The sequence below is a fragment of the Astatotilapia calliptera genome, chromosome 12, assembly GCF_964374335.1.
Source record: "Astatotilapia calliptera chromosome 12, fAstCal68.1, whole genome shotgun sequence".
NCBI lineage: Eukaryota > Metazoa > Chordata > Actinopteri > Cichliformes > Cichlidae > Astatotilapia > Astatotilapia calliptera.
In genome coordinates this window covers 12,160,585-12,290,231 of record NC_137433.1, presented here as the reverse complement: position 1 = coordinate 12,290,231, position 129,647 = coordinate 12,160,585, and the positions used below count along the sequence as shown (strand labels likewise).

The window sequence follows — 129,647 nt, the reverse complement described above, 5'->3', positions numbered from 1 at the left end:
CATAGCTGAGCTAACTGACTGCTGGCTTTGGTTTGATATTTATGAGACAGGAAATTACTTACCTACCTACTTTACCACAGACATGAAATAGGTATTACCATAATCCTGTCATCTAATGCTCACCAGCAAAATGCAAATTCCTCACTATCGCTATCACCGTCCTCTGTCACACCAGCCCTCTGTGTGTCCTCTTTCATTCCATCCATGAATCTTCTCTGTAGTCTTCCTCTTTTTTCCCTGCTTGGCAGCTTCATATCCAGCATTGTATGTTTAGTTCATCCACTATCACTCCTCTGCACACGTTCAAACCATCTCAGTCTTGCCTCTCCAACTCTGTCTCCTCTGATGTACTCCTTTCTACCAGTGTTCATTCTGGTCACTGCCAGTTAAAATTGAAACATCTTCAGCTTTGCCACCTGTCTTCTTGTTAGTGCTACCATCTTGTAAACCTTCCCTTTCAGTCTGTCACAAATCACCCAGACTCTCGTTTCCGCCCACTCTCTTTTCTTTACCTTGTCTGGCCACAGATATTTAAACTCATCTATTTTCACTACTTTTACTCCTTCACCTTTCCACTTCTCTCTCTCTCTCTTTCACTGACTGTCATTCCTCTTCCCAGCAATGTATACCTCCAACTCTCGAGGCTCTCTTCTACTTGCTCCCTACTTTCACTACAGATGTCGTCTGCAAACGTCACAGTCCACGGACAATTCTGCCTGACCTCATCTGCCTGTGGTATCTGTCCACCACCACTGCAAACAAGAAAGGGCTCAGAGCAGATTCCAATGACCCGTTCTCAACCTACTCCTACATCCTACTCAACGAACTCTCTTCACTCTTTAGTACATTTCCATCTCTACCCTTAATCACCATAATCTGCTGCACATCCTTTCCAGCTCGATCTCTCTGTGCAGCCAATTAATACAGGTCCATTTCTCCTTCTTTAGTGTCCAGTCTAACATACAACTCACTATATGCCCTTTCATTAGCGTTTGCCACATCTCTCTTTGCTGTATGCCTAGCCTCCCAGCACGTCCTTCTACTTTCTTCATCTACCCGATTATCCCACTTTTCTTTGCTGACCTCTTCCTTTGAAAACGTTCCCGTACTTTGTAATTCCACCAAGTCTCCTTGTCTGCTTGCCTCTGTCTAGAGGATACACCTCAGCTCAGTTGTATGCATTTTAAAAGCTCATCTAGGGATGGGCTTTGCAAATGAGTCTAACCTATAAAAGCTGTGGCGTGTGGTGTGGTTCATGTTATCTTATCCCTATACAAATAAATGCTATTAATATCAAAAATCTAGCCTGCAACCACACAACTGATTTAAATGTCTGAAGAATCCTGGATTGATGCAGGTACAGGTTTTTGGAGCTGTTTTCAGAGTAGCTGTGGCTGTTTTGATAATTATGGTGGGAATGACCCAAAACGGTGAAGTTGCACTTTGTAAAATGAAAGCAGTGACCTTAAAGATGCTAACAATGGAAGCCTGGAGAGAAGCCAAGTCCGGTGATAATTCTGTGTTTGTTTAGTTTGTTACACAGAAAGTAACCTTTGCCATTACACATAATGATTTCATCCGTTGCTATTATAAAATATTGATCAGAAGCCTATCCATTTGTCTGCCATGGCCCTTAATCTGAACCAAGCCTAACCCTGGCTCTAACTGATGATCTATAAACGAGCTTGTTAAGAAGAAATGACATATATAGAATGGCCTCACATTACGCTTGTGTGAAGATCAGGACTCTCTCACATACGTGTACACTCCCCCACAGGGCTTTCCAGATGAAAGTGTGATGAGTGAGATTGCCCACTCGGAACTGAGCAGCTCATTTCCGCAGAAAAGAGAGAAAGGAGAGAAAAAAAAGTGTTTTGACACCAGCTATTGCTTTTTAAGACACACAGATGCCGAATTGCACACAATTCGATAAAGATTAAGTGAGCTGCACCATCTGGTCTGAGCAGTTTCTCTGTGCTGTTCTGATAAATTAGAAACAACGATGCGGGCTAACAATAAGAGACACAAAAAAATATGGCAAGAAGTTTCTCAAGATGTTAGCTTGTTCTCCAAAGTTACAAAATCAACAACAATGCCTGAAGATAAATATGCAGACACATACACACACAAAAAAATCCCCCCTTCCTAATAGCTGTGCTCTTTGTCATTAATATCAGACTATAGACTATCATCTGCACCACAATTAATAGTCTGGCTGTGTCTTGCTTCAAATAAAGCAGGTTCCGGTAAGAATACGAGCTCTTATTTATTATCTGGCTCTATAAACATTGTTGCAATGAAGTTCAATATCCACTGTGGTGGTGTGATAAAGTACTGTACACTCGCATTTGCATGGGTCGGTCCTCATCAAGAGTTTTAATGAGCGTTTTAATGATTCACGGCACAAAATGAGCTGAGAGGATGTGATAAGGTTATCGACTTATAGAGACGTCCTGTTGAATGTCACAGTGTTTATCCCACTGAAAAACTTTGATCCTTCAACTTTTGCTAATATAGACTCGATAAACGATGCTCAAATTTTAATCTGAGCAAGAAGTTACATACTTTAGGACCCCAGGTACCTTTCAGCTTATAAGTATATGGAGTATTTTTTTTTTTACATTTTTAATTTCGGCTCCATACTACCACAGTGGAATTTAAATCAAACAATCAGGATGCGATTGAAGTGCTGACTTTCAGCTTTAATTCAAGGAGTTTAGCATTCATTTTGCAACAACTGTTTAGGAATTAAAGACGTTTTTATACATCGTCCCCCAGTTTCAGAGGCTCGAAAGTAATCAGAAAAACTAACATTATTTTAAATGTAAGAATTGCTTTTAATACTCCGATGTAAATCCTTTGCAGTCAGTGACTACCTGAAGTCGAGAATAGCCTACATGGACATCACCAAATGCTGTGTTTCCTCCCTTGAGATCCTCTTCTAGGCCTTTACTCCAGCCATCATTTGCTGCTTGTCTGTGGATCTTTCTGCCTCCAGTTTTGTATTTACTAAATGAAAAGCACGCTCTACTGGGCTGAGTTCAGGTAACTGACTTGGCCATTGAAGAATATCCTATTTTTTTTGTCTTAAGTAACTCTTGGGCTCTTTTGGCTCATTATCCATTTGGATGGTGAAGCACTGTCTGATTTTTCAGCGTGTAGCTGAATCTGAGCAGAGAGTACGGCCACGTACACTTCACAGTTCATCCTCTTACATCAGTCCTCTGTCACATTAGCAGTCAATTGTCCAATTACTTTTGAGGCTCTGAAAATGGGAAATTACGTACAAAAATACCTGTATAATTCCTGTATAATGGTTCATTTTTGTGAAACCCCACTTAACTTATTTAAACATGGGTGCTGTGGTTTATTTTGAGTCAGTCATACATACACAATCTTCTTGGCACAGAGCTCTGAATCTGCAGCAATCCACAAATGTTTTCCAATAAGAAGTAACATTTAATAGAAAATTGACAGTGCCAAGCAGATTAAGGTAATTATTTGGCCTTTTTAGCTATGCTACAGGCATGGGTGTCTCTTGGTCAATTTGTCAGACAGCAAGTGAATAAATTACAGGAAATAGGGGATCAATGTTAACGAGTTTTGTGATTTTTCTTCTTGTGCCTGGTTATTTCTGCTTTTGGGTAAAATGTCTTAACATGATTTGCCATAAAACTGAGTACAGATCTTTTTATCTGGTCCGTCATCAGATGCAGATTGAATTTTGTCAGATATTTTGTTTACCTTCATGAAAAAAAAGAGTCAACTCTGCTAACCTCAGCTTTGCACACAACAAAAATGTAAATATCACCAGCCAAAAAACATCTATTAAACATCTTCTAATTATTAATAAGACACTTCTGTAAACATGCAGATTAGTTTGCTTGCAGTGGATTACTACATGAGCGTGTTTTAGGTGGTAGCATGTTGGTTTTGAAATTCAAATGCACACTGCACATGTCATATAGATGTTTCCACAATTCCACAAAACTCACAGACACCATAGTCTTCTTTTGGTGCCACTGACATGTGAAACACACATTTCCAGCTACAATCTCTAAGTGAGCTCAGTCTAATTCTCTTCCGGCATGCATGCATGCATTTTTCCAAGCACGGATTAAAATAAATAAATAAATAAAGTCTGTTTAAAATGTTAAACATTTCCTCCTGGTCAACCAGGCAAAGCTATTTGCTATGACAACACCCGTTGTACATGGCTACATAAATTATCATAACATCACAGAGCTGACTGCACTGAGAATAGGGTGCATGAATATTACAGTCATGTATTTTATTAAAGATATTTACATATTTCATAAGATATTAAAATGGAAATCATGATAATTGCACCCTACCAAAAAAATAATAATTCTTTAACACTGAAGAAATATATTATTTCAAGAACAATCATGGCTCTGAGGCCAACAAAAATATATTCTCATCAGCTAGCCGCTAATGAATTGAAGCTGCAGTAATCACTACACGTGGCGATCTGCAGAGGTTTGCTTCTGTGACACAGGAATGTCACTCACAAGCTGTAGACTAGACTGCAGAAACGCAGAAGCATTACTTCCGATCATTATTGCTACCAGACTGGATGCAAATAAACTACTGAAGTGAAAAGAAGTCATTGTACTCTACGGATGACATACGGTGACATCTCTTTTTGTGCGTGTGACATTTTGAAACAGACCAGAACAAAATCTGTGTTGTCAACTGATGACTGGAGCTCTTTACATGTACCCGAACCAAAAAAGATCAATATTTGAAGCATGTTCTGCCCTTACCAAGAGAATCTAAAAACAGCAGCAGGTAATTTAAATCAGCTCCAAGAGGGTGGGTCTTTGACAACAATGCCTGTGATGCATGATGACTGGGAGTGTTTGATTGGACTGTCACGCCAACGGTTTCAATCGAGACTGCATTCGGAGGATGTATTAACATAGACTTGTGGGTAATGTGCTATGTAGATTCAGGTTGTGGACAAATGGTGAAAAAACAAACCAAAACAAAAAAAACCCATCATCTCATGTCTTCTGTGAAATGCTTTTCTCTGACCTTAATAGAAAACATCAGATCCCTGAGATAAGAGAAAAGATGCTAGGGAGAATTCAATGACCCGTGCTCTTTTACCATGTGGCTGGAATGTAAAATAAAATGGCTGCATTCATATTCATTCTTATTTTCTGCTCCTGCTGAGTTTAACGCTTGCTTTGATTACTGCTTGGCCTGAAGTAAAGTTAATTAGTGATGATCCTAAAGGGTTATAATATGTGAGAACATAACCAGTACAATCTGACTTAAGCTACAGTCCTGTTGACTTTGATCGTTTCAGGGTCACTTGTAGCTTTATAACTTGCACATTATGCAGCAGGATTTCCCAGTGTGATTGATTCATTGTTGAAAGTCCAAAATGTATCAGCATATTAGCAAGTTATAGCGTAAGATGAGAAATGCAATCATTCATATCACATCCATGGCATCAATTTCAAAATCCCGTGTCACCTCGTTCTCACGTTATCGCATTCACAAGATTATCAGAGAACTTGACCTCTTGACATCAAGACCACCGGGATTTGAACTCATCTGAGATCTTTTGTAGATCCACCTTTGGTGTGAATTTGCCTCGTTCTCAACTTATTGCATTCACAAACCTTGGTGTCCCCGCCAACCGCGCACCTGCCCGGTGGGTTGACGACAATACCCCATCAGCCTTTTACAGCTGAGGAGTAAAAAAGTAAGAAATGACATACTCAGGCACCTTTCCTTAGTGTTTAGAGGGGCCAGCCTGTTCTTATCATGGCTGCCACTTTGATGCGGGTCATTTCACATTCTCAGCTGTAGTGGCGTGGGGGTGTCATGCAGGAACAGCAGCACTAATGTGAACCGGGCTAAAGTAAAGACGACATTTTGAAATTCAGGAAAAACTAATTGTAAAATCAGTGAGAAAGAGTTCACATCTCGTCCTATAACGACAAATATGAAGGGGCCTATGTGGGAATATGTTGGCAAGTTCAGGTGTTTCTTAGCGGGCAGCATGGATTTAATTAGCCTCATTCTAAGTTAATGGTTAAGTTACAAGTTTCAGGCTATAAAAGATAAAAAAATGGCAATCCATTTGTTTCTGGCATTTTGAAGCTTCAACTTTGGTGTTTTGGAAACTGCCATGCTGCTTTTCTTGGAGCCAGGAGTTACCATATTTGGGTCAGAGTGTTATCTAACAATGCTAGCAAGCTTGGTTAGCAGGATCCATCCACAGAATAAATCGGTGCAATTACCTGACACACATAGTTTGTCAGTAGATAGACTGTCAGTTCTAAGTAAGTTTAAAAAAAAGAACTAGAATTTTACTCCAAGCTACAGCTGCCCAATCGCAACATACTCCTAACTTTAAGCCATAACCCCAAAAAGTTGATTCTGTTCATCTGGACGAAGTGTTTTCAGTGGGAGAAATGTTTCATGACTCATCCAAGTGACTTCTTCAGTCTCAGCCGATTGAAGGTTTCCCCAACCTTATAGTACATTTGCACAATAACTGAAACCAGCTCACTGAATGAACAATGGGCTGTGAGGTCAGTTCCTTGATCATTAATATGCAAATTCTCATGACCATTGATCAACAACCACTGATCAAAGCCCACTGATCAATGGCCATGAAGACCATTCACATAGAGTTGGGGAATGGCTGCGGTCACAGCATCATAAGATGGCAAAAGATGTACCCTCCTTGATTCAGAGATGGTCTTTCCCTTTTCACATAAATGACCCCCTTGACTCAAACCAGCATTCCTCCCTGTCCAGGATGTGTACATCCTCATCATTGAAAGAGTGTCCATTGACCTGTAAGTGTAAATAGACTGCAGAGTCCTGACGAGTTAGCTCTTCTGTGTTGTGCCATCCACTTTGCCAGAGGTTGTTTGGTTTCCCCGATGTAAAAATCATGGCAATCCTCCTGGCACTTAACAGCTTGCCTTCACCAGTGTGTGAATGTGAGAGTGAATGAATAGTGGAATTGTAATGTGCTTTGAGGGCCTTGAAAAGCGCTATATAAATGCAATCCATTATTATTATTATTACACTATATTACTCTGTTTGTGTCAGCGGACCTGATGCTTGGGGTGGACCAATTTTTGGCACAGCGTGTTTTGGGGTTTAAAAGCCACAGAGACGTGGTATTTAGAAAAAAAACGAGTCTCAACTGTTCCGATACTCCTGACACATACGGGATCACTACGGGTTTTCGCTTAGGGAGCAGTTGTCCTTCTCTCCTGGATCGGCTGGAGCTTTCTTTAGGTGCCTTCCCAGCTTTGACAAATGTCCAGCTGGGATAACCATATTTATTCGTGTCTTTACTTGTTTGTTGTGAAACTGGAAATTAGCTTTAGAAATGAAAACTGCATTTTTTTGCTACCAGGTAGTTTGATCATTAATTGTGGATAATACGACATGGGAGTCTTTAGGGATTTTCTAATTTTGGCGCCGGCCTTAAGGGACAATTAAAGAAACTGCCGTTTTTTGCCCCAGAGGTTGGCTCCTAATTTAATCTTAAATTAAAATAAAAGCTTGATTTAAACAGACATACTCGTGTGCTACCTGGCTTATTATGTAAAACAAATCTCTATATTAGCCAAAACATATGCTGTCTACAAGTAAAGAGTACAAAAATTCTTATTGTTGTGTTCAGTGACAGTCGATTTTCATTCTGTGGAAGGCTGAGATGTATTTTTGGCCAAAATCAGCAATACCTTAACAGATGGATAATTGGAAGACGCTGTTTACAACCCAGAGGTTTGATTCATAAGCCAAAAAAATGTCACATTAAATACAGGATTATGATGGTACTTCTTTCTATTGTACATATTGTAATACACATCCACTTCTGCTGATGGATCTTTGCTCTAATTAGTCAACAAGCTCTGCTGCAAATGTGGCTTTATTTTTTATGCCACAATGTGAGCTGTGCCAGGCCAATGCTGATGTTGTCACAGCTCTGTGGCTGCCAAGAGAGGTCGATAGTTGCCACAGATTACTTAATGACACTTTATAAACAAGTGAAGAAGAATCTGCTGCAGTGAAAACAAGGAGGGACCTCTGAGTAAAGAACTCCAGTTGATTTAAAGCTGAGGTAGGCAACATATTTTTGTCTCATTGGACAAAAATCTATAATTGTAGCATCCTCAGCTAGAAAGATGGCCAACTTTTAAACTGATGCTCCATAAAGAAGTGCTCTATTCATAAATGCACCATAAGAGCTGAGAAATCAATGAAAGGCTGTCATGATACTGCCCATTTCCACTTTGACACACACACAAAAATTAACTTTATTTGTAGACAATAAACACAGGTAGATTTATACGATAAGCATGAAACTATCTAACAGTATATACTACGAAGTTAATATTGTGAACATTTTATATCTACTAGATACCTTAAACAGGAAGATATGTTATTTAAGTTAGTATTTAATAACTGTTTATTTAATATATAGCCACAAAAGCAAGCAGGCAGCCTGAGACAAGTAGCCAAAGAATGCTATAACATGCCAGCTAACCTTAGCATTATTCTAGCTTCAGTAAGAAAGACCTGGGCTAGGCTAATAACACAGTTTTATATTCAAACAAAACTGCATACTGAAACAAAACTATACTTTTTATACCCACCAAAAACAATCCTTTATTTGCAGCAAGCAAACATTTTGTTCACTTTCCAGCGCTCACGAGGATTTTCACCACAAAACACTTGAATTGTTTGCCCTTGTTTGCCTAGCAAATTAGCTCACTTTGAGGTCTTCAAATAGAATACACAATAAATAAATAAAAATCACCTAAGAAAAAAAAGACCAACATAGACAGCAAATAGGAAATGTTCAAACCTCATAGAAGATAATACGGAAGACACCATCCAGAGTCTTAAGAGCTGCTGTGCACATATTTCAAGGTATATAGCTTGTCAGCTTTGATCAATGACACAGATATCAAATATGAAATGGTTAAACTAGATCAAAAGTAAACGCTGTAATTTGAAAGTCATCTTGGATGATTGTAGCTTATGTATGTATTTATGTATCTCCCTCATAAGAAGTGGACCAATCCATGAACATCCTGACACATACAGCAATTATTAACATCTCTATATTTAAAAACAACAACAACAAAAAAAAACCCATTTATTATACATCCCAGTTCTTTTGATTTTAGTATATTATATTACTGGTCTATAATTGCGAAGGAATTTTGTTCAACTCACCACTAAATATAGAATGAAGAATCAGAACTACAGTCCTTAAATATCAGAGACATTGTAGCTTAACAATTAATTCTGGTGAAGCTGAAAGCTTAAGACGCTTTTTATCGACTGTTAGGACGCCCAAAACTTTTATATAAAAACTTTAGAAAACTTTTTCCAAATTAAATTAGTTTTTGAGTGTTGTTCGTCATTTCTATATTATATACAGTGTATACAGATATATAGATCGAGCGATTAATTGAATTTATAGATATATTACTATTAAAGCTGTAATTTGAGGTTAAATGATCAGCCTGTAGGTAAATTTAGGCAACGAAGATGAGAATCTACTAGGATACAATCTGCATTACAATTAAGATCTTAAATTAATGACCTTAGAAATCAGCGCATGTACTATGTCCCATTAATGTCGCTCTTAAAATAACAAGTTAAAGACACATATAAGTGTATATATTTAAGAATTTATAAACAATGATGTTTTTTTTTCTGGCTACACACAGTGGCAAAAAAAATCTTAAGAATAACAAGATAAATGAACCTTATATGTCTGTGCTACACATGAGTGAAGTGCAAAAGTGCTGCTGTTTTATAATAATAACCTTTCATAACATTTTATTAAGAGTGACCTGACCAGAAGAACTAGTTATCTCTGGGTTTGGTTTTCAGGCTTTAGCTCCTTTAAAACCTAATTAGTTGAGTGTATAAAGTAGTAAGGAAAGCACAAAACTCCACATAGGTTAGTGGCGGTTCAGTGGTTTAATAAGGGGACTGTATAGAAGCCTTAGCAGGTCTGGTGGGAGGGGCCTAGTACAAAAGGGGGAGGTGGGGGGAGTTATTTCTGCCTACTGCAGCTTTAAAGTTCAAGTTGTTAAAGGCAGTCAAACTTCATAAGGACAATCCGCTGCCCATTCGTTTCTATGTAACTTGTTTCTTTCCTCCCTTTAACAGCCTTCACTGTGAAGCCTCTGTAGAGATAAAGATGGGCTCGGTAGCTACTTTTTTATCTTTATTAGGATGTTTTAAAGTGTCATGGCACTGTAGTATGCCTCTGCTGCACTAATGCTGCCATCATTCATGCAGTAGCAGAGAAGCCCACAGCACTGAGCTTGAGGGTAAGAGCTAAATACGAACCTTTCCATCAAACACACAGACTAATTTAGTCGACAGGTGTATAGGTGTAGGCCGAAGGTCAGGCCTCACTTTTCCGTATCCCTGCGTCTGTATTAAGCATTCTGTGCTCTAGATTATCCTCATGAGACAATGTTCCCCACACTAAATTGTACTGTACTACAGCGCTGGGGTACAGCTTACACCGTACATATGCAGGAGGCCATAAAGCTCAGCCTAGTTCTGTCTGTAACATGCACAAACATGACTCTGATTATGTTTTTCCCCTAAAAGAGAAGACTGACGATACTGAGGTTGTGCCAACGATAAAGCAGTACTGTACGACTCTATACTTGTGAGGACTTTATCATCCATCCATCCATCTATTGTCTTGTACTTATCCAATTCAGGGTCTTGCAGGGCCTGGAGCCTATCTCAGCTGCCATAGGGTGGAGAGGAGCAGGATACCCCCTGGACAGGACTTTATCATTTAAAAAATATATAATAAATAACGAGTTAGGCGCTGGCCTTTTTACATAGACCTGTCAGCTTAACTAGTCACTGCATTTGCTGAAAATGTGCATTTGGTATTTGGAATTCTTCAGGGACTTTGGCTAAAATTACTTCCTGCACAGAAAATATTTTTTATTAGAAGCAAAATTTTACAGCTGCCAGGCATTGTTTGCAGCTCTGCTGTCATACTCAGTATGCTGGATTCAGTGAACTTGGAAATTTGAATATGACCTGTTTTCACACAGTTTAATACCTAACCTGCTTCCACATAACCAGTCAGACTGCATTTACTTTCAGCTCCTCTCCTTTCCAGTAACAGTAGCAATGACAGTGAAGGGAAGATGGACAGGCAGGATGTGTACGTATGTCACATATTTTATTTATGATTGTCATTTTTTGTTTTTGTTTGAGTTTTGTTAAGTCAGCTTGTCTGTCAGTCACATAAGCAGCTGCCGTATCACCACGGTCTTGAAAAGGAGGGTTTGAATCATGCGTACGGTGTGTGTGTGTGTGTGTGTGTGTGTGTGTGTGTGTGTGTGTGTGTGTGTGTGTGTGTGTGTGTGTGTGCTCTCATGCAAGGCTACCTGAAAGTGAAAATTTCTTTCACAATTCTAAGTGACATTTTTTTAGCCCCAAAATGAATCCTCTGTGGCCACTGCTTCTTTATTAGAGTTTCCATGGTGATGTTGGATTTCTCAGGGAACAATAATATGACTAGGCCCGGCGCTTATAAATCTTATACATTTAATTGTTGTTGGCTTTTGGTTGATTTCCCCCGGTGTGGGAGGAAGAACTGGTGGAGAATCAGGGGAAATAAATCAGTGAAACAATGAGGTGACACCTCAAAAGAATGCGCTATATTACTGTTACATCATACAGTCTGTATGTACAGCATGTTAGATACAAAATAATTGAATCTGAGTTCTAAGTATGTGGCAACAAGATGTATAAATACTGCTTCAGACTCTAAATGAAGCAGACGTGTTGTCAAAGGGAAGTGGAAATGCAGCTATAAAGGTCAGGCTGTTAATTGGGTTTCTGCCTGAAATTATTTCCTAATGTTATGTAAACTAAAGCTGCTCTGGGATCACTTTCCATGGATAAGAAAGTAACTCGTAAAACGTAGTATACTATACTCCGTGCCTGGAACAACATTTTCACTTCAAGCGTCTCTAATATCAAAACTCACTGCTGGAAAGATTTTACTGTACTGACTAACTGTTTAGTATACATGGGAATGATTAGGAGCACAGATCAGTGCTCATATACAAGTACACTTACCAGTCACTTTATTAGGTACCCTTTGCTAGTACTGGGTTAATTCTTTATACTCCGGTCGGATGTAATGTTTAAACAATGCCCAGTTGGGTCAAAGAGGCTTCCAGGAAAAAATCCCCCAGCAGCCCGAGCTGTTGATACGAGGCAGGATGGAACTATTTTTTCAGGTCGTTTACACCAAATTGTTAGCTCACAATCTGAATGTAACGTCAGAAATCAAGACCCCACCATTGCATCAGGGAACATTTTTCCAGTCTTCTTTCATCTGATTTTGTTGAGCTGCTTGCAGCGTGGTCTTCTGCTACTGCTTCTTTAGACCTGGTTGTAACAAATAGCGGTCTGACTTACTGTCGCCTTCCTATCAGCTTAAAGCAGTCTGCCCATTCTTCTCTGAACTCTAACATCAACAAGGTATTTTCCTCCAGAGAACTGCCCCTGACTGGATATTTGCTCTTTTTTTAGACCACGCTAGAGATAGTTGTGTGAGGAAATCCTGTTAGATCAGCAGTTTGTGAATTACTCAGACCAGCCCATCTACCAACAAGAACCATCCCACATTTAATGTCACTTAAATCACCTTCCTTCTCCATTCAGATGCTCGGTTTGAACTTCAGCAGGTTGTACTGACCATGTCTACATGCCTAAATGAGTTGAGTTGCTTCCATGTGACTGACTGATGAGATATTTATAATCTGTACTTAATAAAGAGGCCGTTAGTCTACACTGTTCAGAGAAGATCACACAATGAATATATCTGTGTCTATATCTGCGAAGAAAGTTTCTACGTCCTACTGCTTCAGGACAAACGGCAGAGAAAATCAAAATTTTGTGATTTTTTTCATTAAATTTCCAGTATATGTTTAAGTTTACACTGAGTGATGAAGCGGAAAGATGAAAGTGAGGGAATAGATTATGGCAAAAAGTCATTTTCTCTGAAGTTATCTTAAAATTCTTTGCAGCAATTCGCTCAGTAATGTCATCTTGTTTGAACGAAAAACAGCGTGCCTTTACTGAACGCTGAAAGGTCTCTCTGACTATCACCACTTTCACATGATCACATAAAAAATAAAAAGCAGCAGCGAGAGAATTTTTTTTTTTTTGGGGGGGGGGGGCTCAAAGCACCTACTGGGACATGTGACAAAAGCTGTTAGGCATTAGTATTGAAATGAATTTTACAGGTGACATACAGTGCACAAAAGGTGAAGTAACAAAGGAATCTAGTTGTGGCACACTAGAGACAGGGCAATTCTGTCTCCCCAGAGTGTGACAACTGCCTTTGAAGCCTTTCATACTTCAGTGACTTTATTTTGGACTGATTGTAATCATTTGAATATATTAGCGTAAAAGTCTCGACATGCTAGCTTAAAGGTCCTGAGCCTTGGTCCTAAATTGCATGTAGGAGTGGATGTGATGCTCGCTGTTTTAAAGGAGAAAGAAATAAAGGAAATTCCCTGTCTGCTGAGCACATTTGTCCAATAAAAGACTTGGATGACTCAATCATCCTTGAAGAAATCCTTTCCACTGGATGGAAGCCTGGCACAAATGCAATAGAAAACACAATATTGAATGAAAGACCCTTTTGCAATGGGACCCTACAGCTGTGGCACCCATTGACATGTTAATATTCTAAACTGCGCGCACTCAGCAGTCATTACTGCATTATCATATGAGTAGCCAATAGTTTCACCGCACTCATCCTCTGGACTTGACCTTGATTTTGAAGTCAAATACACACATTTGAAGCCTCACAGCTGCATTCAGCTGACAAAATATGTCTGCAGAAATCCTAAATGCATTTGCGGTTGTTCCCATTAGACAGTCACCACGACACACACAAATACACAAGGTGAAAGCAGAAACAGCCATGCTATTAAAGATGGTAAATATGCTTAAGGAAAAGAGAAAGAATTTATCAGTCATTTGCATATATAAATAACTTGTAGTTGTTTTTTCATGTCTTTGATTTAATTGAGAAATTCACTTGCTTGCCGAGAGGTGGATTAAAAGATGTCACTTTTTTTCTGCCTGTACCCTCAATATCAAGATCGTGCCTGTTTTTAAATACTGGAATTTCCCACCTGGGCCCAACGTAAAAACCTCCCACTGCTTTGTCAAAAGGAAAACAAAGTCGACAAACCAGCACATATTACTATCAGTACTTTCAGACACTCCTTTACTTCCTATAAGAGGTTGCCACAACAGATTTTCAATTTCAGTTCATTTCAGTTTATATAGCACAACATAATCATGACCACAGCCATCATATGGTGCTTTGTATTGTAAGGTAAAGACCCTGCAGTAATACAGAGACGACCCCCTATGAGCAAGCCCTTGGCAACAGTGGGAAGGAAAAAAATCCCTTTAACAAGAACAAACCTCTGGCAGAACCTGGCTCAGGAGGGCTGCACTGTAATTTTACACTGGATTCCCTTCCTGACACAACAACACCATTTATCTAGGCTTTGGACCAGCACTGGGAGTACACTAGCTTGTGACTTCTCTGAGACCGGGTTGGTATTTCCTTCTGGTCTCTAACCAGGGAGTTTTTATATGTTCGGCAACCTCTACACCATGTAGCTAACGGTACACAGGTTGATAATGTAGCCACGATCAGTAAAAACACACACCATGTATCTTAGATATGTACAAAACAACAACAATTAAAAACAATGAGATAAAGCCTTAACTATACGAGGTGTCAGCTAACCACCTGATCCTTCAGGAAGTTACATCAGCGATGTAACCCACTACATATGACAGTCTTAATCCTTTGGCTTGTTTAAGGATTAAACAAATGGGATGTTAACTACCGAGCTTTAGCGATGACGTTGGGTGGCGATTGTTACCTTTGGACAAACCAAGGCTAGTTTCCTCATTTTCATTCTTCATGCAAAGTTGAGCTAACTGGCTGCTGGCTGTTGCCTTATATTTACCAGAAAAACACAGGAGTGTTATCAATTTTCTCATCAAACTCTTGGCACGAATGCTAATATGCTATTGCCCAAATTTTGAGTGATTACTTTAAATTACCTCCCTCGAAAATAGAAATCAGGCAGCCAGATAAAAAGAAAATTATGTGTTTGAGGGGATAAAATACCATCACTGCTGCGTTAGGATTAGTGTGCTTACCTTTCAAATAACCAGCATACACCTTGTGCAAAGAGTTACATGCATTACCTTGGAAAAATCCCCAGTGACTGCTGTAAATCAAAACTTCATGACCACCAGGGAGGGGCGAGCAAGTGAGCATTTCTGGCCTTGTTGAGCTGAACTTCACAGAGGTATTAGATATTTAGTATGTAAAGGTTTAGCTTTTTACAGAGTTCACCAGCGAAATGTGATTCTACTTGTGCAATGTTGCTTGAAGCTGAAGCAGCGCATTCCTAGCATCTTTCATCCGCACAGATATCCTCCAATAGCGATCTGAAGGATGCAGGCCGCAGCTCTCTAATCAGTATTCCTTTCTTAGCCACACAACACCAAAACATTTCAAAACACAAGGAATTGCTTTTCATCAATCACTACACGACAAATCAAACACTAATTACAATAGCTGCGGAAATTAGATCAACAAATCGTTTGTCCTGTTCATATTATGTATTTTTTCTTTGTGCGGCCTCACATTTTTCCCACAGGCCCACAAGAAGAAATTCATCATATATGCAAGCTAGAAACCAGATTTATGGATATAAATTCTGTTGGCAGCGTGCCTCGACGCCTGCCTGGAGGATAAGGAAAGTGGATTTTGAGCGATCATAAATCCACATCTAAACAACCTTTGACCTGTCAGAAAGTTTCCACGTATAGCACACGACACATGCGAACGGGCTAATAGTAGATAATAAGAGGGATTCAAGCGTGCATTTACTTCAAAACACAACAGGTGGAAAGAAAAAAAGCAGACAGCAAAAAAAATGTGACAGCTGCGAGGGAGAGACTGTAGGATGCCGTTTTTCAGCGGAATCTCTCGCGTTGGGACGAATACCCCTTTTTATTGCTCATATATGCTAACACTAGTGCTGCCTGTGTGTCTTGCTCAACGTGTGAACATTTGCATGTCTCCTGGCACAGGTTCATTTTTCTGTCAACACAGTAAACAAACCACACACACACACACACACACACACACACACACACACACACACACACACACACACACACACACACAAAGAGAATACGTAAGGGAGGAGATGGGGAAAAAAGCAGACCAGTGCAGCTGATAGCTTCATAATAGCATAACTGCCTTGACCTGTAACACCCACTGTCCCTCAGTGGCCTGCCTCTATTCTGTCCTTCCTTTCACTGCACCAGAGCTGTATTTTCAAACTGACAGTGAATACATGGTTATATAAAGCAGAGATTCTTAATCTCTTTCTGGTTTCAGGGACCAAAAATGTCTCTTTGTCTCAAAGAATGGCATCGCCTACTTGGGCTCCACTTAAACCAAACCTTTCCGCAGTAAAACAGAGTATAATACTCCTCTCCTCTTTTTTTTTTAAAACAAGATCAGCTATATCCCAGGGACTGACACGGTCCCCCTACCCTCTGTTTGAGGTGTTAACCCAGATACAATCAATGCTGTAGTGCCGGGAGAGGGTGTAAGAGAAGACAGCAGGAAAACGAGACACGTGGAAATATGTCAGCTCCCCCTCGCGTGCAGCTGCAAATCCAATGAGATGTGAAACATCCACATCACAATGCATGGATTTCAAGAGATTTTTTTTTCGCCATGCGCCGCGTCAGATGTCAGCGTTCTCATCACACACACATTTTCTTCTCTCTTTTTTTTCATCAGTTGTCAGTGTTTCTTTTAATTATACAGTCACATAGAATTCCTAGTATCCACATTATTACGTCTTTACACAAACAGTCCATACAATGACAGCGGTAATCAATACAAAATATGTTGAAAGTCAACATTGTTACTTCTTAACACACACACACAAGGCCTTCTGTTGGACCTGACAGATTTGTACAGCTTGGAAAACGTCAGTCCTGAGATTCAGACTCATGGGTATTTAAATACTGTTCATCTGTGTGGCTTTTCTCACAGCAAATCAAATTGCACACATATTTTTTCTCTTTTTTTCTGTAGTCAGGACGGATCCTTTTACAGGAGAAAGAAGCATCTAAAGTAAAGAGAACGGCCTCATGCATATGATCTCAGGACAAGATTGTTCTCTGTGATTGCCCCCCACCCTCGTCCATTTTTATGGTAGTGCTACTGCTATACTGTGGGGCCCAATGCAAAAATAATTTAACTGGACAAAAACTATCTGTGAGAATAAGGTGCAGTCCTATTAGTTCATCCCCATAGTACACTCATATACACACATACACTCAAAGGTACTGACATTTATCCAAAATGCTTTACAAGCTATATAATAGTAATAAATAAAAAAAAAAAACAGTTGCAAGTAAAAAGTGGCTTTGTTGGCTCGTATGTTCTATGGCAATATACTCTGACTAAGAATAAGGTCAGTCTCTCTGTGGAGCTGACTTTCGCATTAGCAAAGATCCAGTCTTTTTGTAAGGTCAGACACAGCTAACCCGACTGACCCTGCCACTGTTCTTGTGTCAGTCAGGGCGATAATTAACTCTCCAAATATATTTCTCCATTCCAATCTTCTTTTCTCTGCATATAATTATATTGTACTATGCCCCCCAGTATTTTATTCACTGCTGCAGAATCTATCATCTCATATTAGAGATAAAAACCACTTAATCTTTTTTTTTTGGAGGGGAAACAAAGCCTATCTACCTCTGCTTAGCAATTGCACTTTATATCTCGTGTTTTAGTGGGCAGCTCAGACCTCGCATTCTATTGATCCTGATATAGTGCACGTGCACGGCCTTGGCTCGTTCACCAAGGAGTCCATTGTCTCCGAGTTTGAGTGGTAGCTCAGATAGTACTCTTGCAACTGAGAGTTAAGGTCCTGTTCCTGCTTGCGGGCCTTTTTTCTGCGCTTATGGTTGACTGAGTGCTGCTGCAGCTGCCTCATGGTGTTGGGGTAGCGCCTCCACGAGACATAAATAACCAGCAGAATCAATGACACTGACAAGAACAGGGCTACGCTGCCCGCAATGATTTTATGGAAAGCCATATGTTCAAACTGTAGCTCAGGGATAAATGATGTAGGTGTTTCGGGGGAATTGTGAGCTGTAGAGCTCATAGTTATGGACTCTGTTGTCTCTCTGTCTGTCCTGCCAGGCTGGTCAGGTGAAGCAGTGGATGTCTGTGCAGCCAGGTCTGTAACATCAGAGGGAGACGGGGGAGCTGTGATGTTCACAATTTCAGCTGAACCCCTAATGATGAAAGTGGTCGAGAACACATTTAACATGTCTATGCATACTGAGTGGTTTCTCACTACGTCCACCACTCTTTCGCCCTGCACAGACTTGGGACTGCTGCATATCATGCTGATTTCTTTGGAGTCTTTGAAGGTTCTCAGCCATGTCATGAGAGGGCAGATGCTGGGGCTGCAGTCCCAGGCGTTACCTGCCAGGCTGATGGTGGTCAGCGAAGTCCATGCTGCCACAGCCTCCACAGGCACGCTACTCAGCTTGTTTGATTCGAGGTTCAGTATCTGTAAGTTTGGCATGCACTGGAAAACAGCGGGATCCAAGATTTGGATTTCATTCCCCGAGAGGTCCAGTTTCTGAAGTTTCTGCCAAGTCCACGGCACACCTTGATTGATGAATCGTATGCGGTTCCATTGCAAATAAAGAGCCTGGAGGTTGCTGAGGCGTGGGAAAATAAAGAAATTAATCCTGGTAAATTGATTGTGCTCTAAATGAAGTTCCCTCAACTTGAACAGCCCCAAAAACGCGGTGCGGGTGAGGCTCCGCAAGCGGTTATAACCCAGGTCGAGGAACTCCAGGCTGCGGCAATCCAAAAAAGTACGAACGAGGATCTGTTTCAGTCCATTGGACCTGAAGTGGAGATTCTGTAGCTTGCGCAGCCCGTAGAAATGTCCGGGATGGAGAGACTGCAGCTGATTATAGGATAAGTCCAGATTCCTCAGGTTTGGTATGGCACTGAATGTGTTGTTGTGCAGATGGGATATTTTGTTTGAGCTCAGGATCAGTTCTTTCAGCCTGCGCACCCCGTGGAAAGCTAAAGCATCTATGGCATTGATTGAGTTGTGGTCCAAGTAAAGCCACACAAGCTGACCAAGATGAGCGAAGTGGTACGGCAGCAGAACCTGCAGGTTGTTGTAACGCAGAGACAGACCTTGGCATCCCGTGGTGATGTTTTCTGGAACGTCGTGGAAGATGCCCGACTCACAATAAACGATCTTTCCCTCGCAGCGACAACTCACGGGGCACATCCTCTCCCCCTTGCTGAGCAGCAGCAAAACGGCTGCCTGCAGAAGAAGACATGATAACCGCCAGTCCAACATCACAGAACCTGTTGGGGGTAGAGTGGAGCACAAGCAATCAAAGAGATGACATGGTTTAAGAAAATGCCTGCTCAAGGACGCTCAAATAAGTAAAGGCAAAGAATTCATCCTTCAAACAGGAGATCATGGAGAGAGGAGCAGCTTGAGGTCTGATGTCTCAGACTCCAGACCTGCTTCATGAAGAATTGATAACAGTCTGACGTCAGCTATTTTTAAGGTATGCATATGTGATCATATTCACATAAAGAGAAAAGCAAATAACAGTAATTATTATTAGCTTTTCAAAGACCAGACACGTAAAATCCTCCTCCATCATTAGGTAATAATTAAATAAATAAATAAATAAATAAATAAATAAAATAAATAAATAAAAGCAAAATTCCGTTTAGGAACTAAACAGAAATAATAATAATTAATAATAATGATCTGCCATTAAAAACTGATCACTGCCGTCGTCTTGGCTACGAGGAGCCTCAGGAGGGAGAAACTGTGTCACTAAATTGTGAGGAACATAATGACTTACCCATGGTTACCGAGGGAAGGAGTAATCCTCTAGGGGGGGTTAAAAAAAAGAACGATAAGAGACGCGTTAAACTGCTCTCAGTCGCAGTTTATGCGGCTTCAGAGTTGCACATTGAGCATGACTTGAGCAGCAGAAGCAAGTTTTCCGTAGCGGTCCAAACCCCCTGATCCCTGCATGCCGCTCAGAAATAGGACGCCTTCACACCTGGGTCGTACTTGGAGTCGCCACTATAGTCCAGTCGGCTGTGTGCGCAATTACCCATTTGAGCGCCAACAGACTGATGCACAATCCTCCACTCTGTGCTCTCTCTCTCCCCCCTCTCTCTCTCCCCTCAGAGGCGTAGGCGTCTCCAAACACACATACAGTATATAAACTCACCTCCAGCCACGCATGCCTAAACCAGCTATTAATTAATGAATTAATTAAAGCAAAGTATTAGTATTTTTTATCTATTAATTGCTCGTATTTTTTTTTAACCTGGGTTGAATTAAAAGCTACCTAAAATTAATTCTAAAAATTAGCTTTGAAACCAAGCTTCGCATTTTTTTTAATTTTAGGTATTTTATTTGTATTTATTTATAGTAAGATTTCACCTCGTTTACTTGCACCGGTGTCCTGATGAGTGCCGAACATGATGATGACAGAGATAACAAACGGGGGCGGGGGTGCGGGTAATCAAAACAACAAACTCTGGGCTGGTGGTGGAGGTGGGGGGCTGTGATCCACATCCACCATTCATTCAGCACTTGCAATCATTCATTCAGGAAAACAGAAAAAAACCCAAGTAGTGACAGAAAACGTGTGATGAGTAGCTTGTCAAAAATGCTAATTATTCTAACAGCTTAAGTGTGATGTTGACACTTTAACGCAGATAAACAGTCAGCACCTCTTGCTGGCTAGAAATGTTCCAGACAGCGGGATTATAAATGGCCTTTATGAAGTGTGCACTCAACAGACGGCAGAGGAACAAAAGGGGAAACAAAACATACTGGAAGTGGGAGGGGATGAGGGTACCTCTAATTTTGTGGTTGTTTCACGCTCATCTTTCATACTCTGCTAAATCTGCTTAGAGCACGCACTCACCTCATTGGACACAACAGCGTGGAAAATGCACAGCAGTCAGAGAGTCTTGAGTTGTAAGGTGTGGTAACAGCAACCCCTTGTGCACGCGGAGGGAAGCGTATGGCTTGCAGAGACCTGGAAATTCACCAGTTCAGCGAAGACTGGAGAGAGATAGGCAACCAACCAGATCACTTGTGGGTAACCAGAGCAAGCTGATGAATTCATATTCATATTTGTAATATTACTGGGAAAGCAATATTTCCTGCCATCCCTGTGGAGCGCATTAAAGAGAAATGTATTTCTGCTCTTTAAAGAGAGGGTTGATTATGTCTATAGTGGCACACTTTGTAATTAAATGTCATTTAAATGCATTTATTCAACTCATAGATTACTTTTCATTTAGGGGGCAAACTGCTTGCTTGACAATTTGTAACATTAAGGTGGAAGAAGTGCCAGTTTCTACATAAATACTATAGAGAAAACGAAACCTGCTCTCAGCTAAGGGTGTGAGCTGTGCTGTTTGTCAGTGATGGTGTCAGCTTCCACAAACAGGTTATCAACCGGAACTCACTTTGTATATGGCAAATGACTCCGTATGCACGCCGACTCCATCTTCTGTATTGACAGTATAATTGTGGATGTCATCAGATGTGACAACCGCTATCTCTTAACTGCCAGTGACAGCAGACGAATCCTCCTCTGGGCCATTTTCAAACCCATTCTCAGAGATCAAAAATGCGAGCCCGCCTTTTCAAAATGATGCTAATAAACAGGATGTTACAGCGTGGAAGATGAAGAAAAGTTGGGCTTTACAGGCATAAGTTTGTGTCTGAACTGACTTGTTAAGAGCCTGCACTGTGCCACATGTGGACTGCACAGCGAGTTGCATGCAGTCACATATTGTTGTCAATATAACGCACATCTGGTGCTCACAGGTGGATGGATTTAATCACCCACTCAGTCAACTTTCTCTGACATTTCACTCTTCTCACTAGGCCACAAATTATCAACCATGTTTATATTCTCAAAATTGCCTCTCATGATAATTTTGTGCCCTTCAGTAGATTGGCAACCTGTCCAGGGTGCACCCCTCATAACTCGTCCTATGACAGATGGGAGGAATTCCCCCCCAAGACCTGGAACTGGATAAGCAGAAGTAGATGGGTAGATGTTTGAATGTAGTTGCCTTCTGTTACAGCATCACATGCATCACAGAGATAACTTGATGGCTAATTTGCCTTTACGTGACTGCTGCTGTACATATTGAAATCCACAGGAGGGAGACTCTGCAGAAAGAAACTGAGTTTCTGTTGTACTTTTCAGGCCTTCTTTTAGTATTTGACAGCTTTTACTGCTATATCTCAAACTGCATTGAAATGAATTTGATGCCCAGGTATTCAGCGGTTGCGCGAAGAGGTAGGCCACAACGTCTCATTGCTCATGCAAACAAATGACTCTCAGTCACTCTAAAGCAGCAGGTTCATTAAAATTTTATTTGCACGTAAGGTTTAAACAACTATATAGCACTTTTATCGCAATTGGGAACAAAATGAAAAAGGTAAACAGTACACAGTGGAAAAACAAACATCTAAGTGACTGAGATCCTCAACTGCTCATTATTTACAGACATTTTCTCATTTTATCTTTTTTATTTGTTTAGAGAATACATACTCGAAATAGAATCTGGTCCTGCCAACCCTGACAAATACAGATATTGAGCATATTGTCATTTGAGACATGCCTGAAAAGCTGTAAAGCTCAGCCGCAATCCCGCCAAATCAGCTAACCTCGATGCTTGGCCACATCTGGTGATGGCTCAGCTGATGCCCTTCAGCACATCCAGCCAGAAAATTTTAACTGCTTTAGCCTGTCCACGTATGCAAACTTCTTTGCAACCTGTCTCCACCATTCATACCAGTCATATTGCCAAATATAGACCACATATTGAAATACCAAGCTTCTTTTACTGAAATATCTTGTTTTAAAATGGTCACCCTGGTTTTACTCTATTATTAAGTATATGAGGAAGAATTGCTGTTGTAGGGAGATCAGCTGTTCGGCTGGCCTCTACAGGTCCCTGATAAGATGATAAACAGGAACAGAGTCACTGTTTCTCCTCACTGACTGGATTTGCTTTGTCGCATCACCTACAATAACACAAATCATTTGTGAGCTAGAGCACAGCCCTTTGTTTTCTTTTATATTTATATTAATACTTTATAAAACAGCGAAGCCTGTTGCCTACTCAAGTTGTCTTTTCAGTCCCCAGTTGGAAGTAGGACCGTTACATTGTCGGCTTTTTTTGTTGTGGTTGTTGATGATAGGGAATCCTTGTTGCCCAGCTGTCTCGTGTGTGCAGAGCTTTTCTATGTACGCTGCATTATGTATGAGGAAATACACAAATGAAAGCAACATAAACCATTTTTAAAAGCAGCACCTTGATATTTGCGGTGCAAGGAAAGGCTCATTTGGAACATTATGGTTGTTTGACTCAGGATTCGAATGCACAAGCCCATTACCATCATCTCTATAATGCATTACCAACCGATCCTCACAGGCCTCCTCGCAGAAGGAGAAGTTTATCTTATGCATGAGAGCAGAGTTTGAAAAGGTAGACTTAGAATATAGAGAGATGCTTTAATGATCTTTTGCTGGAGAAACGAAGCCGAAGAGTTTTGTTTTAAGCATTTTAACGACTGTTTAACCAGCTTCCCCGCCCCCTCGTTAAATGCATCAGTGTTACAGCTGCTGACGTTTCAGCTTGAGAAAGATGTAAAAGTGAGTATAAGCCCAGGTGAGATGAATGACTTTGCAACTTCAAATCAGCACGTAACTTCAAAACTGTTAATGAAAAGTGGCTGCACGATGGTGCGACCAGTGAGCTGTGTTAGGATGAGGATCGGTTTTGGAGGAATCAGCTTTCGTATACAGCAATCAGTCGGCACACGCTCTCTCTGGTGTATTAAATGGCAGAAACAAGCATGCTGTTTGAGTCACAGGAGCAGCAGGGGGTAGAGTGGCAGATGTTTTGGGACCAGGCTTCTTTCTCAGAAATATTTACTTGCTGCTAGGATGTTTTTTTAATGTTCAGGAGGTAATTAAAACTTCAAATTTAGAAGTCAGGGTCAGCGCAAATTAAATCTGTTTGAATCTGCTTTGTGCTAATTATTTTACTATACATTTCTAAATCCCGTTTCAGTGGGATTCATTATGCTGCAAAAAAGCAGTTCCGCCCATGCTCTATTATTCAGGGTTCAGTCAGTCACAGACAGTCATTAAAGTTTCATAGTAAGCAGTTTGGTGGCTGAGGCATTTGCAAAGTGAGGTGAGTGCATATACCTTTTTGTTGTTTATGCCCCTGCTCTCTGTGCTGTTTAAAGTCAAAAGAAAGCCATTCTTCTGGTCTCTTATGGTGTTAACTTGTTCCCGATGACTCCTGAGGTGCCATTATCCAGCAGCAGAGAAACCCACGTGATTGTCTCAGTTTGGCAAGCAGATGGATTTCAGCTTGAAAGCAAGAATAAGCACAAAGCAAACATGCAAGTGAGAAAGGCTTAAAGGAGTTGAGGTAGACTCGTTCCTTTCAGTGTAAAAGTTGCCTATAAATGTACTGTGAAACTCAATTATTCCTTGCATATGCCAGTTCTCGCAGATTCCAGAAAAAGCTGAATGAAATGTGAAAGTGGGTCATGTTAGATTTGTTCAACAACATAAATAAGAAGTGATGCACAGACCACAGGGGATTTAAAGGAACCCGGCTTGGGATGGTTATACAGCAGGGACGTGCTGTGATTTAAAAAAAATAAAAAATAGGGATAGGAATACAGGATATAACAGCTTTTTCCACCATAAACATCAAAATTTCTTCCTATTCCATACATCCATATGTGGAAAAAACTTTTGAGATGTTTGTGTATGAGGACAAAAGAGACCCCAAGGGGATCGACCTCACAGACCAACTAGAACGGTGCGGTACATTTCACCTCAGACACGTGCAGTTTTACTCTGGATTTAAATTACTTGACACAAAAGTGGGCCACCAACAATGGGGAGAGATCTTGTGATATTATATTGCTAATATTACTCTTCTCCACTTTATTTCCATCCACCATAAAATAGATATTAAAAATCAATGTGTCTTTTAATTTTGTCTTTATAATGTATAGAAGTGAATAAATGGATGACAGGGAATCACTCTTTTCATGTCCTTACTGCTTCTCTTAGCAGACTTTCATGGCCAATCTCAAGGGATAGACGTAGTTCCACATTCTTATTCATGCACTGCAGTCTGCTAAGAAAACAATGTTCCTAATCTTAAAGTTACTGTACACTCATTGGCCACTTTGTTAGCTAACAACTGCTTGTTAATACAAATATCTAATAAACCAATTGCATGGCAACAACTTGATGCATTTAGGCATGCAGACATGGGGAAGATGACCTGCTAACTGCAAACTGAATGGGATGATGAAGGTTGTTGGTGCCTGGCTGTTGGCTGGTTGGAGTTTTCCAGAAAGTGCTGATATGTTGGGATTTTCCCTCACAACCATCCCTAGAGTTTACAGAGGATGGTCTGAGAAGAGAAGATATCCAGTGAGTGGCAGTTCTCTGGGAAAAATGTCTCGTTGATGACTGAGGTCAGAGGAGAATGACTGCTTCGAGCTGATAGGAAGGCAACAGTAACTCAAATAACCACTTGTTACAACCAACAGATGCAGAAGAGAATCTCTGAACACACAAAATGTCTCAATTTCTGCTGTGACATTTGGATGGTAGGGTCAGAATTAGGCATAAACAACATAAAAACATGTATCCGTCCTGCCTTATATCAACTGTTCTGGCTGCTAGTGGTGGTGTAATACTGTTTGGGATATTTTTCTGGCATACTTTGGTGCCAAATATGCATTGTTAAAACATACAGCCTGTCTGAGTATTGTTGCCCGTGTCCATCCCTTTATAACCACAGTCATCTCCAGCAGAACAACATGTCACAAAGCTCAGATCATCTCAAACTGGTATTTTGAACACTGTACTCAAATGGCCTCCATAGTCACCAGATCTCAATCCAATAGAGAACATTTGAGATTCACATCATTCACAACAGGAGATTCACATCATGTATGTGCAACTGTGTGATGCTGTCATGTCAATATGGACTAAAATCTCATGCACCACCTTATTTAAAAGATTGCAACTGTAAAAAAGATATAACTAATACAGTGACCAGTTAGAGTACGTCTAAAACCTCCAAGAAGCAGACTTCATATAAGCTGAAAGGATATATTTGCTCTTAATATGCACAATATATATTCAAGATAAATACATTTAAGTAAATCCAAGAGCATAAAAACTATATAACAGAAAAAGTTGGTAATCCATAATAAAAAAAGCACCAAGTCTGAACATTACTGGTGTGTAAAAAATGCATACACACAAAAGTTTTTGATTTAAGTTTATTTCCATCCTTTTAAATTCAAATTACTGCAAAACTGGGTCAGTGCTGCTGCACTAATCAAATAAATAGAACCACTGCTGTCACAAATCATTCCCCAGATAACAAACCCTACGTATAACCCTGCTTTACACGTGTACACGTTCGAGAGCTGTCTGCTTATATTACTGTTTTGCACCACACGGTGTTACACGTCTGCTTAAGAATACATAAACATTTCAGAAATGAAAGTTTGGAAGCACCATCAGATGGTTCTAAACACACAGATGATTGTGAGGTGACTGCACAGCACACTGAAGGGTAAAAGCTCTGCTACCGTCACTGCCACTCCTTCAGTTACATATGTGCCCATGCCAGAGAAAGTGATTGTGTATGTGTGTGTGTGTGTGTCTTTAGATTAATGCCCTGCCCTTCACCTCCAGTTAGCTTATCGATCTAACACTGGAAATTAAATCAGTGACTGATGGCGAAGTGCTACATGCATCCGTTTTATTTTAGTTTAAGCAATTTCTTTGTCACAAGCTATTTGTGATTTGAGCTCAAATATTCATTAATGTCCATTACTGGTAATTACGCTGCTCATTAAGTGCAGGGGCAGAGGGACCCATTAGAAATGATGACTTTGACCTGGACTCAAAGTCCCATTATGAAGCCTTGAGAGCATCCTTTGTTTACGCATGATGTATTTCAGTATCACTACCAATAAAGAGTTCCTAGTGAGCTCCTACTTAATTTTTTACACTTTTTCTTGCTCATAAATGTATCATAAGACTAAAAGAGAGCATTTGGAATGCTAATGTAGCAAATGTCAACAAAACCTTCATTGCAAAATACATTAATTCAGAAAATAAATAACAAAAGTGATATGGAGATTGAGAAATGTTTAACAGATATGATCTAAAACCTGCATCCTACCTGTACAAGGCAGACTGCAGGCTGCATGTGTGATTTATTTTACCACCAACTCCTTAACAACTTCTTAACAAGCTGACCTTTTTGTTACAGGCCCACCTGCCGAAGTCCTAATTAAAAACCCACATTAACAGATTTTGCCAATAGACCCTTCGATGCAGGCTCAGATAGAGTAAAACTCACTGCATAATTCCACTTAATTACCGGTGAGGAAAACAATCTGTGCGTGGACTTCGCCAAAATAATGAAGTTTGCGTTTGAGGTCCTCGCATTTTCCTTGGATATTTATCCCAGAACCCCTCCTGCTCCTCCGTCCTCTGTTTCTTAATCATCTACTTGAAAGAAACACACGTGGCGAACCTCAAAATATGTGCAGACTTACAAAGAAAACTAAGTAGTATAAAGGTTTAAATTAACTACCTCCAGCGGCCAAATGGTTCTTAAATAGCAATAATATTCAAGCAAAAGATAATGGAATATTAAACAGGACTGTGCTGTATAATGACTGCCTCTGCCTATGCCTCTTAAGATTCATATGTGCCCCCCAAAAAAGAGAAAGAAAATCAGGGCATTAAAGTTACATAATATTTCTTCGCTCATTATAATCTTAAATTTGGTGGGGTTTAATTCTAATGAACGCACATCTTGCGGCACATCTTCACAAATATCCACACAAAAAGCTAACAGGCTTCCCATTCCCTCTATAATTGATATGCAGGCTGCGTTTGTGATAACAATGAAGTCTACTTTAGGTTTTTCCGGTTGCGGAGTGCCACTCTGCGACCAGAAGAGGGCATCTCAAGTCCTGAAACCGAGCACCGGCGAGCTCCGTAATAATCTAACACCAACATCATTCCTGTTGCTGTACAATTGATTTATTTTTAATGCGACGGTTAACGGCTCTAATCCACAGCAGCCTGCTTCTTCCCCCCCACTCTCTCTCCACTGTCCACGCCTGAAGCGGGATATAACCAACTTATCGGCTTTGGACCACAGTTTATCCCTCTCAGATTTCTTCACTTGGTCGTTTTCCAGTGTTTTTTCTCCCCGTCTCTCTCGCTCTGCCACTTAACCTAGATTCAACAATTGGCGACTCGGTGTTTAGACTGTTTTTTTAATAGCCTCCCACGACAGGCGCTAAACTGTCACTCTCATGAGGATACGAGCTTGAGCGCATCCATCCGAGGGCTTTCGGGAGAAAAAAAAATACGCGTTATCGAGCTGATGTTGTGCGGTAATGTAGGAAACTACAGACAGGGAGGCTGATGCACACCTTTTGGAGCTGCTCTTATCTCCGACAGGTGTGCGATTGCAAGTAGAGCGGATCCGGCTTCGGCGCAAAGTGTCCGTTTTATCCGCGCAGACGGGCGTCCTGGTTAAGTGTCCAACTATTTGGGCAAAACGCCGAGTGCGTCTAAACATGTGCACCGGAGACGCATGCAACAGAGATCCCTGAGCAAGAGGAAGAGCCGACACCGAGCAAATATGGGTATGTATAGCCAAAATCTGTTCCGCAGGGTGCTTAAAGGGTTCATTCCTGCGCAGTCTTTTTTGTCTTTTGCCTAACTACAATTCACTTAGAGCTGGTGTCGCTGGCGTCTGTGCCCCCCCTGCGGTTTATGACTGATGACTGCAGGCAGGGGAATCCGAAAGGAGGCTTTTCTCTCAGCAACTGTTTGTCACATTGTGCATCATGCGTGTGGTTTATCAATCACCTTTCCAAGAGCATGACTTTGGCTGAACATAAGTGTGTGTGTGTGTGTGTGTGTGTGTGTGTGTGTGTGTGTGTGTGTGTGTGTGTGTGTGTGTGTGTGTGTGTGCGCGCGCCATGAATGCTCCAGTGCAAATTAAGTAGGCAGGAAAATCCCCCCCTGCAAATGTCTCAGAACATATTCAGTTGCTCGACTCAAAAATTGTGCACATTCTATTTTCCTCTCTTTTATTCCCTTCTAGTCCGTGTAGTCTACATGGTTCTGTGTGATACATGTTCTGTACTCATAAACCTCTCACTTTCCTGTGTGTCTGCAGGACTTTTTGTGCTTTTCAGATGGCTTGTGTTCACTGTGGTGGTGCCCTCCTGGCTGCTTGCTGTTCCAAGCGGCATCCGTGAGCGTCCCTGCCCCCAGAGCTGTCGATGTGATGGGAAAATAATATACTGCGAGTCCAATGCCTTCCGTGACGTGCCAAACAACGTGTCTGTCGGCACACAGGGCCTGTCTTTGCGTTATAACAGCCTGGTGAGCCTTAGAGCCCACCAGTTTGCGGGCCTCAGTCAACTAGTTTGGCTCTATCTTGACCACAACTACATCAATGCCGTGGATGGCCAGGCTTTCCACGGGATAAGGAGGCTCAAAGAACTGATTCTCAGCTCCAATAAGATCACGCAGCTGAAAAACAACACTTTCCACGACGTCCCGAATTTGCGTAACCTAGACCTTTCCTACAACAAACTGCAGGTCCTCCAGCCTAATCAGTTCTGGGGTTTACGGAAGCTACTCAGTTTACACTTGAGGTCAAACTCCCTAAAAACAGTCCCGATGCGCGTTTTCCTCGACTGCCGTAACCTGGAGTTCCTCGATATTGGCTACAACAGGTTGAGAAGCCTCACACGTAATGCCTTTGCGGGACTCCTGAAGCTCATCGAGCTCCATTTGGAGCACAACCAGTTTTCTAAGATAAATTTCGCTCATTTCCCTCGCCTGACTAACCTGCGGGCTCTCTATCTGCAGTGGAACCGCATCAAACTGCTAACGCAGGGCCTGCCATGGATGTGGACTTCCTTGCAGAAGTTGGACCTCTCAGGAAATGAGCTCCAAGTGTTGGATCCAAGCACATTTCAATGCCTGCCTAACCTTCAGACTCTCAACCTGGACTCCAACAAGCTCACTAATGTCTCTCAGCAGACAGTGGATGCTTGGATCTCCCTCACAACCATCAGTTTGGCCGGTAATTTGTGGTACTGTAACCCCAACGTTTGCCCTCTGGTGTCCTGGCTCAAAGCCTTCAAGGGTAACAAGGAGTTTACAATGATATGTACCAGCCCTAAGGAGGCACAAGGAGAGAAAGTTACAGATGTGGTGGAGACCTACAACATCTGTACTGCAACTCCGACCCCTATCCCCTCAACGACATTGCCCCTCACAACGGCGTTTCAGCCTGAGCTGAAACCTCTCCCCACGCAGTCTGCGGTGGATAAAAAGCTAACCTGGAACAGGACAGCCTCTCCAACTCCTTCCGAGGCCTCCCCCACTATCCCATTACCAGACACCGAGTATGTGTCCTTCCACAAGATCATAGCCGGTAGCGTGGCCCTCTTCTTATCTGTGGCTATAATTCTGCTGGTTATCTATGTGTCGTGGAAGCGCTATCCCAGCAGCATCAAACAGCTTCAGCAGCGCTCTGCGGTTAAGAAGCGCCAGAAAAAGGCACGGGAGACCGAGCGCTCCTTTAATTCACCACTGCAAGAGTACTATGTGGACTACAAGCCTTCACACTCAGAGACTATGGATGTGCTGGTTAATGGGACAGGACCTTACACATACACCATCTCAGGCTCCAGGGAATGTGAGGTATGACCGTTGCCCTCCAAAAATCCATTTCCACTGCGAGGCATAAGAGGTAAATTTTCTAATGATCTGCAGGGTGAAAAAAAATTGTTTTCTCCTCTGCTTCTGTCTGTAATAGGATAAGGACGCAAAGGGCAGTGCATGGTGACTTGTTTTGCATTATGCTGGGTTTGTTCAGTTCCATTCGATTACCCAGCTGTTGTTTTGAGTCATGCAATATTATTGCTAAAATATGATACCCATTAGCTGCGAGTGCAGCGGCAGCTCCTCCTCATTGGTAACTTACAGTAAGATGCATTACACGCAAAGTGGCTCCATCTTTCACTCCTGACACAAAACATCTCATTGATGAATCTGTGTATTCTCAGACTTTTTATTTTCCCAAAACTGCTTGCCGTCCTGAACGAACCGGTGTAAACCGATTGGATCAAGTCACTGTGCAGATGGTCCTCTCCTATCCTGTGTGCTTGCTGCCACAGCTGTAGCGGCAAACGTGCAAATCGTGTGAGTCTTGATGTTTGTTTGCGAATGTCTGAAGTGTGCCAATATTTACAATCACACCAGCTGATTGTAAATCTCATTTTCTTTGCTTTTTTCCCCCCTAGCCTTTAGCAATTGTGTGCTTAGGTTTTTTTCCTCATTAGTTTAACTTACAAAGTTCAAACAGTCACCACAGGCTGGGGAACACTATGAAGGCCTGCAGCCAAATAAAAGATAAATTATGCATTTGGGCTTGCATTTTTCCCGGTTTTTGTGTAACGCTGCAGGAGGGGACTGCATTATGCTACTTTTGTTTAATCTCAGCATTATAAAGAAACTGTTTACTCCTGTGAAACTTTTACTCATGGAATTGGCTTTGAAATCCTTGCACTAAAACCAGACTTCCTCCACGTGACAGATTGTGAGCCCCCTGCGTGGCACTAAGGGATCGAGACAGAAAGGCTAATCAATTTGCTCGTGTTTAATTAGGCACTTTTTTTGCCCATGTATTCTTTATTTTCTCTCCAAATGCTCTGTATCTGTCTTCTTTTGTCCAGCAGCTTTTCTTTTTTCTTCTTTTTCATTTGGCAGTGTGGTTAAGTGTGATTAACAGAACATGTTGTGCTGGGAAAGATGTGGAGTCGCTGGAATCTTTGCGAGCACCTTTTTGTCAGAATAACCAGACATGCTGTTTAGTACGGGAGACATCTTTCTTCTCCGTTGTCTGTGTCAGCGCAGCTCAGAGACAAAGTTTTATCTCGCTGCAGCACAGCTCATTTTCTATACTCTACATACACCATGTAAAGCATTTTATAAGATGTTTCATGTCAGTGGATTGTGCTGTAGCACCAGTTAGGTTCTTGCTGTGCCCTTTACTCAAGTCACTGTAAAAAGGCCCGCACACATATGTTTCATTGTTTTCAGAAATGTCACTTGGTACAAGGTGCGCGGGTAGCTAAATCAGCTCTTTGTCAGATTATCTGTGGCAGAGCATTTCTCAAGCGCAAGGGAAGCTGGAGGTGAGATGGTCGGCTTATCAATCTTGTAGCTTTCATGTGCGAATGTGGCGTGGGAGCATTAAATGGCAGACCTAATGGGGCTTCTGCTAGCTGGAATAACTAATAGCCCATCAGAGGTAAGGAGCCGAGACTTCCCTCAGCTTTGTTATTCCTTGCCCTCTACAGCTCAAGGGAGCAGCATGAGTTGTTAAAAATGTAATGGGATTTTTTTTCTTTTCCATTTTTTTGTTACCTCTGTGCGTGTTACATTTCATGCCAAACACAGCAATGCAATGTAAGAACACATGCTAGAGCCGGACACCTGTGAAACCACCTGCAGGTTTGTCGTGCTTGTTTAAGTTGCTGTAAAAATGTGCCCACTAGATCGTCGTGTGCATTAGCTATGAACGTTGCTGCCATCGTGCTCATCAATAGTGTCTTGGGCTATTTGCATCACAGTGCAGGCAAAGTCTCTTCTGACACACGAGAATTCATTTTTCAGTTTTTATTAAGAGCCACAGAGTGCAAAGTGGCAAGTGAGATGAACGTGGGAGAGATGCTGTAAAAGGCTGCCCGAGGGCTCAAACCTTCTTCTCAGGAGTGTATTGTAAACGCCAGAATCCGCTGCACTCCCCGCACATTATTTTAGCTATTCCAGATAGCAAGCACTTAAGCTATTAGCTGCATTTTCAATTAGGAGAAAGAGCTTTGTAATTGAAGCCTGTTATCTTCTGCACATGCCCAGACCAACAGACGTGGAGTTAATTTGTTTCTATAGATTTACTCCAGCACAGCTCAGCAGGTTGGCTTCGACACTGCGAACTGAACTCGCAGGCTGTGAATTTTGATGAACACTTTGAACCGTGCGATTCTGTGGTCTTCCTGTGGCACACTATTTAAAATTTTAAAAAAATAAATAAAAACCCTCTCTCTTCCTTGTATGCTATCCACTTCTGAGCTCATAGAGCAGCTGCAGTGGTAGCTGTCCACCCACAGATAATCCCCTGCAAAGTTATTTCAGAAAATATTATGGTGAGAATCCCACCGTCTCAGCCAAAGGCAATTCTTGTACTAGGGTGGAATCTGCAAGCATTAATAAGGTGAGGAGATCCTGCTCAGAGATAATTAATGTGGCCTGTGAAAAAGGCGAGTGAAGTGAGGAAAAAGAACTTGCCGGTGCGACGGACTGACACCACTGTTGTCCAAAAGACAAGCCTAAATAATTACTTTTAAAAATCAACTAATTTTCCAGCTGGCAGGGTTTGTCAACATTCTGATGCGTTCGAGGCCAGCACAAGCTTCATTCATGCATGAAGTTGTTCCTTTTTCCTTTCCTCGCATTTGCAGTTAGAGTGTCCCCCTCCTGGTTATATTAAAAACTAATGGCTCCTGTGGACCTAATCAGTGTTTTCCTGGGACGAACTCTGTATCTGGGGGCGCATTTTGTTCAGCAAACATTTGTTTAATTTGTGGACACCATAATACGAGCCTGGCCTTCGAAATGTCAGAAATAAGTATCAAGCATGATGGATGATAAACATACACTGTCTCTACTTGCCAAGATGGCAGCTTGCACTTCATCTCTGCGTAAATGCACAGAAGGCTGGCTGCCGTCAAGTGAAGAGAGTTTTGACAGTCTTTGGTATTTGTTTCCAAATAAAGGCTACAGACATCAGTAAAATGGACCAGTAAAAAAAAAGTGTGTGTCATTTTTTTTAACACATCACTTAGCAAACTACAGGTGCAAGAAATCCTTTGGATTCCTGCATTGATTAGTCATGAAATAAGGTGTTCACTTCATCTAAGTCACAGTTACAGACAAATGAAATTTGACTACTTAACTAATATGACTGGAATGCTTTTCCTGTCTTTATTGAACACACAGAAAAATCCTCTACAGTGTTGGGTGAAAAAGTGAGTGTGCAGAGGTTCATTTAGCAATAACAAGTTCCATTAGACCTTTGTGATTAATGCTGATGAGAGTTGCTCCACAGTGAGGATGACGTTGGGTGATTCCACCTGTTTTAAAAACTGTTTCAGTTCATCTGATTACACGGCCCTATTCAAGTCATGCGTACTTGGGGACACAGTGTCTTAATTTTACAGCGTCTTCTTTAAAAATCCTTAATTTTGTTGATCCATACAATCACACATGCAGCCAAAAAAAGTTTCAACTTTTGTGTTATTTGTCCAGACAACAAAAAGTGTGTAACAAACTACAGCTTTGTAGATCAGTGGTTTCATTCTGTGGTGTGTTTCATTCTTATTCAGTGTTTTTCCTATAGTGGACACATGAATAAAGACCTTGCCACTTGTAAACAATTCTGCAGGTGCTTTGCTTTTAACCTTAGATCTCTTTTCACATCTTTCAGGATTGCATGTTGTGCTCTTGCTGTGATCTTTGCAGGACCCTTAGCGAGAGCCAAAAAAGTCCTGACTTTCCTCCATTATCTAGACAATTTGTCTGTCTGTGGATTGATGACCACCCAGGTCTTTAGAATTGGTTTTGTAACCTTTTAACGGCTTCGTGCATCTTTATAATGCTTCTTCTAAGATCCACTGAAAGTTGTTGTGATCGAGGAACAGCTCACACCAACCAGTCTGTCTTCAGTGCAGACTTTGTCAGTAAGCAGTCTTAGAATGGCCATATTTTTAGAGATAGGAACCTCCACAACCCACACTTCAAATCCAATCTCCTTAATGGAAGTGGAGGAGTCATTAATAACGAGGTTACTTATTGTTTCTAGTGAATTATTCCCGAATGTGTTCCTTAAAGACTTTGATTTTGTGCGTTATTAGTTTAGTCAAATTGTGTTTGTTTATAATTGTGATTTAGATGAAGATCAGGCCATATTTAGTGAGTAATCAATGCATACATTATTATAATCCTAAGGGATAAAGAACTTTGAGGGTTTACATCAGTGAGTGCACACCCGACTGTGCACACTGATCTAAACCTCTCACACAATAGACAACACAATACAACACTGAAAAATAAGGCACGTGCAGTATAGCAAATGAAATGTGTTTTGGGGGGGGTCTTTTCCTTAAAAAAAAGTCTCTTTATGCCATTAATTTTTATTTTGCTCAGTTGTCTTCTTGTTTGGTAGAATTGAAAATTACTGTACCTGCAAGACTGGGTGGCAATGATCCACGGACACACAGAAGTACACTGCTTCGCTTTTATCATACCTGATGATTTTGTGAAAAATGGACTCCAGTCAGCTCCATTAAAACTCAACTGCAGCAAAATGCAGGAAGAAACAGACTATTAAGTGAATTGGCTGTAATGGCTATTATACAACATAATTTTTCAGTGGCCTGTGGTGATGTTAAAAAAAGAAAGAAAGACTTCTGTGTATGATCAAGAATATTAAGCAGATTTGAGGTGTTACATTTTAATACTGTATACATATACACATTGCATGTTTATCTCGTGTGCATATAAGGAATATAATTACATATAATTCTATAAAAATACATAGGGTTTTTAAATTTTTTAAAAATATTTTTATTGCTAAGATAAGACAAATTAATTGCATTGAAACACAACAGAATACAAATATTTTCATGTTTAAAGGATACTTGACATCAGGGAGCTTCATAATATGGATGGTACCGCTGCATACGCTTTCATTTTCATATTTCAGAATGATCTCCGAACATTGTTTCTGTCATAGTCTGAGTCACTTGTAGTTTCGCTGTGCTTAAAGCAATAAGGTTAGCAAGCAGATGTAGACTTTCTCTATCATGCTTCTACCCTTTCAGGCTGCGTACAGGCAGCCCTACTTTATTATTGAAGGCTGTTAGGACTGTGCAGTGTGAGCTCAGGATGAAAAAGGGTACAGTGGCTTTTAATCTTTGTTACATTTAATAGTCTCCTAAAATCAAGCTGGAACTAAACACCAGTGTTTTTTCTTAAAAAGTAATGCTTTACCTTACTTGATTACTCCCCGGCGAAAAAAAAATGTGTTACACTTCTCATTACTTTACTTTCATGTTACTCCATAAGATGGTCTGAAATACACTGTCACATAATCACTAGTTAACAATATAACCCTTAGGCTACAGTCCCACACACTGACACAAATCTCTTTCCTAATGAGGACATACATACGACCTTTCTTTCAATGTTTCAGCATTTGAACACAAAGCCGACAACACAAAGAAAAGTTGAAAACCAGCTCAAAGAGAGACTTTAAAGAAAGCTCCACTGACATTCTACTATAGGAACACGCACAGGCTTCAATCCTACAAGCTTGACTGCCCCTCACTGCCTTTGTTACCTGCTGAAGGTCAGGCTCTGGCTGCTATGCAATGCATGACATTACTGTGTTACGAAAAATATAATGTGATTACAGTAACAGTAATCAGTAAACAATAAAAGTTACAGTAATATAAAGTACTAGTCAGAGCTATTCCAGATCAACCAAACCTTCTCATTTAATGTACTGTGTGGTGGTGTGATTGAGAGACCGTATCGCCTGCGGGAAGAAGCTCCTCCTCAGTCTCTCTGTGTTGGTCTTCAGGGAGCGGAATCGCTTTCCTGACCTCAACAGAGAGAACAGTCCGTTGTTGGGATGGCTGAGGTCCTTCACGATCTTCCTGGCCTTGGTCCAGCACCGCCTGCTGTAGATTGAGTGCAGGTCAGGGAGCTCGGAGCGGATGGTGCGCTCAGCTGACCGCACAACCCTCTGTAGAGCTCATCTGTCCTGCATGGTGCTGTTCCCGAACCAGGTTAAGATGTTTCCCGCCAGGATGCTCTCTATGGTGCACGAGTAAAAGTTCCTGAGCACCTTGGAGGGCAGTTGGAAGTCTCTCAAGCGTCTGAGGTGGTAGAGACGCCGACGGGCCTTTTTCACCACGGTGTTGATGTGACAGGACCATGACAGGTCCTGCGTGATGTGAACTCCGAGGTATTTGAAGCTGTCCGCTCTCTCCACTGGGCACTCGTTGATGACGGGGGGTCTGGTAGTTCCTCTCCTGCTTAGTGCTGAAGTCCACTATCAGCTCCTTTCTCTTACTGACGTTTAGAAGGAGGTTGTTCCTCTGGCACCAGTTCTCCAGATTCCTAATCTCCTTCAGGTAGGCCGTCTCGTTGTTATCAGAGATCAGGCCCACCACAACGGTGTCGTCAGCAAACTTGATGATGGTGGTGGAGCTGGTAGTGGCCACATGGTCATATGTGTACAAAGAGTACAGCAGGGGGCTCAGAACACACCCCTGGGGGGCTCCAGTGCTGAGAGTGGTGGAGGCTGAGACATGTCCGCCCGCCCATCCTTACTGCCTGTGGTCTGCCAGTTAGGAAGTTGGAGATCCACTGACACATAGATGAGCTGAGTCCCAGATGCTCCAGCTTGGTGGTGAGGTGGAGGGAATTATGGTATTAAATGCAGAGCTGTAGTCTATGAAGAGCATTTTAACATAATTCCCCCTTCTAGTGTCCAAGTGAGTGAGTGATGTGTGGAGGAGATGAGAGATGGCATCGTCTGTGGAACGATTTGGACGGTAAGCGAACTGTAGTGGGTCCAGTGTGTCTGGTAGTGAAGAAATGATGAAGTCTCTGACCAGGCGTTCAAAGCACTTCATCACTACTGAGGTGAGGGCTACAGGGCGATAGTCATTGAGAGAAGCAGGGTGGGGTTTCTTCGGGACAGGAACAATGATGGACTCTTTAAAGCATGTGGGGATCACCGACTGAGATAAAGAGATGTTGAATATCTCAGTGAACACAGGAGCTAGCTGGTATGTGCAGTCTCTGAGGATACGACCTGGGATGCCGTCGGGTCCTGCTGCGAGATGTGTCTGCTACTGGAATTCTGTGTGGCATTTATCTGGCCTCTAATCTGAGGTGCTGTTAACTTTCTGAGGCTGGTGACTCGGATGAATTTATCCTCGGCAGCAGAGGTGACTCTTAGTCTTCCTTTCCTGGGGCGGTTCTCATGTGAGACAGTTTTGTCGTAGTGCTTGATGGTTTTTGCAACTGCACTTGGGAACACATTCAAAGTTTTAGACTGACTGACCTTCAGTCCTTAAAGTAATGATGGACTCTCGTTTCTCTTTACTTAGCTGATTGGTTCTTGCCATAATAGGAAATCTAACAGTTGTCAAATAGGGCTGTCAGCTGTGTACCAGCCTGACTTCTGCACAACACAACTAATGGTCCCAACCATTAAGAAGGTAAGAAAATCCACAAATGAACACTGACAAGGCACAGCTGTGAATCTACAATATAAAAATCTTTAGAGTTATTTATCAATTTTTTCTTTGTAACATAATTCCATATATCTTGCTTCATATATTTGATGTTTTCTGTTTGTTTCTACAATGTAGATATAAAAAAACCCCAAGAATTTATAATATAGATGAAAATATAGATGTTAATAATGGTAAATAATCTATGTATGGCAATGTTTGTGCAAACTTTTGTTTAGATTGGCCCACCTGTTAAGGTGAGAGTACATACAGACTTATATAGATACACTACAATCATTATAGCAAAGAAGGTAAGGTGTCAGATATCTATAAATGAAACAAAGTAAATACAGATCATTTTTAATTTTTCTTTTGCTAAAAAGACTATACCAGACTACATATTTACATATACATATATTTCCAAACTCTGGATGCTTGACAAACGTAGAGTCCCAACAAATAATACTCAGTGTTTATGCTAAACCAAGCCATCATCAAAACAAATGTCTGCCTAAAACGTTAAAAGCATTTCTCAAACGAACCCGTTCTTACTTCACTGTTAGCTGCAAACGTACCTCATTCTGCATTTACTTAGAGACTTCATACCAGCCTCAAATATGCAGCATATCCCACCTCGTTCCAGTCAAGGTTGTGATTTCAAGCCGAGTTACAATGTTGCAGTGGGATTCATTAGCAAAAATGCACATAATCAGACCTCAGACTTATCTTTAGTAAAGCACCTCTCAGGCTGCTGTGTGTGTGGGGTGAGATCTCCAAATAAACATACTCTGCGATATGTATGATTCAGACTTTTGACAGATGTTCCTCTTGGAGGTGTGATGTCTGCTCGGGTGAGGAGGTGGAATACATTACAAAAAAAAAAAGAAGAATACTTAGCAGCAAGTCGAGGCAACGTGAGATCTGTGTAATAATAGCTTGCAGTCTAACATGGACTGTTAAAATGAATACGGCAGTTGTGTTGTTTCATAATTAATCTTAGCATCTCTTCTTTCATCCGATTGATGTTTTCGTGATTTTATTACTCTCATTATGATGTGCTAATAGCACATGTCTCAGCCAGCTAATAGCTTAAGCTGGCACAAGCGGAAAATATGATGTTCCTCCTCCACGCTCCAACACAGACAATATTGAATTTCACTCTGGGTTAGATGTACTTATTTACAGAACACATGCGACGAACTGCTGTTTGTGTCTCTGGCTAATCATTAAAGATCCCTGCAAAAGCTTTAAAGCCAGAGAAGTGGGAGTCTCCTCTGAGCCCCCATCGTTCTGCCGAGGAAAACTAAATGAAAGCCATCATTTTGTTGACCTTCACACCTTCATTTTTAATTGAGGCCAGCGCTGATTGACAACATCATTAATTGTGATATGCACTTGATATTACATGATAACCTAGTCCTTCATTTAACCCTAAGATGAAATGTCTTGTGTGAGCAAATTGGTTGATTTGGTACTACTTTGGCATGACTGAGATGTATGTTGTAATGAAACAAAGAATGGGAAGTTTTGAAATGGAATTAGAAGCCCCCCTTTTTTTGCACAAACTAATTTGGGAGTAAATGAAAAGACCACAGAGATAAATCAGACTAATTCATCCCTCCCCATCACACAATCTCCAGTGGTCCTCCCCTCCTGGAGCCACACACAAACCATGATGAATATTTAATGCGATATTAAACTTCTTCTTTTTTTTTTTTTGTTCAAGACCATTTTTTCCATTAAGTAGTGATTAATTAGAAGTATGTTTTGATCAGAGGAGTCTCTTTCCGAGGAGGCAGAGGATCTTGCGCCTCCTCCTCTGCTTTTGAGATTCATGGGGGAGCCCAAAATATAAACGAGTAATTGGTTGGAAAAAGAATATTACTAAATCTTAACATCATTTCTAACATATTTCCCCTCTCTTCTCTGGAAAGAAAAAATCCATTATTGCAACTCTGATTAAAATTCTTCAACAGCAAAACCTGCAGGGCAGGAAAAAGGTGAAAGATCAGTCTGTGTGAAGAGTTGGTGGGTGGCGGAGGAGGAAAAACAGGCTCCTGTTGATGCCCCCTAAGGCCGCGCCTCTTATATCAATTTAATGTACTTTGTCTTTTTTTTAATGCTCACGCTGTTGTTGACCAAATTAATGTTTCAAATAAACAATTTCACATTCTTTTTTTTAAATTATTCACGATTTTTGTGTTAAATTCATGCTGTTACATAGTGGATGCTGCTATACATGTTCTAATATACAGCCTACTGTGTGTTTTTGTGTGTGTTTCTCTAAGATACAGTATCTTGTACGCCACTGTGTTGCTACCTCACCCACCCAAAATAACAAATTCCTGTAATAAAATAACAGCAGAGTCAAATTCTTGTGAGCAAAGCTCTTTCTCAGCTAAAGTCTTACTGACAGAATAACATAATTTGTCATTTCTTTTTTTTGTTGTTGTTGCTTTCTTTGTACTTCACTTGTACCCCACGCATAAGCCCGAGCTGTGTCCTTCTGTCTTTGAGTGTTGTGTGCTGGGTTATTCTTTACGCTTCCTTGCTGGCTACAGCTGAGGCATTGCATTTGTGGCTCATCCGTCTGTGTCATTCTCTTGAACACCTTGAGGGTTTCTTTAAATTTGGAACAAACGTCCTGTTGGACTCGAGGGTGATCTGTTTAGAATTGGGTGGTGAAAGGTAACTGTGACCCAACAAAACAATGTTTTTGTCTACAAAATATGCTAATTGTGAACTCATTTTTCATCAAATATCTAACAGAATTTAAAAAAAAAGGCATTTCCTGTCCACAAGATCAAAGGTCACCTTTGCCGTGATATTATGATGTTGAATAAAATGGCACAGCTCTGGATTAGACGACTTGCCTCACTGTACAGCCAACACCCATTCCAGACTTTGATCCTGGGGAGGCTGTGGCTCAGGAGGTAGAGCCGGTCACCTACTAATTGGGCAAGACGCTAACCTCAAGTTGCTCTCTCCAATGGTGTGAATGTTACATAGAAAGCACTTACATAGAAAAAAAAGTGCTAGTATGAATGGGTGAATGAGGCAAGTTGTAGAAAAGCACTTTGAGTGCTCAGTTGGAGTAAAAAAGCGCTTTATAACAACCAGTCCATTTACCAAGAAGGATTCACACTGTGCAGTTCTGTCATTGTAAGAGTGCTAACTGGCTGCTGTCTGTTGATTCATATTCAGTACAGGTGTGGCAGATAAATCCTCCTCAAAAACATCTGTGTCTGAAAAATTACTTAATCAGGCGCTCTGTCCGAGTGTTTTTGTTCTGACACGGTCAATTTCATCTGGATGTGATCAACATAGTTCAGCTATCTGGGTTTATTATGAGGTGTAGCATTAGCTGCTTTAGTTAAAATTGATTTCTTAGTCAATTTGAGTCTAACTGTGCGTGAAAGTGTTTACTATGCTCGTCATCTTAGCTTAGCTTGTTAGCTGTCAGCTTTTGCTAGCAAAACGAAGCTAAAGCATTTCTGTAATTTACCTAGTATTCGTTTCTTCCAGTGTTATCAGTCCCATCCACTAGCTGCTTACATGCTTCATGATCCAGCAAACCTCTTCGCACACCATTTACACATTTGTTCTCAGTGTAAACCAGTTGTAATCCTGTGTCTATTAACAGCACCGATCAGTAGCACAATGTTGTTTTGGTGCCTCGGCTGTAGTCATGCTCCGGTGTTTCATCAGAGGACAATCATTTTTCTTGCAAGGCCAGCCTAATAAACCGAAGGCTGTGTCTCTTTTCAGCCTTATCTGAGCAATTAATACAAACGCCTTGAAGGATTTACTTCCTAAAGTAGGTGTAATACTCTGGTATTGAGGAATGTACTTTTCTTTTCAGGACTCATTTTGTTTGAACTCTTTCATGTGCTTCAACGTTTCCACATTGCTATAACTCCAGGGGGGTACATCTAGTTTTGGTGTCAGACACTGTGAAAGATTGGCCCACAATTTTACACAGGCATTCAACAATCCATCATAAAAGAGAAATTCATTTTAGAAGAAGCAGAGAAACCAATTTCTCCAGTTGACAGCCGCCTCAATAGACCACAATGCAATGCAGCGTCATGACAAGTCATGTCTTGTTTTTTATTATTTTTATTTTTACTCTCCACCTACCTACTGCAGCTGAATCAAGCAACCTGACCCTCAACTCCCTGGCGCTCGTCAAAAGGCATACAGGGAAATGCAGGAAATCACTAGCTGATGTCAAAGCAGATGTGGCAATTTGAGGGAAGTTTGGTACCCGAAAGACAATTTACATCAGATCTGCGCTTCTGGCATCCACAAAACATTACAGATTGATGATACATATCAGTGTAAGTCTATCCAAGGGTGGATTTTTCCATCAAGTCTTCAGTCTGAGTCAGAGTTGAGGAACAAAAGAACTACTTGAATTCCCAAGGAGTCCAGATCAATGTCTCTTTTCAAAGAAAAAAAAAGTATTTGCACATATCAGTAAACTTCTAATAACTTCTCAAAAAATCTGAATCCCATATCGAGTGTCCTATTATCATGGCGTATCTATCAATCAGCAATCACACGCCCTGGATTCCCTCAGTTTAAGCTTCTCCTCACTCAGTCAGCGACACTTCTGCTTTAATAGGATTTGACAGCTTATCTAGCACTTTATGAAAAGTCGGGCACCGCAGAGAGAATGAATAATATAACATGAAAATATTAGACATAACATTTTATGCCGTTTTATGGTCACAGCAGCCACGTTAATTTTTCATCGCAGCTTGAAGCAGTTACTGCGTGTTTAGCCCTTCATTTTATTATGATTCATTTAATTAGAGCTATTAAGACAGTTTGACGGAGACGCTGTAGTTCTGCCTTCTGTGTCACTTTGATTCCCTTGAAAAGAATTTGAAAGTGATATTTAAAAGAGAATGAAATGATGAAATGTTGACTAGGCACATTAGTGCTTGCCCTTGTAAGTTGTTGGACTGCAATTTGTATCTCCACGCTTCTCTGTAGAGTGACACTACAGTTTCTTTCATCATTTCTCCTCAGAAGAATTTTGATGTAACGTTCACGTCTACCTCAAAAATAGTGTTTTCCCAGAAACTAAAACCTCTACATCGTGTAGCTACAGCATACCAGTATGTTCTCACTCTGTCTGATGGGACACGGTGTGTCAGTCAGCACAAACTGAAAATGATGCCACACTTCTGCCATCTTCCTCACTTATAGTGAAATATAAATATCAGAACACTCACAGTGGCTGTGCTGATGTTCAGCAGGTAGGTTTGTCGTGTTTACCGCCTGAGTTACTGTTGCGTTTAATGCATATATGTACGCAGTTTTTAGCCAAAGCTAGTTAGTGAAAACAAAAAAAAAGAACAAGATCCAAGAGTCATTAAAATTAATTAGCAGGGTTAAGGTATGAAGACACGCTCCCTAGCAAGCAAGTCAAACTTTATTCATACAACACATTTCAGTGTGCTGTGCAAAGCATGAGCTGCCACACACTACATACTAAGTAATATCTAAGTACAAATAAGTAAGATAGATTCTATTAGATAGAAATTGTTAAATAATTAGGACTACAATAAGATCATACAACCTGTAGGTCCAAAAGATAAACAAAATAATTCAAATAAATTTATGCTGAAGCGCCAAATCACAACAGCAGTTGCCTCAAGGTGCTTTATATTGTAAATTAAAGAACCCAGTTTGAGCAAGCACTTGGTAACAGTGGGAAGGGAAAATGTCCTTTTAACAGGAAGAAACCTCTGGCAGAACCAGGCTCAGGGTGGAGTAGCTATCTGCTGCCACCGGCTGTGGATGAGGGAAGGACAGCAGGGTAAAAGACACACTGTGGAGGTGAACCAGAGATTAATAATAAGTATTGATTAAATGCAGAGTTCAAACATAAGAAAAGTTATGGTATCTGGACTTAATGCAAGCCATCATGAGGAAGGATATCTGCATTTTATTTACATTTTAATTGCAACCCAACATAAAAGTTTCACTAAAAAAACAGGAATGTCATTTGACCTATTAGGGGCCCTTCTAAAGATGGAAATTAAGCACTTTTAACCATTGGTTGTTTTGGTTCTTTGAAACGTGACTTCCCAAGCAAGGGGTGGACCTACCCAAGGATAAAAAGACAGAGCAAGCTAACTTGTTAATCACAGGTTAGCCACAGACTAAAGAACAGTCTCATTTATTATCTATTTCTGTCCAAATGGAAGAAACAAAAGTAACATCACACTAGATTCAGTAAGACTTTAAAACCCATTGAAAAAGTGTTTACTTGTCGAGGATGCGGTGTTCTCTGACCATATGCCTATTTTATGTGATATTGTTCTTTTTAATCCTGTTCTTAAGCTTGCTGTACCTGCTCGATGTTATCGTGCTTTTGGCTCAGATACTGCCGAGCGGTTTTCCATATTGTTTGACCAATTTATTTCTTATCCTCCTGAGTTGTCCACCTCAGATGGATTAGTTTCTTGTTTGGATTCTGCTTGTAAATCTGTCCTCGACGCTGTCGCTCCTTTTATATTCAGACAATGCAAGCCAAAGGCTAGTCCTTGGCTAACTGATTTTACCAGAGCCGCTAGAAAAGAATGTAGAAGATGTGAAAGACAGTGGAAAAAAGATAGGCTGTGCGTCTCTATGGAAGCTCTTAAGACTAGCTGGAAAGTCTATCAGAGAGCAGTAAAGGCTGCCAAGCACTCCTATTTTTCTCAACTTATTGCTGCCAGCTCGCATAACCCTCATGTTCTATATAACACTATAAATTCTGTACTTAATCCGGAAGGCTATATTCTTTTGCACTCTTCTGCGGTTATGTGCAATAAGTTTCTTAATTATTTTGTGGATAAGGTTGCTAGTTTGAGACTCTACCTATTGCTGACCCAGCCATGCATGGTTCTTGCTCAAGTCTGTTCTCTGCTTTTCTACCAATTGTTTTATCTGATTTAGAGAAACTTGTGTTGAATGCTAAACCGTGTGGCTCTCCAAATGACGTTGTTCCTCCCCGTTTTCTTAAAAAGGTATATCCTATCATCGGACCACATATTCTGAACATTATTAATACTAGTCTTTTGTCTGGTCAAGTACCTAGGGAATTTAAGCATGCAGTCATACATCCTTTACTTAAGAAACCAGGCTTAGACAGTTCAGTCATATCAAATTTTAGACCCATCTCTAAGCTTCCCTTTCTTAGTAAGATTCTGGAAAGAATTGTTTATACTCAGTTGATAGACTACTTGAATGACTCTAAATTGTCAGAAATCTTTCAGTCCGGCTTTAAGCCATTCCACAGCACGGAGACAGCCCTCGTAAAAGTTATGAATGACATCCTGATAGCGACAGACCGTGGTAAATATGCAGTGCTGGTCTTGTTGGACATGACAGCTGCATTTGACACTGTGGATCACGATTTGCTGATCTCCCGCCTACAGCACTGTGTGGGAATTTCTGGTTCGGCACTTTTGTGGTTAAAGTCCTATCTTTTAAATAGGACCTTTTGTGTTAAGTTGGGGTCGGCTTCATCCTCTGTGGCCCCTCTGCTTTGGGGTGTGCCACAGGGATCTATTCTTGGGGCGTTATTGTTTTCATTGTACCTCTTGCCTCTTGGCGCGATTTTCCGAAAGCATAAAGTGCCATTCCATCTATACGCAGATGACTGCCAGCTCTACTTACCTTTTAGTCATTCTGATAGTCTCCCAACTGGACCTCTGCTTGACTGCCTTACTGATGTCAAAGCATGGATGGCAAAAAATGTTTTAAATTTTAATGATCGGAAGACTGAAGCAATTTTATTTGGCCCAAATCGTTCTTCTCATACTCTGGATGTTGATCTTGCAGCTTTGACTTCCCAACTAAAGAGTTCGATCACAAATCTCGGAGTTAAAATTGATTCTGCACTCACCTTTGATGACCATGTAAACGGGGTGGTAAAATTAGCATTTTATCACCTCAGGCGTTTATCAAAGGTTAAGCCCTTTCTTTCCAAGCGTGACTTGGAAAGCGTTATTCATGCCTTTATTACCTCACGTTTAGATTATTGTAATTCTCTTTTAACAGGGGTTGGGCAGGGCACTTTGTCACACTTGCAATTAGTGCAAAATGCTGCGGCACGATTTTTAACTGGCAGAAGAAAATTTGATCACATCACTCCGATTTTGGCCTCTTTACACTGGCTTCCAATTGAATTCAGGATCTGTTTTAAAGACCTTTTATTGGCTTTTAAATCTCTAAGTGGTCTGGCACCTGTTTATTTGTCTGACTTGTTGAAGCCCCACGTCCCCACTCGTTCCCTTCGGTCAGCTGAGCAGTTGCTGCTTTCGGTCCCAAAGTCACGGCTGAAACTTAGAGGAGACCGAGCGTTCTCTGTTGCCGCGCCGATGCTTTGGAATAACCTTCCTCTCCATATTAGACAGGCTGCATCAGTGCCAGTTTTTAAGTCTTTATTAAAAACCTACTTTTATTCCCTGGCTTTTAACTCTGTGGGTAACTGATATTTTTATTGTTTTTTAACTTTATTGCTATGTCTGGTTTTATTACTATGTGCATATTAGTACTGTACAGCACTTTGGTCTACCAGGTGTGTTTTTAAAGTGCTATATAAATAAATAAATGATGATGATGATGATACTGAGGTCATGAATGAAATGGAACGATTTTCTCATAGACTGCTACCTCCTGCTGGCCATGGGAAAGAATGCTAGTTTAAAGCACCTCTGCTTTGCTTCACTTTTCAGACCCACACGTATATAAACACACACAGATACATCTCTTACATAAGGTGTATCAGCACACTGCTAGAGTGGGCGTAGCATGTCTGTATAGAGCAGGGGAGCAAGAACCAGCCTTATTAAACAAATCAAACTTTTGATCAAACTCATATGAAATTTTGCCGAAGCGCACAGCTGTTGGAGCACATGGAACAAATTGACTCAAGGAATGAAATGTGTCAGATTTCATTTCGTGTGTAATATTGATGTTAAATGCTATGGAGATGTTTAAATATTTGCTGCCGTATAATCTGCTTTGACATGTATTGTGAACAGGTGGAGGGAGCGGAGGGATTCATCTCTCCGTTTTCACTCTGGCTGCCAATGCTTCTTTTCAAATCAAACAAATGGGTCAGCCCTTTGTTCCGGCAGAATATTTTTACTTGCCTTATCTAAAAGGGATATAATACACTCTGATCAGCGGGCTGTTTCAGCACTCTAAATTTAAAATGCTTTCTGGATTTGTGTAGGCAGACAGCAGTCAAACATTAACCAAAAAAAAAAAATTTACTCCATGCTGGGCAAAATTGTAGTTAATTTTGGTCATTCACAGAAACGAAAAAACAACGCTGTCTACACAATGCAGGATGTGGGGCAGATATTCCTGTTGGGATTACGTGTGCTCCGAGTGAACAGAATATAAACATACCTCAGCTGATTTCTGGATTTCTTTTCTTTCAGTTCGACATTCCCCAGGTACCTTACTCCATGTTTTTGTACTGTGTTTTTTTTTTTACCAACATCCTTTCCCAGCTATGTTTCTCCATACAGCGAAAAGTAAACAAGCCAAACTTAAAGTAGGAAGACAAACTGACAGAAAGAACTTATACTTTTATAAAATTATATAGGCTGAAACTGCAAGGCCATGTGCTGGAAAACAAAATAAAGGCAATAAACTGGGAAAAAGCGTAATTAGCCAGTTTCCTTGGAGATGAGCCAGTTTTTCCATGCCAATAAATTCAGCAATCAAATTAACTTGTGAACGACACATTGACATAAAAATTCAATTCTGTTGTAACGTAGGTAGATGGGAGAGATTATGAGAAGAATATTTAGAGCCAGTGGAACTTGGTTTCTAAAGTGAAGCCATCATTTATGCCAATCAGCCAACGAACTGAATGCAATTAATGGAACTAATTCAGTTTTGTCAAATGAGCCAATTTAAAGAAGGAAAGCTGAACAATGTTATCTCCTTGTCCACTTTCTGAAAATGTTGAGCTGATTTTGTACAGCCAGTTTGTGTCCATGCACAGAAAACCTATTTGCTAGTTCATTTAAACTCATCTACTTTGGTAGACGGCTAAAAATGTTGTATTATGACAAAAAAGGTTGAAAGATCACCAGATGTCCATTGTTTGTGCCTTTGACGGAGTGTGTTTTACGCCCAAACCACAATCCTTTCCTAAGTACAAGTTTAAAGTGACAAGAATGGAAAATAGTTGAGGCCATCATGTAGCATCCCCTACATGTTTTCTGATGTAGGACTTTAGGTACTCAACAGTCCTGGATGCTGCTTGCTGTTTTCCTTATTTCATCATGTGCTAAATGTTTACAGTTGGTGAAATGTCTGGACTGCAGGTAGGTGAGTTCCTGGACTCTTCTCCTACAAAGCCATGCTGCTGTAATAGCTGCAGTATGAGCTTTAGCATTGTCTTGGTGAAATATGCAAGGTCTTCCCTGAAAAAGACGCCATCTGGTTTGTAAATCTGTTGCTCTAAAGCTCCATAGGCACTAGTGCACTTTCATACCTTTAGCAATGCAGGCATTTGTAGTGAGGGCTGATAAAAAGTCGGATGCTCCCTCTCCTCTTTAATGCAGGAGAAGTGGTGTTCATCTTATGCAAAAAAAAAAAAAGAAAGAAAAAAGAGTCAAATTTCTATTTGTCTGACCACAGGACACGTTTCCACTTTACCTCAGTCCACTTTAAATGAGCTTTGGCCCAGAGAAGACATTTCTGGATCATGTTCACACACGACTTCTTTGCACGAAAGAGCTTTAACCTGCCGCCTTGTAGATGACACGGTGAACTATGTTCACAGACTGTGATCTCTGGAAGTGTTCCTGAGCCCATGCAGTGATTTCCATGCCAGGATCATGCTGTTTTTAATGCAGTGCCCCCGAGGGCTCGAAGATCACAGGCATCCAATATTGAATTTTAGCCTTGTCTCTTGCACAGAGTTTTCTCCAGATTCCCTGGATTTTTCATGATATTATGCACTGTAAATGATGAGATATTCAAAATCTTCACAATTTTGTAGACACAATTTTGGGGGAATTGATGAACATCTGCTCATCTTTATTTTTGACTCTAACTCTCTAAATTCTCTAATCACATTACTGACCTGTTGCCAATTATCCTAATTAGTTCAAAACGTCCCTCCAGCTGATTCTTTTTAGTACTACTTACTCTTTTTGCACTGGCCCATTTCTTTTTAGAGATCTGTTGCTTCCATCAAATTCAAACTAAGCTACTATTTTCCTTGAAACAGTACATGTTCCCATTTGATGTGTTTTCAATGCTTGATTGTGAATAAAGTCATTGCATGTAATTGGCTATACATTCTAGCAAAAGAATGAATAATAACAGAAGTAAACAGCAACATAAGACACAGCTATGTCTAAAATTGTGATCTAAATGTGTGAAAGTCCTGTCCTACTGAGGTTTGTTTCTGATCCATTATCACGCAGGCCATCGACATGATTTTATGTGGCATTACCATAAATTCAATAGCTGCTGATTATAAACTGCTCAAGAAGTGTCCTTAACCTCTTTTATAAATGATACATATATTAATACAAATCATTCAGTGACCATGGTAACACATATGGCTGTCAGCATGTGAGCACGTGGATTCACTCAGATCAATCAAGACAGTCAAAGGTTGTTAAAACGGTCGTGAGCGTGCATCCTGCTCTGTTCACTTTGATAACTTCATCAGCTCCAGTCAGCAAAGCAGCCGCATGGAGATCCTCTGTGCATGGAAATCCTCTATGTGCTCACCTCATTTTCTTCTAATTATTTAGTTTTATCAGTTCAATTGTTGCTCACAATGAGTTACTCATGAGCTCCTAGTATCACCATGGAACACAAATTAGAGCTTTCCAGTGCTGCATGATCCGCTTTCAAACCATTTTATTACCGGTCAGCATTACAGCAGCTGTTATAATGTTATGATGGTTATAATGTGATTTTGAAATGTTTCTGAACGCCTTGGAAATATTTTGCTGGCCTCTCTCCCCTGCTGGAGCCAGCGTTCTTTGTTCTCTGGAAAATACCAGCGCTGGAAAGCACTCCGATTTCTAGGCTATTGTACCAGAGTGAACCCCAAACATGTTTGTGGCTACACTTTGTTTGGATTCTCCATTCAGTAGCAGCTGCTGTCTCATGTCCAGCATTGTATATGTCCTCCAGTTAGAGAAAGATCGTTGTTTGGGTTCACCATAAGAAAACAGAAGCTTCTCCATCAAGGCTAAAATGAGGCCCACTGTAGTTAAAAGTAGATTTTGGGCAGTCGTTGCTTCCGACAGATTTACTCCTCCTCATGTAGCAAATAGATTCAAACTCCAGAGTAAAGAACAAAGCGCAGGGCTATGTGTTCTGCAGAGCATCCTTAGTACAGATAGATCTGTAGAGTTTAACCCCGGAGGATGGGCGTTTTTATCAATTTGAGATCAGGACTTATTGATCCTGCATGCCCGTACATGCTTGACATTACTGAAGACTCCCTGTTTTTGGTGACTCTCGTATCTTCGTCAATCCCTATTTCCATAGGTGCGAGCTCACAGCTGTAGCAGAATGGAGAGGTCATGCGCTTCTCTTGCTCCTGAGGCTTTTCGTCCCCCCCTTTCTTTCCACCCACCTGTCAAACAGCTTTTCTCCTCTGTAATAGTCTGACTGTATTGCACAGACACTGCCCTCAGTTGCAGTGGATTTCCAGCATTTTTCATTTTTCCCTTTTTGCCCAAATTTGACGGTGTACGGCCAAAATGTAATGAAACAAAAATGACCACATTTAAATGACAAGTGTAGCCCTCCATATTAAAGCGGCTTAATTCAATCTCAAATGTTTTGCTAAGGATGATGGAAACTATTTTCCTGCATAGCATTTTTCTTAGTACAATTTAGTGGTAATGTTTTTTTTTTCTTTTCTCCAGTTTGCCCATACAGCACTACGTTTTGTAAAATAGCTCTTTATGTTCTAACTTGACATTTCAGTGCCACAACATGCTTGAAAAAGTTGAGAAATAGACTCCATGAATTTAGATGTCTCGAGTGAGCCGAAAACAAGGCTGCTGATATGAATCGTTATGAGCGGCAGCATTTAGTCCAATCTGCTTCACGTCGACCCACATGTCAGAGAGATGCACAATTCGCATTCATGCTGCCTTCATCTCTCTCCAGAGCACAGTCACACACACACACACACACACACACACACACACACACACACACACACACACACACACACACACACACACACACACACACACACACACACCCACTGACAATGTATAACTCATCAAGAGCTGCGGAGATGGCAGCAGTCACATCTGACTGCAAAGTCAAGAAACGTTTTTATTTTTTCATTTCATTGTGGAAATTCTGAACAAACGCTATATTATGTGCTGTCTGTCAGCAGTTTCCGAGTCAGGCGACTGGTGTGTTTTTTTTAAAGAACAAAAACATTTAGTGCAAACCCAAGGTCCGTGGAGCAGCCCCTAAAGCTTGTTTGTTGGCAGAAGGGCAAAATGACAACCCATCAAGTTAGGTTTGTTTGCTAAATGGAAAGATTTTTCTTGGCCCTTGAATTTCTCTCTTGTTTAAGAATGTATTTCATTTTTATAACTGGCTGCACTCAAGGAAAGGCTTCATCAACCAGTTATTACCTGGTAACGTTAAAATGCTGAGCAAAAGTCTTGAGCTACTCCTCATTTCTTCATATTTTGCTTCCAAGCACCCAGATTTTCTTCTTATTCTTTAAAATAGCCTTGAGCAATAGTTTTCCAGGCTTTTTGAAGGTCTTTCAAAGTTTTATTTTGGATATTTTCTCCTTTTTCAATCATTTTCAGTCAATTTCTTGCACCTGAACATTTTCACATGAATGTTTACTTTGTTTTCTACTGTTTGTTAAGCCACTCTCCTATTAGTCATTTAGGCATACTAAAGACACCAAATGCAAGCAGATAACTTTAAGAGCCAAGTTTAAATCAAATCTTTAAGCATTTTGTTACTTTCCAGTGAGTGTCTAAAGCCATCTGTAAAACACGGTGGAGGCTCTGTCATGGTTTGGGTCTGCATTTCAACTGGTGGTGTGGGAGATCTTGTCAAAGCTAATGGAATATTACCCAGAAAAGTACCATCAGATTTTGATCCACCATGCAATACCATTTGGAAAGCATCTAATTGGCAACAGCTTCATTTGTCAGCATGACAATTATTTCAAACACTGCCAATGCAGTAAAATCAAATCTGGATAGAAAAACATACAGTGGAATACTGTCAGTGATTGATCAGCCTCTTCAGATCCTGGATCTCAGCATTATTGAAGCAGTGTGGGATCATCTTGATGGAGAACGGAACAAAAAGAAGTCGACATCCAAAGAAGAGCTTTGCAATGTCCTGAAGATGTGTCATTTTTTAGGCACAAGCTGCCAAAGAGAATTCAGGCTGTGTTAAAGAATACACGCGGTCATACCAAATATTGACTTCCAAGCTCTTTAAAATTGTACAAACTCGGATTTTATATATTGCAGTGTGTGCAATATTTCATTAAATTGCTATGTCTGCTTCCCATTTTTCTGGGAAAACGTAAAGAAGTGAGGGCTGGCTCAAGACTTTTGTATAGTACTGTACAGCTGCAGCAAGGGCCACTTTAAAACCCATACATACAAATTATCTTTCAGCCGTTCTGCTGTCTCAGGACTTGGGTTAGTGTACATTTTGTGGTGATGGTTCTAATATTACATTATTTAAAGTGGACTACTTAATAGCGTCCTGAATTTTTGAGCAATTGTACAGACAAGAACACTCTGACTGTAGTGGTTTGAGTGAGAAACTGCAGAAAAGAATATTCTGAAGTTGAACTTCCTGATATTTCAAAATTACTTCCATTAATCATAAGCCAACAACCATGGGCTCTATTTACAAGAATCAATGGTGCAGTTTATAAGGTCTTTAAAAAACCTCAGCTGGTCCATGCAACATGGTGGAGCAGGAGCAGAACACTGAGCTCTGCTCACATCATTGAACTTCTCACCCTATTATGCAAAGCAGGCTGAGCCGTTCTGCAAAGGAATGCCATTGGTAATGGCGAGGTTTAAGTCCCTGATAGCTGAGAGTGAGGCTTGAGCTTTATTTGTAGCTCTGCAATTTCTTTAAGTCAGCGGTGACTCAACAGTTTTTGACCACAGTCATTAACCTAACCAGCTGCTCTTAATGATGATAATATTACCAGACATTTAGAGGACTCGTTTCAAAGAGGAACTAAAATGTGGATTTATTTTATTTATTTTTTTGGCTTTTTATACTCTTGGTGAATGAGCTCCAGTTCTTTGTGGATCAATAAGTTATTAGCAATAAATAGAACATAAGATACAAAAAAATACAAGACGCATTTTTCACTCTCATGCCTCGATCCTCCTCCAGAAACATTTCTGCTGGTGAGGTGAAGTGTGTTATTGCTTTCGTAAAACAAAAAAAGGCACTCTTCGAGGTCAGCTGGGCTCACCATGCTGGTTTATGCAATTACACATCTTTAATTTGCTTAGCGTAGCAACTTGTTTGCATTTAATTTGCTGTTTCATATTACAGCACAGTTGTTGTGCCTAAACACATGCCTACTCACACATTTAGCAGAAATGAGGCTGCATGAGAATCCAATTAAGGCACCTTTTCCCCTCATCCAGTTGTGCTTTTGCTTGAGTGTGTAATGACAGAATTACTGAACCTTCTACGCACATTGTTGGATAGATTTTTAATAGGGCTCTATGAAGGGGGTAGAAAACACTGTGTATCTTTGTGGTTTTGGTAAAACTAACCCAGTGTCACAATTTGGTGCTGGATGAGGAGCTAGATGAGGAATCAAAAGCAGGACTCTTAAACATGGAGAAGACGGATTCAAAAAGGCAGAATTATTGCGCTGTTGACACTTGAAACATAAACTCATGAACTAGAAACTAAGAACTTAAACACTAGGGAAACTAGAAAACTAGGTGCCAAGTAATTTGGAAACACACAGCACATGGAGTGGTACGACACAACAAAGGGCAAAGGAAAACACAGGGCTTAAATGCACAGGCAAGACAACAAGAGGATGGGGAACAGGTGGGAACACCGCTGGGACAAATCTGACATAACAAGACAAAGGAAGCAAAGCAGAATACACTGACATAAGTCAACGACTATCAAAATAAAACAGGAGGCATGACATCATGTAGATGCAGACTTGACACGGAAACACGACAGACTCTGGGACAGAGGAAATACAAAAGCAAACGAAAACATGGGAACAGACTAAACATAGGCTAAACACTAAGGGAGAGAGGACTAAGATTACCGAGAACTAAAGAAACCCAAACACATGAAAAAATATTCAAAGAATCTAATTCCAGAAGCTGAAACACAAATAGTGGGTCGCAGACCAAGTACCGTGACACCCATCTTCTACTTAATGCAATCTGTTTGGAATGTTATCATATGTGTCCATCAATGACCTCAGTGGACATACCCTATCAGAGCAGAGAATAACCTACTGCAAATGTTCACATTTTGTAAAGTTAATGTATGTTTATCCAGCTGTCAGCTCTCACAGGCCAAACCCTGGAGAGATCACCAGTCAATCGCAGGGCTAACACAGAGAGATAGACCTGTGTTAGCACTGGTTCACACCAGTGAACCAGTTAGATTTTTTTTTAGATTCACCTGCTACCTTAACATTCATGTCTTTGGAGTGAATAAAGAAGCTCGAGTACCCTGCGATACTGCACGCAGGCACAGGGAGAACATGCAGCCTTCACACGGAAAAGCCCCAGCGGGTTCCTACTGTGAGGTGATGGTGCTAATTACTTAACCACTGTGCCTGTATAGATGGATGGATAGATTCTAGTATATTTTGTCTATATAGTGATAAAATCAGAACACACTAGAGCTTTACACAGACTCTTATTCCTTTTATTCATTTACTTCACCAGGCAACTCTAACTATATAATTAGTCTGGAGAGACATGGAAGCACACTACAACTTGACCAGGTGGCTGACACATCGTCACAACTGTTAGGTGATAACTGTCATTTCCAATAACTGAATGAAGATTTTAATAGCTTGTAATGATGCTGTAATAGGTGTAATAAGATGAAACAAGAAGGTAATAATATGCAAATAGCAATAATGATCTTCTGAGTAATATTACATTGAAATATATGTAATTACGTGATAACAGGGGATAATAATGCAGAAACAAATATATGTCTGTGAGGCAAAACAATTACTAATAGTATCAAAATATTATAGTAATAATATTAACCTCCTGACCATTAAATTGTAATATCTGTGCATTTGTATATACAAACTTGTGGTAGTAACCTCATAATTATAAGTTAATGTTGTTTGCTTTAACCGTGGCTCCATAGTAGAGTGGTTTACACTGTTGCCTTACACATGAAAGCTCCCCAGTTTGATGCTGGAAGGAGACTTAGATCCCATTGGGGGCTGCGTCAGGAAAGGCATCTGGTGTAAAACTCTGACAAATCACATATAATGAGCCATCTGCTGTGGTGACCCCATGTGAATAAGGGAGCAGCCAAAAGAAGCTTCATTGATTGATGCTTTGACATATTAGGATACTGTTATCATATTATAATACTGGAGTGATTCCTGCATTATGTCCTTAGCATTCGTCTTTGTTTGAAGGTAACTGGGTAAACATTATATGTAATGTGTGACTTATTTCCTGGAACCACCTGAACATGTGGTAGTTTCATACCAGGAATCAGGGCTGCAACATACAAAAATCCCTGTTTCTGTCTAATTCCATATCATTGACATATTAAAGCAAACTCAATTATAAGGCGTGTAATTAAGAGATGATAACTTGCTATTTCCATACAGAAATAGTTGGAATATTCACAGAGTAACATGGAGCGCTGTCTTTTGTCCCGTCTTCCTCCCCTAACCTTGAACTGGTCATGGCAGATGGCCGCCCCTCACTGAGCCTTGTTCTGCTTGAGGTTTCTTCCTGGTAAAAGGGAGTTTTTCATTCCCACTGTCACCAAGTGCTTGTCATATGCCGTGGGAGTGTCTGGTCGGGTGTGGTCCAGGTTCCTGTTGTCCATTCCCTGGGGTGGAGTTGGCCAGCTCATCACCTGCTTCCAATTTCCAGGCCTCCATCTAGAGGGTTTTTAAGCCAGGGCTGCCTGCCACTCCTCGCCAGTTTGTCCTCCTACCACCCGTGATAAACTTGGCCTCCTCTGTGCTCGGACTCTGTGTGCCTGGATCGTGGGTTAATGTGTTCTCCGTCTCCTGTGTTCTCCAGATTCATCACCCGTCGTGCTCATCAGCAGTGCTGGTTCTGTTTCCATCCCGTTCTCCAGTCTGCCTAGAACCCTAGGACTACACACTCACCTTCTCCTCAGCCTGCCCTCCAGCCCGTACTTCAACTCCCCTGACACCTTGGAACCTGGACCAGCTTTCCCACACTCTCAACCATCCCTGGGACACTCCCACAGCAACCCCTTCCCCGCCTAATAGCCGGTGTTTTCAAGTAAGCACAAGACTCTCCACTAGTACCACTCACCTCTGTCCTTTAATTGTTTCCCATTCAGTAAAACCCTGTGTTTGCAGAAGTTCCCGCCCGTGTTCTCTTTGTGTTCAAAGTCCGTTTCGCCGCCCTCGGGCCTCCCTCAGTTCCTGCGAATAATTTCTGTTAGACCCAGTCTTGTTTAAGTTCCTTTTCCTTTCAATAAATTGTATATAGTTCGAGCAATTGAGTCTGCTCTTGAGTCCACTGCATCCTTGTTTGTGACAGTGCTTGCTAAAAAGGGGTTGTCTGATTGTTGGGGTTTTTCTCTGTGTTACTGTAGGGTCTTTAGCGTACAATATAGTCCATTGAGGTGACTGCTGTTGTGATTTGGTGCCATATAAATAAGATTTAATTGAAATTATTGTTATCTCCTTGTTTCCATATTATTACTACATTATTCCTAACCTGTAATAGGAAGTGCTGCCAACATTTTAAATATATTCATACCAATATGTATTTTGTTGAAATATATATTCTTATATTCGATTATTAATAACATAATTATAGCACAATGAAGGAACATTGGGAATTTAATGTCTTGCTAACCACTGTACGCATCATAATTGACATTAACAGGGTTTGTGTGGGTACAGTATTAATCATCCGCACCTACATTTGCCTCAGTGTCTGATCTTTAAGAGCATTGTATGGAATAAACAACACATCTACAGTACATTCACATTGCTAGCACTATTCTTTTTGCCTTTAACCTCTGACATCGTGCTGTTTAACAGCACAACATGTGGCATGCCTCATTATGTAAATTGTTTCCACGGTCACTAATAGTGTCTTTTCTTTGCAACAATAAACTTAGTGCACGTACACATACATGTAAATGCTTGGCTGAAATTATACGCTTCCTACGTTACACACATGAATGTCATTGCATACACATCTTTGTCACACATACACAGAACCCAGGTTAGACACATTGATGACTCTCACACTGTAGGTGTGAGCGAGCATGACTAAGTGTGTGTCTGCAGTGGGCTGCTGTTTGTCCATACTTCTTTTCAGCCTTCCGCCCAAAGCACACTGGGACAGGCTCCAGCCACTGGACACGGATGAGACTTACAATGCAGCACAATGAAAACAGATGTTTACTGTCGCTGTGAAATGGTAGTGATGTCCAAGCTGTACAATGCAATGTTGAGGAGTAAAACATGGACAGGGGAGAGCAGTGTGGCACAGATATAAATTAATGTTGATAAATCACTGAGTATAACCTTGATTGATGCACAGTGGAATGCAGCTAAAAAGGTAACTGGGCAGATTCACTAAATGGTTGAAATACGTAAAAAGAGATTTTGGTGTGCACCACTGTGTGCTGCTCAGTGCTTTGTACATGAAATTGGCTTTATAAGGTTGGTGGTGATCGATCTGAAGATGAATAGAAACCGAAATGGTAGCCAAATGTCTGCTCTGTCTGAGAAAGCGAAGATGAAAACATTTGTGTACTGTGTCCATCATCTCCTGCCGTGCCCACGCTTCTTCACACAGCTCAGTCATGAAAGTGAAGCGCGGCCAGCAGAAAAAAAGAAACTGTACCTCTTTGTTAATGGGGCTTTTCTTTGAACTGAGCTAGCAGAATTTACTTGAGATCGTCGGAATGGTGTATCTGAGGATATAGCCTTAAGTTCCATTTGAATAATATATAAGCCACATAAAAGGTTGATGACAATGTCAGGTGTAAATGGGGTACGTCTGTCTGCACAGCTGAGGAGAAAGGAATCTGTTGCTGACACCAAAATATTCATCAGAGATTCAACTGATGGTGATAAAGCTTTAGGCTTGGCTTTTATACAACAGGACTCGAGAAAAGATGAGTCAGTCCACTTCTTTTGTATTTTTCACCTTTGCTAAACATACTGGAGCTCATGAAGAGCCAAGAGCGCTGGGCTAATTAGTCTTTTTGAAATGATTGATATGAAGGTTGTGGACACATGCCAAATGAGTAAAGCCTAGGATGACTCATGAGCTTGGATTTTGCCTTTAAGTTTTATGCATTGTTGCACAGTACAAAGATGTGAGATACTCAAACAAACTGTTTTTGACTTCACAGAGTCCTTGATGGCATGCAGGGCTTACTTTATTATGATGGCTCATGCAGAGATAAACAGAGTGTGGAATTTTATATATATGTGTATATAGTGATTCTCCGTTAAGACAGTCTGGGGGAGTTTGTTAAATAAAAATGTCTATGCATTTATCATATTAAGGCAAGTTAGCCCAGAAATAAAGCCAGTTGCGTTCTGTTATTTTTCCACATATAAATGAATAAATTCATTTTGCAGACCTGTGTGCCCTCTGCAAGATGGCACTAAATACAAAATCGACCTTGAAAAATTAAAATCTCAAACTTTGTAATGACATTTTTTACAGTACTGTGTGAAAAATTTCATACAAAAAAGGAAATAGGTGCAGTGATTTACTGAAATATGCAAACATAAGGTTACTTGTAATTTCTTTAAGCAGTCTTCAGGAATAGTTCTGCTGGCTACTTGAAGGACATTCAAAGCTTTTCTTTAGATTTTTGACTGCCTTCTGTTTCATTCTCTGCCAACATTATCCCACACTGCCTCAATAATGTTGAGCACTGGGCTCCGGGGAGACCAATCCATGACCACATTCAGAATTCCATCAGTTTTGACAATGCAGCCCCAAACCATGATACCTGTCCTGACCACCTCTGTACACACTGATGACAATTTCAACTACATCCGACCTGTTGATATTTATTTTTAGTCCAGTTCTTGTGTGATGCAGCGTACCTCAGCTTGACCATTTCTGGTCTCAAGTGAACTGTAGATCAGCCAGATGCATCTCTCAGATCCCGTATAAGGTTTCTTCTGGATTTTTTCCAATTTCTAAGGACAGGACTGTCAAATATTTTTCATCTGCTCTAGATAGTTTTCAGCCCTGTCACTTTTACTTTTATCTACCAAGTGTCCAGTTTCCTTAACATTTTTTAAAGGGCACACTCCACACCATGCTGATATATTCCAAGCTTTTGATTAATTTTCAAAGAAAAACTTTGAGAGACATTCAGAAAACCTGGAGAACTACTCCTCAGGACCACTTTAAAAAAAATTATAAGACAGTCTGACTCCTCGGAAGCCAAATATAAAGAAATGAAGGGGGGGATGAACTTTTGCACAGTACTGTGGATTATATAACAGTTTTCTGTGCAGTCTGGTATTAAATATAACAAATGATTTTAAGATGAAATTTAGTTTAATAAGCCTTCATTGACCATTGAGTGTTATTGGTTTAATGAGCTGGTCAGTGGTAAAGTGACTGCTGTGGACATATGAACAGATATTGTGAAATTATCTTGGTTTAGATGAAGTCTAACATAGGAATTTACATAGCATGTAGTGACATACAGTAGCAAAAACATCCGGGACTCAGACCTTTTTGAGTTAAATTTGGCCGCTGTCATCTTCGACCAGTAGCTGCTCTGCTACAAACACTCCTGCTACTAGGAATTTCTGTTGTAACCACCTGGACATGCACATTTGCACTTGATTACTGGAAGTCTCAAATGTGTCATGTCTCCACCATAATTTGTGTTTCAGCAAAAAAGAAAAAAACTGGTAGGAGACAAATTTGGCAAGTGGGGTGTGAAGTGATCGACAGTCATGCTCCTGCTGGTGCTGCTGACCTGGTCCTTCTCCTTCAGGCTTAGGCATGGTAAACTCTTAACTAAAGCCTGCTGTTTAGTCCGTGGTTTGTATCCAGAGATCCAGCTTTCATTAGCAGTGGCCGTGGCAACAAGAAAGTTGGGTTGGTCTGATACAGAAGTACATGTTTAATGTCTGGACTAGTTTGGGAGCCATTTGTGACATCTTAAATGCACATACAGATGATATTGTGGAGAAATCATTCAAAGATACATCTGGTAAGGTTTTTGTCTCTGAGGTCTGAGAATTTCTCCAGTGCAACTTGTGGTCTAAAGCAACATCTCCCTCTCCTCATATTCAACCGCTTGTGGCAGATGGCTGCCCCTCCCTGGTTCTGCCAGATGTTTCTTCCTATTAAAAGGGAGTTTTTCCTTGTCACTGTTGCCAAGTGCTAGCTCACAGGGGGTCATCTGATTGTTGGGTCTTTATCTTAAGATATAAAGCACCTTAAAGCAACTGCTGCTGTGATTTGATGCTAGATAAATAAAACGTGAAATTACACCTAACAATGTTTTAGGTTGTAACCTGGAGAAGCTGGGTTATGAACTTTTTTACACATATTGTATTTCCTTGTCAGTGAGGCAGTTTGACACTTAAAGTGAATAATTCCAATGCAAAAGCAAAGTTTGGCCAAGGTAGTTAGAGTGCTGTGCTGGGAATTCTCTAGAAGCTGTCTCCTTCAGTTGTCATTGTTCTGTTGCTATATTTATTCCAGCACTGAGTCTGAATGGAGGCAGTTATAGGGTTTGCCACCTCTGTGTGATTACTTAAACACAACATTCAGCTTAGTCCGCTCTCCATTCTGCAGTTTTCCTCAGTGCTGTAGAGCATTTTATCGTCTTTACGCTCTGTTCTTTTGGGGTATTTGAAGCTTGCAGCTAGCTTTAATTTTTTTGGTCCATGCTCTGCCTCTTGCATGAACCTGATTTGCTTCTCTGTACATATATAATACTCCAAAAGTTACAGCTGGAAATATTTTAAAAGGAAAGTATTTCCTTACATGTAGTAAAATACTCCCTTGCTTTAGATACTAGCTTTTCGTGTGCGACTTACTATAAGCACTTGTACTACTACTCGTGTAACATCTGGGCAGCTTGTTTCTCAAACCAGTAATCTCTTCTTAGTGCTTCTTGAGCATCTTTACATGTGCTCTGCTCCGTGTTAATCACTGTGCACATATCATTTGTTTACACCAACATACATACATATGTATTGAGCTGGCTCGATGACCAAACAAGTGTACTGTATGGTCAATATAAGCTTCACAGTCGACACTGTGCAGAGGAGATGACAGGATAATTACAGGTATGTACGGTTTGCTGATAGCACAGTGGGAAAGGTCAAGGGGTCAGCAGATCAATAGATTTCTTTCTGTCAGCCATGTGAATATTCATAACAAGGTCAGAGGTGATCATTTGTTCACACAGTGAAAGCAGTAAATCAGTGGATCAAAGAATCATCTTTAATTCATTCTTTCGTTATCTGATTCACAATTCCCTTCATTTCCCTCGCGGATAATGCATCAGATAAACATGCAAATGATCACTAGTTTGCATGCACATATTTAGGTAATTTTTTTGTCCAGTATCGGACATCCTAAAATCTTTTATTTCAATAAAACATTTAACCTTATCCCATTAGGCTGTACTCCTTCCTTTTCTTAGCTATTTACTGTATACTCTCCGATTCTCTGATTTTATTTGGTGTATCTGGTTAGCCTTTCTAAGGTACACAGGGAAAAGAAAACATTTCAGAGAGGCCTTTTTTCCCAGGGTAAGGACTAACAATCTCACTGCCCTATAAAATGAGATCTGTGCCCTTATTTGCACCAAGGCCCCACAGCACAATCTCACCACGAGGAGAGAAAACGCCACAAGGCTGGCAGATCGCATCCATGGGCAAGAGGTTCAATTACTTCAGTTGTCATGGAGCAATAAATGACAAATTAAGTGGCTGGCACTGAACACTGCTTGAAGGAGGCTGTGTCAGAATTCTAATGTCAGCTGTGTCTGACAGTGGGTAAAGAGATAGACAGCGAGAAAGAAAAAAACCTTAAAGTTTGGCAAAGGAGAAAAACAGACAACTGTTTTTCAGCAGGATAGATTCTCCTTGACCTTGATTCACAATATTAGGCGTGTTGGCTGCTTGAAAGATGGTTCATGGATGTTTTAATTGCTTTTTAAAAGACCTTCGTGTTATTTATAGGTCCAGTAAACAGCAGGGTGTATTGTTTGGCTGTGTTCATTTAGTCTAACATCTTTATCTGATTATATCCTTTTCAGATGCCCGTGATCTTTGCTACGACAGACTGGAACAGGCATTGTAATCCTGTAATTAATAGAGTCTGCATAGAGAATTTAGACACCGGCCTAATGCAAGTTCTCTGTAGTGCCAGTTTTCATCACGCTGCAAATCTCAATAACTCTAAAGCCACACTAGCAGCATTGTGAAGCTTTAATGAACGTACACACTGAGAAACAAAATCTGTGGATATTAAATGGAGACATTGTGCCACTCTCCGTGTGTTACTACTGTTAGGTGATACATGTAAAGATTGGCCTAATGGCCGTGTTGTATGAAGCAGACATGAAAGCAGCCCACATTACTTCATTAGATGTCAATGCAAAACAGAAGACGTTGTCTTCATAGTGTATTAATGGATGACAGAGAGTATATATATATATATGGAGATGTAGGTGACCCACACCTACCCCACATTTGCCTTATTGGTTCAAGAGAAGGAAAAGAAACACCCCCCTTTGTGATATTCTACTGCTAGCTATGAACTACAAGCCAAGTACGTGTTTATATGAGTTATTGCAAATTACCTTCAACTATGCTACACTTAGCAGCAAGCACCTGACCAAACAGCAAATGTGAGATCATGATTTACTTTCTTTGAAACTGCTGAACCCTCAACCTTTGGCAACCACTTTTGATCACAAGGCGACTGCATAGGTCAACATGGGTTGATTGGAATCGCTCTCAGATTAGCAAAGGCTTGCCATCCAATTTATAAATGCAGATAGACTGCCAACTCACTGCAATGAGTCTGAGTCATTTTGCTGCAATGGGGGCAACTTGTCTGTTTGCAGTACAGGAACTGACTCAACTCGTAGCCAACTGGTTACATTCTGGTTATTTTCCTTTGTAAAAGCAAGGCTGCCTGCAAAGCGCTTGTGTCAACAGCTACGTGATGAAGTTGTATCTGAAGGTGAATTTCCATTTAATGTGATGTAGATGGCAATGGCTTTGCAATGGATTTTCAACAGATGGCAGCAGATTTGCAAGTTAACTGAACTGTATCATAAACAGATTACATGCAAACCAATGTGACCTAATTCAGTCAGAAACTGGTGGCAACCTGACTCTGTTTTATCGGGATTTAATTGGTGTTTTATCACACCAAAGTTGCGCAGACCTGGTGCCCATTTTTGAAGCAACCATTTCAAACCCAACAAGCCGGCCGGTTCAGTGCACACAGCTGCAATAAATTTTGTTTGCACTGCAGCCTCCAATCACTGTTTCTCTAGTGTGTAGCATTAGCTGTTAAATGCTAAAGACTTAACATTTCTATTGCCTTCCATCAGGTAACATTGGGTTAAATTTGTTTAGTCAGTGTTCTACTTCAGTAGAACTTGATTGTTCTACTTGAAATGTCATTTGCATTTAGACAAACAGAAACGGCTAAAATCTGGTTTATAAATATTGGCTGAAGGATTTAACTGAAGTGGCCATCTAAACAGTTCATTCAATAATACAATGAAGTGATTGTAATAATTTAATAGATTAGTCTAAATATAGGCTTTAGTCAGACAGACTGGACAATATCTTCAGAGGTGTGAAAAAATGTTTGCCCCCTTTCAGAATTCCTATTTTTTTCTTTGTACGTTTGTCAACATTAGACAAAGATAACACAAGTAAACAAAATGCAGTTTCTAAATGAAGGTATTTATGATTAAGGGAAAAGAAATCCAAATCTATATGGCCCTGTCTAAAAAAAGTGATTGCCCCCTAAACCTAATAACTGGTCGGGCCACCCTTAGCAGCAAAAACTGCAAACAAGTGTTTGTGATAACTGGCAATGAGTCTTTTACTGTGCAGGAATTTTGGCCCACTCATCTTTGCAGAATTGTTTTAATTCAGCCACATTGGAGGGTTTTCAAGCATGAACCGCCTTTTTGTTTTAGTAGACAGCAGAATTCATGGTTCCATTTACCACACAGAATTTCTTTTTTCAGTTTACAGACTTACTTGAATCACCTTCAATATAAGACATTGTTCACAGCGGCTTTAATACTCGGCCGAACCGACAGGTCTGCCATCCACACTGCCGAGCCACTGGCTTGCCCGAATATAAGGTTTTTTATACTAAAGTACCATCGGAAGTTTTGAAATTAATTTGATTGCTAAACACAGCGGATTAATGGTCAACCTTTAATCTGCTTAGTTTTTATTCCCCATTTTGAGCAGAGGTAAATAATCAAATGACTGAGACCAAACTGAACCACTAGGTCTTGTAATCAATTACATTTTCTGTCTTCAACCAGCTGGGCTTAAAGGAGGGGGGTGGGGCAAAACGAAAAAACATAAAATCATTTTATATCACTCCAGGATACAGACAGACCCCGCTGGCATCCTTTACACCCACCTTTCCTTCATCTTATCGATGAATTTAAATGTATGTTGTTCGGAAAACATTGAGGTTGCTGACCTCTACTCCCTCGCTCCCTTCATTCTCTCCCCTCGCTCTTCTTATGTGATTTATTACTGGCCGTCCTGCTGGGTACATTGCATCCTGCTCAGCAGATAGACAGTGTAACTGAGTCATGCTGCAGCAGTTTTGTCAGGGTAACAAAACATTTGCACTGGGACTGTGAACTTACATCCCCAAGGTGACCTCCAGGGACATCCTGTTGGGCTACTCAAGGTGACAGCTGAGCACTTGAAGCACACTGAGCAGAAAGGGAATGCGCTGCAGTAAAATGAAGGAGGGCATCACGCGGATGAGATTCATTCATCTTAATAAAGAGGACCATCAAAGTGATGTGGCTGCAGAGCTCCTAGTTAGACAAGGGAAGAAAGGCAGGGAGACAGAGAGAGGAGGGAAGAGAAGCAGACAGGGCTATGGGTAAGGCTTTCCAGCTGTAAACACAATGTTCTTTCCCCGGCATCATTCCCCTGAATAGAACAGTACCTACCTGTTGGCAGCATACTGGCAGAAAAGCTCGTTTTTGCTGAAGTGCTGCAAAGCACATTTTAATTTGACACCCCAAATGCTTGGTAGCACAATTATTCTTTTAAGTGAAAATCTGTCACACTTTCATAAAAATAAACGTGTTTTGCTACTCCACATCAGTGGCTGACATACAGTAGCACAGCAGCGATTCAAAGAAGAGTCGAATCACAAAGGCTGTTACATTCCTGTTTTAAACACCCACGTCTGTGGGGTCTTTCCCATAAGATATCTTCTGGCATACAGGGAATGATGCATTTTATGCTGCCAGCAGTGTCTCTGTAATAAATACCGGGTATTTATCTCAAGCAGGGAACAAACTGGGAAAATTGCATCGCCTCCAGATGCTACGGCTACACTCAAGTTCATCATAAAATAGAAAGGCAAAGACGTCACTTATTGATTGACAAGTAATCTCCTGTAAAAACAAAAGCAGAGTGACAGCTTGAGTGGTTTTCCTTACAAGAGTGATAGCATGCAGAGAAAAGTGTACCGCATCACCTCCTACCTCTTCATGCAACCAGCTGCTTCCCCCTCCTGCAATATTTAAGACTGATCTGCTGACAAAAAAGCTCCAAATATCTCTATATTTTCATGTAGACGGGCTCTTTTTTCGTAGGCTTGTTTGTGTTTTGACAGAAATCTGGTCGTTTAGCCCCGTAGAGGAATATGCCTAATATTCCAAAAGCTGTCTTGTGTGTCTACATGACCAATTTAAAGCCAAATTAATTTTGGTTGATGGTCCTTTTTTAGGGGCTTTTATTTGATGGGGCAATGTAGAGTAGACAGGAAAGTAGGGAGAGGGGGTGATTTACATTTGAGCCCAGACTACTGCAGTAAGGACCACAGTGTTCAGTGCAGCAGAAAAGAGTGTGAAGTAGATTAAAAAATTTAATTTGACATCTTTCATTTTGAATGTGTTCTATTTACACTGTAATAATAGCATTTGGGTCTGGCTTGGAAATGGGTGAGCTACAACATTCATATTGTGCATATTACTTTGTGCATGTGGGGTTGTGTTAAAATCATTGTGCATGCATGTCACGGTAAGTAGAGTTAGTACAGTTGGTCTTACGCTGGGATTTTTTACACAGGTTTTATTGCATTTTCTAATACACACTTAAAGGTCACTAATGAGGTTACACTGTCTTTACAAGAGAAGCCCACCGACTGTGACTAACATTTTCAGAACCACTTTACTGTACACAATAAAAACAAAAACTTGGTGGCAGCAGGATATTATCTTTTTTATTTCATGCAGCCTTCATGATAAAATCTGGTGCTTCTGCTGTCATGGTTAAAAACAAAGTACACAGGACTTAAGTATGCAGGCATTTATAAAAAATTTTAAAAAAGTACGTAAATCCTACAAGGTCCTAAAATGAATACAACTTCAGATGAACAACAATGCATGACACATTACAGTGTGTCATTATTTAATATCATTTATCAAATACACCCTATGCATCATCTGGCAGAACTACGTTTTGCAGCAATATCTTGATCATTTTCTGTATGACTTTATCAGTAGCTCACATTGGTGTGAAGAAATCCAGGTGCATTCTTCTTTACTGTATTAGTTCAGTTCATTGAGGTTTGCAGGAATTCACTTATACTATCTCTGTTTCATGGACATTGTTCCAGAAGCCTTGTGGTTTTGTTCAGTTTCAACTTTGCAAATCTAAGTACTCTCTCATGTTCTTTTTAGAGGGAAAGGCTTGTTCCAAGTAAGCCATACTTTTTTAGTCTTTTTATAATTGTCTAACTGTCATTAGCTGTAATGTTTAACATGCTAACTGAGGCCTATAGGGTCTGAGATGTAGCTCTTGGGTTACACAGTCTTGGGTTTTCTCTTTACATCTTTACAATACAAAGTGTCTTGTACAGCGTGACTTACATTGTGATTTGGTGATATATAAAAAACAAATGTAAATGAACAGGATGCTATTTGAACCTTAAGCCTCAGGCTGCATAGTCAGATGGCTGATTGCATGTTTCCTGCTGTTGATTGATCTCCCTTTATAGGACAAACCATTTATAACCATTCAATACAGTTTGTAGCTGGGGAAGTGAAAGAATGGATGGATATTTTTGGTAGACCCTAAATTTTACCATTTTTTCTGAGTCATGATTCATTTGCGTAAACATATGCATAAATTCTTTAGCTGGCACATGGGGAAAAATATCAAATGTTTAACAATTATCTGTATAACAATAGTCGCTCCTGTTTCTGTTGTAATTTGGACAAAACAGGCACAAAGTTCTCTGAAGTGGATGAATCATGATACCAAAAAAGAAAATCGTAATAAATCCAGATTTCAGAAGAGCTGTAGAGAAACCTTACTCAAATGACACCCACATTCCAGATGTGCCAGTTCGTGTTGTTTACTATCTTGCATGATACATGCAGTATGCCAACAAAAAGAAATATTGAAAAAGGAGAGAAAAGATGGTTCAGGGGGGTTGAAGTTATGTGAAGAAGCTTGCCTGATCATTTTATGAAACCTTTATTCTTATAAAAAGAGACAGCAAACAAACAGAAACCTGTTTAGAAACAAACTGTCTTGTTTATATGTGGAATAAAAGCAACTCTGTTACAGAGGATTGATCATTTTGAAATCCGAAACAGATAATAGTCAGCCCATCGGCTGGCTAAGATGAGATGCAGGTTTCAGAGGTCACACTTCTGTCTTGCTCTGCACTTACAGATTTATTTTTATGTATTTATTTTTTATTTTTCAAACTCTTCAGTCTTCACCCTTAAGTGACAGCAGTGCTCCCTCAGGAGCCACAAAGGGCTTTCGAAAGTTTTTATTTCCACATAATGCAGTAGTGCTTTCAAAGACCTGTAACCAGACTTTGATGTGTAAAATCAGCGGCTATCTCCTCCAAGCTTACGGTACTTTCATCTGCCGTACAGAAATAGAAGAGTTAAATAAAACAAACTACAAACACCATGCGTCACTAGAGCCATAAAGACTGATGCTCATCACAGGGAGCGCTATATATTATGTTATTTTATCTCTACCGCAGTCAACAATCACATGTTTATCAGGTGAAGACAGTTTAATGAGAGTGCAGTTATCGCTGCTGTGTGCAGCTGCATGCATGGACAGCATTTGTAATATCCCGGGCTTTTAGGGGAGTGGCATGAGCAGCACCAGAGACACGGCATTAAAACAAAAACCAATCTTTGGGATCATTGCCGTGGAAAAGACAGTTTGAGACTTCTGAAAGTGGGGCAGAACAGTCCGTTTGTTTGACAGGAAGAAGAAAGACGCTGTAATGCGATTCCATGCAACAGCTATTCTATCACAGAGCTGGCCTCGTGCCTCTTTGCTTCACTTGTATCCTTTAGCAATTTTCACTTCTCATCGACGCAGATGAATCTCTGCTGGGCCTTCAACCTGATCATCGTAGTGCAGATTGTTCCTCTGTGGAAATATCACAGGAGGCCAACAGCTGGCTGTAGTTCATTTTTTGTCACTTCACTTTTTCAGCCACATCATTATTGAACAAGTCTGTTCAAGTTCAGAGGAGATTTCAGACTGTAGCACTTAAACAGATGGCAGTCCTCTAGGCCTTTTCTGCTGAAACAAAAGACTGACAGAGATAAACCTAAATGTAATATCTTTTTCCTGCAGTTTTCTTTTTGCAATCAGTTGTTTCCCTCTGCACAAGTTGGTTCTCCAGCCAAGAATGAGGCGTATTTAGAGCAGTGGAAATCTGTGTGTTTTTGTGTGTCTCCTTCGGTGTATCCTTCCTTAAAGATTTGATATTAGTGTGAAACTTAAGCGGATATTCACACAATGACCCAGCACATAAACTATCATGTGTGGCATACAGAGACCCGCATGCAATGGCACATAATCTTCCACAGCATTATGAGTTAGACATACAGCCTATCCTGTAGAGTTATCACCATGGAAACTGGACAGAAGTGAAAAGCCTATACTACGGTGGATGGAGCAATGGCATGACAACATCCTAGGCCCTACTCTGTGACATACACAATATGGAAAAGCTTTATCTGCCAGCCTCTAAGAAATGCAAATCACTGGCCATCTTTCCACTTTAGCATCCTTTATTTTACTTCAACCTCAGCACTACAGAGTCTATGCAGATTAACCTGAGCTCTCAGAAGGGGTCAGTCAGGTATTTAAAAAGGGTGAGAGCGGTAAGAGTAATAAAAATTCATAAAAGATTCTTCAGAAATCCTGTTAAGCTCTATATATCAAAAGCTAATGATTATTACCTTGTTCAGACTTTGAGCTCTCATGGTTGAATGCTTCAAGAAAGTCAGCTTTCAAAGTATATGCTTAAATCGCCGCAGCAACATTTTCTTGGTAACCACTGACTAACAAAAAAATCCATGTCTTATCAAACCAGCTGTCTATTTTGTGCTACTGCACTGGCTGCCCAAAATCTAGGAGCTTCTTTTCCTCTGCCTTTCTGTACTTTCGAAAAAAAATATATACTAAAGCCACTACAGGGATTTAGATTGGCAATGGATGAAATGACTGTGGAGGCCCATTGTTTTGGTTACAGCCCTCAACTTGACTTTGCCACCTTTGGTAGTGTATGTGTGCAGCAAACATTTTGTCAAACATCCAAATAACAGTTTAGGCTCTAAGTGAAGCTAAAGCATTTTGACAGCGTGCCACCAGTAATATAGTGGAATGTGCATAATTTAGAAACCTATGAGTAATAACGCTATGTTTACAAGAGTCTCCGTCACAGAGGCCTAGACACAGGTAGGAGACAGCCAGGCAAGCATCTGTTGCTAGGGAAAAATGAGCATTCCCCACCTGGTTGCGACTAGTTAATGGAAGTTAGCTGTGCAATCAATTGCTAAAGCAGGCCTAAAGACTGGTCAGTGACATCTCTCCACCCATCCACCCCGCTAATACCAGTCGCTGGTGAAAAACGATTTCCACTTCTCGTTTGCGATGCACTTTTTCAAGTTTCAGTGTGGTTAGTTAGCAAGTTTTTGCAGAAAGGCCTTTGTCTTCCATGCAAAATTCAAGCATCCAGGGGAACTTGCTAGCGATCAAAGCAATCACAAGCAGGTGTTTGGTGCAGTACCCTTTTTGCTACTGATTGCACACACAGCCAGTAACCTCCGGGAGCCTGACTGGCGTTCTTCCGAGCTCCTTAGACCATGACCTGGATGCCTAAGAACCTACACAGACTGTTTTGAGAATACATATTTTTTTCTAGAGACTGGAGGTAGCAGCCATTGTGATTGAGGCCTTTTAAAGTGTGCCACCTGTAATATAGTAAAATGTGGATTATTTAGAAGACTAGCCTGTTGATGCTAGCTAACATAAATATACAATTTTATATAACATTTTAGCTAGCTAGAGGCATCTTGTTAAAATTTAGGACCTCGGTTTCATGTTGTGATAAGTTCGGCTGACAGTTTTTGCATGCAGTTAATGGGGTTTTCATAGCATTTCTTTCTTTTTTTGCTGTTTCCACTGACTCCTGGCCAGGAAATGTCATGTAATTGAATTTGGCAGCATGTTTCCTTGATTGACAGGTGTTCATGCCTCCTGCTTAGCCATGGTGGTTGCTAGCTGTATTCCTCACATATCCCACAATAATTTTCCAAATTCTGGCAATCTGAAAACCAGCCTGAAAAAGGATCCCTCTATCATATAGTGATTTCTGGCAAATATAAAATGTGCCTATGGTCATTTGTTTAAACAATCAGAATCTTCAAATGCAGAACTTCCAGCGTGCGGCTCATTTTCTAAATATAGTCCAGGAGAAAAATGTAACAGGAACAGTTTGCTCGAGACTAATTACTTGCCTTATGGTATTTGTCAGTATTTTCCATAATTAGCGGATAGCTTGTTAGCTCGTCTGCTTCATGCTGTTGTGTCTCCCTGACGATTCCAACATAAACTGGAAAGAACAGAGTACCATTGCAGAGGGAAAAAAGCCACCAGGAGGATTATAGAAGGGATGATTTTTTTGCTTTTAGTTAGTCTGATGTAGGCCCCAAACCAAGGCTGAGTTTAGGTCTATACCGATCCCTCTTTTAATCCTTAACCCCAACCCCTGTCTTCTCTGTATGCGTTTAACTCTAATCCCCAAATTAACCTCAAGCCCAAACCTTCACTTATCCTTTTTACAGAAGTTACGGCTGAGCTCTGTGGCTTGTTACTAAATGCAGTTGCTTAATTGGACTATCGGTATAAGATGTGAGCAAATTACCATATCTCTTATGTCCTGCAGTTCTTGCATATCAGCAGATTCCCATGGAGTTAAGATGTTTTAAATAAGTGGAAGGCAGGACTTAACTGTACACACTGTATCTGTGCAATCTTTCAATCAAACAAAATTTGGCCCAGCTTCTCTGCAGCAGCCATCCGCACAGTCAGTGAGCATTCAGTCTGAACCAAGGTGACTGTAATATTGCCATTGAATACACTAGTCTTTTATATGTTTCTTTAACTTACTAAATTATCTGTGCTTTGCAGCATTAGCTCTGCTTTTCACCCGGCCAAGGCAAGGCTGATAAACTATAGATCCATCAGACAATGAAATAGCTCGGCCGTGCAGCACTGAATCATCTTTCTTTAAGAATTACTGACTGTATGCATTTCCTGACAAACTTCTTTTTCTTTTGTTGATATGGAGCTTTTTCTAATTTTAGTTACCTCCCTTGCTTGTTTTGTTATTTCTCCAAGATATATCTTATAAATGAAAATGGACTTTCTTTAGAAAACTGCCATCACGCTTTAAGCGGATATTTGCAAATGTTATTTTTTGATACAGAGTAGCATTAGCAGTGTCCACCATGCACTCTTGATTGCACTAACTGATGGAAAAGCAGCTCCTATAAATCAGGGGTTCTGTTTTCACCCAGTCTGGACATGACCACAGAGTCCTGATGCTTTACTTTGTTAACCAGCTATGCTGCTACAGTAGGTGCTAAATTCCTCTGTCTGCACTTTGATGTCGGGAAGAACTTATAGAGATTTATGACAAAAACATATGAAAGTAGACCAAATCAATCAAATTTCCACCATCAAGACTAACTTCCCCATGCATCCATTCTCCAGAAAAAAAAGAAAAAATAATTATTGAAAGTAATCATAGGTGTTTTATGTTCATTTTAACTGATGAGAAAGCCTATTGCATTTGCTTTAATTATCACTAGACTGCATTAAAAATTTAGAGACCTGTCTCGCTGAATTAAGTCCAAAGCAATTAAAAGAAATTTGTATATATACCCCAGCAAATCCAACGTGGTCTCTATTTTTTCAATTTAAATAATACCAGCTCTGACTTGTGGCAATTATACATACAAAAAAAAAAAAAAAAAAAAAACAGCAGTTGGAGTTTCTTGTTGCAAATGATATCCATTAGAGGGTCTGGCATGCTAACAAGAAGGTTTACTTTAGGCCTTTGTTCAAATGGCGAGAAAACCCTCTGCTGTGATTTTTCTTTCCCTCTCACAGCAGTGTATAGCCTTTAATACATGTTACAGGATAAAAGCAGAGTTTATCCTTACTGCATGTGTGATATCAGCTACATAAATTAAATACGAATCTTTAGCAATATCTTATTACACTATATGATGCATCACAGTTTCAAGTAAAGAGGTGTGACCTTAGAAGTGAAATGATTTTTTTTTTATTATTATCATTTTAGAACTGGGTTTTTTTAATGGCTGCTTTGACAAGCAGCATCAGTACATACTGAATGTGTGTGCTTGAAAGAGTGTGCGTGTGTGTGTGTGTGTGTGTGTGTGTGTGTGTGTGTGTGTGTGTGTGTGTGTGTGTGTGTGTGTGTGTGTGTGTGTGTGTGTGAATGTGCACTTAGGAAAGTGTGTGGGAGTGTAAAGAGAGAGAAAAACAGTCAACGGGGGAGAATGAACCAAACAGTGTAGCACACATCCCTGCTTAGTGCATGCCTCTCGATGAATATGGATTCATCTATGCATCTACATTTTCTTGGCTTCCATATTCAGGTTACTTATATCTACATATATCAGAAAAGACTACGAAGTGACTCATAAATTGTCCCTCCAGTAAATAACAGTAAATCTCAGCAGGCATTGCCAACATTGATGAGCAGAAAATGGGATGAGCAGCATTAGGAGGAGATAAATCCCCACATCTGAAGGATTATGGTTATTTTGACAAATGCAAAATGCTTTTCAAATAGAAATGTAATTACATGGTCAATATTAAAGTCAGCAGAAGATGATCTTTCTGGAATTCTAGCACACGCAGTATCAAATTGTAAAACTATTAGTTGCCTCTCAGATGGAGGTCAACGTCTGGTCTCCTTATTGCTACTAAACCCCTATATGGAGGATGCTAACCGCCTGCTATCTTGTTCAATATATGTTGCATGATTTATGAAATGAAACATTCTCCAAGGACAATTTAGCTTCTGTCTCTTGTATGCACATTTCTGACCTTCATAACAATGCATTTCCTCTGCTGTACCGTATGTCCCGCTTAATTAAGCTTACTGACTACTTGTTATCAGCTTCATGTCGGCAATGCTCATCCTGAAATTATTTTTCAGTTCATCAACAATCAGGGAAGGGGGGTCTTATGGCCATTAGGATGCCATTCAGCAGCCTTGGGTGTGCAGCCTAATAGACAGCAATGATAATAGAGGCTTGTCTGTGCTCTCTCACCGCAGCGTTGACCACTGAGTGAATTATCCAGCTGACAGAGAGCAGCAGCACAGCTCGGGCGGCGGATGTTGTTAATATGCCAATGAGAGCTCATGCCTCCCGTGCCAGTCTGAGGCATGCTGGCATGGTGCAGCTGCCTATCACGCAAATGGGAATTATTTAGCTGCAGCTTGACCTACATTCAGAGCAGTGCAAAAGGGGGACCACCTATGCGAATGTTTTCATTAGCATCACAAAGCTAATCGCTCAGGAATTAGAATTAATTGCTGTGTACTGTTCAGATCACTGGCCTCTTTAGCATCTGCTGCAAAGTGTTTTCGAGTGGGTCAGCGGAGCGCTCTACAGGAGAACTGTGACATTTGTAATGCAGCACCAAAATCACGAGAAAGTCTGAAGTTACACTGAAAGGTTATGATGCTAGGAGGCTGCTTAGAGTCAGGACAATGCTTTGAGAAATTGAAGCTCCTGGCTACAGCTAGCTTAGATGAGCATGAAGACTTGTATAAGGGGGAAGTCTTTAAAGCCCACTGTTATAGCTGGTTTCGTCCATACAAAAATCAAATGTTACACACTGTTTCCAGTCTTGGGATTAACTTTAATCAGAAATTTAGTAGACAAAATCCTCTGAATCTTCTTAAATAGGTTTTTTTTTGCATTTACTAGTTTGAATTTTTTTACTAGCTATTATTATTCTTATTATCATTATTATTATTTTTACTATCTTGTGGCACTTGTTTGCTTCACGCCTGTATTAAAAGCCCAGACATGTATGTTAATTTTGTTTTGTTCATTTTTCCTGTTTTCACTTCCTCGAGGCATTGTAAAACCTACACAGGTGTTTTCATTTTCTCATTTGAGCACATTGAGTTGACTTATAATGAAATGCGCTATATAGATAAAGTTTTCATTACCATTATCAATTTATTATATTTATTTTCATCATATCACGAAAGTAGTCAGAGGGCAAAAATAACCAAAGAAATTAATATTAGATAAATATATTTATTCTTCTCTGCAAGACACATATTCATTCCACGAGACAAAATAAGCAGTTACAGGCATTATTGGCCTCACTGTTTAAGCACATACAAGTACATAACAATAGACATGTAATGGCAACAATGTACGTGTAACGCAAGTTCAGTGTTCATTCTGAGAGCAATTACTACACAAAACTTATATAATTAGTAAGAAGACAATTCACAGACACATGCAAATGTACTGATAATGTTTGAGATCAGCTGCTATACATAATACATTTAATTTGTAAGGACTAGAGTGCCAAAAAAATTCTAAAAGCTTTTTAGATTTTGACAATTCTGGTACTCTAGATTAAACTGACCATGTAGGAGGAGTTGTGGAACAGACATACACACACTCTGATTATCATAGTAATATTATTATTATCATTGTATATTTTGCTGTCCAACATATAGTAGATTTGACCTTAAACACTATGGATTATAGCAAGGAACAGACAGTCTTCTATCTGAATTGAAGCAGGAAAGAAAAAAGGGCTTTTTTAAATCAACTACACTCAACAAAAATATAAACGCAACACCTTTGTTACTGCTCCCATTCCCCATGGGATGGACGTAGAGACCTAAAATTCATTCCAGATACACAATATAACCCTCCCTCCCAAACAGTGGTCACAAATCTGTCCAAATGTGTGGTAGTGGGCACATCTGCTATATTGAGATAATCCATCCCACCTCACAGGTGTGCCACATCAGGATGCTGATCTGACATCATGAGTAGTGCACAGGTGTACCTCAGACTGCCCACAACAAAAGGCCACCCTGGAATGTGCAGTTTTTTGCGGTATTGGGGGTCTGGGGACCCAGAACCGGTCAGTATCTGGTGTGACCACCATTTGCCTCATGCAGTGCAACACATCGTCGCATGGAGTCTATCAGATTGTCAATTGTGGCCTGTGGAATGTTGGTCCACTCCACTTCAATGGCTGTGCGAGGTTGTTGGATATTCGTGGGAACTGGTACACGCTGTCGTATACGCCGGTCAAGCACATCCCGAACATGTTCAATGGGTGACATGTCCGGTGAGTATGCTGGCCATGCAAGAACTGGGACATTCTCAGCTGCCATCTGCCCTGAACAATGTGAACCATGATTCATCCGTGAAGCGCACACCTCTCCAACGTGCCAGACGCCATCGAATGTGAGCATTTGCCCACACAAGTCTGCTACGGCGACGAGCTGGAGTCAGGTCAAGACCCCGATGAGGACGGCGGGCATGCAGTTGAGCGTCCCTGAGATGGTTTCTGACAGTTTGTGCAGAAATTGTTTGGTTGTGCAAACCAATTGTTCCAGCAGCTGTCTGGGTGGCTGGTCTCAGACGATCTTGGAGGTGAACCTGCTGGAAGTGGAGGTCCTGGGCTGGTGTGGTTACACGAGGTCTGCGGTTGTGAGGCCGGTTGGATGTGCTGCCATATTCTCTGAAACGCCTGTGGAGACGGCTTATGGTTGAGAAATGAACATTCAATGCACGGGCGACAGATCTGGTTGACATTCCTGCTGTCAGCATGCCAATTGCACGCTCCCTCGTTGCTTGTGGCATCTGTGGCATTTTGCTGTGAGACAAAACTGCACATTCCAGGGTGGCCTTTTGTTGTGGGCAGTCTGAGGTACACCTGTGCACTACTCATGATGTCAGATCAGCATCCTGATGTGGCACACCTGTGAGGTGGGATGGATTATCTCAATATAGCAGATGTGCCCACTACCACACATTTGGACTGATTTGTGACCACTGTTTGGGAGGGATGGTTATATTGTGTATCTGGAATGAATTTTAGGTCTCTACGTCCATCCCATGGGGAATGGGAGCAGTAACAAAGGTGTTGCGTTTATATTTTTGTTGAGTGTACATTCATAATACTGTATTTCCAAGAACCATATTCCTGATGTTTCTTTGAAAACTGTAGCTATTCCAAATATTGTGGCATCTGTGTAATCCACTCTACATTTCATTAGCCAGACAGTGCTAACTGTACAAAAGCACTAGATGTCACAGAGACAACTTAATACCACACACAGAGCAGTCTTGGGAGAAAACGGCCCAGGTAGTGAATAATTTTTCATATTGCTTGAGGTGAGGATTTTAGTACTCATGTTTTGCACACACAGACTGTGGAAAAACCACACAGTCATTTATTTTCCCCAACTTTCCGTTTAGGTAATTTCTCCGTGTTTTGTTATTTTGTCGTTTAGGTTTTTTGTCGTCTCCGTCTCATCCAACAATTTCATTTTCTCTCTTATCTGAAGTGTTAACCACTGCTCTTTTTTGTGTTATCAACACTCAATACCCAGTACACAACGCCACACAACTAAACAGAAAGAAAAGAAAAGAACCTAAGAAAAAAAGGCATTATTGTTTATTCTAATAGCTGTCACCACTTCAAGCCCAGAGCAATTCCCACAACAGTTGAGAAGATAATTTCTTAACACTTTAAACTCTAGAGGTTTTCAGTGATAAACAATGAATCATAGCTGAGAGGAAGATGTGGGGGGAAAAAATTGAAAATAAATATGGGATGTAATAACCCGAGGTATAAATGTACCTCCGTACAATATAAACAGCAAAAAGTACCTGAATTAAAGGTGTAGTTGAGGTAACGGCCTCTGCGGAGGACACTTGTCGTGTTCGCTTCTCCTGAAATTCACTTCGGGGTAAATAGGTCAAGCTGCAGTTTAAACAGTTAACATAAAGTGAAGACAAGATCAGGCTGATGCCAGATGTCCGCTCTATTACCTTGGCCGGTAGCCAGTGACTCACTGAATAACGGCGTACACTTGTCAGGAGGAAACAGAGCTATTCTTAGATGGCTATTGTAATCAAGAGATTTGAATTCATTTTATATTTTTCTGCTTTTGTAGCGCACAGCTAGATTGGAAGGGACTTTAGGACCCATTAAAGTTAGGAAAGGTGACGATCATTCCTCAGGCGAAATCCAGCTATATGCAGCTCTGTTGGCAAATATCCAAGCAGAGGTAGCCAATGACTCACCTCTCTAAGAGCTCCAACTGTAACAGCCAGCGTTTCCCCAATATTCCTGATTAAACCTGAATGCTAAGTCAGCTTAGATCGCCAAAAAGGGTTTTACTCTTTTCCTCTGTGTAAAGACATGAAACTGATCCTGTTTTAGATCAGCGCTTCGGCAATGCAGATATTAAAGATCGCCAGTGAAGAGCAGGGAGAGGGTTCTGTGCTCTGTGGAAATGGAGCTCGATGTTCCGCTGACCTCAGAAATGTTCTGTTTAAACACAAAACAGCATTTATCCCAATCTTAATGACCGCCAGCTGCAGCAGCTTCATCAGACCTATGAAGGGAGATGACATTAAGTTAAGTGACTTTGTTTTGACATTTTGTATTTTAGTTATTATTGGACGCTATTATCCACAGAAGCTGACAATGGGTGAAAGAAAAGCTGTTGTCTTTAACAAAAACAGCGGAAGAGAAAAAAAATCAGCTGGTTAATTTAAAGTGGCGTTAGACAACTTCCCCCGCACTGCTCCCCCACGCGCCACTGTCATAAAGTGACTGAAAACAGAGGCAGGTTTTTTTGTTTTTTCCTTTGATGTAGTAGAAGCTATATCAACTGAATATCAAGTCTTCTAGCTTCCTCTATTGAATGAATGGCTGTATGAGATTCACATTTTCAGGTTTTGCCACTTTCCCTCTCTGTCTTATTTGCCTTCCTTTTTTCGTTGCATGTTAAATTCAAATGTTACTGCAGTTGGTCTGATGCCTAACATTTTAGCAACATGGAGAAAGCTATTGTTAGCTACTGGGGAACAAAGCAGTACCTCTTCTGCTTAGGCAATTAAACCTTCTTGTTTCTGGGAGACTTTTTACCAAGCACCAATTCCTCAGTGAAAATTCTGTTTAGGCCTCAGTTACACCAGCCTAGAGCCTGGTTGACGTCCCCCTGGAACCATGATTGCCACAGTCACCCATAGTTTGCATGACTTTGTCTTGACTGCAAGCATTTGCTAATTAACCATGGAGCAGTAGTAAAACTTAAAAGTGCAACAAAAATCAAAAAAGGAAAATATTTTCTTCCAAAGTAAAACTCTTACTGCTGAAACCAACAGGCTTTTCAGTTTCACTATAGTTTTGTAAGCAGGTAAGTATTTGCAGACAGGCTTTTTTTCTTTTAGTGTTGCATGGTATAACTCTTTGGGACTACAGTAAGCAACTTAATGCAACCGCTTGCCAATCAGTTGGGGAATACATATTTCATCAGCTGATGAAGGTTTCACTGCACCACTGTGGCTTTAACAGCTGATTTCACAGTGCCTGCCAGTAGCCTCCAACAACCACTCACAGTCAGGGAAAACTAACATTTTACTAGCAAATGGTGGTTTCTGAAGCAGTTGCCAAATGGTCTCCAGGCTTGTGTGACTGAAGCCTTCTGTAGCCTGTTAAAACCCAGATTGCATTAGGCTGTAGCCATTCACTCTGCAGTCAACATTTATTTCATAACGACAAGTTAAAGCCAAACTGCCCATTTAGACGCCAGTACATTGTACACAGATAGTGACCTTTGAGTTAGAGGACAGCTGTTTGCGTGGCTCACAGCATGGTTAGTCATTTCACCTGTTTTGTTCAGACTGAAATATCTCAGGAGCGTTTCCTGATTTCTTTCTGGTTTTGAACAGTCTGTACGATACTGGAGAGTTTGTCATGATATGTGGTATAGACATTAATTTTCCCAAAATACAGATTGGAAAATCTTTGTTGACCGCTCTAAACTTTAATTGCACCATTAGGTCAGATTACCAGTTTGCCATTTCGTTGCTTTATGGCCAGATACATGTAATAGTACTCCAATAACCTCTGTGTTTACTGCCAAGTAATACATGTTAACTAACATGATAAACTAAACAGATAAACAGTGAGTTTTAATCCTGCAAAAGCCCAGAGAGGGTAATCAAATACATATATGCCGAGCAGGTGTGTAGCATTAGTGTAGCATTTTTTCATTTTAGCTCACAACCATGAGCACAAATGATTAGATATTTTTCACTTTGATCACTAACAATGGTTAGTGATAAGCTTTCAGTGTCACAGATTTTATTCAAAGTGGACATCCTGCATTGAATTTCTCTTGCTTCACCGCTGCCTGAGAGAATATATGCCTTAATGTTTTGCATTGTTTTAACACATGGCGCTTTATGGGCTCGTGCAGCCGCTTAGTCTTGTTGAAGAGTTCATATGAGAGGGTGCCAAAATATAGGGTAGAGTGAAAGATATTCAGTAAAAATCATTAGGGTGATTCATACTGTAAGTGCAAAATCCAAGCCTCCACTACTTGACGTGTCACATCTCACTACTTCACTCACTGTTTCAGTGAAAACTATTCTCAATGATGAGTGTTTAACAGTTACAAACGGTTCTGCTGAGCTTAACTGTGCAGTGTCTGTAGAACGCCCACTATAAGGATTCATAGATGAACTGTATAGCATGTGGCTTTATTTCTACTTTTTACAAGACAAAAGCTGTAGCTATTCCTGATGGTCATTGAAAAAATACTGTGGAGGGTTTTAATAGAAAAAAATGGAGCCCGTGAAATGGAAATCATAGCCGGATTTCTTGGCATTTCATCCCACGAATAGAAACTTAGTGAGTGCTCTTTATATAAGCTATAGTAGGTGACAGTGTGAGTGAAGTGCTGGAAAAGGCTGCAAATGATTAAAGTGTTTGAGGAGGTGGCAATAAATAACAGGGGAAAGGTTCAAATGCAGCGTGGTTGTTTTGAAATTGTTGTGGGTTTGTTGTAATGTATGTGTTTATTGTAATATGCCTATGTGTTGGGTGGCATATAATTACCTATGTCTATGGTTTTCACTGAGGCATCTCCACACTTGCTGTACCACGCTGGACCCTCTGGTCAAACAGAAAAATGAATCTGACTTTGGCACCATTTGAATAATCAGTACATTTTATATCCAGCCCACAAAGATGCAACTTTAAAACTCTGTATAAAGATTGACTTGCAAACACATACCAAAAATTAGACTGTAGACAGTGAATAAATAATTCTATCTGTATGACAAAAGAGGAGTCTCTCTCAATGCTTAGGTTTGCATTTTTCTTTTAACTATTTGCATTTCCCATTGAATGTCACAAATCCTTCACAAGCCTCAAACTGTTTTAGAGGTCATAAGAAGATTTTGGGGTGGCTGTGGCATCTCGAAGGAGATAGAGCAGGCCCTCCGCTAATTGAAAGATCCCGAGGTCCTCAGTGTGTATGTCGAAGTGTCATTGGGCAAGATACTCAGCAGCCCTCAGAGTCTCATAGGTGTCTGTGAGAGAGCAGTGCATGAATGTGCGTGGAAATGGCTGAGTGTGGCTTGTAGTGTAAAGCACCACGTAGTGAGAAAGACTGAAGAAGCACTGTGTAAATGGTGCCCATTTACCATTTCTCTTTCAGGTCTTTTTGTGATATCTGAACTACTGATGCTGTTAACAATGATGAGACCTATATGATTATAGCACTATTCCTTTCTAAAGGTGTATTTATTTTGTAATTACAGATCTGTACAGGTCCCTGGTGGATAGGCGCAAAGGCCAAGAAAGCCTTTTATAGTCTCTGCAACTGCAGCTCAGTTTGTTTTATGGTACCTTTGGATTTCATGTGGAATTAACTGGTGAAGTTAAACATAGGAGGCAAGAAAGTGTTGTAGAGGCAAAGGTTGTGGGTGCTCTGCCAATTACTTCTGCAAAGAAGGAAAGGGCTATTGGTTTGACCAGCTAACCAGGAAAAATTTATATCCACTTCACTGCTTACGTGTTTGACTTTTACTATTGTAATAATTGGAGAAACAAGTTCACGGTGTAGCCTTTCTCCTTTGGCAGTCTGTACCGAGAACTCACAGATCCGGTTCCCCCGCATTTACCTCATTTTGCATTCAGAGCATTGTTGTTCATGAATTTTTTATCGAGTCCTCTATGTAGTGTGCAAAGTTCAGCTGTTGAATTAGACAATGGAGTGTTTTCAACTAATCTTCCCATTAGAGTGGAGAACAAACCGAGTCATATCGTTTCCGAAAAGGAAAACATAACCTTTAGAAAGCCGTTATTTGAAATTTAAGGGTCTGAATGGTGACGGCACTATGAATCTTGACCCAACGAGATAAAGAGGAACCTATCTGAAAGCCATTTCTGCATCAAATCAGCTTTCAGCAAATCCTTTTGTGATCCAATAAAATAATCCAAGACAGCATATTTTACAATAGATGTACTGCCCACAACTAAGATTACAGCGAATTGGGATTTTTCTCACAAGGACTTTGAATATATTCTCCATTCTTTATCCTACACATGAGGAAAGATTACATTGTAATGATTGATAATGTGATTTTATTCCTGAGGATATTGTGAAAGTCAATGAAAAAAAAAATGGTGTTATGTATGTTTACATGACTCTAGGTTTAGAGGAAGTATTAAAGCTGAAAAGTTGTTCTGCACGTGTTCTTTCTGTTGTTATGTGAATGTTTCTGTAGACTGTACAATCACATACAGTGGGGGAAATAATTATTGATTATTATAAATACATACTGAATTATAATAGCACCAAACAGTTGTCACCTTCTTAAGAAACTTCTTGCTGATGGTGTTGTGCAGGTCTATAATCTATAATCCTTGACAGCTCTTTGGTTTTATCCATAATGGTGGAGCTGTTGGTGACGCTGTGTACAGCCATGCTGTATATAAATGATGTAAATATAATGAGTTGAGATCAAGAGTATCTGTAATTTATTGATTGATTGTAATTGAAGTGTCATATGAGCCAATCTGTCAGAGAGTTTTGGTTGGATTGTTGGGAATCAAATACTTATTTCACTCATTGACGCTTCCTGTTAAATCCAGAATTGAATTCAAAATTCTGCTCCTCACATACAAGGTCTTAAATAATCAGGCCCCATCTTATCTTAATGACCTTGTAGTACCATATCACCCTATTAGAGCACTTCGCTCTCGCTCTGCAGGCCTACTTGTTGTTCCTAGAGTATTTAAAAGTAGAATGGGAGGGAGAGCCTTCAGTTTTCAGGCCCCTCTTCTGTGGAACCAGCTTCCAGTTTGGATTTGGGAGACAGACACTATCTCTACTTTTAAGATTAGGCTTAAAACTTTCCTTTTTGCTAAAGCATATAGTTAGGGCTGGACCAGGTGACCCTGAATCCTCCCTTAGTTATGCTGCAATAGACGTAGGCTGCCGGGGATTCACATGATGCATTGAGTTTTTCCTTTCCAGTCACCTTTCTCACTCACTATGTATTAACAGACCTCTCTGCATTGAATCATATCTGTTATTAACCTCTGTCTCTCTTCCACAGCATGTCTTTTATCCTGTCTTCCTTCTCTCACCCCAACCGGTCGCAGCAGATGGCCGCCCCTCCCTGAGCCTGGTTCTGCCGGAGGTTTCTTCCTGTTAAAAGGGAGTTTTTCCTTCCCACTGTCACCAAAGTGCTTGCTCATAGGGGGTCATATGATTGTTGGGTTTTTCTCTGTATCTATGAAGCGCCTTGAGGAGACTTTTGTTGTGATTTGGCGCTATATAAATAAAATTGAATTGAATTAAAATAAAAGTACCATAAAAATTATTTCTTTTGATCGTTTTTACAATTACAAATTCAGCAGGGGATCAAATAATTATTCCTCCCCACTGTGTGTGTGTGTGTATATATATATATATATATATATATATATATATATATATATATATATATATATATATATATATATATATATATATATATATGAATATACATTAGGATATTAATATCAATATTGCACAGGCTGTGATGCAGCTTTATCTCGTTTAATTGACAGAATTCAGACCGCGGTAGCACGTAAAGCGAAGAGGGGTCTTTGAATCAGCAAAGTGCTTGTAATGTAATAAGCACTCTCTTCTAAATGGAGCCTTGACTCCATTTAAAAGAGGGCAGAAAATATGTGTGCACTCTTGCTTAAGGCTTTCATCTTGCATATAAATCACTCCTGAAAGTGGGTGTTTGAGCGCCACAGATTTCAGGTCTTGGGGCGCATGCTGTATTATCGGCCAAGGCTGCATTAATGACAGAGCTGTGCCATGGCACCATGAAGTAAATTAAGCCAATTCCAAATATTCTAAGGATTTTTTTCTAGCTGTTTTAAAAGCCTTACCCTTACGTGTGCTTCTTCTTTCCCTCTACTTTCTGTTTCTGTCTAGGTACCGCGGCAGCTGAGTGCTCTGACATTGTACAGGTGTGAGCAGTCTGTTCTGGATTACTGCCATACCCACCTGTCACTGCACCTCAATGTGGGCATGGAGCCCTCCACTCAGGCGCAGGGAGGTCCAGGGCCAGCATTGTACCAACCCAGCCTAATGGCTGCCCTCCCCTCAAAGCCTGTGCTGCCTTGCCCCCAGACCCACTCCCACCACCACTGAGCTGTGCACACCACGAGGCTCTGTCTCCAAACTACTGTACGTCAGCTGCACATAATCACAGAACTGCTCATACGAAATGAAAGGCTGTGTGGGAGGAAGCTGGGACTGGTAAAGAAGCAAAGGAGACAATTAATTTACTGCAGAGCATCCTGGAACCAGGGTAATGAAAATGAAAATATTTCTCAGTGGAAATAAAGGGGAGCAGCAGTTTTGATTAGTGAGCTTCTGACCTACCTGACCCTCAATGTCCTCAATTAGCAAAGGAGGCTGAACTTCAGCATGACTTTCTGCATTCTGCTTTGCCTCTTGGGGAGTATTAAAGATAATAATTTCATGATTTGTTAATCTTATTAAACATATTTCCTTGACTTCTCATAACGTGGACACCCCTCTGCTGTGCAGGTAAAGTAATCAAAATGCAAAACGTTGTAAACAGAGCAGGGGGAAACAGCATGATAAGCAACTGAGTAGCTGAACAAACGAAAGCTCGACCAAGCTGAAAGGGTTTCTACTGTTTTGTTTTGTTTTTTTCTTTTTTCTGATCATGCTGTCAGCCAGAGGTCTCTCTCAAACTCAAGTCCCTGTAGCTTTTTTCATTTCGAGAAATGAGCCTCTCCAATGAAATTACCCAAGACAAGAGAAACAAGTCCGAAAATAGCGGACAGTAATTGTTTTATAAAATGTACAGCCCACACATCTTGCTGGCAGTCAGTATAGTTTACATGGTGACTTTTGAATTGCTTAATGATTTGTGATGTTGATCACGTTCTTATTCATTTGAGAAATAAACAGAGGAAAAATAAACACCAAGTACAGAGCTTGGTGCACTGGGACGTTCAGATGTTTACTTTTCATCCTTCATTTAAATCACTTATGTGGCTAATGGTTTTTGGTTTTTATAATGTGTTATTCAGCCAATTATCTGATTGTACACTTGCATATCTACACGTGTGCTTTTTACAAAATGCTACAATATAATATATGGCAAATAAACTGTGCTAAATGACCGGAAACAGTGTCATTCATCAAGTTCAGCGGTATCAACCCAAACAACTGTCTACTGTACTTTGCCAGCTGTGTAGGTGGTTTAAACTGCAGAGCACAGTGCACAGCACAGGCAGGACTGTCTGATAATGATGTGTGTTTGGTTTTTGCCTTATTGATCAAGACCCTGATGGTAACTTCTCTTGCTTTTCTTCTTCTGTGACTGTGTGGTATCTGATGTGATACAGTAAGCTCGACTCGCTGAACTCATACACTTCTAGGCTATTTTACTTTCAGGGAAGGAAAACGTGTACAGATCACCCAATTAATATCCTGAATATTGTTCAACGCAGCAGTTCTATGTTCTTAACATAGACACAGTTTACGATGAAATTGGTAAAAGGTTATTGTGATATAAAAGTATACATTTGTTTTTCTGCTGGGAATTGACCGTTAGCTAAACCTGTCCAGTAAACAACAATTGTCAAATAATAGTTTATCTACAATAACTATGTGCAGCAGACCTTCTGAGCTTTGGTTTTCTGCACATTTTGAACTGCTAACCAGCGAAATCAACACTCACCATTTAAGGAGATTATTAAGTATATGATGTGAATGATAGCATGCCCAGCTTACGGCAATAAGCAGTTATGATACAGTTGTAATAGTAACACAGTTTTACCTTTGAGGCCAATGAAAATTAGTTAACTAAACTGTTTGGGGTTTAGCGTCCCACAACTAGGCAAGCTCACTACACAAGTCCCCAGAAGTTGGTCCTGAATACTGATTCAGCATATTGTAGAGTAATATTAGGAGCTCAGTCCTGCTACACGTCTGATTGATTTAATTAAATCTACGTAAATAGCTAGCTATACCAACAGGCAAAAGAAGTAAGACTAAAGAGTTAAATAAACACAGGAGGGGGCGCTTAATATAATATTATAACAGTATATGGACAAAGGTTTTGGGGAGACATGCTTCAATTTATTAATTCGGGTGTTTCCAGAATTTTATACAGGTGTATAAAATCAAGCGCCTAGCTATGCAAATCATAGCTAGGTGCAAATCATTTGTGAAACAATAGATTTTTTTTTTTAAATCCTCACTGATCTCAAGCATGGAGCTGTAATTGGATGCTGCCATTGCAAAAAGTCAGTGTCCAAATATTTCTGGCACAACTTCACCTGCTTCCAAGGTGCATTGAGAAGGACAAAGATCTGGTGGCGTGAAGACTCCAGCGACACTTGAAGCACTATGGAACAACTTTATTAGCTGACCAACGCGTTTCGGCTTGTGGCCTTCATCAGGGTCATTACAAAATACTAAACAGTTTGTGTTTAAATAAAGAAAGAAATCCAAGTGAACCAACCACACAGAAACAAGCTGACCAATCAGCATTTAAGAGGGTGGTACTAGCCAAGGCATTCTTATTACCGACACATAACATACTGACGATTTGTCACGTCCCTATGATACGCGGCGGATTGCGGATGAAATCCCATAGAATGAAGCTTCCAGCCGTGTATTCCAGCCCTAAACCTAACCTTAATCCTAACCATAACAATAATTGTGTTAAATGGTAAATATGGTAAATGACCTGTATTTGTATAGCGCTTTTATTAGTCCCGCCTAGAGACCCCAAAGCGCTTTACACATCCACCCATTCACACACACTGGAGACAAGCTGGTGGAGGCAAGCTACAGTAGCCACAGCTTCCCTGGGGCAGACTGACAGAAGCAGTCAGTCTTCTGCCATCGGCCCTTCTGGCTAATGGCGCGATATGTGTCTTGCCCAAGGACACAACGACCGAGACTGTCCGAGCCGGGGCCGAATACAAGGCGAACTCAGAACTCATGAGCCACGATCGCCCCGTGTTAGATAGAGTTTTCCAACGCGATTCATGATGAGAAAGTAAAATAAATGTACATGTGTAGATTGAGTCCAAACGATTCTCATGTTTCCTCCTGTTTCCTAACGCATAACATAGGAATATGTTGGGTGACCAAACGGGTAACATACCGATGATTTGTCACATAGCGTAATATGTTACACTTTGGGAACAAGAACGTGTTGTACTGGCTGACTGGTTGGCTCTGGTTCAACTTTCAAAAAATGATTTAAAAAAAATTATTAACTCCATAATAAAAAATTTGAACTAGTTAACAGCAATTATCATTACAATAAAAGGTTTTTGGTTTCTTGGTTTTTCAGTGGGGATAGGTTAATTGAAAAATCTAAATTGCCCATAGGTGTAAATGCTGGAGTGAATGTGAGTGCGAATGGTTGTCTGTCCTTGTGTGTTAGCCTTGTGTGGTACACCCTGGCGACCTGTCCAGGGTGTACCACCGCCTCATGACAGCTGGGATAGGGTCCAGCCCCCCCCCCCGCGACCCTGGAAAGGATAAGCGGAAGCGAATGGATGGATGGATGGATGTTTTTTTTTAAAGGTCTTTGAAAATCTAATTAAGAACATAAAGCAAAATAGTGTAACTCGCAGAAACTCATTAATAGACCTGCATTCATACCTGTAGGAAATAAATATAGGAAATAAACTCTTTAAACAAAATATCCAGAATGCTTCATGGTGAGCTTTATTTTTTATTGGCATTGACGCCATGAAGCCCAGTCAAAGAGGTGATAAAATTAACTTCATCAGGAAAAAGAGAGATCTAGTTAGGACCTTTGAGAATGAACTACTTTTGGATATGTGGGGTGATTTTCAGTCCAGAGTCAGCCAGTACCACCCCCTTAAATGCTGGTTGGTCAGCTTGTTTATGTGTGATTGGTTCACTTGGATTTCTTTATTTATTTAAACACAAACTGTATTTTGTAATGACCCTGAAAAAGGCCACAAGCTGAAACACGTTGGTCAGCTAATAAAGTTGTTCCATAGTGCTTCAAGTTTCGCTGGAGCCACCAAAAAGTCACTTGTATGAAATTCTTTCCCTCCTACAGATTTCACAAGTGGTATTATTGCAGAGTTACAAAGTGGGGTTGCCAAGTGCTGAGCTGCATACTGTGTAAAGGTCTCCAACACTATGCTTACTCCAGAGTTACAACCCTCCTCTGACATTAACATCAGCATAAAAGTTGTGTACCAGGAGCTTCGTGATATGGCTGTTCATGTTTATGTGTACAAGGTAGCTCTGTGCATTTGTCCACATAGTGTATATGTATATTTTGGTTTCCTTTATTTGAGTTAAAGAAAAATTCTTAAGTTTAAAGTATAATGTTGACTATGTTTGAACTGCATCTAAATTATCTTTTAAGAAACTCATCAAAATAATATATAGCTATTAAATTTTTACTAAAGTAGTTAGCTAGCAGCAGCTATGAAGATCTGTTTATTTTAGCTGGCCAAGCCATTGCTTGCAGGGGCATCTTGTGTGCATTCATGTGAAATTAAGAACCCAGTGATTGAAAAATAACAGCGATGATTTAACAGTAGATTAGCCCCTAAACTCTAATGCAACAGTAATGGATGGGGATAGGGCTTAGCAAACGGTCAATTGTTGAGAGGCTTTTTGCAATATTGATTTTTTTTTAAAAACTGTTTTTGAACATGTGACATCACAGATTAAATTGTACTGAGAAAATTTATATTTATTATACATTTTGTTTTCGATGTGTTTGAATAGAAATGTCCAGGGATGTACAATATTCTGTCATTATCAATACTGTATCCATCTCCAGTCATGCATTAGCTGTACTCTGAATATTTTAACGCTGATTGTATAAAACAAGTCATCTGGCATCATGAAGAACAAATGAATGACGCATTGATTGTGTACAGCGGCACATGTGTATGTCCGATTTTCAACAGTTCCTCAATAACAGACATTTTGATCATGCTCTGCCTGGTGTTCCTCTGTTTAAAGAAAGAAAGAAAGAAAGAAAGAAAGAAAGAAAGAAAGAAAGAAAGAAAGAAAGAAAGAAAGAAAGAAAGAAAGAAAGAAAGAAAGAAAAATAAAGCAGGCAGCGCAGAAGATATATCTGCTTATGACAACAGGCTCTGACACACGACAGATTCATGCTGCTTGAGGATTTATTGCTCTGTAGCCGTGCACACGGAACAGTTTAATGACGCTGATAGACTGCATATACTGCACTCGCTTCAAGTGTTCAGAAAAGCGTTGAGAGAATCAGGACATTGAGGAGCAGTAGATGCAACACAATAGCATCAAACCTAAGCGTTTGCATGGATTTACACTAACAGGCTGATGACTCATCATACTTCAACCACCACTGACAAACACCTCTGGAGCAGCTCTGTCTCTACGACTTTACCCGCAAACTAGGAAGATAATTATCACACACATCACATCTTAAATCAACTGTGTGACTCACAGAAAGGGAAAAGAGCAATACACAATATTTTAAAGTTTGGAGTGTTTAGAACTAGGAGGGTTGATAGATGATTTTTACAGGTCACAAGAAGATTAAGGCATGTGGAAAAAGAACCAAAACAAAAATCTTTTTCTAATATAGAAATGTTGTCATCTGAAACCTTGAAATGATTAAACTTTTAATAAAGTATTGACTGAAATAGGCTGAAAACAGAAACACTCAACTGTTCCCAATTTTGTGCATGCACACCGAAGCCAGAAGGCCACTAGACAAAATCATTCTTTTTTAAAAGGACAATGCCGATGCTTTCACTGTACAGGAACAACAACCACGCGCTCCTTGCAGATGCTGACTGGCTTAATTTCTCGGAAATGAAAAGTGCCAAGGCGATCATAACATTTTTGTTTTTGTTACTTACTTTTATCGGATTGGACAACACGTGCGTCCTTCTGACAATCTGTTGGCACTTTCTTGAAAAGCAGGCACAAGCTATCTTCTCACCCCTTCTGAGCTGTCAGAGTGAGGTAGACAATGCAACACTTTATAGTATATGGTCTTAAAATCCCTTCATCCCTCATCCCATTCCATTGATTTCATCCAGCGATCACATTTCCGGGGGATCAGGATGGCGTCGAGGGAGATTTCCACATTTACAATTCTCATAAAAGCACACTAAAGTAAAGGGTAGAGAGAGTGTAAAAAGTTACGATAGCTTCTTCATTCAATCTATTTTTTATACTGGTTTTTAAAATCGCCCCAAATAGCTCTGTCGACTTGTTTACTCAGATGTTCTGAAATCAAATAAAATTGGGCCAGATGTTTTTGCTTTTGGCATATTCTAACCTAAATTCTTCTCGTGGATTCCAAGTGGTTGCTGCAACACAACAGATTAGAGAAAAATTTACCTTTTCAAACTGTAACAGATGCACAGATCATCTCAAAGTTGCACAGTCAAAAGGTATACATGCTTTTGTTTGTGGCTGTTCTCCAGGTGTATTTCTCCTCCAAAAGGGCTTCGTCTCACCCACCAGTTTAGGATATGTTTGAAGTGTTGAAAGATTTGGGGTCAAACTGAAGTTTCTGTCTGTCTTCAGCCGCTTGCACGTTGCCCCGTCATTTAAGAATTGTGTTGCAACTGCTGGCGGGCAATGCAGCTGTGAAAGCTCTTGATTTCCCCGGGGAGTTACATTGCTGCTACGCTCACAGTTTGAGGTTACCTTTACCATTTCAGAAGCTCAATATGACACTGGTATTTTTTTTTAACAAAATGCCAAATCACAAGGCAATTGACTACGTTCCTGATGCATTTTATGGTCAAAAGGCATAGCCACTAATGCTTCCAAGAACTAGCAGTATTGTTTGTCACATTGTTTGTTTAAGTTGCCTAAATACTAATTAAAAATCTTTGAGTTGGACATAATTATGCCTTGTAAAGGTAGCTGCCTTTTACCTTAGCTACTCCTGAACTCATTTTATCCACTGCACAAATATAAGGTGTTAAACTAGTACAGCATATTTGTTTTAGTTTAAGTCTTGCTAAATCATGACTCTGGATTCAAATTGGATGCAAAGTTTTTATTAGCTTTTAGCATCTGGACAGTTCAATTGGACACCTGCGACCTAAGTATTTGTTTGTTGCACCAGTGTTAAACGGGAGTTGAAAACAGCAACAGCTGAGCCTCAGCTAAAGAGCTTGGAGGTATCAGGTTATGCGTATAAACAACAAGAGCCAGAAGATGGGATAAATAGCTTATCAGTGAGAACACTGCAGATGTCATTTTAAATATGAATTGTCTTTGAATGAATAGGGAAAAACAGACAAAATAGAATTTAGTGATAGGCTGGTGGCCTGAGTGTGGAGGATCAATGCAAGTCAGCAGAGGAAAACCACAATATAATGCAGCTAAAGCTGCCCATAATGCAAAATGTAAAAGTGAGAGAAAGATGAAGACAGAGGCAGCTTGTGGGAATATGAAAGTGATGTATGTATGTATCAAAATAGTAATACTCCTGATCCAGCACTTCTGTTAGCTAAATGTAATGTACAAATACTATTATTATGTATAAATAGGAAAACTATACCAAAATTAGATGTGCAAATTAACATATTTTAATTTATATGCACATAACATATGATATTTTCTTGGTGAGTGGCCATGGTACAAACCACACTTAACAGAACTTCTAATAAACCTACACTGTATGGACAAAGGTATTGGGCTACCTACACAATGTAGGTACCTGTACATGCATCTAAACCCATGCCATGAAGCTCCCGGTGTACAATGTTAATGTCAGAGGAGGTTTCAAACAGTAGAGCGTTGGAGATATAACAGGGCTTGATACTTCAGTGGCTGATTTGCTGGGTTCCTAAATGCTTCCACTTTGCACAGTCCAATTACTTGTTGCAATGGCAGCATCCTATGAAAGCAGCACAGTCAAATTCAGTGAACTCTTTAGAATGAGTTATTTTTCCAAAAATGTTTGTAAAGACAGACCGTGGGGATACATACTTGATTTTATACATCTGTAGAATGGTCCAGAAAATTCCTGAATTTAAAGATTAAGAGATGTGACCCAATACTTTTGTCCATCTAGTATGCTTGTAATGTGCACAACTATTGGCTATGATAATAAAACAGATATTGTGTGAGCAGCAGTAATTTTTCAGTGTCTTTCAACCCTCTGCTACTTTTGATGAAACTACAACTCCTTCCTCCTGTTTTCCCCAGCCTAAATCCTCCACCCACTCAAATCTTTTCTGCATTGTCCCTTACCCACTCTGGCCTTGTTATGCAGAGAGAAGAGACCAAATCCTAATAAAAAATGCATTTTCATCACTCGAAATAATGCTACGCAATTCACATGAGGATGTCGGCATTATTGGTCGAGGCTTTAATATCTAAATCCAATATGCAACATAGGCTTTTCCTTGATTCAACAGATTTCCTGCACAGAACAGGGCTTCAGCCGAAGCCCAAGTGGGAAAAAGACACACTGATGCACTAAAGACGGGGTTAATGCAGGAGGACGCCTGAGTGGAAGCGCATTTGGTGACACTGGTGATTGAAATGCACGACATCCTTAAAAAATGTCAGTAAACAATGAAATTAAATTTAAAAATCTCAAGCTGTAGCCACAGCTGTTCTAGTCACTGAAAGCCAGGATAATACATAGTCAATTGCTCCTATTTAAATAGTTTCAGACTAGTTTCAGGTCTCCCTCAATGCCACATTCAGCAGTGAAAATACGAATCAATTATGGTAAATAGACCCATAGTTAAGCTGGTATTGTGCTGTGTGCTTTGTATTAAAGGCTGACTGCCACTCACTTTACCAGACACATGCTCTCCTTAGGATTATACTGGCAGTATGTGAATGTGAGAAATCTCCATCAAGTTCATAAATGTGTGTAATCTAGTTTCACATTTAGCTGTAGTTCAGATGAAAGACAATTAGGCCAGCTTTTTCTCTACATTCTGCATACTAGTGAAATCTACACTCGCTCAAAATTACCGGTTCAATGCAGGCAAGTGACTACTGGGACAAAGTTATACTCTTATTCCTAAACTTGCACTTACCCTTTTTGCTGATCGGGGCTTTTAAAGAATTGGCAGCATGCTACAAGCCTGTCTCATTTTGCTAGAGAAGTACTGAATAATGTGGGAACACAGCCTGCCTTAGCAGGTTAATGTCATTGCATGCTGCTGCCTTTTACCTACTGGAAGGACTGATGAAGTGGCTTGTAGAAGTACTTGAAAATCCAACTTGACCGCACAAATCAAACATAAACCAAGTTAGTTTTGCTTGTAATCTTAACCTTAAACTACTTCTGTGAGGCAGCTTCTTTGTTCTCAATCTACATTTTTGTAAATGGCTACAATATCTTTAAGTGTGGCAGATTGTGTCACCAGAAAATAAAATGATTCTGTCAATGTATAATATTCCTGTTAGTGAAATGGTGGTTTGTGACCAGAGTATGGACTGCTCAATCTGCCACAACCAGGCAGTGGCCAGGCTCACTGTCTCCTTCACTCTCTCATTCACCAACTCCCATTCACTCCTTGTCGGTGGCGCGTCTCAGCTCCCAGTCCAACTGCCGTGTCACGCAGTCAGGCACAGAGAGACCAGCAGGCTACCAAACTAATCTTTGCAGGGAGCAGAGTGAACCTGACTGAACAGTTCGTGTAAGGGAACAAAACGTTCATGAAGGAAGACGTCAGTTTAGTGGAAGGAATTCCCAAGAGTACTGGATGGAAGCTGGAGGCATTCGTTTAGCTACAGTAAATGGAAAGAAACCATTATGAAGCATTTTGTATTAATTATTTAGAGCTTTAATGGTGCATCTTTGTGACCATATTGTGTCTTAGTATGTTGCATTTCTGATTAGTCTCCCTTGCATAATAATTACACTGGTCACCATGCTCTGCTTGGTGCACAGATTGGTATTTGTACAGAGGAAAAAGGTTGCTAGGCAATCCACTGAGATCTAAGAAAAGGTCTGTATGAGATGTGGCGAAGACAGAGAGCTGGCAGTTGCTGGGTAAATTGCAAGTAGACAATCAAAGTCATATCACACTGAGCTCAGGAGCAGAATGAGAGGAGCAAGCCGCTGAATGAAGCTGTTTACCTCCTGTCCTCGCGCACAGCAGCAACTGGTTGACATAATCAGGTAACCTGAGCAATTAAGTACACTCCATAAGAATATCAGTGACCGTCTTCTTTATTTAGGAAAAAAAATAGAGTTTTTACCGCTTTCAGGATATGGTCTGATTACTTCCATGACGGACATAGTTAGAAAGGGCTTAGGATGTGGCTTTGAGCAAACAGCTTTGATTTTTGAGTGAGACAAGAGAAGGAAGTGGCATAATTGGGTTCACACTCTGTGGAGACTGGCTGACTCCCAGACCCCCCACCCCACCCCATCTCCTGAGCATCTGAAAAACACCCAGAATAAATAATGGCCTGTTGATGAAACAGTGCAAAAGTCTTACACCTGACCAAGTTCGCCCCACTGACATGGCACAAAAAGGGCCAGATTGAATTCAGCCTGTCTTTCAACTTAATACACAGGTGTAGCTGGGTGCCCTGTGGGGGACGGTGGGATTTATGGCTGGGAAGACTGTAGCTGTCATGTCCCTGCAGCAGCAGCACCACCACCACCACTGCTCAGCATCTCTGCCAAGGCGCAGTTTACTCTGCCAGCACTAGCCTTGCATCCCAATGAGCTGCATGCAGGAAATGGCTAATGTTACAGCCTCTCATCATGTATCCTGGGATATGAGCTCAATTAACTCAACATAAGCACTGTCAATGGGGATCAAAACAGATACAGGCCTCGTATTCAGCCGCATCCATAATTACAGTTTATGTAACAAACTGGGAGCCAAAAAAAAGAAAGAAAGCGGCACAGGACCTGTGTGATTGATAGCTTTGATGTACAATTTCTTTGTTTCACACCTCTCCTTTTTGCCTGTAATCCATCTTTAAGTGACTATACATAGGGGCCGGGGCATTCAGGGTGATCTCGAGGAGCCGGGAATAAAACCAGAGGAAGCTCCATCAATTTTAGCTTGCTACACTGATTTACATCTCACTGGCAGAAGGCAATTCATGACTTGTGGAAAATCCGGTGTTTTCCTCCCATTTTTCCACATGACTGGGAATCTATCATGGCAGATCTAATCAGGAACTTCAAGAACAGTTATGGAAGGTTCTCTTCTGATCACGTTCAATCGAAAATTTGTGCATTTAATCACAATTAGGGAGGGAAGAAGAAGAAGAAGTAAAAGGGACTATCTGTTGCTGTAAAAGCTGTATTGACAATTTTAGGTCATATGAGATTTGGCACTGGAAGGCCTTTGTAACCAGGCAGGATTTCACTCATGACTTATCTCTTCCACCTGACAGGAGGGAAATCCATCAGAAAGTGTCTGCGATCAGCATTGTTTTAAGCTGTTCTGTATTTAAGCTTTTGTCCCTTTGAAACCAGAACCATGTCTTTGTGTATTCAACAAGCTAACAACACATTTTCCAACTCATTTAGAAATGAATGATGAATTTTTAACAATTGAATATGAACTTCCTTCTACTTTAATATGGCTTTATTGCCACGTGCTGAAATTATCTAACTGGCTCTGTAACACAGTTCAGAATAAAAGCTTTTGGAAGAGAGAAGTTGCAGATGTATAGAGCAAATTAAATGCAACACATTTACAATATTGTTTTTGGAGTACAAAGAGTAACCGAAGCTGCTACTTAGTACTATTATCCATTTATAAATGTGTCATTAGACTCGAACGAATAAGAGACACGCTTTATTTGTAGCCAGAATTCCAGTGTAAAGCATTTATTTATTTCAGGATATGAGGCCGTTGCCTGCCATTCTCCTGTTCTTATTACATTTACTCATTAAATTAATCTACAGCTTATCTCCTGTTTATTATGTTGAAGAGAGCTGCACAATTAATCTAAAACCGCCTGGATATATAAAAAAGAACTGCCAACGAGCCAGCGCGGCTGTAGATTATTCTTTTAATTGCTGTTAAGTCCGGCCGTTCCAGCTATTGGTTTGTCTTCAGCGCCGTCTCGAGAACACGAATGTTGCATCGCTGAGTAGAAATTAGCTCCCCTTAAAGAGAGACTGTTTAAACGTTGTTTTCTCATCCGTCTTTAGATGCCGGAGCATGTTGTTTGCTTGTAAAGCCCAGGGGCATTGTGTGTACTGCAATGAACTGATTTATTAAATTGTTTGCCTCGGAGCAGCCACAAATATCCCCCATATTACAGGGGAGCTGGAGACTGTTGACTGGTGCATCGGTGCCACAAAATGATAAATTGCATCAAGAGCAGCCAAGAAAGATCCCTCACACATACACACTAGCTGCCCCACCCCTCTCCACGACACAGGAGCCCAGACACTTTTGATTCTGCATGACCGTACATAGAGGGCTTAAAGAGTTTCTTGTCAGTTGAAAGAGATAAAAAAAAATGATAAAGGGACAGGAAGTGTCATAAGAATGGTTCTTTTTAACCGTTATTCCTGTCACATGTGCCTACTGTAGACTATATAGGAGATTCTTTCTCTCTCTCTCTCTCTCTCTCTCTCTCTCTCTCTCTCTCCCTGTCAGACACTCACACACACAAACAGAAGATGTAAATTATCTGACAAATGTCTGGGAAAATTTCACATTTTCACAAAGACAGCCTATTAAATCTTACATGTCGTCTGTTTTCTGTAAGTAATCGTTTCATATAACACAGGTTCTCCTGATGCTACCAGAAGAAAGCTGCAGCTGTCCTGGGGTGTCTGCTACTGAGCAGTTGTTTTTATTTATTTTTATTTTTTTGCAGTATAGTGGGCCATATTGTCCTGCCGGCGGAGGCAACTGCCTTGGGAGAGTATTGTTGCCACAGGGGAGGGACATGAGGGGGCGTCAGTGTGCATCAATCTTTAGGCAGGTGGTACATGTCATAATGAGATGATCATTATTATTGATATTGTCTAATTCTTTTTAGGTGTTGCAATCAGTGTATGTGTAAGTAAAGTGTAAGGTTCTTTTTTTCTATTTCACTACAACACAGAGGGAAATGTTGCATTTGTGCACTCCATTATTCACTTGCACTATTATAGCACCAGTATGCACTGGTAGAGAAAAACTACATAATACATATTGTAGTATATCCACCACACATGCAGATTATTGTACAATTAGTACATTTTACTAACAATACACACTTTTACTTGGGAACAATTTTTTTAAAGCAGGACATGAAATAGTGTTTGTATTTCTGTAACAGCTGTTAAATTACAGAGGATGTCAATGCATCAGCTAACACTTTTAATTTGACTTTTTAATTGCAAGATATTGATTTAGTTAACAAAAGCAAATTTAATGATCTATTTTTTAATAAAGCGACTGTATCATTTAATTGAAAAAAAAGTGCTTTATAACAACGTGGTGAGAAGAATTATGGTGGAGCCATATGTTGGTCTTCTCTAGTGAGAAGGAGGGAGAGAACATGTTCGTTTTACTTGACAGGTTTCTGTGCTGCTGTGTGTAAAATGCAGAAAATATGGATGCTGTCAGTGTGTCCTAGTTCTATAGTGCATGGTTTTTGTGTACAGTGTACACAGCACAGCTACCACACCGCGGCTAGTCGACTGTTTATGTAGCTGGCTTACAAAAAATATCAACGTGCTCATTTCACATGAACAGAAAATAGTGCATTGCATGCATTGATTGATGTCAAACTGGAACTTTAGAAAGACAGCATAAATTTATAGGATTTTTATTCACTGTGCTTTCTAATTATTTCCTTAACAAAAGTGGGTGAAGTAACTTCGAGTCTGGCATTTTGGCCGTCGCCATGGTGTTTACTTGGTGCCAGAAGGGATCATCTAGGAGGAGGGGGTGGATTGCAAAGTTATCGGCTAACTTGGTGAGCAAGATGTATTCATAGATGACACATACCTGCTAATTAGTGTCTCTTCTTCTTGTTTCAACTGCCCCCTTTAGGGGTCGCCACAGTGGATCATCTGCCACTATCTAACTAATCTCCAGCTTTCTCTGTCAAACCAACTACTCCTACTCTCCCTCACTACATTCAATCAGTCTTCTCTGTAGTCTTCCATCTTCAGCATCCTTTTCCCAATACATGCACTATCCCTCCACTATCTTTACTATGTAAAGAATCCCTTTCACTCTTGCTGCTGCCCTACACTAGTCTCCACCTTACTTGCACTCTCTTTTTCACCTCTCTTGTGCACTGTCTGTTGATTTGGATGGTTGACCCCAGGTATTTAAACTCATCCACTTTCATAACCCTTACTACTTGCAGCATCACAGTTATGCCTGCCCCCTTCTCATTCACACACTTGTATTCTGTCTGGCTTCTACTGACCTCATTCCTCTTCTCTCCTGAGCAAACCTCCACCTCTCCAGGCTCACTCCACCTGCTCCCTACTCTCACTACAGAACCTGCTAATTAGTGTCTACATATAAGAACTATTTTATAGAATTTCACTAAAATAAAAAAAAGTATAGACTTCTTGGACGGCCTGGATGGATACAATTACCACATAGCAAGTAATCTTGTGTGTCTGAGTTCCAAGTTAGTGACTCAAATTAGCTGAGGTGACAGGTAACAGACAGCTGGCAGCTACAGCCACCTTCATCAGCACCGGCTTGACACTCAAAGTGGCCACACCCTTAATAAGTCATAACTTTAAGCTGTGATGCAGTTCAAACGGATCAGGTCTCCCTGATATAAGGCAGTAAACATGTTTATATCTGCTCTAAAGTTGGGCATTTGAACACTGGACTTTATAGTGAATAACTACAAATAAGATTTCTTGTTTCCAGCGACTTTGTGAAGCTCCTTTATTGCTTCCATTTATTTCAATTTTGGGACAATGTCCCAAATTCTGGCACTTTTTACTTATTTACAGATTAGGGCAACATTTTTAGCCCCGTGTGAAATGATTTGTTAACAGAGCAAGGGACATAGCATTCAACATAGCATTTCCAAATATACTAGTTTGGATATATTATTTCTATTCATACAATAACAGAATTATAATAATTATTTTTATTATTATTATTTTTTACCAGGATCAGTATCATCAGCCCCCTAAAAACAGACTTTTTATTGAGACATAGCACAAACCAGTGCTGTGCAAGGATGCACTTTAACTTTATAATGCTCAAAGCTTGTATAATCAAGTTAAACTGAGGGTTACCGTCCAATTTACACACCATATAAACGCTTCAACAAAGGTTTGAACTGTCACTTGAGAAAGCATCATGCCCAAAACAAAAGAAATCAGTTTAGACTGATTGAATTGTTTAGACTGAAGAAGAATTGTTGATGCTCACAAAGCAAGAAATGGACTGTGATAACAAACAAAGTAACAAAGTTATCCCAGCATTTCCAAGTGTCATGCTGGGAGGGAGAAGTATCATCAAGAAAGAGAGCCACACAGAACAGAACAAGTGTGGCAGAGGTAGGAAGCATTTCAAGCATTTCTGTGAAGAAAATTAGTTAGAGATGTGTCTAAAGACCCAGAGCAACTTGCCAAGACTCTGGTGATTCACTTAGCAAAGCTGGGAATTGTAGTCTCAAAGAAGACGATCACTAGAATTCTGCACAGGAATGGACTGCAAGGGTGCAGACCAAGAAAAACACCACTTCTGCAGAAGAGACGCCTGCAAGTCAGACTGAAGTATGCTAAGGACAAGCTGGCCACACAGGTGCTGCTTGTGTTTGGAGAAAGACTGGGAGAGGCGTACAACCCAAAGAACACAGTCCCCACTGTGAAACATGGTGGTGGGAGTATTACGCAGAGATGTGATGATGCTTCAGTGTATCGGAAACTGGGAATCTTGTCAAGGAGGAAGGAACCATGAAGAAAAAAAGATATGTGAAGACCGAAAGAAAAACCAGCCAGCAGCAACACTGAGTCTGGTTCATCGTGTTGTCATTACATTATAACATTGCTGACTGGCCTCCACAAAGCTTCCATTGAAGACTTTCATTGAAAATATGTGGGGTGAACTGAAGAACTAGATCCATGCCCAAAGACCTTCAGAGAGTGTCCAGCAAAAAGAAAACACAACATTAAGGGTGCTAATAATTTGCTGTGTTAACATTTTTTATACAAAAATTTATTTTTCTGTGTAAGTAAAATAATGTAAGCATCCAAAACAAAGCTAGGATTTTTTGGGAAAGCTGTGTTAACAATTCCTTGCTCTTTTTAGCAGCACTTGATTTTTTTTCATTTTTTTATGAGGTGGGCTAATAATTCTGTTTGTTTTCTACGCTGGACAGTTTATAAATTTAAAGTTGCGACTTCTCAATTATTCAAAACCTGTTTAGACTCAGCACATGGTTCTGATTTGGTTTTGAAAACAGCTTGTTCCTGGGTTTTGGGTTAGACTTGCGATCAATTAAAAATAACACAGAATTAAATCAAAATTATGTGTGCATGTATATGTATTGTCAGCATGAGCCTTTTGTAGTGCCTGAAGAAGAGATCTGTGGATGTGCGAACTGCACTGCACGAATCAGCATCAAAGATGTCAGAAAATCTCAAGGATTACCAATGTGTGTCCATAACAAACCCAGTAACTGTGAAAAACTATGTTTGCTCAGGTGGCTGTTAAACCAATGTGTTCCTCTCACAAGCATACACTTAAAAAAACGTATACTGGGTAACACTACATATTTTCTTATTTGAAATATGAAATGAACTCTTTTTAAACAATGGAAACCTGCATTCTTTGCTATCAGAGGAAGAAAATCAAGGCTGTCAGTCCTTCTCAAGTCCTGTTACATTGTATCATCTATTAAAATGTTCCTACACACCACAGAACCTCTCACACCTGTCAGCTCCAGAGATCACCCACACATTCTCTGCGCTTGTCAGTCTACCCTGAGTAACAGCTCATCAGCTACCAGGATACACGGACAACTACTACTCCTCAAACACGCACAGATTCACTGCCTCCGCCTCCACCGCCAACCAGACCTATGCACATCCATCATAATTATGCACAGCAGGAATTCAAATAGCTTGCCTTACTTCAGAGCAGAGGAACACTGGACCAATTTCCCTCTACTTTATGCGGCACAAACAAGACATGGAAATCTATTTTGGTTATGTTTGTTTATTGGAAATGCTTTAGTTAATTTGAAAAATATGAAAGAAAATGTATTTGTGCTTCCCGCGGTTCCTTTATCCATTTTCTCAAGCATCGAATGTAAAAATAAAATGAAATTTGAATTACTTGGAGCCTATATTCAGATACCATGCAAACCCATCTCCACTATGTTTCTGTCATAACCTGTGTGCAATAAGTCACCTTTTCTGTGACATTTTTCACTCATCTAAAGAACGGCTTCAAGCTGTGCCTCCCTGCCAGCATCATATCCACTTTCTCAATTGCATCCGAGACTCAGTTGACCTATGGGCAATATACATTAATCTCCAACTGGTGCCACGCAGGCTTGTGTGGCCTCTCCCTGGGTGTACGTTATAGGGGTTGGAAGTAAGGAAAGCAGAATAAAGAGAAAGACGGATGCAGAGTAAAGGAAGAATCAGCATTGCTGTGCAGAAAATAGGCCACACTCTCTGCTCCGGTCTGTGTTTGCTGAACAGTTTCATTTCTTTTAGAATCCATTTACTTAATTACAGCCCATTTGGACTGAAAATGAACAAATGATTTGATTTACAGACTTCATAGGCCACCCTCTTCAGCTGGTTAAAGGGCCCTATGTTTTCCCAGTCGGGCTGAGTGTGTTTATGTTTCATGTGTTTTGCACATGGCCTTGAATATACAGCTCTGTTTTACTGCAGGGGATAACAGGATCAGCCTAGTGTAGACTAAACGTAGCTCTGTAAAATTAAATCCGTTTGGACTGTGCAGTTTATGCGTTTGGCTACTGTGACTACAGTTCTGCGTTCAAGCCTTAGGGTGACAAATTTGGCCACAGTGCATCACAGAAAACAGCCAGTAATGAAAAAACAGATTATTGCGTTTTTCTTCAAGATGGGATTATTCTCAATCTAAATTACTGCTGATCCACGTTGATGACGTGATGCACGAGATGCAAATTTCAGTCAAATGAGAATGCTTTAGATAAGGTCATGCACTTCTATGCCACAACAGACATAAATAAAATAAAGGAAAATGCACACTTGATGTAACCTTAGGGACAAGGAGGGAACAGAGAAGGAAGGAAAGTGGGGAATCGTAAACGTGAATCACAAATCATAAAGTTTTAACTCCTTGAAAGTGGAAGGTTGGATGAAACTCGGGGGAGATTAAGTGAGATTAAAAATGCTTAATACCTGGCAGCTCATCATCGGGCAGCTTTCCATGAAGCTGTGACACGAAAGGTGACATTGACACAAAGAGCAGAGCTGTGGATGACACTCATGGAGTGTCATGGAGGAGCAGGGCTTTTTTTTTTCTTTTAAGTCGCTGCAAAAGTGGCTATTAAAGAGCAAATATGTTGATTATTCAACTGCTTTCCTTCAAAAATACACTTCTAAGCCTTAGCTGATGTATTTGGTTCGAGCTAGTGTTTTTACACAATTGTGGAGTGTTCTCACTTAAAACTTAGTTGTTTTATGAATGCTTGGTGAAACCTGTAATACCAGCTATACTTCAAATGTGTCACTGATCTCAGTGGGTTGCACAGTACCTTCACACAGTGTAAATGCAGCCTCTATATCTTACGGTTTCATTGAATTGGCCGCAGCAAGCCCATGTTCAATTTCCTCTCGCAGTAATGTTCCCTTGAATTAAATGGGTTGGTGAAATTGCGAATATAGGAAACCATTTTGGAGAGATAAAATTATTTTGGTACAGTGAGAGCAAAGTGAGTATCCTCTTCTAAGTGATTTCAGGGGTACAAAAATCAATAGCTCTCTAGTTGCATTTCTGCCAAGTTGATGGAGGTGGTTGAGTGCAGGTGCAAAGATAGATCAAGTTGGAAATCAATCAAATCCGAAACATTCCATTTGAAAGGTGAGAAATGTAGGGCACTGAAGTGAGCAAGAGTCAATTTTTGAAACTCTAAAGGTTGAGTCGTGTTGGAAAAGCGTGTGCCACCTTGTCTAGCAGGGTAGGGAGGTTACATTTTAAGTCACAGGTTAAGTTCCATATCATTTGTTGTATCCAGGAGAATTCTTCAACAAAATTAAATATTTGTTTGTGTGTTAATGTGATACCGAGGCATTTTTAGGACTATGATGGGTTTTGGAGATGTGTTTAAGTGTAAATCAACCAGTTGCTAAACTGCCACACATAGAAATGTAATTTTTTTTTTCTCCCAGAAGTCACAAAACAGATTGCTTTTTCTCCTCTTCTTTTTTTCTGTTTGTTTTGATGTATTTCATCCCAGAATATTGCCTTACACTGTGCTGATTTCCTTTATCACTAGACGTGACCTTTCAGTGGGTTGAGAAAAACACCAGCACTTACCTGTGAAATGTCACAGTACTATCCTGGATGTCTTTGTAATTGTATTTTGGGGAGGAAAACAAACAAAAAAAAGTAGAAGTATGGTAAGCTCAGAAGTGAAGTAACTTGCAGGGTAGCAGTAAGTTTTGTTATGCGTGTTCACACGTACCACACTGTTCAAAAGACTTGAGCAACCCCTAATTTCTTTGTTTTGTTTTTTTGCTTCAACGAGCCAGACTTTTCAGTATTTTTTTCTAAATGGTCTTTAAAAAATAATTCTGGAAATCGGCTGCTTTTTCCGAGGAATGTTTTTTCTTTGTTAAGCCACTTAAAATTGAATCTTACTTCAAGCATAAAAAAGGCACAGTACCTGACTCAAAGCATGAACCGATATTGTGCCTACACATAACAGACAACTTAGCAACAAACCAATTTTAAACTGTATCTTTAGGTACGTTGATTCTAGCAGCTGGTCATCAAAAACATGGATAGAAAAATAGTCTGACAGGTGGAGAAGTGGATGACAAAAGAAGAAGTGACAGGCCTAAAAATTATGTACAGCAGGTGAACACTATCTGAAAATCATGTTCTTAAGAAATAGGAGGGAAGAAACCCAGCAAAGACCTGACACAGGACCTGGGAGACTCTGAACCCTAAGTTAGCCTATTTACTGTTTGCCAAAGCCTCATCAGAAATGGTCTCAGTGTAAGTGTGGCTGAGGGGAAATAGGGAGAAAATGCCGAGATATGCTAAATTACACATAATTACACAATTGCACTGAATCAGTGGAAACAGGAGTTATGGGGGGATTAATCCAATTTAGAAATTTCTGGCTTAAATAATTGTAAATATATTTAAGGAGTAGGTCTCGTGCAGTTTGGGGGAAACAATGATAATATAATAAGTCGCTTTTTGAGCTCCAGTAGATTTTTCTTTGTGTACAGGCTGTGATCAGCTGACCTGTGATGCTACTTCAATATACACTGCTATTTCTGGATTTAGCAAGCTGAATTCAACAAGAGCTAAGCAGGTGTCTAAAAGTCTAAAAGGTAAGTGAATCTAATCAGCATCACTACCTTAAATATAAACTACTGTGTGGAAAAAAAAAACCTCTCCCTCTTCTGTAGTGCTAGCTAGATGCTTAAGTACTATGACTGCAGCTTTATTTAGATCTGCACTATGAACACATCACAAAGAGAAGGGAGAAAAGGATGTGCTGAAGGTGTAAGTGGGCTGTGAGATGTCAGTGACGGCATGAAAGCTGCAACACACAAAAATCGTACTCATTTGACAAGAGACTATCAGATTTAATTGCTCAATAACTGAAAGTGCTGGATCATGCCAACTTTAACACCTGTTTGTAGCCATTTCTGTCCATGTGGGATACACAAAATATGAAAATTGTGTCCATTTACATAAATCAATAGAAAAAATGGGCTTTGAAAAAAAATCAGAAGAACAAAATATAAATTCCCTTTGATATGTTGCGCTTCTTGCCAAATCTACATGTTAAACATTTCCTAACATTTAAAAACCATCAAAAATGCACTTTCAGTTCTGGTACTGCAGGCCTGTACGTGTCTGTTTACGTCCCTCTGTGAAAGTACACCAGCAGTTTCTAAAATACTCAGACTAGCCCATCTGGCACCATTAACCATGCCACATTCAGAGTCACTTAAATCACCTTCCTTCCCCATTCTGATGCTCAGTTTGAACCTCAGCAGGTTGTCTTCAATGCCTAAATGGGCAGAGTTGCTTCCATGTGATTGGCTGATTAGATATTAGGACTAATGAGCAGCTGAACAGGTGTACCTAATAAGGTGGCCAATGGGATATAAATGAGACTCTTGTTGTCATGATGAGATACTTTGACACTGAACAGAGGGGAATTTACACTAATGAATAAAAACATAATTACATTTATGGATTTTGTAACATCACAAACCGACCTATTATAATGTTCAGAAATCAGAAATACAGAAGTTGTAACATTTAAAAAGATCAGTAAGCCCAGTTATGAGAAACAATAAACAGAGCAGGACACAATGTGTCTATAAGTGCTGTTTAAATACATGTTTGAATCAATCAGTTTAAATGACATGATTCAATGTTATGTGGCCAGTTTGTTTTTAGTCCTAACAAAGGTCTGTGCCTGATGTCGGGCATCACCACTTACTTCCTGAGGTCAGAGATACTGAACCGTTATGTACATGACAGCAACGAATAGCTGTTTGTGGGGGTAGCTATAATTGCACCGATAGGAATCATTACCTGTCCTTCCCAGGTGAGATTATCAAGTCAATGGTCTTGAACTAATGACCAGAACATTGAGCACAGACTTCTGCGAGCTGCTCCTTGCCTGTGCGGCACAGAGAATATCAGTCTCGGAGCACCAATGAGCCTTTTCTGCAGCTTACGGCTGCAAAGGTATGATGACATTAACAGCATCTCTAACAACAGAAAGTGGAAAATAATGACTCAGTTAAATTTTTAATCATCAAGACGCATTCTTTTTTATCATTTGTTTTATAAAAGGTTAGGCATGTATATGGATTAGAAATTTTTAGAGAAAGAAATAAAGTGAAATGTTTCCTTTAATCATAGGAGAATAAAGACTCTGCAGTCCCACTAAGCTCTGCAAAACACTTTAACATGTGACCTAATGGGCAAAGTTAGGAAACAGGTGGTGAAACATATTGAGAATTTTCTACCTAAGAGCCGCACACTGACTTAAGGACTAAAGTGACAAAGTGAATATTGGACCTATATTTGCCGTATGTGGAAGCCTGTAGGTGCCATTTAAAAAAATGAAGTATATGTCATAATAACTGGATTCTTATAATTCTGACCTGGCGTCTCATCAGTGTTACTATTGCATAGTTAACAACATAAATAACATTAAGCATACACTAAATTTCAAAATTATAGTTTTCTGTCTTCCAACAATTATGTGTGCATCTTATAATAATGACTTACTGCCTCATAATTACAAATTAGACTCTATTTTGAGATACTATATCATATTAATGAGAAGCTTTTTAATAAGTCTGGCACAATATCTCATAATTAAGATTTAATTACAATTTACAATTTTTAAATGCAGATTTCAACTAGATGACAAGTGGACAAACAATTAAAAGCACATTAGCTAATCTATAATAATCTAATCTATAATCTATCAATATATCTATCAGGTGCATGGATGGATGGATGGATGGATAAATCAGAATCAGAATCAGAATCAGAATACTTTATTCATCCCGAGGGAAATAAAACAGTTCAATTCAATTCAGTTTTATTTAAACAGCCCCAAATCCCAACAATAGGCACCTCATGGCATTTTATATTCTAAGGTTGACCCTACAATAATACATACAGAGAAAAACCCCAAATCATATGACCCCCCTATGAGCAAGCACTTGGGCAACAGTGGGAAGGAAAAACTCCTTAACAGGAAGAAACCCTCTGGCAGAACCAGGCTCAGGGAGGGGCAGCCATCTGCTGCGACCAGTTGGTGTGAGAGAAGGAAGACAGAATAAAAGATTAAAAACAATATGATTCAGTACGGAGAGGTCTATTAACACATAGTGAGTGAGAAAGGTGACTGAAGAAGAGATACTCAATGTATCATGGGGGGGCACTCCCCAGCAGCCTACACCTACACCCATAACCAAGGGAGGATTCAGGGTCACCTGATTCAGCCCTAACTATATGCTTTAGCAGAAAAGAAAGTTTTAAGCCTAATCTTAAAAGCAGAGATAGTGTCTGTCTCCCGAATCCAAACTGGAAGCTGGTTCCATAGAAGAGGGGCCTGAAAACTGAAGCACTCTCCCTCCCATTCTACTTTTAAATACTCTAGGAACAACAAGTAAGTACCAGAGCGAAGTGCTCTAATGGGGTGATATAAGGTCATTAAGATAAGATGGGGCCTGATTATTCAAGATCTTCTGGGTGAAAAGCAGGATTTTGAATTCAATTCTGGATTTAACAGGAAGCCAATGAAGGGAAGCCAATATAGGAAAAATCTGCTCTCTCTTTCTAGTCCCTGTCAGCACTCTTGCTGCAGCATTTTGAATTAACTGAAGGTTGTTCAGGGAGTTTTTTGGACATCCTGATATTAATGAATTACAGCCTAGAAGTAATAAATGCATGAACTAGTTTTTCAGCGTCACTCTGAGACAGGATATTTCTAATTTTAGAGATACTGCACAAAGAAAGCAGAGAGGTTTTTTTGCCTGCTAAAAGTTGTTAACAGATTTGTAAAAGTTTTTCTTTCCCACTGTGGCTTACTCATAATGAGGCGACTGATTGTAGGGGTCTTGTTTGCAGAGGTGTGGACTCGAGTCACATGACTTGGACTCGAGTCAGACTCGAGTCATTAATTTTATGACTTTAGACTTGACTTGAAAAAATGTTCTAAGACTTGTGACTTGACTTGGACTTTTACACCAATGACTTGGGACTTGAATTGGACTTGAACCGGTTTACTTGAAAAGACTTGATATTTTACCCCAAATATAAAATTTAACATGCATATTATATAGAGATTGAAAATGTGACGTCATTCACGGGTAGAACCGCAAAGGATTCTGGGAACTCGTGGCAAGCGGTACTAGCGCACGCAGGCTTTCAATTAAAATCAGTTATACAGCGATAAAAAGAAACACAAAAATGTCAAGAAGCCGTTGTATTATTAACTGCAATAGCCGGTCGCATGACAGCCACGGGAAGCCGAGGGGTAAAGAGATCGGTTGTTATCGGATTACGTCGTTGAAGAGAAATTGTTCAAGCCATGTTTCCGAAGTAACAAAGACGCGACGGATGGCCTGGATCGCAGCCATTCAAAGATCAAATATAACGTCCCAGAACACTCCAGCTCACAGGTTAGTCTGCTCCAAGCATTTACACGAAGGTCAGTGTTTTTTAGTAGTTAATACGTCATTTTCATAACATAATTAGTGATATAGGTTACAAGCAAGTCTGGCGCTGAACAGAAATCGTCGCGCTATGCTCCTTTATTTATTGTGCATAAATAGTGAATTGTCCTGACACAATATTGCGTTTCACTTCTGTTGTTCTGTTGACAAAAACATATACTTTTATTCACAGGATAAAACAGTTGTTTTGTATCACTAATTGCCCAGTACGATTACAGCATACAATATTATTGTCACTGCTACATTTCTGTGATGCTACCAGAAATTATTTCCACTACTAATTAATTACCGTTGAGCTCAAAGGTCCTATTAATAAACGGTTAACGAATGTGTATTTATGACGACAATTTGTGAGACTGGTAAACTTATGATACGTACGATGGTCTTTCGTTCTACACGGTGCATTTCAAGGTCCTGCACCCATCCGTCGGTAAACTGTACCTGGGCTTGTTGCAGTGACCTGAAGTTACTAAACTTCATGAGTGTGTGCACTCACTCCAAGAACCGTATAATTATAAATATGCATATAAATATGCTACGATGAGATAGCTGACTTCATCTAACTAGCAAATGTTTTCCAGGCTACGTTGGTGATACAGTTTTTTTAATGTGTATGATATTTTTGTCATGCGATTTTAAAGCTGGTCCTACAACCGCATCCAAGAATAACATGCAGCTTATCTCAGAACTGTCAGTGAAAATTATTCTTGGAGCTAGGTTTAATTGAGCTGCATTTTAAAGAGGTGCAATTTCACAATTTGTGTATATTTTCTAAGTTCACTATTTTGTCATGTGTTGAGAAAAACACAGATTTTAAAATTACATGGTCTAATATTTACATTTAGCATAACTGCAACATTATTTTTTCATTATTTTTTTTTAAAGACTCGAAAGGACTTGAAATTCAAAGTTTCAGACTTGTGACTTGACTCGGACTTTTACACCAGTGACTTGAGACTCGACTCTGACTTGCCTGACATTACTTGAGACTTGACTTGAGACTTGAGGATAAAGACTTGAGACTTACTTGAGACTTGCAAAACAATGACTTGGTCCCACCTCTGCTTGTTTGTAATTTAGCATGGTCCTTACCTAACAATATAAAGCATCTTGAGGAAAATCTGATTTGGCGCCATCTAATTTGAATTGAAATAAATATGTAAAACAGGCTCTGGTAGGTAGAGGCTCTGTCATGGTTTGGGAGTGCATTTCAGTGAATGGTGTTGGGGATCTTGTCAACATTGGTGGAATTATGAACTAGATTTTCATCATGACAGTGATCCCCAAAACACCGTCATTGCTGTAAAAGCATACCTATACAGAAAAACACACAGTGAAACACTATCAATCAAGAATCGGCAGTGTGGGATCATCTTGACAGAGAACAGAACAAAAGGCAGTCAACATCCAAAGAAGAGCTTTGAAATGTCCTCGAAAAAACCTGGAGAACTACTCATCAAGACTACTCAAAGAAATGACAAGAACTCCTGCCCAAGAGAGTTCAGGCTGTCCTGAAGAATGAAGGTGGTCATACCAAATATTGACTTGCAAGCTCTGTAAAACTGTATACACTCTGTTTTCACCTCCAATACTGTAATTACATGTATATTTGCACATGTTTCAATAAATCTCTGCAATTAATTCCTAGCAGGGTGCAACTGGAGATCTTTGCAGAGTGCTTTATATATCACTTCACATTTTAAACCTTGAGTTTTATTGTGATGCTATATAAAAGCTTGTTGTACAGGGGGAAAAAACCCAAAGTAAGTAAATTCATAATACAAAATTCCCAGTGGATAGTTCTCTCCCTTTTAGACATCAGAAAATCTAATAAAAACTGTCAGTGTTAGTACTGCACCTAAACAACTTTTGTACTTACTTTGAAGGCACTGAAAGCACTGCATTAGCTTTAAAAAGAAAAAATGGAGGATTCAAGTTTATTCAGTCTTGCACATCTATGTGCTGTCTACCAGTGACTTAATGCTTTTAAGCACATTTGCTAATGGACTGTTGTTTAAATTAGACATTGCTCTTTCCTTTAGATATGCTTTAAGATGCTTTATAAAAAAAATTCCTTAAATATCATCTTACATGTTAGACTATCCAAAGCCCTCACCCATGGTGCCTGGTTTCATGAAGGAGTCCGATGTATGATGGATGATATGAAAGATACAAAAGAGCAGCTTTTGTATCTGGTAAGGCTTTAATAGCGCCACATCTGCTCACCTCAAAATAAGAGCAAACCATAATCTCACACCTGCTGTTTGCCTTTGCTCAACTGCACTGGCAGATAAGTCTCATGGACTGGCACACAAAATCCACACATCTAGGCATTCACGCATACACACAAACTGTCAGTGTGAATCCAGACAAACATCTGGAACTAACGCTGAAGGAGAGTTTCTCTGATTTGATTGAATTATTTCTGCTTCCGAGAAGAACTCGGTAGACATGTTAGAGAGGGGTGGAGAGAAGGGAGTCAACTCGGCATCTGCAATACATCACCCTGAAGCAGGAGTACATGAAGTGTAGCTGTCCTGCTTTTGAGGGCTAAAATAAATATCGTGTTTCCAAAGCAATCCTGTTAGCACTGCCGAACTCCACTCAAGATTGGCAGACGTGCAGACTGGTCTCAAAAGCAGTTTGAGGATTACCCAGCTCGAGCCTTATAGGGACCGCACTTGCCTGGCTGCTGCGTTTTGGCCAAGGCCGAGGATTTCATATTCAGAGAGGGAAAACATGTCAGTCTGTTCACAACAGCAAAACAACTGTGGCTTGTGATATTCTCAAACGAAAATCTTTGTGGCGCTTGCCACACACATTAAACGCCGATATGATGAAAGACCGAAGAATAGCAGCAACTCCATACAGCACGAGCAACATGTGCCATCCAATTGTAGTTAACACTCTGGGGGCTCGCAGTCTCACATGGCTTCTGAAGGCTGTCAGTGTTTGATATTTACCAGTATGTTTACATCTGTTCCTCTTGTCTGTGTGGGTATTAGAAGTTTGTGTGTGTGTGAGCAGCTTGAGTCCCACTTTTCATTTAACCGCCTTTGCCCACATGTTGTTCAATCTAGCTTGGTGTTGCCCAGAGAGGGGCAATAAGTGGTTCAAAAAGCAGTCAATATCGCATCCAAGGCTTAGGTTGACTCATAATTCTCTCCCTCTCTTTTTTTTTTAAAGTTCTTCCAGCACTGCTGAACATCGCAACTTTAAGTCATTAAAGGTAAAATGCGGCTGATGAATTATTTCCGTCTCATCGGCTTGCACGGCATTCATCAGAAAGCAGAATGCATTAAAGCTAATTGAGCATTTTTGCCATTTGGGCTGTATTAATTGAAAAGCCATCACTGCCAGCCATGCACCAAATGACCACATTAACTGTCAACATTATGTTTGACATCCTCCTAGATGAAGTAGTGCTTGGGAGCTCTCAGTGGGCTCTTAGAAACACCACGCGAGGGAGAGGAGCCATGCTTAGCCTGTGTGTAGGTGTTCAGGTCCAAAGTCCAAGAACAAATTGCAGCTTCTTTGCGTCACTGGCGCTAATCGCCGGTGGATTGATTTGCCGTGTCATCCAGGATCTGTCTCTGTGCTTGCGATGAAGCAGCACAAACCTTCGTGATGGGTTGTTTGTTCAAATGGCATCAAAACAGAAAATAGAAAACAAGCCCTCTAGTCTATTTAAAGACGAGCGCTTACAAGCTGGTATTCTCTGTTTGCACCTCATTTCTGTTTGCGTTCTATCTATCGTGTCATATCTCGTGCCCGCAGGATGTTTTCACCTTTGTTGTTCCTCGGGTCTTACCCTGCTCGAGCATTTGAGCTTGTGTTTCAGATACGGTAGCCTGGGGAATAAAATGCAGATCCCTGTCTCCTCTGGAACTCTGGGCACTCAGTCATGCACAGCTTGTGCAGTGTGACACATGACGACAGGAGTACTTAATTTTAACATAAAGGTATATGCCAGATCCTTCCAGATACTCTTTGACTTGAGTATTTGTTCAAGGATTCTTTGGCATTCTGCTTTGCTGTGTGCACTGGAGGCAGAATAGCTGAAACGCTCTATTTAGAATTGCTTACTTTCTTTTCTTTCTTTCTTTTTTTAATGCTTGAAAATGAAATCAAGATGAATAAGCATCCAGACAAGAATTTCTTGACAAACAGCAAAAAGCAAGTAAATCTTTAAGAATAAAATGCAATTGTTATTATAAGTCATAGCACATTAAACATCAGTCTTACCCCAGTGATGCAGTCAGAGCAGTACAATACTAAATAAATACAGTACAAAATAAATAAATAAATCAAATGTTCCACATAAATCTTACAGAGTTAGGGGGAGTGAGGGCTGTATAAAATTAGAATATGCCACACTCTGCTTTTTATCCTGGCAGCAATACACTATGCACAGTATACTAAAATCCAGTGTCTGAAACAGTTGAATGCATTTGAACATGATATATTTAGCGACCGAGGCTTATAGTAATTCTGTAGTGTGTGATGTCTTGTGTAGGTGTGTCTCTGGTGATCACTTAATCTCACCTCCTGGAGCTGCCAAATATCCCCAGAGAACCCTTCATCTGAATAGGCCTCAGAGACCCGAGTTCGTGCCTCTGATTAGGCTTTCTCTGCTGAACCTAATTTCAAGTTGGCTTCGCTGGTAATGGTGAACAGTAACAAGAAGAAATGGTGCTAATATTGTACATCGAGGTAGAGAACGTGAAGGAGGAAACATTGCCCTAAATTATCAGCAAGTGAAAGGCTTTAAAAATTAAACAAACAATTGCCACTCCTTGCATTCATTTTAAAAGCAGCAGTTCAATTCAGTTTTATTTATAAGACATCAAATCACAACAGTCGCCTGAAGGCACTTTATATTGTAAGATAAAGACCCTAGAGTAATACAAACAAAAACACCAACAATCAGATGACAGTCAGGCGCTCAGTGACAAGGGGAAGGAAAAACTCCCTTATTACAGGAAGAAACTTACAGCAGAACAACCTGATTTGAAGAAGACCTGACTATAAGCTTGATCAAAACGGAAAGTTTTAAGCCTAATCTTAATATTAGAGATGGTGCCTGACTCCTGACTCCTGAATCCAAACTGAAGGCTGGTTCCACAGGAGAGGGCCTGAAAGCTGAAGGCTCTGTCCCCTCATCTACTTTTAAGTAACCTACCTACCGCAGGTAAGCCAGTGGTCTGAGACTGAAGTGGTCTATTGGGGTGATATGATACTATGAGGTCTTTAAATCAAGATGGGGCATACACTTGGAACACTTGGTATTCCCAGATGGTCTCCAGTGCAAGTACTAACCAAGCCTGACCCTTCTTAGCTTCAGAGAAAGGATTAATATCTCCTTCATAACTCTGTTTTTATTTATGCTAAAGATCCAGCATGTTTTGTGCTTGCAGGCATCAGTTACACTAGAGTTCAACTGATCTAAAAAGGAAAAAATTGTGAATGTAGTCTTTACTTTCTTACACATCCAGTATTTAGTATTTGATATTGATTACGTGTCAGTTGACTGTGCAGAATGTGAATGAGGCTGTGTATAATAAGAAAAGTTTTTAAGGTCGCCACTTGGGCTTATGGTCCTGCAAATGTACTGTTTTCAGTTTTATTAGCTTCATTAGTCTAATTTCCTGACACAGCAGTCAGCTGCTTTTTTCTGACCTATGCCAACTGGCCGGCTCCAAACAGCAGGCGCTGATCAGGATCATCCCTGACCTTACACTCGCCCGTGACTCATACTAATAGCTTAACTTGCATGATTTATTGTGTTCTTTAATGCCAGATAAAGCTGATGAATAAATTAAAAAAATTTAAAAAAAATTTAAAAAAACAGGAGGATGCCATCGTGGGCTAATAGACTTGCTTAAAACTTCAGAAACATAGAGGTCCACAGACAATTTTCCAACAGCCAGATTGTAATCCTATTATATCAGGCACTCTGCTCAGACAAATGAAATCATCTGCTGCAACTGGAGGGAGGCCAAGTTTACATAAATAAATTAGGAAACAGATTCACTTCCACCCCCTTCAGTGATTGCACCTGGATTCCCTAAACAGAAAACAGCATAATTTAACTGATAAGGGCCTCTAAATAAATTGCACCCAAATTATATTTGAATCAGAAGGGTCTTTATGTTTTGTCCCTTAAAACTTTGCAACGTTCTATTTATTGTATGCAGAAAGTAATTCAGAGAAAGATGTTCTTTAAAATTAATCATGCAAATTTATACATTTTGAGCTGCAATTACTCCAAGTAGCCTCGGGATTTGCTGCAACATTACTTGAACATACACAAGCGACAGACAGCTCTGAGCAGAGCACTTAACTTTGTTTGAAGCACTAATTATTGAAAAGGGGTATTTTGCTCCAGAACAAATACCCTTGAGGCCAAAATCCACAGACTGTACATGAAACATCACTCAGTGGGTTGTGAAGTCCTGTTCTAAAGCTTCGACAGTTTGTCTGTTGCCGTCTTAGTTTATTGAAACCAGATGTGATGTATAGTGTGAGGCTGGAACTGACTGAGAAACAGATGGACACTGCACACTCATACTGTAGTGGCTATATGTTGCCAGTCACAGTTTAAAAAAAAAACAAAAAAAACCTTCTTTTATTCTTGATTTTATTCTAAATGGAAGCAAATTTTACCAAATGAACACAACACAGTATTTGATATGTATGAAACGAGTAGACCATAAACTCTTTAGGAAACTATTTATTCAGTCATAAATCAAATGAGCTGTGGAGTTATTTTCTTCTGCACAATCTGACTTCCTTTTGTCATCAGTGGAGTTAAGAACCCCACTGGCATGTCTGCATTTTCAGATTTAGAGGCTATGCATCACTTAAATCTAACCTATACTGAGCAAGTTCTTCTAATCTAACTAGAAAAATTTTAAAACTCACCAGACGGTACATAAAACATGTATGCTGCCACAGCACTATCACCCATTGGTTTGTGACTTTACCTCTTTGGCTGTTGCCATCTAGATTTTCAGTAGCCAGAAGCGACCAGATTTAAACTTAAAGGTAGCCTTCTAAACTACCAGCTGCTTACCAAGCTGCATTTGTAACCTTTCTGGCTGAAATGCACAGACGCAGAAACCTGCTACTGTCACAGTCTGGCTGAAGCAGACTGTGTGGAGTGAGGAGGTGGACCCAAGTGCAGACAAACAAAGCGTGGAAGCAAACTTCATATTAACTGAAAGCAAGCAGTTTATTAAAGGCTGGTTTTAAACATGCCAAACAAGGGGCAAAGGCAAAACTAATCTAAACTGGGTGAACTAAGGATAAACATAAGAAACTCTGAACACGAATATAAAGATCTGGCATGAAAAACATTAAACATGACAAGGTGGCACGAACACCTGTGAACATGACATGGCAGGACAGCAGATGATCGGATGAGGAACGAATGAAAACACACAGACTAAATGGACACAGGAGGTGATCAGGGCAAGTGGAAACACATGGGGAAACAGCTGACTGGAATGAACATTGGACACCAGACCTTTTCAAAATAAAACAGGACACATAATGAGACGCAGAAACACCACAAGCTTGATAACATAGGACATGCAGACTTGAAACACATGAAGGGTGAGGGAGACTTAAACACAGGGGTTGAAGACAGAAGGGAATCTAACAAACAATGAACTATAACAGCAACCTAGGCATAATAAAAATGAACTTAGATCACCTAATGAACTTCAACATAAACCATAAACATCAAAATATATTAAAATTTAAAATGCTGGGTGGGTCAAATGACCCAGGATTGTGACAACTACTTAGCACCAAGAAACTGACTAAGAAAATACAAAACTGTAACACAGACTTCTCGGACAGTCTGTGCACATTATTTGTCAGAAGCATATCAACAAAAACACCTCATACCAACTGTCAAGCACGGTGATGGAGGGGTGACGACTTGGGACCTGAGCACCTTGCAGTCACTGGGTTGACCATGAACTGCTCTGCATGCAAAAGATATTTGAGTCAAATATGAAATGTGATTTGTCTGTCAGCCAGTCATGTGACAGGCCAATGATCCCAAGCACAGCAGCAAATCTACAGCAGAATAGCTAAAAAAGAAAAGAATCGAGGTCTTTCAATTAGGCCTGCAGAGTCCAACGTGCAATGTTGTTCATAAACAAATGTCAGCAAATCTCAATCCAGTTAAGTAAAGAAGAGTGGGCCAAAATTCCTCCACAATGATGTAAGAGTCTTGTAGAAACTTTATTTTTAACATAACTGTTTGTACCAGCACATCTGTTAATCTAAGGGGCCACACAGCGCTAAACCTTACAAAATACAGACGAGTATCCCCCACCCCCAAAATAAAATGTGCTAATGTTAAATGGCCTGTATTTGTATAGCGCTTTTCTAGTCCTTAAGGACCCCAAAGCGCTTTACACTACATTCAGTCATTCACACACACACATTCACACACTGGCGATAGCAAGCTACATTGTAGCCACAGCTGCCCTGGGGCGCACTGACAGAGGCGAGGCTGCCGGACACTGGAGCCACTGGGCCCTCTGACCACCACCAGTAGGCAAACATGGGGTTAGTATCTTGCCCAAGGATATTTGGCATGCAGCCGGGAGGCAGCCTGGGATCGAACCACCGACTTCTGATTAGTGGCTGACCTGCTCTGCCACCTGAGCTACAGCCACCCTAATGTTGAAACACTAAGCTTTAAAGAACAAATATTTGGCTCTAGATGATTTAGTAAAAAAACAAAGCAAAAAAATCCCAGCAAAGATAATGGATAAATTAGTGAAATAGTCAAATTAATAGAATCCCTAGATAAATAGTTGAAACAAATATATAAAGATTTAGACAACTAAAAAAGTATTGAAAAACTGATAATGAATAAATTGCTGAATGCTCAGGATAGCTGACCTGAGCTCTATTAAAAATCTGTAATTCTATCCACTTTAAATCCAAAATGTTAGAAAACCTTACCTCACAGTAACATTACGTATGTGAATGGGGTTCCAATCTCACAAAATAGATCCACGTTGATGCACGGCATTAATCAGCACGCACACTCTTGCAAAGTGTCAAAGAGGGAGTACATAACAATGTCTGAAAGAGTTAATTAGTTTGAGCTTTAAGGTAGCTGCCTGTTTCAACGGCGAGCTGTCGCAGCTGAGGCCCTTTAAGTGAGGATGGAGGGCTCGGGTTGTTTGATCACTTGTTATCCAGGTGCACTGCTACAAGGTTGCTGCGTTATTGCATCTCGCCTAATTATGTAAAGTCAAAACCAAAGTCTTTTCACTTCTGAATTCATTAGGGTTGACAAGGACCCTTCCCTGTTGCTATTGTCGGTAAAGTGACACTATAAAAATTCCGGGACTGTATAACAACTACAATCCCTGTAGTCTTGTCTTGCTGAGCTTTGTTCAAAGACCTTGGAAGTCAGTGAATGCCCTTGATGGCAGGGTATCTGGCCAGCTTTGGAAAGAAAATAAAGTTTGCTCAGTTACTTTGCTGAGTTTCTCTTTTATTTTTCAACTTTTACAGAATAGCTACCAGTTAGCCACGTTAACACATTTACATGTCTCTAGCTGTATAAGCGTAAGTCCTTGGAGAGATGAGTAGGTGTGCAATGATAGGCTCTGCTAGCCAAAATAGCCAGTTATATATACAGAACAAGCTAAATCGATAAGTGCAAATTTGAATTAAGATAAAAAGGGAAACATTTCATTATTCTGGGGCTGAACAGATGAAATGTTGAATCAAAAAACAGGAATTAAAAAGAGGGCTTCACTGACACTGAGAATTCCCAGAAGACAAGAAAATTAAAGATCTTTCATCAAAGCCTGAGATGACAGCGCTGTATCATTCACTTCTGGGTGTGCCTTTTTTTTCCCTGCAGGAACCCCAGACTAATGCTTATCTGCAGGTCTACAGTGAAATGCTTGAGTTTTCTCCATTTATTTAATCTCATTATTTAGCGCGCCCATGGAGAACAATTTTTAACAATGAAGGAAGAAAAACGCAGCTCCTTTTATAGTCCCTCGTAGCACTGGCAGTTTTCCTAAATTCAGAAGTGGATTTCATCTGCAGCGTAAACACTGTTGTAACTGAAGCACTTGTTTTGTTCCATTGTCCTGCAACAGCCAACTATATCAAATGTGAAGTAATGATCCCAAGTGTATTACATTTTAATGGTGTTATTACAGAATAAGAGTACAATTAGTTCATCAGCAGAAGGAGGAGATAATTTCCAGCAGCTCAGCTCCATTTAATGGCAGTCTCAGGGATGCTGGCACAGCAGAAAAAGACCGTGGATGGCATTTCGAAGTATAAACAGCTGCTTTACATATATGTTGTGACTGAGTAGGCAATTTACCTAAGGAGTCGCAGAAAAAACTGATGTAGGAAAAAACTGAACCATAGTGATTATCTAAAAGGACAATGTATCTACTTCTTAATTCATAAAAAGTGTGGTAATATGTCATTTAAAAATGACTCCTAATCTTTAAATGTATTTAAGAATATCGATTACAAATACAGTAAGCATTTCTGCAGCCAGTCTTAACAACCCATTATGCACTGTAATAAAAAAGGGAAGTTGGTTGAGATCAGATGATATATGGCTTCAGTAACCCCCATCCCATGACATCAATTATTCGTTGACACTTTCACGGTTGTTGGACAATCCTTAATGAAATCCAGTGGGTCATCCTGGAGACTGGACAGTTGAGACAGTATGTTATCTTGACATAAGTCATTTCACAGATGAACACGATGATGTCGGAAGACTCAAGCTGGGAAATATTCCAAAGTTTTTATCTGTAGCACACGACACTTTTCACCGCTGGAAATAATCTGTTTGGTTTAGTGTGCCGCCTGGGTAGAGTGTGCAGGTGGCAGCGCAAATACTGCCCGTTCGCGTGCTGTGAATTCACTGAAAAATTACCTACGGTATTCATACATGGGTGCTGTTGAGCATAACAAAAACTTGCATTCGGAAGCTGGCAGTTTGAAGAGTTTGAAGATCATTTAATGTTTGATTCAGCTGCGTGGACATCTGCATTCTTACAAAATCAGACAGTGTTAGTCTAGGATGGCAGTAATGTGTGAAAATGTGTATAAAGACGAGATAAACATTGTTGATAGCTACAGTTTTTCCATCATGGTTTTTTTCACCAGCAAGGAGATCATCCTTATGAAATTTCATAGAGCATTACTCAGTGTTTTTATTTATTTATTTTTCTTCTGACAGCCTGACCTTACATAAACTACTGTCTTGCCAGTCACACATACAGACAAACACACAGATAGATAAACAGCTTTTTATGTTTTTTATTACCCTTTATATAACCCTGCCTTACCTTTTATGGTTTTCTTATTGACAGAAAAACCTTTTATCAAAGATGTGTTGTACCCAGAGGAGCCACTTGCCACCAGGCAATTGCTTGGGGGCCCAGACCAGTGGGTAGCCCCAGAGGGTTGACAGACTTCAAAAAGCAGCAGTGGAAATGGGCAAGGTTTGCAGTGACAGTAGAGGAGGCCTGATCTCCCTAAAGGGGCCCAACCTGACTCCACTTGCTCCCATTGCATGTGGTGTACACAATCCTGTTTAAGTAAACCTAATGGAAACAAGGAAAGACACTTTGAAATAATGAGGCTTTATCCTTTTGGGAGTGAAAAAGAAAGAAGAAGAATTTTTTTCCATTAAACATTTTGCAATTTTTATCATATTTTTATAACATAATGGTGATGAACTGGTTAGAGAGGCCCCCTTGTGAATTGAATTGAACCATGAATTGAATAAGATGTGGTGCTGCTCTTTTTTAGAGCATTTTATTAAAGGTATCTTGCAAATAATAAAAGTCGCTTTGCAGTTAACTGTATTAAAAGCCCACTCAAGATCATAATTTTGTATATGTTTCTTATGGTTTACTAATGTAGGCTGTTTTTTATTTGCCTGTTTCTGTTTTTAGATGCTTCAGTGGAGTACAGTGTTTATCTGGTTAAATGCTTGTTTAGGAAGAAAAGCTTCAATTTTAAATGTAAAGAAAAGTACATGAATGCTATGAGTGTCATTCTGTCATTTCAAATCAAAATAAAGACTGAGCTGAAGTCCAGCTGTGAGAATCTTGACAAAGCTTGAATTGCTTGACTTTCACATTCCTGAAAGAGATTAGCATCAGTGCCTGAGCTGCTATGGTTGCATATAAAAATGCCTCGTGTTTACTTCTCCTACTGCTTTTAAAATTGCAAGACAGGGGATACTAATCTGACTCAAAGTTCTTTTATTACCACGAAGCATCTTGTAGCCCTTTGATGTTACTGCCTTGTTCCTGTCTCCTCTTAAAAATGATAAATGGTTTTGCAATGTATTATATAAATTACCTTGAGTATTGTGAGACAGGGAGAGAGCAGATCTGTGGGTGGGAGCTGGATAAAGGTGTCCTTGAGGTATTTCATGCAAGAAAGATTCACAGTGAATTAAAACAAAGTAGACTACTCCAAATAGCAGTTATGCTTCCAATGATTTTCCCGCACTTTGTCTCATGACTCATTTCCAGAAACTTCTACGAATACTTGAAATGTAGAAATAGGCTGTTTTGTAGGCTTTTATCCTTTGAAAGAGCAGATAAATATGAAAAAGGTCTTGCCTTGGTCTTTAACCATCATTAGAAGCTAAGAACAATCAAAACTCAACATCTTCGTACTTTATGAACTTTATGAACTTTATGAAAGAAAGTCCCTGGAAAATATTTGGCTTTGCGCTATGATAAAAATGTGTTATCATCGGGGGTTAAAGAGGGCCAGAATCCTCCTGGAGCAGCGATCTGGCACTTTCAGTTCATGTGTAATTAAATTTGATAAGCACGTTAAGGCATATTACTGCTGAATGAGTTAATTTTTCCTGTGCTGAGCCTGGTATTGCTTCCAGTATCTCCACACTGAGATACTTGTTCAAAAATAAGAAAATAAGACACCCCGCAGCCTGCTTACGCCATCATTACACACTTTTTATCCTCACACCTGTGATGTGTTCATGGTGCAGATGTAAATTTCAAATGCAATTTAAATAAGAATTTAACAAATGTCCGGAAATGTGTACAATTTGTCACAAAATGTGTATGTCAGCTAAATGTACAGTCGTTATATTTACCAGGAAAAGAAATTTAATGTGTGACACAGATAAATGGTGGAAAATGTAAGAAAGAGAGGACAGGAGATTAAGGAGAAAGGTTATTTTTAGAGGCAAGGAGCGCTCAGCAAGTGAAATTTTATAGACAGGAAATTTAACTTTCATGTGCAACATCCTCATTTATTTTAAAGTTTTAAAATCAGATATTGGATCTCTTCATGATGTTTTGCTGGATTATATTTTAGTGACAAGTCTTGAAAACAAATTCTAGTTTTCTTTAGTTTGCAGTAGTGTGGCAAAGTTTACAGTGACACACTGTGCTTGACTGAATACATCTAGGGACTGTTACTATGTTATATCAAGGGTAGAAGACGTCGATTTATTTATAAGGTGATGCTGATTAGATTCACTCACAGATGAACGTGTTTGGCAGTAATCAGGCCTGGGCGAAATTGAACTCAGCTTTCCAAAGATGTGATAAAACACAGTTAATTTATGCTACAACTTTTTTTCCCCTTAATAATAAACACCTTTATTTAGAAACAGAATTTTTGTTTACTTGTGTTATCTTTGTCTAATATTTAAAATTTGTTTAATGATCTGAAACATTTAAGTGTGACAAACATACAAAAGAATAAAAAAAATCAGGAAGGGGCAAACACTTCTTCACACCACTGTATTTCTAACTTCCACACCCTGGATTATATAAAGCTCGTATAAAAGGTAGACTTATATGAGTGAATCTAATCAGCATGAATGAAGCCCTGAATATAAATTGATGTCTTCTACCCTTGATGTAACCTAGTAACAGTACCGTAGTAAACAAACATTTTTTCACACCAATGTATATCTCGCCTAACATCTGCTCATTCTTTTTAATTATTCTTTTCCCCACACTACCAGTATGCCCAGTCTTTACCCACCTACCCAGTCCCCACTCTGGTCATTAGTCCATTTATCTAAATCCAGTTACTTGGTAACCTTCAGAAAACACACACACACACACACACACACACACACACACACACACACACACACACACACACACACACACACACACACACATACACGTATATATATTTATATATAGTAGGCAACTGTGACAAGTCATGAATTTCAACTCAAACTGGTTTAAACTGTGGTTTTGATTATTTTTAATGGGTAGGGATAACTCTCTCGTTTCTACATACTATCAACCAGCTACCACACTTTTTAACTCGTCCTTGATAAACTTTTTTTTTCTTTGTAACTTCTTAAATGGTAAATGGTGAAAGAAAGTAAAACAAATGATATAGGCTGTAAATTTATAGAAAGTCGTTAAAAGGCTATTTTAAATGTCTATTTATTTACCCTACCTGATGTATTATGATTTACCATAATATGCTCATGTTTATCATTAATACCCTCTTGGTCTTGTTTACCTTTGCTGTGTCTGTTCTACCTTTGTTATAAACTAACTACGTGATTCTGCCAAGAACTAGATGTTACAATCCCTGATAATGCATTGCTTCAAATGTCTGTGAAGGTTCTCAGTCATCCAGGTCATCGTAGTCTAAGGAGCCTGGTCTTTGAGCTACTTAAAGAAGTCCAGACGCTTTTCTTTCCAAGCTCCTTAGACCATTGCTTCAAATTTAGAAAGTCTTGAGGGATGGCTGTAATGAGGAAAGGCAGCCCAGACTTTCGGTCTTTTCCCCAAGCTAATGCACCATTTTTTTCCTTCCTTGGTCAGGTTTAGGGATTAGAGATCTGATCTAGATTATCATATTAAAATTTGGGACACATCGTCAGTAGTTGACCTTGGATTCATCGGGTGTTTCGGCCATTATCACTAGACACCCTCAACCAAGGAGGCCCTGCCAGGGTTGATCATATGGGAATTAGTCATACGAATAGAATATACAGTGTGTCTCTGGGTGAGATTTCCTTTTCATTTATTTTTGTTTTGCACTTACAGAACTTTAATTAGTATATTTTATGCTATGTGAAAAGACAGTATTTGCAGTTCATATTCCTTGTGTTATATTTTTGTCAATCAGAGTTTCTAGTATTGCGTTGAAAACAGTAAAAACCTCATCAACTGTCATTTTTCCAGTATAATCGGTGCCAAATTGCATATGCTGTGGTTTACACGTTTGCCTAACAAGTGAAACATCCCCAGTTCGATACTAGGAGGAGACACAAATCCCTTTGGGGTGTCACCCTGTGTAAAAATCTGCCAAATCAGACATGCACAGCTACCTGCTGTGGCAACCCCATGTGAATAAAGGAGGAGCCAAAAATCACTTTTTTGTTCTTTCAAGGTAACTGTGAGAAACTGATAGAATTTATAAAGATTTAGCGAACACCAGTGACAAACAAAATGACATCATGTCATCAGGCATCTGTCATAGTCCCCCGTGTCCTTTCCAGTGTGAATCCACTATCTCTGTTTCTCTCCTCTACTTGCTCAATTTTCCTCTCTCTATCATGAGTGTGGTTGACTGCGCTCCCAGAAGTGGGCGTAGCTGTCCAGCATACCTGCTGCCGCACCTGTGTCTCATTTGTCATTCACCTGCAGTATTTAAACCTCGCTCTCCTCTCCACTCATTGCTAGACTGTTGAACCACACAGTGCAGTAGTATTGCACAAGCCTCTTAGCTCATAAATGGTTTGCAGCACGTCTGCTAACCTTACCTGCCTACTTACAGTACCTCCCCTGTCCTCATTTGATGCAAATTCCCTCTCAGTGTGTCAGCTTGCTAAAGCCTGTGGAAGTCGCATTCAAACATACAGGAAGGTGGATTTGAAGAAATCTTGACTTCACTTTATTGGAATTTTTGAATTTAACATTCCCTAAACTGAATACATGAACTAACTGCAAATACTTACCTGTTGTGTAATCATGCAGATCTTCACTGAAATCGTTTTTTGAACTTTTCTCCAGCTCATCCAACTGAGTCTTCTAAGTAAACCACAACAGAATCCCTGTAAAAATGAGAGCATCCCAGCTGTAAATAGGTTTATATATTTATGCTTCAAAAGCCAATACTCAGAACCCCGCTGTCCTGATCAAATAGGGTTTAACGATGTGTGGATGTTTAATCTTGATTCACAACTAACTGGTCAATGCAAAGCAATTAGTTTTTTTTTTCCTGCTTAAAAATGTCTGAACTTTCAGTAGATTTCAGTCAGCCATCTAAGTTTATAGCTCAGTCACGAACAGTGGCAACTGTTACAAGATATTTTCGTGGTATGAAAGCACCCACTCACACACACACACACACACACACACACACACACACACACACACACACCCACAGATACACAAACGAGGACAAACAAAACAGGCTCAGAAAACCAAACACATTTTCCGGAGAAGGAAATCCACAAACACACACAAACAACTGACATGTCTCTCCCTGTGGATACCTGACGTGATGAAACAGGACCAAATGCACTGCTGCAGACTTCACTCTGCCTTTCAAGCCTATATTTCAGCACTATGGACAGTACTTTAGTACCACGGACAAAGGAAGTCAAGGAAGCGCTCAAGGTCCATTCAAAGAAAGTAAATCCCTGCAAAGAGGCTGAAATAGGTGGTTATTGCATACATGGAGAGCTGGGTGTCACTTACGGTCCAGTGAGCCGAGTGCCCTCTCACTGTAGGTCAGTAAGATTCAGGTAAGTTTTGTGTCTCTTCCCAGATCCATTAAACCATCAAGTTTCTCCCATATTTTTTCTTTCATTCATATCAATTTTTTGTGTGTGGAAATGACACAATCTAAAGGAAATCTGCAAAGGTGTAAAAATGAGGAAAGAAAGTAATAGATACACCAATGGTTTTAATTTCTGAGCTTCCCATATGAAGTGATAAAACCTAATATTCACTGAGTGTTCGTGGAATATATTTTTATTCAGTCTCCTCAGTGTGTTATTAATGTACAAGTCAAACACCCTCAAGAAATCATAGAGGGCATGACCACGTCTTAGATGAGAAAAGGGAGAGAGAAAAACTTGCAATAAAATCGAAGTAAATCCCTCTGATGCCATTTGGCAGACGGTTGCTTGATATACCTCAGGCTGGATATTAAAAATCTCAGATGGGCTGTCCAACTGACAACTTAATCCATTTAGAGACACTGAGTAAGCAGCAGGAAGCTGAGTCAGGGTCAGTGTACACAGAGGTCTGTCATTTCTCACACAAGGCACAATAAGTTTAGCTTGCTAATCTATTCCACACGCTTACCAATTGCACAAAAGCAGCGGCTTGTTTTGATAGCAAAGCGATTTAAAGGTGTTATGGCATGAAAGCCTGGTAAGGCTCGAGGTTACACAGGTTCTTACAAGGAGGAAAAGCCACAGCATGCCATCAAAAAAAAAAAAAAAACAGACAACGAGCAACTTCATGTGAGAATATGTTATGCAAAATCGTTGAATGGTGAAGAGCAGACACGATATGACCTTTTGAAAACAGAGCAGTTCAATATGTTAATTAAGGCCATGTTCAAAGCTAGCACCAGATTGCCCGTGGGGCACGGCAGTCTTGGTGACTTTCTTTTTAGCATCCTGAGGAAAATGGAGGAAGGTGAAAATGGAATACAGTGCAGTGGCTCTGATATAGATGACATGTCATCAGAAATGACTTGCATTAATGAAGAGGGGGGAAAAATGACAGCCAAAGTAACATCCTTCTCTGTGTTGTAGTGATTTAAATGATGTTTTTCAGCCACGAGAGATAGCATAAAACTAACTTTATACTCAAAGCTTCTCAGTATACAGGGAGTGCAGAATTATTAGGCAAATGAGTATTTTGTCCACATCATCCTCTTCATGCATGTTGTCTTACTGCAAGCTGTATAGGCTCGAAAGCCTACTACCAATTAAGCATATTAGGTGATGTGTATCTCTGTAATGAGAAGGGGTGTGGTCTAATGACATCAATACCCTATATCAGGTGTGCATAATTATTAGGCAACGTCCTTTCCTTTGGCAAAATGGGTCAAAAGAAGGACTTGAAAGGCTCAGAAAAGTCAAAAATAGTGAGATATCTTGCAAAGGGATGCAGCAGTCTCAAAATTGCAAAGCTTCTGAAGCGTGATCATCGAACAATCAAGCGTTTCATTCAAAATAGTCAACAGGGCCAGAAGCGTGTGGAAAAACCAAGGCGCAAAATAACTGCCCATGAACTGAGAAAAGTCAAGCGTGCAGCTGCCAAGATGCCACTTGCCACCAGTTTGGCCATATTTCAGAGCTGCAACATCACTGGAGTGCCCAAAAGCACAAGGTGTGCAATACTCAGAGACATGACCAAGGTATGAAAGGCTGAAAGACGACCACCACTGAACAAGACACACAAGCTGAAACGTCAAGACTGGGCCAAGAAATATCTCAAGACTGATTTTTCTAAGGTTTTATGGACTGATGAAATGAGAGTGAGTCTTGATGAGTGTCCTTGCAAAGAAAGGTGGCTATATTGGTCGCTGATTTGTTTTTGTTTTGTTTTTGAATGTCAGAAATGTATATTTGTGAATGTGGAGATGTTATATTGGTTTCACTGGTAAAAATAAGTAATTGAAATGGGTATATATTTGTTTTTTGTTAAGTTGCCTAATAATTATGCACAGTAATAGTCACCTGCACACACAGATATCCCCCTAAAATAGCTAAAAGTAAAAACAAACTAAAAACTACTTCCAAAAACATTCAGCTTTAATATTAATGAGTTTTTTGGGTTCATTGAGAACATGGTTGTTGTTCAATAATTAAATTATTCCTCAAAAATACAACTTGCCTAATAATTCTGCACTCCCTGTAGCTTCTGTCATAGAATTTCTACATAAAGGCAACGAACGGCTCACAGCATAGCTGCATGTAACATTAAAGAGATCTTTTGTCTGATAGTATTTGCGAGCTGATATCAAGTTTTTCATCAGATTAGCTTTGCATGCTGCCGAGCTTGTCTATAATACTGACGGCGGGCTGTCGATTAATGGCTTTCTTTCATGAGGTTAAATAAAGATTTTGGTGGTATAGTTTGACATTCTGGGAAGATTGTTTACTGTGAAACCTTAATACCACTCTCACAGCAGACTGAAGAAACACAGCTGCAATCACCAGCATCCCACCCTTCTGATAAGGGTTTATACAATGAAATGAAACGAACAGTTATCTGATCATCAAGATTCTTCTATAAATTACATTTGCATACCAGTTTAGTGACATAAACCAGATTCTAATGAAAAAGTGTAATGTAATCTGTCTGAGTTCCAGGATTTTTTGTTAATAAAGCCACGCCATGTTGATTCCACCCCAATTGAATCTGTCTAGTATTGCTACATTTTAATCACTTGCTGTTATGTAAGGCTTTTAAATGTAGTCAGCATGCCATAAAGATTTGAGGAACTCTATAACAACGCTGAATGTGCTCCGGCTGAATAAATCCAGCCTAATGCAAGCATTTAAGTTCAGTACCCAACATGGAAAAGGTAAGAGCTGTTTTTAAAGCTGGGGAGAAGGAATCATTTCGTCGCAATAAAAAGGAAGCTCTGTCAGAGAAAAAAAAAAAACAAACCCTTTTAGTAAAGCTAAAAGAACTGTAGGAAATTCTTGGAATTTTATTCTTGGAAAACATCTGAAGCAACATGTGCTTAGTGTCTGCTTAATGGCCTAACAAGGAAACTACAACTCTCATGACCCATGGACTCGAAAATGGACTAACTCCACAGGTATCTTGGATTCTTTGACTATTTTGGCTATTTTGAAAAAGAAATTGAAGGTTAGTTATCTTTGATTTTTCTAGTGAGGCATCCCAAGCATATGGACCAGTGAGCCAAACCTTGGCTCAGGAGTTATGCCTGTAATTTTCTGGATTGGTGTTGTTTACATCGTAATATCTCACAAACTAGTAAGAAACTGGCTGCGAAGACACCAGTTGCTCTGCTGTA

General features: G+C 40.1%; 2 protein-coding genes across 4 annotated transcripts; one reads left to right on the top strand and one right to left on the bottom strand.

Moving 5' to 3' along the window:
• Positions 1-16,925: 16,925 nt before the first annotated feature.
• On the bottom strand, positions 16,926-20,479 carry lrrtm4l2 (leucine rich repeat transmembrane neuronal 4 like 2). The gene is made up of 2 exons (XM_026187616.2): positions 20,071-20,479; positions 16,926-19,555 (listed from the first exon to the last, which is right to left on the bottom strand). Exons 1-2 carry the CDS (start codon positions 20,072-20,074, stop codon positions 17,952-17,954), a joined length of 1,608 nt encoding a protein of 535 aa, XP_026043401.1. The 5' UTR covers positions 20,075-20,479; the 3' UTR covers positions 16,926-17,951.
• Positions 20,480-28,288: 7,809 nt separating this feature from the next.
• On the top strand, positions 28,289-90,184 carry LOC113033278 (leucine-rich repeat transmembrane neuronal protein 4). Of its 3 annotated transcripts, XR_013912514.1 has the most exons (4): positions 28,290-28,985; positions 29,525-31,114; positions 57,038-57,265; positions 85,130-90,184. XR_013912514.1 is itself a non-coding variant. In XM_026186930.2 (3 exons), exons 1-2 carry the CDS (start codon positions 28,934-28,936, stop codon positions 31,069-31,071), a joined length of 1,599 nt encoding a protein of 532 aa, XP_026042715.1. In that variant the 5' UTR covers positions 28,289-28,933; the 3' UTR covers positions 31,072-31,114; positions 85,130-90,184. The 3 variants fall into 3 exon arrangements, 2 of the variants coding, with proteins under 2 accessions (XP_026042715.1, XP_080165036.1); XM_026186930.2 differs by lacking the exon at positions 57,038-57,265 and having other exon boundaries at positions 28,289-28,985; XM_080308910.1 differs by lacking the exons at positions 57,038-57,265; positions 85,130-90,184 and adding an exon at positions 84,255-84,521.
• Positions 90,185-129,647: the final 39,463 nt, after the last annotated feature.

What these genes read in the sequence shown, in the direction of transcription:
- LOC113033278 (XM_026186930.2), top strand. Translation starts at nt 28,934, where the DNA reads ATGCAACAGAGATCCCTGAGCAAGAGGAAGAGCCGACACCGAGCAAAT. An exon ending in CCGACACCGAGCAAATATGG is followed by an intron (nt 28,986 to 29,524) that starts GTATGTATAGCC and finishes GTGTGTCTGCAG; the next exon opens with GACTTTTTGTGCTTTTCAGA.